The 128,416-nt window shown below is 35.0% G+C and overlaps 12 protein-coding genes and 1 long non-coding RNA gene across 15 annotated transcripts in view; 10 read left to right on the forward strand and 3 right to left on the reverse strand.

Annotated features, from left to right (window-relative positions):
* Window positions 1–5,429: 5,429 nt before the first annotated feature.
* On the reverse strand, window positions 5,430–12,062 carry LOC133877545 (uncharacterized). Of its 2 annotated transcripts, XM_062315888.1 has the most exons (10): window positions 11,873–12,062; window positions 11,418–11,750; window positions 9,196–9,337; window positions 8,825–9,075; window positions 8,512–8,718; window positions 8,271–8,363; window positions 8,076–8,180; window positions 7,594–7,998; window positions 7,343–7,477; window positions 5,430–5,793 (listed from the first exon to the last, which is right to left on the reverse strand). In XM_062315888.1, the coding sequence occupies exons 2-9, from the start codon at window positions 11,727–11,729 to the stop codon at window positions 7,448–7,450; spliced, it is 1,545 nt and encodes a 514-aa protein (XP_062171872.1). In that variant the 5' UTR covers window positions 11,730–11,750; window positions 11,873–12,062; the 3' UTR covers window positions 5,430–5,793; window positions 7,343–7,447. The 2 variants fall into 2 exon arrangements, with proteins under 2 accessions (XP_062171872.1, XP_062171873.1); XM_062315889.1 differs by lacking the exon at window positions 7,343–7,477 and having other exon boundaries at window positions 11,873–12,049.
* Window positions 12,063–17,036: 4,974 nt separating this feature from the next.
* Window positions 17,037–19,501, reverse strand: LOC133877648 (G-type lectin S-receptor-like serine/threonine-protein kinase RLK1). Its single transcript, XM_062316038.1, has one exon. It carries the CDS (start codon window positions 19,499–19,501, stop codon window positions 17,108–17,110), a length of 2,394 nt encoding a protein of 797 aa, XP_062172022.1. The 3' UTR covers window positions 17,037–17,107.
* Window positions 19,502–22,406: 2,905 nt separating this feature from the next.
* On the forward strand, window positions 22,407–24,502 carry LOC133877649 (protein FAR-RED IMPAIRED RESPONSE 1-like). Its single transcript, XM_062316039.1, has 4 exons — window positions 22,407–22,512; window positions 22,617–22,763; window positions 22,868–23,049; window positions 23,159–24,502. Exons 1-4 carry the CDS (start codon window positions 22,407–22,409, stop codon window positions 24,500–24,502), a joined length of 1,779 nt encoding a protein of 592 aa, XP_062172023.1.
* A 1,721-nt stretch (window positions 24,503–26,223) lies between these two features.
* LOC133877650 (G-type lectin S-receptor-like serine/threonine-protein kinase RLK1) lies at window positions 26,224–28,752 on the reverse strand. Its single transcript, XM_062316040.1, has one exon. It carries the CDS (start codon window positions 28,750–28,752, stop codon window positions 26,350–26,352), a length of 2,403 nt encoding a protein of 800 aa, XP_062172024.1. The 3' UTR covers window positions 26,224–26,349.
* Window positions 28,753–43,364: 14,612 nt separating this feature from the next.
* On the forward strand, window positions 43,365–46,314 carry LOC133877542 (G-type lectin S-receptor-like serine/threonine-protein kinase LECRK3). Of its 2 annotated transcripts, none has more exons than XM_062315886.1 (3): window positions 43,365–44,450; window positions 44,675–45,535; window positions 45,633–45,922. In XM_062315886.1, the coding sequence occupies exons 1-3, from the start codon at window positions 43,508–43,510 to the stop codon at window positions 45,782–45,784; spliced, it is 1,956 nt and encodes a 651-aa protein (XP_062171870.1). In that variant the 5' UTR covers window positions 43,365–43,507; the 3' UTR covers window positions 45,785–45,922. The 2 variants fall into 2 exon arrangements, with proteins under 2 accessions (XP_062171870.1, XP_062171869.1); XM_062315885.1 differs by having other exon boundaries at window positions 43,373–44,450; window positions 44,675–45,551; window positions 45,633–46,314.
* Window positions 46,315–52,953: 6,639 nt separating this feature from the next.
* On the forward strand, window positions 52,954–56,614 carry LOC133878160 (pentatricopeptide repeat-containing protein At5g59600-like). Its single transcript, XM_062316668.1, has 3 exons — window positions 52,954–54,951; window positions 55,439–55,514; window positions 56,391–56,614. The coding sequence occupies exons 1-2, from the start codon at window positions 53,304–53,306 to the stop codon at window positions 55,504–55,506; spliced, it is 1,716 nt and encodes a 571-aa protein (XP_062172652.1). The 5' UTR covers window positions 52,954–53,303; the 3' UTR covers window positions 55,507–55,514; window positions 56,391–56,614.
* Window positions 56,615–62,117: 5,503 nt separating this feature from the next.
* LOC133878418 (uncharacterized) lies at window positions 62,118–65,447 on the forward strand. The gene is made up of 2 exons (XM_062316972.1): window positions 62,118–62,499; window positions 64,715–65,447. The coding sequence occupies exon 2, from the start codon at window positions 64,760–64,762 to the stop codon at window positions 65,168–65,170; it is 411 nt and encodes a 136-aa protein (XP_062172956.1). The 5' UTR covers window positions 62,118–62,499; window positions 64,715–64,759; the 3' UTR covers window positions 65,171–65,447.
* A 9,005-nt stretch (window positions 65,448–74,452) lies between these two features.
* LOC133877193 (beta-glucosidase 12-like) lies at window positions 74,453–81,178 on the forward strand. Its single transcript, XM_062315446.1, has 13 exons — window positions 74,453–74,672; window positions 74,789–74,858; window positions 76,498–76,556; window positions 76,651–76,726; window positions 76,876–76,953; window positions 77,051–77,138; window positions 78,013–78,268; window positions 78,987–79,102; window positions 79,222–79,439; window positions 79,903–79,934; window positions 80,168–80,270; window positions 80,389–80,497; window positions 80,782–81,178. The coding sequence occupies exons 1-13, from the start codon at window positions 74,508–74,510 to the stop codon at window positions 80,948–80,950; spliced, it is 1,539 nt and encodes a 512-aa protein (XP_062171430.1). The 5' UTR covers window positions 74,453–74,507; the 3' UTR covers window positions 80,951–81,178.
* A 1,832-nt stretch (window positions 81,179–83,010) lies between these two features.
* Window positions 83,011–88,444, forward strand: LOC133877192 (beta-glucosidase 13-like). Its single transcript, XM_062315445.1, has 13 exons — window positions 83,011–83,172; window positions 83,288–83,357; window positions 84,083–84,141; window positions 84,276–84,351; window positions 85,355–85,432; window positions 85,695–85,782; window positions 85,950–86,205; window positions 86,581–86,696; window positions 87,123–87,340; window positions 87,428–87,459; window positions 87,660–87,762; window positions 87,887–87,995; window positions 88,259–88,444. The coding sequence occupies exons 1-13, from the start codon at window positions 83,011–83,013 to the stop codon at window positions 88,425–88,427; spliced, it is 1,536 nt and encodes a 511-aa protein (XP_062171429.1). The 3' UTR covers window positions 88,428–88,444.
* A 1,703-nt stretch (window positions 88,445–90,147) lies between these two features.
* On the forward strand, window positions 90,148–91,171 carry LOC133877378 (uncharacterized). Its single transcript, XR_009901735.1, has 3 exons — window positions 90,148–90,217; window positions 90,970–91,047; window positions 91,145–91,171. It is a non-coding gene; the product is annotated as an uncharacterized LOC133877378 (long non-coding RNA).
* An 8,747-nt stretch (window positions 91,172–99,918) lies between these two features.
* On the forward strand, window positions 99,919–106,644 carry LOC133877585 (beta-glucosidase 12-like). Its single transcript, XM_062315953.1, has 13 exons — window positions 99,919–100,120; window positions 100,237–100,306; window positions 101,946–102,004; window positions 102,099–102,174; window positions 102,324–102,401; window positions 102,499–102,586; window positions 103,500–103,755; window positions 104,475–104,590; window positions 104,711–104,927; window positions 105,368–105,400; window positions 105,634–105,736; window positions 105,855–105,963; window positions 106,248–106,644. Exons 1-13 carry the CDS (start codon window positions 99,956–99,958, stop codon window positions 106,414–106,416), a joined length of 1,539 nt encoding a protein of 512 aa, XP_062171937.1. The 5' UTR covers window positions 99,919–99,955; the 3' UTR covers window positions 106,417–106,644.
* A 1,837-nt stretch (window positions 106,645–108,481) lies between these two features.
* LOC133877631 (beta-glucosidase 13-like) lies at window positions 108,482–113,857 on the forward strand. The gene is made up of 13 exons (XM_062316021.1): window positions 108,482–108,643; window positions 108,759–108,828; window positions 109,537–109,594; window positions 109,731–109,807; window positions 110,759–110,836; window positions 111,099–111,186; window positions 111,337–111,592; window positions 111,988–112,103; window positions 112,546–112,763; window positions 112,851–112,882; window positions 113,083–113,185; window positions 113,309–113,417; window positions 113,689–113,857. Exons 1-13 carry the CDS (start codon window positions 108,482–108,484, stop codon window positions 113,855–113,857), a joined length of 1,536 nt encoding a protein of 511 aa, XP_062172005.1.
* An 8,481-nt stretch (window positions 113,858–122,338) lies between these two features.
* Window positions 122,339–128,416, forward strand: part of LOC133877630 (beta-glucosidase 12-like) — a 6,812-nt gene continuing 734 nt past the window's right edge. The window contains exons 1-12 of the mRNA XM_062316020.1: window positions 122,339–122,675; window positions 122,792–122,861; window positions 124,498–124,556; window positions 124,651–124,726; window positions 124,876–124,953; window positions 125,051–125,138; window positions 126,037–126,292; window positions 127,007–127,122; window positions 127,243–127,460; window positions 127,879–127,910; window positions 128,143–128,245; window positions 128,365–128,416. The exon at window positions 128,365–128,416 is cut by the window's right edge and continues 57 nt beyond it. Of these exons, the coding sequence (XP_062172004.1) occupies window positions 122,511–122,675; window positions 122,792–122,861; window positions 124,498–124,556; window positions 124,651–124,726; window positions 124,876–124,953; window positions 125,051–125,138; window positions 126,037–126,292; window positions 127,007–127,122; window positions 127,243–127,460; window positions 127,879–127,910; window positions 128,143–128,245; window positions 128,365–128,416 (1,313 nt within the window). The 5' untranslated portion in view covers window positions 122,339–122,510. The remainder of the gene's footprint in view (window positions 122,676–122,791; window positions 122,862–124,497; window positions 124,557–124,650; window positions 124,727–124,875; window positions 124,954–125,050; window positions 125,139–126,036; window positions 126,293–127,006; window positions 127,123–127,242; window positions 127,461–127,878; window positions 127,911–128,142; window positions 128,246–128,364) is intronic.

Genomic DNA, 128,416 nt, shown 5'->3' on the forward strand with positions numbered 1-128,416 from the left:
GACACGTTTGCTCAAGAAAAAGAAAACATAAAAAAAAAAAAAAAAAAAAAAAAAAAAAAAAAAAATGAGTAATGCTACACATCATCCCCTTATCCTTCCAAAATTGATGTGGCTCTTAAAATCCCCATTGGATCAAAATTCAAGAGTGATATATCAAAAATTCAATGGCGATTTCAATTTTGAAGGGATAAAAAGAAAACAAAGAGATGATGTGTAGCATTACTAAAAAAATAAAAAATAAAAATACATGCTTTTCAATAGGGGTGGGCGTCGGTTCGGTAGGCGGTTAAGTCGGTTAATTCGGTCGGTTAACCGACTTTTGTCGGAATGTAGTCGGTGAATTTATTTCGGTTAAGCGGTTAATAGGCGGTCGGTTAAGTCAGTAAGGCGGTTAATAGGCGGTCAGTTAAATCGGTTAACATTCGGTTAAAATGGGTAATGAAACGACGTTGTTTTGATTTTTTTAAAGGAAAAAAAATGATCATACGTTTCGTTCTTACTAAAACGACGTCGTTTCGTTTTATGTCGGTTCGGTTAATCGGTCGGAATAGCATTCGGTTCGGTTCGGTTCGGTTACCGCTTAAAAGGCGGTTCGGTTCGGTTCGGCTGCCGCTTAAAAGGCGGTTCGGTTCGGGTGCCGATCCGGCTTTCGGAATAAAATTTTATACCGACTACCGAACCGAAATTAGTCGGTTAAAGTCGATAGGCGGTCGATGGCGATTCGGTTCGGTTCGGTAAGCGATCGGTAGGCGGTAGACGGATAATTTGCTCACCCCTACTTTTCAACATATTATCATATCAAAATGACAACGTACCACATTTAGGACTCCAGATATCTTTGCTCTAATTAAGCCTATGGATGAGGTAGTTGTTGAACGAGTGTTTCATCGTAAGTTGTGCATTCAAAATATTTAATGATTTAATTATATTAAAAAAAATTCTTTTTATATTATTTGGCTTGTAGTTGTAGTTGTTGAGAATGAGACTTGACTCTTACCTTTTTTTTAAAAAAAAATTCTGAGGACTACTTCTAAAAATCTCTAAGGGAAGTAGGTTTTTTTGGTAGGGTCAGAACAAAACGAAACCAATGAACACAGAACACCGTTAGAGTTTGTACTCTAACAATAGATTATAAATTGTAGTGTACGTGACTTGTCTTTATCAAGTCTTTACTGTTGGCCACTCAAGTTTTTGGCTTATTGCTCTCTTCATACACGTGTAGCCCACTTGTTTATTTGATTTGGAGTAGCTTTTTCGAGAAGCTTGTGGAAAAAGAAGAAACTGAAGCCGTGTTGGTTAAAAAAGAGGAAAAAGGCAGCAGATTTTTCATTCGGCCCTCAAGAGTGGTGTGCGAGAGAGAGACACTCGTAGAAGACAAGAAGAAGAGGACCCGTCCAGCAGTGAGGCTGCGGCAACTGTACATTTAGGCAACACTCCTTGTAAAAGAGATAAGTCCCTTTTGTTGTCTCACTTGTATGTCTTATTGTATATCTCTTGTGTGCTAAGAGAGAAGAAAACTAAGAGAAATTTTCTCTTTTGTATTTGGTTCTCCTTTGTTATGTGAGAGTGAGATTTATGTGTATTGGGGCTTTTGAGTTTGAGTGGTTGCTCTTTGTATTGTACTTTGTACTCCATTTTTTGATAGTGAATTTCTCTTAGATCGTCTCCGCCAGTGGATGTACGCTTGTTAAGCCGAACCACTTAAATCTTGTTATCTTTTGAGTTCGTGTTGTGGTTATTTGTTATTCTGCTATTTTCTACTTCTTTGGTGATCGTAGAATATTAGTTTTGTCACATCATAAATGTTAGTAATGATTACTTAATCTCAATTTAATTTTACAATCGACTTTACTAACGGTCACATATATCTAACTGTTGGATCTATTTTAGAAACATCATACAATCTAAACTAAACCACCATAACTTATTATCGCACGTTTGGTGCCTCGCACCGTACTTGAGCATACACTCGATCAAGCATTACTTTAAAGGAATAGTTTGGTGAGTGTTAGACCTTATAAATATCAATTCGATTTCCTACCCTTTTTTTTCTTCTTTCATGCGAGACTATCTTCTTTCAAGGCTAGCTCTTTAGTACTGTCCGTTTAATTAAATCAATCATAAACCACAAAATATATATATATATACACGCGCATTAATTAATTTTGAATTTTTTTAAAAAATAACATACGCTCTTCATAGGTGGCCGGCTTAATTATTGACAAAAACTGCTAATTTGAAACATTGAATATTGACCGTGTTAGTCAATTAAGTCACATATTTGTATTTTTGTCAAAGTCTTGCATGGATTAATGCATTTCTAATTATGTTTGATAAATGCTTATTTAGCCATGCACAATTTCAACTTATTTAATTATTTAATTAATATATTAATAGGATAGAGTTCCATGACCTTTCACTTATTGAATATCATAATGGGTGGTACCATGAACAAGGCGGAACGAGGAATTATAATAGATAGGAGCTAAAGCATTAATGAATAATATATATTAAGATAGGGGACAAAACATGAATAATAAATATATTAAAATTGAAGATTAAATCTATATATATAAAGAAGAAAAAAAAATTATTATACATTCGGTTTTAACAAAATATAAGCAAAAGAAATTAAACACTTAATACAAGTCATGGAAATCATCGTGATCTCCCGTATATAAAAACAATGTTATTTCAATTTCGTTTCATTCATGTCATTGTATGAATTCAATTTCGTTTCATTCATGGATATATGTAGCATTTCCCTTCTCACAAGAGAAATGCTAGACTTTTTCAAAATTCTTTCTCAAATGATACGTCACATTATGACACATTATTTAAGAACTAAATTTTAGAATTTTTTTTATTTTTATTTTTATTTATTTTTATTTTTATTTTTTATTTTTTTTTTAAAATGTATAGCATTTTCCTTTTCACAATGCCTTCTGTTCATGGTTTTCGCCTTGTCTTCTTTCTCTTCTTGCAGCCCATTTTTGCTGTTGCTCAAAATCCTAACATAAGCGTAGGAGACTCTTCACGTACTACAGATGATGCGGCTGCTCCATGGCTTTCCAATTCTAGTGATTTTGCTTTTGGGTTTTGCCAACTCAAGATTAAGGATGATCACTTCTTGCTCGCCATATTGAGACGAGTTATAAGCATTTAAGAGACAATAGTTACAAGCACTCAAGAGACAAAAGTTACAAGATTATAAATTAGATTTATTGTTATTAATGTAGAAGTAGAAGAGACTTGTAATGTGCAGACTATTTCTCTATAAATAGAGTCTTGTATACATGCAATCAAATGAATTAAGGAAAGATGTAACCAAAGAAAAGAGTTTGACATGTGGATATAGGCCATAGGCTGAACCACGTTAATTTTATGTCTCTCATTCTTATTCTCATATCTTTGCTAAATTATATATTCTTACATGTATCAGAGCTTTGTTTTCTTGCACGCCATATGGTATATATATATATATATACACTTAAGTCACTAAAGAGGGATAATAGTAGCACTCTGAATTAATTACCAGTTAATTAAGTGGAGAGCGTTACAATTATAAACTCTGAAGAGGACCTGCAAACAATCGCAAGTAGGAATAAGGTTTATTTTAAGCCGCCTAAAAAGAGAGAAAATTGACTCTATAAGAGTCAATAGTTGTGTTATATTGTTTAAGCGATCTAATTCATCCCCTCAATCCTGCTGGTTGTTCCCTTAGCGAGTCTAAAGCTGCTAGAGGTGTACACGGGGTGGGGCGGATTTCCTCTCTTTTTGCCCCCGCCCCGCACCCTTGCGGGTTGCCATTTTTGCACCCGTGAGCCGCACAAATAAGGGAGAGTCCGTGCGGTGCGGGGTGATCTGGGGCGCGGGGTGCGGGTTGTGCGGGGCGGGGCATGTTCAATACCTATATCTAGAATCATGAGAAACCAAAGCCAAATTTTCTCAGACACCAAACAAATCATAGAGAAATAATAAACAAATCGACGATTTTCACAGCATCCAAACACTAAACCAAATAAAAACAAACAAATTTTTTAAAAAACTCAGCTTAATCACCATCGTGCCCACCCCTAAGCTTCACAACTCACCGGAATGCCCAAGTCTGTGTGTTACCTAGGGGAAAACCAAGAAAATGAAGTGCAAGGGGATTAGCGTGTGGGGATTTTGTGACGTCCCACATCGCTTGGGAATGAGGATGTGCTTATATGTATAAATGTACCCTTTATGACACAACGCGTTTTAAAGCCGTGATGGCAATGAACCTATCAGAACTCTGCAGTTAAGCGAGCCGCTGCAAGAGCAATCCCAGGATGGGTGACCTCCTGGGAAGTTTGGTATGGGGAGCCAAAAGCGGACAATATTGTGTCATTGGGGGTGGGTCGTTACAAATGATATCATAGTCGAGATAGTCCAGCGACTTATTGCAATCAGAGAAGTAAAGGATTCTCCTTTTTTTTAAACATAATTGTTCATTTCGAAATAATTGTTTCCGCATTTATTAAAGCTCTGAGTTTTAAAATCTTTATTATTTTTGTTATTGAATTCAGCATATTAGCTAGGTTGTTGGCAGACCTTACGAATCTTTGCAGTTTGGTGTATGAAAATGGACGAACCTAACCCTTAGCGGTTTGGGGGCGTTACAGTTTTTCTCCCTGCATCTTGATTATAAATATTGTGGCATCATGTAGCGCTAGGTTTAACAAAGAGAACTAGAGAAGAGAAATGAAGAGAAGAAGACAGAAAAGAAGAAGACTCTCGAAGGCAGAAAAGAAGAAGACTGTGCGGCACTAAGGTTCGGGCGATCGAAGTCTTTGGAAGATAGAAGAGAAGAAGACTGAAAAAAGAAAAAAAGAAAAGAAAAAAATGGGGGGGGGCAACGCTAGGTTAAGTTCATGATAAGGTTAGGTTTTTTTTTTTTTTTTTTTTTTTTTTTTTTTTTTTTTAATATTCATGCGGTGTAGAGCAGGGTGGGGCAGGTCCTCAGGATTTTTCAAAATCCAAACCCGTAAACCGCACCGCACTGCACGGTTTTAATAAAACAGAAACACAATCCGGCTCAAAACAAGCGGGTTTGCTTGATTGTGGGGCGGGGCGGGTCAGTTTGGCCGGGTCGGTGCGGTTTGATCGGTTCCTGCACAGCCCTAAAAGCTGCTGCCTCAACATTTGATGGCAGATCTAGAAATCTAGAAATACCTTTTTCAGCTTGGTTGTTACAGCAACAGCCCTAAACAAAGTCGATTTTAAGTGATCAACTTGTTACTTCCATACTTCCAGACTGCTCAATTAAGACAGCAGCAAGTCGCCTTAACAATTTTTTTTTTCCCCCCCTTCTTTTTTCTACTACTCTTGTGACAGGCAGACAACCAGTAATCTGTTTATAGCACTACTTTAGGCCATTGACCTCAAGAGTAACATGAATCCTCTCACTGAAAACTGTTCCATTCATACTAGACGCTCAGCACTCAACCAGATATGCCCAGAGTTTATACAGAACAAGAAGACTGCAATTATACACTGAATATGCTCATAGTTCATACAACATTAATTTATACCGCATTGATAAACTTTGGTCAGAGGTCCTACACATGTAGTAACTTAAAGCTTGGGCAGGGAGGCCTACATCGATCTATGATTGGGCTACCAGGAATAGCGTCAGTAAGCAAAAACACAAGTTGGCTTGCCCATGTGGAGGTTTCCATAAATACCAAATGCAGGTGAAGCGAAGAGGGACTCCTCGGGCAATTGAACTTGAAACCGTGGCTCTTTCCTTCACTGCTGATTGTGTTTCTGCGGGAAAAAACCAAAACCAAAAGAAAAAATATATATATTAACATTTATTTATTTAAATTAAGCTTCCATAGCAGCCATCACAATTACAACCATCCTTTCACCATAATCAACATCTCCACTCCAGCAACAACTGTCACGATCCAAAGAACCATTAGCCATATTTGTGCTATTACTTTAAAAGGACTAGTTAAAGTTACAATTGGAGCACCCTAGAATCACTAATATAGCCAAATATCACATAATAAGAAACCAATGAAACTTGACACCCATGCAACACCTTCACAATTCACCAACCCAATGTGAGACTTGATTTTTGGGGTGTCACAATCTCCTCAAATTTCTAATAACTTCGTCAGGGCCTACGTCACATGTTGTTATTAGGTTAGCTCCGATACCATTTGCCCAAGGCCCAAGAAAGCATTAGCCACATGCGTGTTATTACCACAAAAGGACTAGTTAAAGTTATAATTGGAGCACTTTAAAGTCATTTATGTAATCCGGTCTCACTTAATAAGAACCAATATGAGACTTACCACTTATACAACACCTTCACAATTCACCAACCTAATGTGGGACTTAATTTTTTGGGTACTATATTTATATACTATTGTTGTTGATGACTCTTACCAGAACAAAATCATTGTACTTGCTTCATGTAATTCAATAAGAAAACCTCTTAGTTTTTTGGGTGTCACACTAACTACATTTATATATTGTTGTTGTTAATGACTCTTACCAGAACAAAATCATTGTACTTGCTTCATGTAATTCAAAAAAAAAAAAACTTATGGACAACGAAAAATAAAGATGAAATCTTCCTATGGAGAATGTTCCAAAATGCAATTAAAAATAGATTATTTAATGTGTAATTTGTCAACAAATCAGAGACTTCTCTCAAAAGCAAAAATCAAATGGTCAGATACAAAAATGATGAGTGACGTCTAATGGACTGAAAGCAAATGCAACACGCTCACTTATTGTCAACCGTTTTCCTCAAAATATCAGAGGACATTACCGCTAAATGGGCACTTGACACTTTCTATATAGCATCCATCACATATGTTACAAAATCAGAGAAATAAACCATATGATGCCTGACCTAGCTAGTAATGATAAATAACCTCATTGATCCAACAGAGAATTTAAAATCCATGGCAACTCTAAACCAGAATATAAACTTTCCCTTAGTATATGGAAGTTCTGAGCAAATAGAAAACTAGTCTCCAGTAGTTTGTCCAAAATATTTTCATAGTTTATGAAGCAAACTCATATGTAGCTCCTTACGTAAGTACATCAAGTTATCCGTAAGTATGGAGCATTTTCTTTTCAAAAACTGTCTCTATGTGCATATATATTGACATTCGCATACAGACACCAATTAGGATGACCTGGGAGAAGACCATTTGCGTGTTTTCTAACCTTTTAGAATAAAAAGGTGATTCTCTCACTTTTACAAAATGAAAGAAGAAAATTTTGTACTCTAACACTAGGCCCTTGTGAACTTGTTTTACATTTGATTAGAGTATGATTTTTTTTTGATAAGTACCTTTGATTAGAGTATGATACAGCCTGCTTGTTGTCTCTCGCAGGCCCTTGAGCTGTTCAAACTTTTTTTACCAAATCAATCTGAGGCCCATGGCCTACCCAAGGTTTAAGCAGCCCATTTTAGGCCTCTGGCAGACTGTCACAATGAAAATATGTATACATATATTTGAGTTATCTTGAACTTACTAGTACTATCCTAATTTATCTTTTGGTAAATGACCATCAAAATAGAATATTAATTTTGGAACTTACACTGCTAGAAGAGGCTTGGGATCGTAGGCTATCAAGGGCAACCATAAACTCTGCACGCAGTCGTGCCTCCATCGCTGTCCGTGCTGCACTCTCTGCCTGCAATCGTGCCTCCATCTCAGCACGTGCTGCACTCTCTGCCTGCAGTTGTGCCTGTATCACGGTCCGTGCTGCGCTTTCCTCCTGCAACTTCTGCTTCATCTCACCAAGCTTCTCTTCAAGGACATCACGCTCCTTTTGAACCTCAACAGTTGCCAGTTTCTGCACCTGACTCAGCCCACGTCTCTGGCCTCGTAGGTGGACTGGTCTGGAACCGATCACCGACTGAAACAATTCATCCTCAGTTGATGGGGATAGTGGCTCCCCCTCTTGCTGTGACTGCTGAGTAATTAACTCAGTAACTCGCTCCTGCATCCACAAACACACATCAACCAAAACACATACAAAACTGAGAAATATAAGCATAGTACAAAACTTTTACTTACATAAATCTGTCGTGCAGCTTCATCACTCCATGTGCCATCAGGATGACAATGGCACATAAGCCATGTCCTGTATTCATTAGGCGGCTGACCGGTCACAGGGTCCCGCTGTATTGTTGTTAAACAAACAATTAAGAAACAAATGAAAACAAATGTAAAACATAAATAATTACTTTTGTCATTAATTTTTTTACTCACTGCATCGTAACTCACAGCGGCAAAAGACTTGCTGCCGGTGATTTTGCCCGTCTTTTGCTTTGATCGATTTTCTTTATTTCTATCACTAACAGTCTACATAGGATGAACATATGCAGGTAGTGAATGCAGTGTACATAATTAAAATGTATAGGAGGAAAAAAAAAATTAGCGTATAAGAAATTCTTTGAATTATACCTGAAATTCATCAGTACTAAAGAATGCAATAAAGGGAGAATTTTACCTTAAATTCATCAGTGCCAAAGTATGTAATAAGACACTCCCATTGCTTCTCTGAGACCTCTTTAGGCCGGTTCCGCCTGCGGTCCTCATCATTATCATACTTACTGTAGTCCTTGGAGAGTTTTGCTCTCCAACCCCGGTATCTCCGATTCGCCAACCTTAATATACTAGCTCTTCGCAAGGGTGTATCCGGGATTCTCCACCGACGCTGAAATGAAAAAACAAGGAAAACACATTAGACAATATATCAAATAAAAGTAACTTCAAAAAAAAGAGAGATTAATTAACTAACATCATATCTTTTTCTTACTTACCAACACACCTGAAACAATATTATCTTTTGCCTCCTGTGGTACTTCCGCCCACTTCTTGACATTAAGTGGTGTATGCACTCTCATCTGTTGGACCACCTCATCCACAAACATCCGCTGATTTGGCCCTACTGCTGAATCAGACATGTCTGAGAACTCAATATCCAACTTTCCATCACTAGCTTCTTGTGCTCTCTTAGCCAACTTCAAGCCTTTTGCAGGCCCCCGTCCTTTCTTTCTGATAGAAGAGGATGCTGATAAGATTCAGCTTAACAACATTAGACCAGAGTAAAAGGGAAAAGAAAAGAAAAAAAGAAAAAGAAAGTCACATAATAAATCCAAATATGTAACAGAAATAAGTTGTAATTTTATACTTTCTGATGGTGTTAGGGTGTCCACTGAGAGCTCTGATGGCTCTGATGACTTCCCAGGAAGGGGCGTATGCATGGAAGAGTCAGTAAGTGGCTGGTCAGACTGATCGTCCATATGACCCTGCTGGGATGCATCCATAATGTTCTATACAAAAGAGTAAACAAATGGCAGCATCAATTACATGTCTACGAGGCCTGTGCACATACAAGATGTAATTGAACCTATTGAAAAATGCGTAATGCTTCATCTGCCACATTGCAATGAGTAGATTGATTGGTTTTTCTTCAAACTTAAGAAATCCCAGAATCCAAGGGAAAAATCTTGAGGAACTTCTGGAAATAACATGCTAACAATTTACTACAGCCCTGAACTGCCCACTGTTAGACAATTCAAGAACCATATGCAACGTATGCATAAACACCCAAGTATGGCTATGATTCTTGATGAGGACTTGGATTTAAGGCTGTATCCACGATTTGATGGATGCCAAACGTTAAAGAACAATGTATCACATCTCCATGCCATTCTCCGCACCTAAACTATGATAACCAACAATTCATATCATGATCAACATCAACCTCATCATCTCCATTACTAAATCACAGGATACATAACAAAATTCACACATAATCATCCAATTTTTCACCACAATAAAATAAAATTAAAAAAAAAAAAAAAAAAAAAAAAAAAAAAAAGGAGAGAAAAATAACTTATTCTGACATTTTTTAAGCATAACCAAACTAATAACCAAATAACCTGAACAATGAAGAGGCAAAAAGAAATTAAGAGCCTTGAGCATATCAAGGCTTATGCATGCTTCACTTTCTAGATCAGCAACACAATTATGTAGAAATCGTCCAATATTTACATCAGTTGTTATTTAGATCATCAGACACTTTTATTATTCATTTAGTCAAACAGAAATGATATTATTGATAAGATCATTTATCCAATTTGAACAGACTATACGAAAACCCAGTCGACATTATTGTAATTAGTGTGACCAACTACAATAACAGTCATCATTTATTTACAAACCAAGAACCCAGGTAATTCCCTTTTTTGGTTAATCACATATACCCAATAGATTTAGGACCACGACCTACACCTTCACTCCGTTTTTCAAAGAAAGAGCATGCCATTTGAGCAAATGCTAATTAAGACTATTTACTCCTCACCACCTTATGAAGGTGATTTGTTTAACAAAGAAGCCACCAACGGTGATGTAACAAAGCTTATTTTAATCAAAGCCTCTCTTTTTAGGGTTTAATGGTTTTCATCTGCTCCCTCTCCTTCTTCCAACTCGTTGCTTTAAAGACCCATATATCAAACAAATACTCTAACTTGTTGTTACAATCCCAAGTGTTCCACATTGGTTAAATATAATCTTAATCATGTGTATATAGTTCTTGGGCATCATCTCTTTATAAGTCTGTTTTTCAGGGTGAGTTCTACCTAAAATTTGTTAAAATTGGTATTAGAGCAGGCAACATGTTATGGGTTCGAGTGACATAGGGGACGACCCATAGGTTAAATTAAGATGTCTTAGTATTATGCACAGGCATAGTATTAAGTCACTAAATACTGATAGATGAGTGAAGCTGGAAAAAGGAAAAGAGTTACCACAAGGACAATGTCAATATAGTGGACCGCCGTGAACGTTGGATTAAGAAGCATGGTGGAATGTTACGATCCAAGTATCCCACATTGGTTCAGTTATACTTAACCATGTGCATATAAGCTTTTGGACACTCACCCCTTATAAGTCGGAAAAGAGTTACCACTAGCACAGTGTCAATAGAGTAGACCGTCGTGGACGTTGGATTAGGAAACGTGGTGGAATGTTATGATCCAAGTATCCATACACTTAACCATGTATATATAAGCTCTTTGACACCCACCCCTTACAAGCCAGTTTTCAATGGTGAGTTCTACCTTGCGTTTATTACATTTGCACACCTTTTATACCCATATTTTCGTCTGCATCATTAACTTCTCTATATCAGGTGAACCGTTAACTCTAATTGAAAATCAACCATAAAGATAAGAAGTGTGTACAAATAATATGTACAAGATGTGTGCAAATAATAATTTTTAAAGACAAAGCTACATTGCAGCAAAGCAAGAAAATGGACTAAGAACTTAATATATCATTCTACTTTATTAGAAAAAGGAAAATAAAAAACAAAAGAGAAAATAGTGTAAGGGGTAATAGAAGAGAGACCTGTTGACATGGGGAAGAAACAAAAGTGATAGCAACATCTTCAAGTGTTCCCTCTTCAACAGAGGGTGCCTCTCCTGCTGCTTCCGTTGTACTTGGACATTGCTCCTCCATCTCCTCATGGTCTTGTTCAGGGTCCCCCTCATGCTGCTGCTCTTCCTTAGATATGTATTTGGGTTTGGGTTTGGCTTTGGCTTTGGCCTCTTCTTGGTCCTTGTTGCTGCTCTTCTTCTTCTCCTTCTCTTCCTCCAATCCCAATATCCGGGCACTCCTCCTCTTCTTCGTACCCACTTCTTCTCCTTCCTCCTCAGACATTTTCCGTCTTCCCAATACACCCTATAAACATGACACACATTTACACATTGAAGAAATTAAACAAAGAAAAAAAAAAATCTCAAAAATGGAATTTTGAAGAAATTGGGGAATTGGGTAAAATTAAAAGTTCCAGAGAAAATTACCTTGAATCGATGTGGGTCAGATCATATTAGGGGTTTTAGGGTTTGTTGGAAGGTCGAGATTTGCAGAGGGGGATTTGGGGCTATTAAGGCGAAAAGCAAAACAGACGAAACGTATTTAGAAATTGTTTTGAGTCTCAAATGTTTGTCGGGGCTACACGTTTACTCGCCACGATAAGCTGAACAGGGATCGCCCGATTTATCGTGCTGAAAGGTAACGTATCGTTACAATACGGGTGGTTCAACTTTATAACGTCGAGGTTGATGAAGGTGACAAGCGGCTTAAACTTCCGGTTCTCAATTATTAACTGTTAAGACGACCTTGGAACAAACGTTACAATACTCTAACGGTGAAAGCTGGCACACTTCTAATTATCCCACCCCCACCCCCCCCAAAAAAAAAGAAAGAAAAAAGGTAGTGTCAATAGAACTCATTTTTACTGCATTATCTCATTGGTTAACGTCAAAAATAGATATAACTATTGAGAAATGCTAAAGTATAAATTGTGGTCTTTTTTTTTTTTTTTGAATCTTATACTGAGATGACACTTTATTTTTTTAATAAAAATATGAGAGATAAATCAAATTATAATTTTTCTTTTATTAAAAATAAAGTATCATGTCAACATAAAAAGGCTCAAAAAAGATCACAGTAGATACTATAAAATTTCCCATAACCTTTTACAGTTTTACTAGGTAAACAAAAAGTAGCAAGGATTGAAATTTCTTTTAATTTTTAAAGAATTTTTAGTCAAAGTTTCATCGAGAATAATCTTTTAAAATTTCCCTTCAACCTTTAATAGAGTCCGAGTTAGAAAAAAAAAAATAATAATATCCTAGCTAGCAGTGATTTTAACTAATGAACTAAAAATATATGGCTGTGCAGTGTATAAAAAATAAATTCCATGATTAATAAAATTAAATGTTTTTCGGAAGAGTTTGAATATGGAGAAGAATGTGGCAGAAAAGATCGATCATGATTGAGGTCATGGCTTTGCAATGCATGCACTCATCATGTAGAGGTACCGAAGCTTCCGAAGTACATGGAAATGTTCTTGGGTTTTAGTGGCAACGTCTTAGAATCAGTCAACCTTAAAGCTAAAATCTCTGAATTTAGGTCAAGTAAAATTATGAATGAGAAGTCGGAAGAAATTTATTCAACTCAATTTATTTAATTAATATATATATTTTTAAAGCGTGTGATTTTTATAAAACAAAAATTTCTTTCCAATTAGATTAGAGAAATTTTATAAAATTGTCCTTTGATCTTTGAACACATGAAAAGCACATTATTTTTTTAATAATGTTGAGGCAGCTTACAGGTCCTTTTCAGATCGGAGTTTATAATGGATAATCTAGAAAAGATCCTATAATTTTTTTTACTTCTTCAATGATTGACTTTACTTTGTGTAAGGTCTATTAGTTTAACACTTGTATTGACAAGCTGTATTATTCTAATATTTCAAGAGAACTAGCTGGTAAACTTATATAATCAGGATTCAGGAGGCTTTTGGAGCCCTAAAAGTGGATCCTGTGGATGAGTGGATGCATGCAACCAAATCTGGTACTGATAGAGTTTTATTGCAAGACAATTCAATTTTTGAATTGAATGGCTCTGATGCGCTCAAATAAATTAAAGACACAAAATAAAGATAGGGGCTACTTCGAGAGAGCTTTGATCTCCAAAACAACCAAAAGGTTTAGGGTTCATAATATTCAGCATGCCTCTTTATTCCTTAGGGTTACATATATATAAAAGACGGCTAGGTCATAAGACGTAACCATTAGGTCTAGCCGTCATACATTGTGTAGAAAATAACTAAGAATGGAAAAACATTCCTTATTTAGCTAAGACACTTTAGGGAAAGAAAATATGGAGAGATATCCTACTCCTTATTCAACTAGAGGCTGCTAGGGTTGAATATGGCTAGGGATAGGTTCTGCTGTAGTGTGGCGGCTAGGGCTGCAACATGCCACGTCAGCCCTAGTAGGCTGTCCACATCATCCCTCCCCCCTAACAATTTCCTTGTCCCCAAGGAAAAACTCCGGAAATTGAGCTCTGATCATGTCTTCCTCTTCCCATGTCGCTTCCGCCGGAGAAAGGCCCTGCCAATGAATGAGCAACTCGGGTTTCTTGTGCCTGATCCGAGTTTCCAATACAGCTTGTGGTGTGGGAGTAAGTCGGCCGTCTTCTAGTGCTTCCGGAAGGTGCTGGCAAGCAACCTGCTTGCTGCCAAGGTATCTTTTTAGCAAGCTTATGTGGAAGACCGGGTGAATCCGGGACCCCGGTGGCAAGCTCAGCTTGTAGGCCACTTTGCTAATTTTCTTGATAACCTGAAATGGTCCATAGAATCGAGCAGCCAGCTTAGTGTTCTTGCGCATATAAACCGAAATCTGCCGATAGGGCTGCAGCTTCAAGTAGACCCAATCTCCTTCCTCCAATTCTTCTTCTCGGTGTTTGCCATCATAGAGCCTCTTCATGCATTCTTGGGCAGCCTGTATGTTATTCTTCAAGTCCTTCATCATCTGATCTCGCTCCATCAACTCCCTTCCTACCGCTTCGACTCTAGCTGTGCCAGGAAGATAGGTGAGTAGCTTGGGAGGATCCCGACCATAAACCACAGTAAAAGGTGTGTTTTTAATGGTGGAGTGCCAGCTGGTGTTGTAGCTATATTCTGCCCAAGCCAGCCACTTGCCCCATTCCTTTGGTTGGTTGCTTGTAAAACACCGCAAATACATCTCCAAAGTCCGGTTGACCACTTCTGTTTGCCCATCGGTTTGAGGGTGATAGGCTGAACTGAAGTTGAAGGAAGTTCCCTGTAGTTTAAATAATTCCTTCCAGAAATTGCTGGTGAAGGCTGGGTCTCAGTCACATACGATTGACTTCGACATACCATGGAGTTTGAACACATTCTCAAAGAAAACCTGTGCTATGCTCACAGCAGTGTAGGGGTGACCGATAGCTAAGAAATGGGCATATTTGGACAGCCGGTCTACTACCACGAAAATGGTTGTTTTCCCTCTTGAGTTTGGCAAACCATCTATGAAGTCCATAGAGATATCTTCCCATATTCGCTCCGGAATCGGGAGTGGCTGCAACAAACCCCGTGGCGTGAGATTCTCCGCCTTGTGGCGTTGGCATACATCACAACCTCGGATGAATTCTTTAATCCAACTCCTCATTCCCTTCCAATAGAAACTAGCCCGGATTCTTTGATAGGTTTTGTGGTACCCTTCGTGGAAATGACCATGTATTTGCTCCAAAATGGTGGTGAGCAACGCGGAATTTTCTGCGAGGTAGATGCGGTCCTTATAGTACAAGAGACCGTCCCTGAATTCCCAAGGACCGAGTGTCTCACCCTCCTGAATAATCACTACTTCCATTCCTTCTCCCTTGGTTGGTTGCAACCCTAGCTTGCTTGCCAAGGCGAGACTCATAAAGTTATGAGTGCTACCCGAGTCAATCAAAGCTAGAAAAATTGTTTTGCCAATCCGCCCATAAATCTTCATAGTCTCGGGGTTATCCTTGCCGGTTATGGCGTGCAAAGAGATCTCCGGAATTACCTCCTCTTCAACTTGTGTTATTTCCTCCCCATCTTCTTCTTCTCGCAAATATGCTTCAATCATGAATAATCTCTTGCAACGATGCCCGGGACCATACTTTTCGTTGCACTTGAAACAAAGGCCTTTCTCTTGCCTTTCCTTGAGTTCTTCCGGGGTTAACCGCTTGATGGGAAGCGGTTGTTGGCTCGTGGGGGGCCTGGTACTCACAGGAGGCCTCCGCGTCTCCAAAAGGGGGTGCTTTTTCATGGCCATGTTGCGGGCTTCATAGACTCGGGCTAGGCCTATAGCTGAGGTGAGAGTGAGGGGTTTTCCAGCAGTAACGTCCGCCTTGATGACCTCATTTAGGCCGCTCACAAAACAACTAACCTGCTGGTTTTGTGGTAAAGGGCCTACCTTTGAGAGTAGGGACTCAAATTTGGCTTGGTACTCCCTTACCACTTCCTTCTTGCTGTAATTTAGTGAGCTCTCCAAAGGGATCGTAGAATTGGGTTGGCCCAAAACGAGCGAATACCCCTTCCTTGAATTCCGTCCAGCCTATCTCCCTTCCTTCACGTAACAAGATTTGGAACCATAGCTGGGCTTCTCCCTCGAGATGGAAGGAAGCCAAAGCCGCCTTATCCTCCTCTTGGGTTCCTTGAAACCTGAAAAACTGCTCCGCTCTACAGACCCAGCTGGTTGGGTCTTCTTCTCCATTGAATCTAGGGAAATCCAGTTTAACATGGGGACGTCCGAATGCCCGCAGCCGTTCTCCATCCTGGAATTCTTCTCCTTCTCCTGCCCGTAACCTCCTACTCCCGTTCTCCTCTGCGTCACGTCGGTCCCTGGCGGACAGCATCTCAAATGCCTCGGTCATTCGGGCTGTCAAGGCCTGCACCGCTTGCTCCAAGCTGCCCATGCGTCCTTCCATAACTTGCTGTTCGTGTTGCTGGGTGAATGAACGCGTGGCTGGTCTTGCTTCCACCGAAAAATCCAAGTAGGCCTTGTTCTTGTTGCGGGAACGACCTATAGTGATTAACTGGAATTTTTCTCAAAAAAAAAAAAAATTTCTGGTTTCTAGTGAGGGAAACCGGGCCTCAAGGTTTATCAATGGGGTTAACGAGAGGAACCCCGGCTCTGATACCACTTGATGCGCTCAAATAAATTAAAGACACAAAATAAAGATAGGGGCTACTTCGAGAGAGCCTTGATCTCCAAAACAACCAAAAGGTTTAGGGTTCATAGTATTTAGCATGCCTCTTTATTCCTTAGGGTTACATATATATAAAAGACGGCTAGGTCATAAGACGTAACCATTAGGTCTAGCCGTCATACATTGTGTAGAAAATAACTAAGAATGGAAAAACATTCCTTATTTAGCTAAGACACTTTAGGGAAAGAAAATATGGAGAGATATCCTACTCCTTATTCAACTAGAGGCTGCTAGGGTTGAATATGGCTAGGGATAGGTTCTGCTGTAGTGTGGCAGCTAGGGCTGCAAGATGCCACGTCAGCCCTAGTAGGCTGTCCACATCAGGCTCATGGAAAATTCATGGAGCATCTCTACTACAATTACAACAATAGACAGCTTCTAACACGCAACAAAACAAACTACCAGCCATGATAGAATAATGGTAAATTAAGAAAGACAGCAAAAATTGGCCGGCTGGAGGACAATTGCAAGAACAAGGGAAGCTTTCAGCTGATGGAAGAAAATGGGCATGGACTTGGGGGAACAGAAACTTGAACGATTCCTTCAAGCATAAGCATCACCTTCTTCATGGTGGGTCTCAGAAAGGGGTCTTCTTGGAGGCACCACATGGCAACCATCACAAACCTCTCCAGCTGCTTCATGTCATTGAGGGCCTCTGCATCATCTACAACTAGAGCGTCCAGCCTGCCTTCCTGATAGCAGTCATAGGCCCAATCAGTTAGAACACCCCTCTCTCCGCCAACCTCTATATCCACAGCTCTTTGACAACAAATGATCTCTAGCAGCAGGACACCGAAACTATAGACATCAACCTTCACAGTGATTGGAGAGATCCTGAACCAGTCAGGTGCAACATACCCTTTGGTACCTCTAATGTTTGTTTTGGTCTGGCTTTGATTCATCAATAAAAGCTTTGCCAATCCAAAGTCGGAGATGCGAGCATTGTAATACTCATCAAGGAGTATATTCTGTGGCTTTATATCGCAATGAATAATCTGGCTGCTGCATTCTTCATGCAAGTAAAATAGTCCTCTTGCAACCTCGAAGGCGATATTAGTCCTCTGGTTCCAACTGGGTTTGAAATCCCCGAAAAGGAAGGTAGCTAAAGTGCCATTGCTCAAGAACTCATACACTAGCATACGATGCTGTCCCTCAGCGCAGTACCCAAGCAGCCGGACCAGATTCTTGTGATGCGTTTTGCCTATCACATTCACTTCAGTTTTGAATTCCTTGTCGCTGTCTTCAAACACTCTGTCTAACTTCTTGACAGCAACACGAACGGTTTCTACTTCTCCTTTATAAACAATTCCGCAGGATCCTCTTCCTAGTTCTTCCTTGAACCCATTTGTCGCCTCAATCAGCTCTTTGTAGGTGAATTGGCGCAAATTCCTTTCCACAACACCTTCATGATCTAGGTGACTAATTCTTTTCATCTTCTTTTTATAGTAGAACAAAAAACCCAAACAAATTGCACCTACCAATAAGAAATTCACAAACACAGAACTACCCAATAGGATTGACACCACAATAATCAATGTGTCCTGGTCTTTTGCATCTGGAATTACCTGAGCCGAAGGGCTTTGCCGAGTGGAATTGTTTTTTCTTACCTTAAGGAAAGCTGTAGGTGTGGTTTCCCTACCTTGTCTTCCATTGGAGAGCGGTAGCCTCTTCTTCCAACAGTTGGGGTCACTAAATACGGCTACCGTGCATAGGCAATCATGCAAGCAAGATGCTTTGCATTCCTCTATATTTTGAGGCCGAAACGTTTCAAAGTCACCAAATGCCCAATCGGTGTTTCGTAGCTCCACTAATTCGTATAAAGCACCATCATCTTCACAGCCATGTATGAAATCAGGTTTGCAGCTGTTGTACTGATCATTTTCAATCAAAGAAAACGATGGTGGGCATTTACAACTTGGCCTTTGATCATCCCCGAGTGAGCAGATACTGTTATACCCACAAGGCCCACTTCCCAGTCTATCTAGTGTATCGCGGCAAATATTATTCGGTTTGCTTCGAATTACAGTCCAACTATCGTTGGCGGTGGGATTCTTCGGGTGCTGACTAATGGTGAAAACGCCATCAAAATTAAGAGTTGCTCTGTGATAGTACCGTGTAGCTGGGGCTATCTCATTCTCTCCTGTAATATAGGATCTTTCTCTACTCATTCTTTCTATGTATAAGTACCCAGAGTCATGGAAGATCACTCTGTAACCAGAATTTGAATCGTTGGCAGAATCATGAGTGTTACTAACATAATATGGATCATAAGTATAGTTGCTGAGCACATCTATGGGATTGAGCACAGCATTTCCATCAGGAAGCAAGCGAAACTGGAACCTTCCCCGTGAGAAGTTGTTTCTTTGACGTCGGGAAGAAAGAACGACACCACCTCTCTCCATTATTTGAGTAGGCAACAACGTATCAGCAGGATATTTGAAGCTCTCCCATAAGTTCTCAGAATTTTCATCTACAAGCACGAGGTTACCTGTATCGTTCAGTATGCCGTAGGCAACTGCACCCCGCCATGTGAATGTCGATCTCCATAGCTCTTCGTCCTGAGGATTGTTGAGTGCCAGCCCACGGTCAGGAGTTAGCTCAACTTTGGATCCTCTTGGCGCAGGATTGTCTCCATTTGCATACCAAACTATAGTTTTGTCTGGTATTTTGTTATACCATATGGCGAGCAAGAAGTGATCATCCTTATTGTCGAGTTGGCGAAACCCGAAAGCAAAATCACTAGAATTGGAAAGCCATGGAGCAGCTACATCATCTGTAGTGAGAGAGTCTCCCACGCTTATGTTACGATTCTGAGCAACAGCAAAAATGGGCAGCAAGAGGAGAAAGAAGACAAGGCGAAATACAATAACAGAAGGCATTGTGAGAATTGTTTGGATTCATTCAATCACATGAATGAAGATAAATTCAAAGAACGTTATTTATATATACATACGGGCCGGAGATCACGATGCTTTCAATGACTTGTAATAAGTGTTGAAATATTCAAAGTCCACCAAAGACTAATACAACGCGCGTCTAAGACTTTCCAATTTCTCATGGTGCTGCTCATTCTGATATTCATGGAGCTAGTTCATGTAACTATCGTATTAATATATTAATTAAATTAAATGATGAAATAAATTATTTTTATTAAATTAAATTTTTAAAGAAATTAATGGTTAAAGCACATAGGTGCAGGTTGTAAGATAGAATATATAATTTAAGAAAAAGATGAGAATAAGAAAGAGAGTCGACAGAGAACTAAGGTGGTTCAGCCTATAATTTATGGCCTACGTCCATACATCAAATCTTTTCTTAGTTATGTACATCTTTTTTTTAATTTATTGGACTATATACAAGACTGAACGTTACAAGTTTTCTCTACTAATTCTATATTAACAACAATAAATTTAATTTATCATCTTATAATTTATGTCTCTTGAGTACTTATAACTCTTGTCTGTTGTGTACATTATTATAACTTTCTCTCCATATAAGTTTGAATTGTGTACAACACTAACTTGTTCAGGACCGAACCACACTTGGGAACCGTACGTATTTGAAAAGAACTCATTTTATGGTCGTTGAAATTGTGGCTAATTAAGCATTTTTCAAACGTAATTGGAAAGGTATTACTATTCAATGCAAGACTTTGACGAATATACAATATGAATATGTGGCCATTCAAAAGTCGACGATGCTATATACGCACTACTCAGGCAAACAGGCGGAAAGTTCCATGGATGGATTGTGACTTGACTTACTGTGACGCGCGCGCTGACGTAGCCCGTAGGTGACCCCAACTCTCTTTCCTATAGTCGATGATCAAGAACATTTCAGTTCGAATATGGAGAAGAATGTGGCAGAAAAGATATATCTTGATATATGGGTAATTCTTGAGTGAAGTAAAATTTCTGTAATTCTTTCGAAAATTTTGCTTATAGATGGCATTTTTGTAATTATAAATTTTGCTTATTAATGGTATTTTTGTAATTATTACCATTAATAAGCAAAATTTTCGGATGAATTCCGAAAATTTACTTTTCCCCGGCACTGCTCTATCTTGATTGAGGCCATGGCTATGCATTGCACTCATCATCAATCATGTTGTTAGGCTAAGTGGAGCTATAGCCTGATTTGTACGTGTCCCATCCGGTTGGCATCCAACTCGCTACAGTTTTTTTTTTTTTTTTTCATGAGTCATAGTCGATAGAAATGTATTTATACGTACACTTCCAACGAACCAGGTCACACCTGATCCGTTTTGCTGTTTTTACTCAATTAAGTGTCATATTCACGGACGAAGCTAGAAGTTTTCTTGAGCCGGAGCCAACGGCCAAAATTTTTTTTGAGTAGGGGTTAATAGTCTAAATTTTTATTTTTTACTTTGTATTTTTTATTTTTTTAGAGAAATGTTATTTAGCATTTTCAGCTGACGTGGCATCTCAATCTACGCTTAATTTTTTATTTTTTATTTTTTTTAATTTTTATTTTCATAATTAAAATTGATCTAAGGGTACGTGGATTGAGCATATCACGTAACGTTTGTAAGTCTTCTTATCAATCAACGTGAGAATGGCTTGCAAATGGTGCTCTTGGTGGTTCCTCTAAACTACGAGAAGTGCTATACGTGCGTCAAGAGTCCGGCTGGAGTCCGGCTCTTGACCCACGTGGCACATATTATTTTTTTTGACTTTTATTTAAAAAAAAAAATTTCAAAAATAAGAGAAGAAAATCCGGTTCAGTCTAGTCTTCGTCTCACTCCAAATTTTCCCCCCATTCCCAAATCTCACCCTCTCCCGCCACCGTCCCCTCCCCCACTGACCGCCCAACGACCGATGACCTCTGACCCAACGACCGGCGCCCTGCGCCGGCTCCCAGCTCGTTGTCTCTCTCTCTCTCTCCAAACGACGGACCGGTGCCCACCAACTACTCAACGACCGGCGCCCACCGACTGCTCAACGACCGGCGCTCTCTGACCCAACGACTGGCACCCTCTGATCCAACGACCGGCGCCCTCTGACCCGAACCGTCCATCGGCCGGCTCCCAGCTCGCTGTCTCTCTCTCTCTCTCTCTCTCACCCAGCAGACCGGAGCGCCATCGACCAGAGTCGACCACTCTCTACGGTTAGTCTCTCTCCCTTTACTCTCTCTCTCTCTCTCTCTCCTTTGGTGACTTCTAAGTCTAACCCTCACTCTTTCTCTCTCTCTAACCCAGCTGGTCTCTCGCTCTCTCGAACCCAGTAGCCCAAGCGCCGCCCACGAGCAGAAGGGACTCCAACAGAGGAGGTTTCCTGAATTTTATTTTTTTCATTGTAAAGTAATCTTCCTGTGTTAACAAAAACTAGTGTGGTTTGGGCCTTTTTGTACCGTTGATAAAGATGGATTTATCATGCATGATAAATTGTAATTGTGAACAAAGAGCATGATAGACTTTTTGTACCGTTGATAAAGATGGATTTATTGCAGACAAATTGATGGTTTGATGACATTAATTAATTTCTTTGAATTCAATTCATGGTGAAGTTAAAATTGGAGAGCTGTCAAAAGAATATATCATGCTTTCTATTTTAATATGTACATGTTTTTGAAGAGAGAAGATCTATCTACAACATTATGCACTGTATTGGTATTGATTTGAAGAAGCAATTTTGGGAAAGTTAGGAAGTGAATTATGATTTATTATGCATTGTTGGATTTTGCTTGGTTTAGGTTTTTGTTGTCTCATACAATTGTTTAATTAAACCTTTTTTTTTTTTTTTTTTTTTGTAGAATAACTTTTAGATGGACTTGTCACAACTAGCCTTGAATTCACTATGCGAAGATGATTGTTTGTTGACACATGAACAACTTGATGATGTTGTTCCCATCGACATGGACCCTCAAAATGGTATGATGGGCATTTTTACTTTTAATTTTGGTAACATATCTTAGACTAAATGTTATTATTTATAGTTGGGTTCTTTACACTATGTTTTATTTGTTTTGATATAGATGAAAATGAAATTATTGGGGATGAACAGTTGAATGATGGTGTGGACAGTTGTTGTTCCAAGCTCAACAAACAATGCGGAGATGATTGTTTGTTGACACATGAACAACTTGATGATGTTGTTCCCATCGAAATGGACCCTCAAAATGGTATGATGGGCATTTTTACTTTTAATTTTTGTAACATATCTTAGAGTAAATGTTATTATTCATAGTTGGGTTCTTTACACTATGTTTTATTCGTTTTGATATAGATGGAAATGAAACCATTGCGGATGAACAGTTGAATGATGGTGTGGACAGTTGCCGTTCCAAGCTCAAGCTCATAGATAAAGAGAAAAATGTTAAGGAACCTAAGAATGAGATGTTGTTTGGCTCTATAGAGGAACTTCATGAATATTATAGAAATTATGCTAAGAAAGAGGGTTTTGGTGTGGTACAGAAGAAGAAAAAAAAAGGATGAAAATGGAGATGTACATTACATCACTCTAGCATGTGCTCGTCAAGGCAACAGACAATCCAGCTCAAGCAATAACGTTTGCAAGCCTAGTAAAACAATCAGAACGAGGTGTAAGGCTACTTTGAATGCAAAGTTAGTAGGCACAACGTGGTATGTGACTAAAGCAAATCTATGCCATAATCATGATTTAAGCCCAGGCAAAGCGAGATATTTTAGATGCCACAAGAAGTTGGATCTTGCTACGAAGAGGAAGCTTGATATAGATGATAGAGTTGGAATCCGTACGAACAAGATCTATAACTCGCTAGCTGTTGAAGCGGGGGGGTATGAAAATCTTACTTTTGGAGAGAAAGAGTGTCGCAATTATATTGCGAAATCAAGACGTCTTTGCCTTGGCACAGGAGGTGCTGCAGCACTTCGTGACTATTTTGATAGAATGCGGAAAGTGAATGATGATTTTTATTTTGATATGGACGTGGATGATGAGTGTCGGTTGAAAAATGTGTTTTGGGCTGATGCACGAAGTAGGTCATCATATGAAGATTTCGGTGATGTGGTTACATTTAACACAACATATTTGACCAACAAATACGAAATGCCATTTGCCCCTTTTGTAGGAGCTAATCATCATGGTCAATCAATGCTTTTAGGGGCAGCATTAATTTTAAGTGAGGATACAGCAACATTTGTTTGGTTGTTTGAGGCATGGTTGAAATGCATGAAGGGCCGAGCGCCAGGGACAATTATTACAGATCAAGATCGGGCTATGAAAAGTGCAATTAAGAAGGTTTTTCCGAATGCCCGACATAGATTTTGTTTATGGCACGTACTGAAAAAACTTCCTGAAAAATTTGGATCACATTTACAGTACAAGGCCATTAAGAGTGCCATACGAAATTGTGTGTATAATTCTCAGACATGTGACGAGTTTGATGCAAGTTGGCAGACCCTACTTGAGTGTTATAATCTGGAGGATAATGCATGGCTGCGTGGTTTATACAATGAACGGACTTTCTGGGTACCGGCATATTTAAAAGATGTATTTTGGGCCGGCATGACTACCACACAACGCAGTGAGAGTATGAATGCATTCTTTGACGGTTATGTGCACTCGTCCACCTCATTGAAGGAATTTGTAGATCAATACGACAACGCTTTGCGTAGGAAGGTTGAGATTGAGAATGTTGCTGATTTCAATTCTTTTAATTCCACGATTTCATGTGTAAGCAAGCTTCCCTTTGAGAAGCAATTTCAAAAAATTTACACCCATGAAAAGTTCAAAGAAGTTCAGAAGGAGATTACAGAGGTTCTGAATTGTAGTTGCTCTCTTCTAAAAAGTGAAGGTGGAATTAGTACCTATCAAGTGATGGAACAAGTAGAAGTCAGTAATGCCTACACGAAAAAAAGTACGCTTTATTGTTTACTATAATGACCCTTCATGTGAAGTGAACTGCAGTTGTTGTTTATTTGAATCAAGGGGAATTTTGTGTAAACATGTCATATCTGTACTGACTACACTTGAAGATGTGGAATTGTTGCCCGAAAAATATTTTCTAAACCGATGAAGGAAGGAATTGTTCACCAACCTAGTAATTAGCAAAATATATACGAAAATCCATTCTCTCGGTAGAGGTTGGCATTTGGTACTGATCATTCAAAGCATAGAGTACTGGAAAGGAAATGGAGGGTAATCTCCACAGGAGATCGAGCAACCAAATCTAATCATTTTTTTGGCCCCAATTGATAAGAGTCAATTTATTTATTTTGTGATTGGTACAAAAACCATTGGACAGTGCAAAATCGTATATACATATATATCTACCACTTCTTTTAACCTATGGCTTGACTCTCTGATAGCATGATAAATTGCTAATTATATCAAGAATCCAAAGAGATGAAAATATTAAATTTAATCAGTTAAATATTAATCTAACCGTGACATATTTGCTTAAAAAATATATAAAAAAAACTCCTATTCTTTTAATATATGACAAACATCTTAAAAAAAAATGAAGTTTATTGGGAATAAATTTCACTCAGCCTGGTCCAAGGAGGAGACAATAGAACTCTCGGAAAGTCCAATCTCAGAAGATAGACACTTAGCAGTTATTCCCGATAAATTAGGTATCATTTATCTCAATAAATATAATTTAAGACTCTACTCCAAGTTGAATTGAAGTAAAAGTCATAATCCAATTATCATTCCTATCCCGGTAAATGCTAGAGCAACAACTGTTGTCCTTTTTGAGTCTTAGGTTGATATGACATTTTATTTTTTTAATAATAGTATGAGAGATAAATTAAATTGTAATTTTTTTTTTATTCAAAATAAAGTAAGTATCATGCCAGTAAAAAAGAATTCAAGAAAGACCACGATAAATATTCTAACATTTCTCGTAACATTTTTACAGTTTTACTAGGTAAACAAAAAGTAGCAAGTATTGAAATTTCTTTTAATTTTTAAAGAATTTTTAGTCAAAGTTTCATCGAGAATAATCTTTTAAAATTTCCTTTCAACTTTTAATAGAGTCTGAGTTAGAAAATAATAATAATAATATCCTAGCAGTGATTTTAACTAATGAACTAAAAATATATGACTGTGCAGTGTATAAAAAATAAATTCCATGATTAACAAAATTAAATGTTTTTCGGAAGAGTTTGAATATGGAGAAGAATGTGGCAGAAAAGATCATGATCGAGGTCATGGCTTTGCAATGCATGCACTCATCATGTAGAGGTACCGAAGCTTCCGAAGTACATGGAAATGTTCTTGGGTTTTAGTGGCAACGTCTTAGAATCAGTCAACCTTAAAGCTAAAATCTCTGAATTTAGGTCAAGTAAAATTATGAATGAGAAGTCGGAAGAAATTTATTCAACTCAGTTTATTTAATTAATATATATTTTTAAAGCGTGTGATTTTTATATATTTTTATAAAATTGTCATGTGATTATTCTAATATTTCAAGAAATGTAGCTGGTAATTAAACTTATATAATCAGGATTCAGGAGGCTTTTGGAGCCCTAAAAGTGGATCCTGTGGATGAGTGGATGCATGCAACCAAATCTGGAACTGATAGAGTTTTATTGCAAGATAATTCAATTTTTGAATTGGATGGCTCATGGAAAATTCATGGAACATCTCTACTACAATTACAACAATAGACAGCTTCTAACACACAACAAAACAAACTACCAGCCATGATAGAATAATGGTAAATTAAGAAAGACAGCAAAAATTGGCCGGCTGGAGGACAATTGCAAGAACAAGGGAAGCTTTCAGCTGATGGAAGAAAATGGGCATGGACTTGGGGGAACAGAAACTTGAACGATTCCTTCAAGCATAAGCATCACCTTCTTCATGGTGGGTCTCAGAAAGGGGTCTTCTTGGAGGCACCACATGGCAACCATCACAAACCTCTCCAGCTGCTTCATGTCATTGAGGGCCTCTGCATCATCTACAACTAGAGCGTCCAGCCTGCCTTCCTGATAGCAGTCATAGGCCCAATCAGTTAGAACACCCCTCTCTCCGCCAACCTCTATATCCACAGCTCTTTGACAACAAATGATCTCTAGCAGCAGGACACCGAAACTATAGACATCAACCTTCACAGTGATTGGAGAGATCCTGAACCAGTCAGGTGCAACATACCCTTTGGTACCTCTAATGTTTGTTTTGGTCTGGCTTTGATTCATCAATAAAAGCTTTGCCAATCCAAAGTCGGAGATGCGAGCATTGTAATACTCATCAAGGAGTATATTCTGTGGCTTTATATCGCAATGAATAATCTGGCTGCTGCATTCTTCATGCAAGTAAAATAGTCCTCTTGCAACCTCGAAGGCGATATTAGTCCTCTGGTTCCAACTGGGTTTGAAATCCCCGAAAAGGAAGGTAGCTAAAGTGCCATTGCTCAAGAACTCATACACTAGCATACGATGCTGTCCCTCAGCGCAGTACCCAAGCAGCCGGACCAGATTCTTGTGATGCGTTTTGCCTATCACATTCACTTCAGTTTTGAATTCCTTGTCGCTGTCTTCAAACACTCTGTCTAACTTCTTGACAGCAACACGAACGGTTTCTACTTCTCCTTTATAAACAATTCCGCAGGATCCTCTTCCTAGTTCTTCCTTGAACCCATTTGTCGCCTCAATCAGCTCTTTGTAGGTGAATTGGCGCAAATTCCTTTCCACAACACCTTCATGATGTAGTTGACAAATTCTTTTCATCTTCTTTTTGTAGTAGAACAAAAAACCCAAACAAATTGCACCTACCAATAAGAAATTCACAAACACAGAACTACCCAGTAGGATTGATACCACAATAATCAATGTGTCCTGGTCTTTTGCATCCGGAATTACCTGAGCTGAAGGGTTTTGCCTCGTGGAATTGTTTTTTCTTACCTTAAGGAAAGCCGTTCCCTTGGTGTCCCTATCGTATCTTCCATTCGAGAGCGGTAGCGTCTTCTTCCAACAGCTGTTGTCTCTATATATGGCCACAGCGCATAGGCAATCATGCAAGCAAGATGCTTTGCAGTCCTCAACATTATAAGGCTTAAACAACTCAAAGTCATTGTTAGGCCAATCAGTGTTTGGTAGTGTCTCTATTTCGTATAAAGCTTCTGGTGGACTTTTCCCATCTTCTTCACAGCCTTGTATGAAATCAGGCTTGCAGCTTTCATACGGATCATTTTCAATCAAAGAAAATGATGGTGGGCATTTACAACTCGGCCTTCGATCATTCCCGAGTGAGCAGATACTGTTAAACCCACAAGACCCGCTACCCATGTTAGTTATCAAATCGAGGCAAATATTATCCGGTATGCTTCGATTTTCAGTCCAGCTATCGTTGGCTGTGGGATTCTTCGGGTGCTGACTAATGGTTAAAACGCCATCAAAATTAAGAGTTGCTCTGTGATAGTGCGTTGTAGCTGGGGCTATCTCATTCTCTTCTGTAATATAGGATCTTTCTCTACTCATTCTTTCTATGTATAAGAAACCAGAGTCATGGAAGATCAATCTATAACCAGAATTTGATTCATTGGCAGGATCGTAAGTGAAACTAAGATAGTACGCATCATAAGTATAGTTGCTGGGCATATTTATGGGATTGAGCACAGCATTTCCATCATGAAGCAAGCGAAACTGGAACCTTCCCCGTTTGAAGTTGTTTCTTTGAAGTCGGGAAGAAAGAACCCCACCTCTCTCCATTATTTGAGTAGGCAACAACGTATCAGTAGGATCTTTGAAGCTCTCCCATAAGTTTTCAGAATTTTCATCTACAAGCACGAGGTTGCCTGTATCATTCAGTATGCCGAAGGCAACTGCACCCCTTGTGAATTTCGATCTCCATAGTTCTTCGTCCTGAGGATTGTTGAGTGTTAGCCCACGGTCAGGAGTTAGCTCAACTTTGGATCCTCTTGGCGCAGGATTGTCTCCATTTGCATACCAAACTATAGTTTTGTCTGGTATTTTGTTATACCATATGGCAAGCAAGAAGTGATCATCCTTATTGTCGAGTTGGCGAAACCCGAAAGCAAAATCACTAGAATTGGAAAGCCATGGAGCAGCTACATCATCTGTAGTGAGAGAGTCTCCCACGCTTATGTTACGATTCTGAGCAACAGCAAAAATGGGCAGCAAGAGGAGAAAGAAGACAAGGCGAAATACATTAACAGAAGGCATTGTGAGAATTGTTTGGATTCATTCAATCACATGAATGAAGATAAATTCAAAGAACGTTATTTATATATACATACGGGCCGGAGATCACGATGCTTTCAATGACTTGTAATAAGTGTTAAAATATTCAAAGTCCACCAAAGACTAATACAACGCGCGTCTAAGACTTTCCAATTTCTCATGGTGCTGCTCATTCTGATATTCATGAACTATCGTATTAATATATTAATTAAATTAAATGATGAAATAAATTATTTTTATTAAATTAAATTTTTAAAGAAATTAATGGTTAAAGCACATAGGTGCAGGTTGTAAGATAGAATATATAATTTAAGAAAGAGATGAGAATAAAAAAGAGAGTCGACAGAGAATTAAGGTAGTTCGGCCTATAGTTTATGGCCTACGTCCATACATCAAATCTTTTCTTAGTTATGTACATCTTTTTTTTAATTTATTGAACTATATACAAGACTGAACGTTACAAGTTTCCTCTACTAATTCTATATTAACAACAATAAATTTAATTTATCATCTTATAATTTATGTCTCTTGAGTACTTATAATTTATGTCTCTTGTGTACGTTATTATAACTTTCTCTCCATATAAGTTTGAATTTTGCACAACACTAACTTGTTCAGGACCGAACCACACTTCGGAACCGTACGTATTTGAAAAGAACTCATTTTATAGTCGTTGAAATTGTGGCTAATTAAGCATTTTTCAAACGTAATTGTAAAGGTATTAATATTCAATGCAAGACTTTGACGAATATACAATATGAATATGTGGCCATTCAAAAGTCGATGACGCTATATACTCAGGCAAACAGGCGGAAAGTTCCATGGATGGATTGTGACTTGACTTACTGTGGCGCGCGGTGACGTAGCCCGTAGGTGACCCCAACTCTCTTTCCTATAGTCGATGATCAAGAACATTTCAGTTCGAATATGGAGAAGAATGTGGCAGAAAAGATATATCTTGATGGGTAATTCTTGAGTGAAGTAAAATTTCTGAAATTCTTTCGAAAATTTTGCTTATAGATGGCATTTTTGTAATTATAAATTTTGCTTATTAATGGTATTTTTGTAATTATTTATAATTACAAAAATACCATTAATAAACAAAATTTTCGGATCAATTCCAAAAATTTTACTTCTTCCCGGCACTACTCTATCTTGATTGAGGCCATGGCTATGCATTGCACTCATCATCAATCATGTTGTTAGGCTAAGTGGAGCTATAGCCTGTTTTGTACGTGTCCCATCCGGTTGGCATCCAACTCGCTACAGTTTTTTTTTTTTTTTTTTTTTTTTTTTTTTTTTTCATGAGTCATAGTCGATAGAAATGTATTTATACGTACACTTCCAACGAACCAGGTCACACCTGATCCGTTTTGTTGTTTTTACTCAATTAAGTGTCATATTCACGGACGAAGCTGGAAGTTTTCTTGGACTAGAGCCAACGGCCAAAAATATTTTGGATAGGGGTTAATAGTCTAAATTTTTATTTTTTACTTTGTATTTTTTATTTTTTTAGAGAAATGTTATTTAGCATTTTCAGCTGACGTGGCATGCTCAATTTACGCTTAATTTTTTATTTTTTTTTTATTTTTTTTATTTTTAATAATTAAAATTGATCTAAGGGTACGTGGATCGAGCATATCATGTAAGTCTTCTTATCAATCAACGTGAGAATGGCTTGCAAATGGTGCTCTTGGTGGTTCCTCTAAACTACTCATGTTAGGACGGCTTGTTGATGCCGTTACTAACGAGGCTCTCGATAACTCTTTTGGAACTGTCATATCAAGACGGATTTTTTGACGCATTTGCATATGCGAGTATGAAACTTCACTCACACAATTCCAACTAAGAACCCCTAAACACCTAAGTATTAAAGAGACTTACAACACTTGTTTTGATCACTAAATAGGCTAACACTAAAATCGGGTTAAATACAAAAAAGCTTCTCAAACTACCACCCGTTTTCCGAATGGCCCCCCGAACTACTAGTGCTTACAGTTCGGCCCTCCAAACTACCAATTGCTTATTTTTTGGCCCCATCCGTCACTTTATGCCGTCTAAGTGGACGGAAACCGAGTCACCCGCAAGGCACGTGACTCTTTTAGCCCGAAAATGCCCTGTTCTTCACGTTTGAAAGTCATCCGGTTATTTTGAGTTTTAACTTTAACTTTTTTGTATTTTTCAATCTCATATTGTCACAGATGAAGGGTGTTCGGCATCGGCCTCGGCCTCGGCCTGAACTGGAACTGCCTCAGAATCGTAGACACCACATACTTCATCTGTATAAAGGCCATCTTCTTCCCGAGACACACCCTCGAACCAGCCTGGAAAACCGGAAACTTGTACGGACTCACCTATTTCAGCTCTCCACCGGCATTGATCCCATCGAACCAACGGTCAAGTTTAAACTCGAACCGGTCCTTTCCCTAGAGCTCCTCCATCCTTGCATCTTTGATTCCTTTTATTCAAAGGGGTCAGCGTGGTCCCACCCTAGAGCCAGCGTGGACCATGTGGGCTCGTGAACATCTGCAAGAAAAGAAAGGTTGAAGGTGCTTTACAACAAGGAGCTTTTCACATCTGGGTGTTCCATGCAAGTATATAAAAAGTTGGTGACGCATAACTGCCGATGGTGGACCAGAGCTAGAAGCCCAGTCTTTGTAAGCCCGTGATTAGCCGCATCTTGCTTCCACGTATGGACAAGAATCTTATGCCTGTCATTTTAAGGCCATAAGGCTATCTCTAGCAGGTAAAGTTAAAGTAGCTATTCAAAAACTACAAATATTTATTTTAACTATTCCAACAGTTAAAAACACTCCAACAATACACTTTATTCTACTCTTCATTTCCATAAAATATTATTTTATCATATTTTTTAATTGTTTTATTTTCTTTCTCTCTCTTCCGTCGAATCCGTCCCCATGCCCATCAACCGGCCAACCCCATCATTTTTCAGATCTCCCCTATGCCATGAGCCACCGGCAGCAGCCTTCTCCGGCCCAGCCGCGTACCGCACTGGCGGAATCGGAGCCGTGCGGAACCTGCGGGAGCACCTGGTGCTCCACCTGGCCAACCCCATCGTATTTCAGATCTCCCCTATGCCATGAGCCACCGGCAGCGGCCTTCTCCGGCCCAACCGCGGACTGCACTAGTGGAATCGGAGCCGTGCGGAACCAGCCCAACGAAATCAGAGCCGTGCGGAACCAGCGGGAGCACCTGGTGCTCCACCTGGCCAACCCCATCAACCGGCCAACCCCATCGTATTTCAGATCTCCCCTATGCCATGAGCCACCGGCAGCGGCCTTCTCTGGCCCAGCCGCGGACCGCACTAGCGGAATCGGAGCCGTGCGGAACCAGCCCAACGGAATCAGAGCCGTGCGGAACCAGCGGGAGCACCTGGTGCTCCACCTGGCCAGCGCCCAGATGCGCCGCTCGCCTCCCCCTGACAACATCGACGTCCTTGACGCCGCCGTTTTCCGCCGCTTCCGCAAGAAGCTCCTACCTCGGCAAGAAGTCTAACATCTGGATCTCCGATCGCCGGGAGATGGGGATGACGGAGAGAGATCGTTGGAGAGGGAGTTGAGGGACAGTGGGACGAAGAGGGAGAGGGGGGAGAGAGAAAATATTAATAAAAAATTTTAACTTGGGTGAACAGTTAATAGGCAACTCTGCCTATTCACTGTTCAATGTTAGATGAAAATGTTTATTTTGGCCATTCTGCTGGAGAGGAGAAAAGAGCAAAAAAAGTTAAATTTACCCATTTCAGCTAAACTAGCCACTCTGCTGGAGATGGCCTAAGAGAAGCTATGGACGTGTCTATAGTGGAGTTCTTCTAGACGAAACAGCCATTGTAGTGAAGGTTTTACACATGCAAACAATTCTCACGAAGAAGACGATCCACAGTAATTACAAACGTTGCTGTTTAAACATTTGCCTTTACTATAGTACAAAAACGCACCATTTCAATTAAACTTGTTTGAGTTAAGAGGCTAGTGCACGTCTACACAAAACTTAGAAAAGTTAAAGAGAATCACAACCGAGCAACGGCTACTAGCTGTTGAAGAGAATCACAACCTAGACACATAGCTTCTCCCTTTCGTCCACATCAAAAGACATCACCATTTCACATGATCCCTCCATCTCTACTCATCTCTACCTACCTACACTCGATCAAACGGCCGCCCAAAACCAAAAGCTCCCCATCTTGGTCTACTTCCACGACGAAGGCTTCTACATAGTGATGGGGTTCTTGATGAGTGTATTTCTTCAATGCAGTCTTTTGGCGTCGTCATATGGGTTACTGTTTCAATTTGGACATAAAAAAGGTCAAGACACAAGTAGCTCAAAGATTGAATTTGGAGGCGACAATGGACGAAAGCTTGGAGCGAATGGCTATTGACTTTATCAAGGACTTGAGAAGGAAGAAAAATTTCTACTCAATCTAGGTGATGTTTGGGAGGAAATTGCAGAAGCAATTGCTAAAAGATGTTGTGGATTGCCTTTGGCAATCATGGGCATGGGAACTGCTATGGGAGGAAAAACTATGGTCTAGATGTGAAAATATGCCTTAAATGAGTTGCAAAGGTCGGTGCCATATACAGGAGGTGTCGACTGTCTAGGATAAGCTCTATAAGCCTTTGAAATGGAGTTACGACTCATTAGAAGGCAAAAACATAAAACCTTGTTTCCTCTGCTCTTCTTTGTTTTCCTGAGGACTTTTCAATTGAAATAAGTGAACTAATACAATACTGGGTTGCAGAAGGTTTGATAGATGAACAAGAAAACTATGATGATTCAATCAATAGAGGAATTGCTTTGATTTAAAATCTGAAAGACTCTTCTTTGTTGGAAGATGGTGCCCGCAAAGATACTGTAAAGATGCATGACGTTGTCAAGTGGGTTTTGCCCATTGGGAGGTTCTTGATGAGGAGGGAGTCTGATGATCTGTCTTTGAGTATCAAGGAAGCGGTAGAGGCGGAGGCAGTGGAAGAAGAGGTGTAGAAGAAGGTGGTGGAACGTGTAGAACTGCCACAAGATTACTAGTCTAGCTTTGTTTTCGGGTATTTTGTATTGTGCATGCATGGTGGACATGTGTTATTGTCTCTTATTTAGCGTACGTGGTTGTTTTTCATGAGTGAGTGAGTTTGGTGCATGTCTTTTTCTCATACGTAGCTTAGAAACAGTGTAGATGACTGTCTTTGAGAAGAGGTGTAGATGGCAGCCACCTCAATTCACATGCATGCATGTTGAACATGTGTCAGTGTTGTCCCCAACTACACTGGGTCGCTGGAAAAGCCCGGGAAAAAGACAATATCTCATACCCCTACAGGTTATAGTTCCTTCATCAATGAAGTCATCATTTAAATCAAATTTCTTTAGAGCTAAGAAGGCAGGGGGAGGGATGAATGGGCAAGGCATGGGCGACGTTAGCAGTAATGGTGGGAGCAAAAGCTTCAAGGCAGTGGAGGTGGTTCACATCTGCTTAGAGTTCGTCTTCTAATTCGACGGCCAAGGTTGTGTCGTTGTTCGTGTCGCAATTCGCATATATGTATTGTTTCCAAGGACATTTTTGAAATTTCAAACCACAAGGAGAAGGGCATTTTCGGGCTAAAAGAGTCACATGCCTTGCAGGTGACTCAGTTTCTGTCCACTTAGACGGCACAAAGTGACGGATGAGGCCAAAATATAAACAATTGGTAGTTTGGGGGGCCGGACTGCAAGTACTGGTAGTTTGAAGGGCCATCCAGAGAACTGGTGGTAGTTTGAGGGCTTTTTTGTATTTAACCCCACTAAAACCTAACAAGTTCTAAATTTATCAAAATAAAAGGGACTCAAATCTAGTGCAATATGAATAGGTTTTCTTTGGGGCATTCATTTTGTATCGACTTAGGAAAAACGATAGTTAAATTTACGGTATCACTCTAAAATGACTAATCAATTTAGAACTTTCTTATAATCACTTTAATTATAAAGTGCAGTGAAAGCATGGTGGACTCATAACCCACTAGTCCCATGATATTGTAACACCCTTGTTTCACATTGGGAAAATGAGTAACTCAAATAGAGTGAGTGATTTATAAAGACACTCATGAATGCGAAGTTCCACATTGTTTACTTACTAGTTATAAGTGATTATAAGAAGTTCTAAATTAACTAGTTCTTTTTTAGGTGGGAACCCTAGATGCTGTGGGAGTAAAGGACCCGGTGCCCAAGTGGTTTGGCAAATAGTAGGCCAAGAAATATTGAATGGTGATGTAGGCGGAGGTTTATGAAGAATACAAATAACCTTTTCTTTTCTTTTCTTTTTCGTTTTTTTTTTTTAAAGAAAAAAAAATAAAATAAAAGATTTGGCAAGCATCTAGAATAAGGGTAGTTAATTTAGAGGAGTAGTACAACTCTCTTGTACCGCAATTGGTGCATTGGTATTTCCAGCTTTAATGTGTTTTGCTGGTTGGTTCCATTACCACAAAACTACTCCAAAATTAGCTTGGTTCCAAGATGTGATAGTGCAGGTCTAACTAACGCTTTCCCTAACTCATTACACTTTTCGTAAAACAATAAAAAAGAATAGCTTAAATGCATGGCTCTTGAGTGGTCAAACCACCCCATAGCCAAATTCGGCCAAAGGGTGGTCAAACCATTCTCTCAAATCATTTTTTTATTATTTATTTATGTTGGTTCGGCCACCAAACAGGCACCCCATATTTCTTTCTTATTTTATTTGTTGTCATAATCTGAAATGAATGGCCAAAATAAAAATTATTTTATTCGTAGTTCACCGGATCTTAATCCACGTTAAAAGTAACCTAATTAATCTTTAGAATTGATGCATTTGGACTTCTTCCCGTAATTGAAAGCAATATATAATGAAGTCCAGTAGATGTCTTTTCGCATTCAATTTATAATTAACAACCATTATTTCCTGCACAATAAACTCTATCTTCACTACAAAAAAAAAAAAAAAAAGTTTTGAGCCCTTTTTTTAAAGTCGTTTTAAGGCCTAAAAATGGCTCTAAATGTTTTGAGCCCTTTTTTTTTAGCCGTTTTCAAAATGGCTCAACATATCAAGTATTAAAGTCTCGGTTTGAGCCGTTTTTCACTAAAACGACTCCAATTTGAGTCGTTTTAATAAAAACGACTCAAATCGGTTTAAGCCGCTTTTTAAAACGGCTCCAATTATTTAGAGTCGTTTTTGTCAAAAACGGCTCAAACCGGTTTGAGCCGCTTTTGTAAAAAGGGTTCAAATCGATTTGAGCCGTTTTGGACAAAAACGACTTTAAATAATTGGAGTCGTTTTAAAAACCCTAAAACGGCTCTAAATTTTTTTTTTTTTTTTTAAAAAAAGAAAACATTAATTTTTTTAGAGCCGTTTTAGGGTCCCTAAAACGGCTCTAAATAAAAAACTATTTACAAAAAAATTTGGAGTCGTTTTAGAATCTCTAAAACGACTCTAAATAAAAAAATTAAACAAAAAAAAAAATCAAAACCCCTTTTATGTACACTATATATATCCGATGAAAAATCCCTCTAGTCAGGAACACCAATGAGCTGGACTCAATGACTACAACCACACGCAATTAGCAACAAAAGTTAACAAAACACCACAAAAACAAAACTCTGCCATGGCCAGAGCAAAAAACACCAACAAACAAATTCAGAGAAACAAAGAGGAAAAATAAAAAGACTACATCTTCACTGATTTCGTTACATTCTTCAATTACAAGAGTGAACAATATATAGGCCCATTGAGGGGAGCACATCCCATGAATCATGTAGTAAAATATGGAGAAAACATGGAAATAAAGAAGAGGAAATCAGGGATGAGATTCTGCAAAAATCAAGTCGATGCTGTCAGGCGACTGAGGAGAATCCGGAGGAAATCAAGGTGAGGGAGTCGGCTGCTACAGCTGGTTCGCCGGATCTGGGTCACGGGTTCGCCGATCTGGGTCACTGGCGGGTTCGCCGATCTGGGTCACGGGTTCGCCGATCTGGGACACGGGTTTGCCGGATCTCCTCTCTGCTCCTACCGGCGGCGTTTCTCCTAGCTCCCAGCTCTCTCTCTCGAACTCCCTCACTCTTGATCTCTTCTTCTCCGTCTCACCCTCTCTCAAACTCTTTTCTCTCTGGATCTCCATCTCTCAGTCTCACCCTCTCTCAAACTCTCTCTTTTCATATCTCTGGGTTCAGGCGAGAAGAGAAGAAAGAAGAAAGAAGAAAAAGAAAGAAGAGAGAAAAGAACAGTGTGGCCGTGTGGGGCAGTGCCAGTGGGCTCATTTAATAAGAGAGAAAAAGAAATAAAAAATGTTTGAAACTGTTTGAACAAAATGATAAGGGGGCGCGCGGGACACGAAATTTTCGTGTCCCGCGCACCCCCTCCAAAACGACTCCAAATTTGAGTCGTTTTTTCTTAAAAGGGCTTCAACAAAAATAATTTAAAATAAAAAATAAAAAATATATAAAAAATATATACAAATTAAAAATAATTAAAGAAAAAAGGAAAAAACAAATTAAAAACAAATTTTTGTTTAAAAATAAACTGAAAATTATAAAAAATAAATAAATAAACGAAAAAAAAAAATTAAAACTAGTTTTTATTTATTTATTTATTTTTCCTATAATTTTCAGTTTATTTTTTAAAAAAATTTGTTTTTAATTTGTTTTTCCCTTTTTTCTTTAATTATTTTAATTTGTATATATTTTTTATAATTTTTTTATTTTTTTTAAAAAATTATTTTTGTTGGAGCCCTTTTAGGCAAAAACGACTCAAATTTGGAGTCGTTTTGTCCGAAAACGACTCCCAACTTGGAGTCGTTTTGGAGAGGTGCGCGGGACACGAAAATCTTGAAGTCGTTTTAGGAGAAAACGACTCCAAATTTGAGTCGTTTTTGCCTAAAAGGGCTCCAACAAAAATAATTTAAAAAAAAAAAAAAAAATTTATAAAAAATGTATACAAATTAAAAATAATTAAATAAAAAAGGAAAAAACAAATTAAAAACAAATTTTTGTTTAAAAATAAACTGAAAATTATAAAAAATAAATAAACAAACAAACAAAAAAATTAAAACTAGTTTTTATTTATTTATTTATTTATTTTTCCTATAATTTTTTGTTATCTTTTATATATATATATATTTATTTTATATATTTTTAAAAAAAATTAATAATTTTATAAATGGTATTTTTGTCATTAATGGAAACATTGACATTTTTTGTTAGTTTGAGGGAGAACATTGACATAATTGATAGTATCACGATCAATCACATAGATCGTACCACGATCCATCATATGATCATACCATAATCCATCACTTAAATTGTACCACGATCAATCACACATGATCGTATCATGATCGATCACGTAGATCGTACCACGATCCATCACATTGACCGTATTATGATCAATCACATAGATCGTACCACGATTATGGTACGATCTATGTGATCGATCGTGGAAGGATCTAAGAGTTATCTATCATGGTACAATCACGTGTGATCAATCGTGGTACGATCATATATGATCAATAGTGGTACGATCTATGTGATTGATCGTGGTACGACAATGTAATCGATCGTGAAACGATCTATGTGATCGATCGCGGTACGATCAATGTGATCGATCGTGGTACAATCATGTGATCGATCGTGGTACAATCTATGTGATCAATCGTGGTACGATCTATGTGATCGATCGTGGTAGGATCTATGTGATCGATCGTGGTAGGATCTAAGTGTGATCGATCGTAATATGATCATGTGTGATCAATAGTGATACCATCTATATGATTGATCGTAGTACGATCAATGTAATCGATTGTGGTACAATTTTTGTGATCAATTGTGGTACGATTTATGTGAGATTTTTTTTTTTTTAATTGTTGCAATTAGAGCCGTTTTTTTTATCAAAACGACTCTAATTGGAGTCGTTTTAACTAAAAACGGCTCTAATTTGAGCCCTTTTGATTAAAAACGACTCTAATTTGAGCCCTTTTTAGAAAAACGGCTCTAAGTGTGATCGATCGTGATAGGATCTAAGTGTGATTGATCGTGGTACGATCAATGTGATCAATTTTGGTACGATCATGTGTGATCAATAGTGGTATGATCTATATGATCGATCGTGGTACGATCATGTGATCGATCGTGGAATGATCTATGTGATTGATCGTGGTACGATCAATGTGATCGATCGTGGTACAATTTTTGTGATCAATCGTGATACAATTAATATGATCAATCGTTGTACGATTTATGTGAGACTTTAAAAAAAAAAAAAAAAAAAAAAAAAAAAAAAAAAAAAGGGCTCTAATTTGAGCCATTTTTAGAAAAGCGACTCTAATTTGAGCCCTTTTAAAAAAGCGATTCTAAGTGTGATTGATCATGATAGGATCTAAGTATGATTGATCGTGGTACGATCAATGTGATCAATTTTGGTACGATCATGTGTGATCAATAGTGGTATGATTTATATGATCGATCGTAGAATGATCTATGTGATTGATCGTGGTACGATCAATGTGATCGATCGTGGTAGAATTTTTGTGATCATTCGTGATACAATTAATATGATCAATCGTGGTACGATTTATGTGAGACTTTAAAAAAAAAAAAAAAAAAAAAAAGGCTCTAATTTGAGCCATTTTTAGAAAAACGGCTCTAATTTGAGCCCTTTTAGAAAAGCGGCTCTAATTTGAGCCCTTTTGATAAAAACAGCTCTAATTAGAGCCGCTTTTTTAAAACGGCTCTAATTAGAGCTGTTTTTGTTACACTAGCTCAAAATAATTGGAGCCATTTTATTTAAAACGGCTCTAATTAGAGCTGTTTTTTTATCAAAAGGCTCAAATTTATTTAGAGCCGTTTTATAAAAGCGGCTCTAATTAGAGCCGCTTTCCTAAAGCGGCTCTAATTAGAGCCGCTTTCCTAAAACGGCTCTAATAAAAACGACTTAAAAAGCCTTTTTTTTTTTTTTTTTGGTAGTGCTTTCATACCATGGCTTTAGGCTTTAGCACTAGAGTATTCTCACACCTTGTTGCTTGTTGTTCTATCGGTGCCATATTCTATTTCTACCACTAGCTCAAACTTCGACAAACCAAGAGTACTTGGGCTCATCCCTGACAGCGGAGAGCAGTGATTCTTACTGGGCATCCCCTTCTGGTGACTTTGCTTTTGGTTTCCAACAGATTGGGAAGGGAGGGTATCTACCAGCCATCTGGTTCGATAAAATACCTGAAAAAAACCATTGTCTGGTCAGCCAATGGAGACAATCTAGCACCATGAGGGTCCATTGTTAAACTTACAACAGATGGCCAATTTTACTCAATGACCCAATAGGGAAAGAGATATGGAAAGCTGATTTACTCGGTTCAGAAGTTGCCTATGCAGCCATGCTTGACAGTGGGAACTTCGTGCTGGCAAACAAGGACTTTGCCTATTTGTGGCCGAGTTTTGATCATCCAACTGACACAATATTACCTACAAACATTACGAACAAGGGCAGCAAACTTGTTGCTCGTTATGCAGAAATGAACTGCTCTAATGGAAGGTTCCAGTTCACACTGCAATCGGACGGAAATCTTATTCTGAAACTAGAACTTTCCCCTTGAATTCTGCTTACTGGTCAACTAAAACTGTCTTCAACCAGCCTGGCTCTGTATGTCTTACGACGAACAGTACTAGAAACATACTTTATATACGATATCGCCATCACCTGGTCTTTCTTCGCCAGACTTGTATCAAAGAGCAATTCTTGAATATGAAGGAGTCTTCAGGCATTATGTATACCCGAAAAGCACAACTACTACAAATGCTGAGAATTGGTCCCCATTGTCGAGCTTCATACCTTCTAATATCTGCAATTGTCTTATAGAAGAGACAGGCAGTGGAGCTTGTGGCCGGGTTCAACAGCTACAGCACGCTAGGAGATCGTGGATTGATCCAAGGGCAGTGACCAAACTAGAGGGTGGCTGGTGGGAGCCATGACCCCCCTCCAGCATTTTTCTTTTTTCTTTTTCTTTTTCTTTTTTTTTTTTTTTTGTAAAAATTGCATGTTTTTTTTTAAGCTTTTAATTTTGTTTAAAAAAACATTTTAAAACATCGTTTGGTTTGCGGAATGACTATTCCATTAGGAAAAAGAATAATTATTCCTAAGAATAGAAGCTGATGGAATGGAATGATTATTCTTAATCTTTAGTTTGGTAACAACTAATATATATTAATTGGAATACAATCAAAATTACTAAAAAAATCCTTACATTATATAAATTTTAAAAATAATAAATAATAAAAATAAAAACTTAAATTATAAAATAAAAATAAAAATAAAAAATTGAAAACTATAGGGTGACCGACCACCACAATTGGTGCTCGGCCACCCACGAAATATACAAGGGATGGCTGCGGCCACCCCCTGAGTGGTCAACCGGGGTGGCCTATGCCACCCCCAAATCGCCCTGGGGATGGTGAGATCACACTCGGAGCCGTGGTCGGCCAGCCACTGTTAAGGGGGTGGAGTTTCGATTTTTCACCCTTTTTTTTTTAAAAAAAAAAAAAAAGAAACTAAAAGAGAATAAAAATTAATTAATTGTTTTTTTTGAAAAATCTAGTCTATTCCCATTAGAATAGTTATTTTTCTTATTTTTTAGAGGAATAGGTAATAATTTTCGTAAGAAAATGGGTATTCCAATGGGAAAAAGTATTCTAAAAAATAGACTCACACCAAACAGAAGAGACTATTCCATACGAATAGTCTTATATTATTTCAACTTTGGCCCTTCAAAGAAATTTTACTACAGTCTGAAATTAGCTACTATTAGACAGAGTCCTTTACCATTTTGCCATCAATAAAGTCATTTTCATCTTCACTTGAAGACTTTTTGAAAACTTGAAGATCAAGGTCAAAAATTGTGCCCTTCTAAAAAAGACTTGAAGATCGAAGTCAAAAATAAAGGCCGACAGCTTCAGATACTTTTCACACGTACAAACGGTTAGAATATATGGTAATCAAATCCTATAATTTTGATTACAATTAATATGTAAATAGATAATATTTTAATATCAATCAAATATAAAATATACAAAAAAAAATATAATTTATTTTCTATATAGTCTAACACAATCACTGGTATGGACTCATACCCATAATTTAAAATGCTGAAGTTGCTGGTCCAACAGGTAACATATATATATATATATATATATATATATATATATATATATATATATATATATATATATATATATATGAACTACTCATTTTGTATAATTAAGACTATTGCTTGGCCCGTAAAGGACGGGAACTCACACACCACAATCAAAAGTCGGGTTGTGATAGAGGGGGTCCTCCTCTCTTTAATAATAAAAAAATATAATTGTATTGAAAAAAGACAAAAAAATAAAAAGTAAAAGTACACTTTTTTTAATAAATTTGCATTTTCTATCGTAAACGGGAGGAGGGGGGCGGTTAAAGGTCCTCCCTCTTTCACAACCCTCAAAAGTCCTATGACTCATGTGAGCAGTAAATTGATTAGAAACATTATCATCCAAAGCGGCCACAAAGGGATTTACGTACAGCCAAAGGCAAAGCAAATGGCTCCGACTGGGGTACGTAGTTCCTTTTGGAAATATATCCTTGCAAGCACATCAACGGAACCAGCACCTCAAAAGGTTAGATCTGAATGACCGACAATCAGCCACACCACAAATACATAAGAAAGAATAAGGTCATATTTGGTATACAGAACATATACAAAAATAGAACAATTATTTTTATTTTTGGAATAGTTATTTGTCATATGATTGCTCTATTTCATTTAGTGAAATTAATTCTTTCCATTTTAAATGAAATGTCAGAATTTGAAGTTAGTACATCTAACGGTGTATATAAAGTTAATATTGACATATTTTTTAAAATTTAAAATAATATCAAATCATGTACACTATTAGATGTATTAACTTTAAATCCTAATCATAAAATGAATAAATAACATCCATTTCATTTAATTGAAGGTCTTGTTTTGTTGTCTTTTATGGCTGATTTATTGTGCTTTTTTTTTTTTTTTTATTTGTTTGTTTTTTTTTTTTTTTTTTTTTTTTGTTTTTTTTTTTTTTTTTTTTTATTGATTATTGATTATGCAAAACCCACTTTCACACAAAGATTGTTGCCTTGTGCTTTTGTGACCTTTTTCTCAACAGCAACAGACGTACTAAGTCATAATACTAACTTAGGACGATATTGATATGGTGTTTTTGGTAATTAAAGATTATTGAGTGGAGTAAATTTTTTTTTTTTTTTAATAGTAAGAAGAAGTGATTCTTGTGATATAAAGTAGAAATAATTTATATGAAAAAGTAAAAAAAAGAAAAAAAAAATTGTATTGTATTTGAATAGTAATAAAAAATTATTGATATGATATAAAAAGTGAAAAGAGTTAAAATATTTTGAAGTTGATTATTTTTTAAAAAAAATTAAAAATAAAGGAGAGGTTATTTATTATTATTATTATTATTTTATAGATATAAAGGAGAGGCTATTATTTGAGTAGCCAGAACCTTTACATTTGCTGAAATTTAGAAATGGCTTTTCCCATAGTCAATAGTCATTAGTCATAGACTCATAGGTACATCTCCGAAGAAAAAACAAAACACAATTCTTTCTACTTTTTCTTTTGGCGTGCGTATTTGTGAATACATTCATTTGAACTCAAAGATGTATTCATAATAGGATCGGAAGATGTCTCCACGGTAGATGTTTTTCAGGAAAAATACAGCACTCTTTCATACCATGGCTTTAGCACTAGCATATTCTCTGATCACGTTGTTGCTTCTTGTTCAATCGGTGCCATATTCCGCCACTGCTCAAACCTCGACAAACAAATCCTTAGGCTCATCCCTGACTGCGCAGAACAAAGATTCTTACTGGGCATCCCTTTCTCGTGACTTTGCTTTTGGTTTCCAACAGATCGGGAAGGGAGGGTATCTACTGGCCATCTGGTTCAACAACATACCTGAAAAAACCGTTGTCTGGTCAGCCAACGGAAATAATCTAGCCCCAAGAGGATCCGTTGTTCAACTTACCGCAGACGGCCAACTTCTGCTCAATGATCCAACTGGGAAACAGATATGGCGAGCTAATTGGGACGGTTCAGAAGTTGCCTATGGAGCCATGCTTGACAGTGGAAACTTCGTGCTGGCAAGACAGGACTCTCACCATTTATGGCAGAGTTTTGATCATCCTACCGACACAATATTACCTACACAGATTATGAACAAGAACAGCCAACTTGTTGCTCGTTATGCAGAGAGGAACTACTCTAATGGAAGGTTCCAATTCACACTGAAATTGGACGGAAATCTTGTGCTTGAAGCAAGAGCTTTCCCCTTGAATTCTTCTAGCTTTGCTTATTGGTCAAGTGAAACTGCAGGCACTGGCTTTCAGGTGGTCTTCGACCAGTCTGGCTCTCTATATGTTAGTGGGAATAGCGGAAGCATACTAAAGAATATATCAGAACCTACTAGTTCTCCGAAATACTACTACCACAGAGCAATTCTTGAATATGATGGAGTCTTTAGGCATTATTTATACCGGAAAAGCACAACTACTGCAGATGCTGGGAATTGGCTTATGCCCATCTGGTCCCCTTCGTCGAGCTTCATACCTTCTAATATCTGCTCTATCGGAGGAGAGACAGGTTGTTAATAATTTAATTTATATTTTAACATTTTTTTTCACTGTCATGTACATGGGTTCAAACTTTTTCGAAACGCATGAAATATTTAATTGAAATGTAAATTGTAAAGTCAAAGGTTTGAATTCGTGACTTTTTTGATACCATATTAAAATCACCTATAATTTCAAAAGTTTAAATCAATAAGAATATATAAATTTAATTATTTAATTTATATTATAACACAGCTGGTAGCGGAGCTTGTGGGTTCAACAGCTACTGCAAGCTGGGAGATTATGGGAGACGGAGTTGCCATTGTCCAAATGGATACACCTTCATTGATCCAGATGACGTTATGAAAGGATGTAAACAGAACTTCATTTCACAAAGCTGTGATGAAGAAACGGATAATTTTGATTTTCATCGCATGCCAAATACAGATTGGCCCTGGCATGATTATGAACATTTTCAAGGCCAAACTGAGGTTTGGTGCAAGAAAGCTTGCTTGGTAGACTGTTTCTGTGCGGCTGCAATTTACAGAAATGGTGAGTGTTGGAAGAAGAAAATTCCTCTTTCAAATGGGAGGATGGATCTCAGTGTTAGAGGAAGTGCCCTGATCAAATTTAGGAAAGACAATTCTACATTGAATCCTTCAAGCGCAGGTCGGTCAACTCTGCTCTTAAGCAGCTCGGTGTTCCTGAACTTACTCTTGCTATTGGCAGCCTTTCTGGTTATTTTTCGCTTGAATTATTGGAAGCAAGAGGTGCTTCAAGTACACCAAGTCATGCCAGGCATAAACTTGCAAAGTTTCACTTATGAGGAACTTAGAAAAGCTACAAATGGATTCAAGGAAGAGCTGGGGAGAGGTGCTTTTGCAACAGTTTACAAAGGGTCTCTAGAATCTGATGATATAATCCATGTTGCGGTTAAAAGGTTGAACAACATGGTGAGACAAAGCGATCTAGAGTTCAAAGCCGAATTGAGTGCTATTGGCAGGACAAATCACAGAAATTTGGTCCAACTGCTGGGATTCTGCAACGAGGGGGAGCACCGGCTTCTTGTGTATGAATTCATGAGCTATGGTTCTGTAGCAAGCTTGCTCTTTGGAGGTTCAAAACCTAGCTGGTACTATTAAATCACTGCTTATCTCAAAAACTTACGTCGATACGGATAAATGAATTTAATCTTTAATTTATATTCTACCAGGAAACAAAGAATGCAAATTGCGTTGGGATCTGCAAGAGGGCTGTCTTACTTGCATGAAGAGTGCAGAAGCCGGATCATACACTGTGATATCAAGCCACAAAACATCCTTCTGGACGAGACATGGACAGCTAGAATTTCTGACTTCGGAATAGCCAAGCTTTTGAAGACAGACCAGACTCGAACGACGACCAGAATCCGGGGAACTAAAGGGTATGTAGCGCCTGAATGGTTCAGAAACATGCCTGTTACAGTCAAGGTAGATGTTTATAGCTTTGGCATAGTGTTGCTAGAGCTCATCTGCTGCAGGAAGAATTTTGAAGTGGAGGTAGAAGATGAGAATCAGATCATACTAGCCGATTGGGCATGTGATTGCTACTACGAGAGGAAACTGGATCTGCTAGTGGCGAATGATGAGAAGGCAATGGATGACATGGAGAGAGTAGAGAAATATGTGATGATTGCCATATGGTGCATTCAGGGGGATCCATTAGTGAGGCCAACAATGAAGAAAGTGGTACAGATGATGGAAGGATCTGTTGAAGTCTCAGTTCCTCCGGTGCCATCCTCGTTTACTAGTTCAATATCTAATTAAATACTCTTTGTTTGATTGTCAGTGCTATCAGTAAGTTGAGTAAGATCAAGGAATGGTCCTCATGAATGTATAATATATATATATATATATATACACATTAGTGTCTACATAGACTCTATGCCTATTTAATCTGGACATTCAGGAATATTCATCAGTTGTGCTCTTCCTTGAAAGAAAAGATAATGACATAGAAAAATAAAGACAATAGTGAAAATAATAAAATAGAGACAAAAGAATTTTACGTAATTTTGGTCTATGACCTACATCCACATGATAAAGTTCAAAGGACTACATTATATTCTTATTTCTGTTGATAAATTTACAGTACAAATTATCGCTAGCTATTAATGTTAGTTTATTGGTTACATTTTGTTGACAAAATCACTACTATATTAGGGTACTGCTGAAACAGGAATGACGTAAATTTAGAGAATTTTTTAGAGATATTTAGAATATTTTCTCCAATATTGAAAGAAAAGATAATGACAGAGAAAAATAAAAATAATAGCGGAAATAATAAAATAAAGACAAAAGAATTTTACGTAGTTTGATCTATGACCTACATCCACATGATAAAGTCCAAAGGACTACATCATACTCTTATTTCTCTTGATAAATTTACAATACAAATGATTGCCATTAATGTTAGTTTATTAGTTACATTCCGTTGACAAAATCACTAGCATATTATGGTACTGCTGAAACAGGAATGTCGTAATTCAGAGAATGCCTCACTTTTTACAGAAAAGCGTAAGTGAGAATTTCGAATTTCAACATGACATTTCGACATCATCAGTGTTAAGAATTAGCAACAGAATATATTTTTTTTCTTAACAACTGGAAACATAACACTTTAGAGCTAACTGAATTACTTCAATATATAAAAATACGAACCATTTGTTCTAATATAATAAATACATCCATAATAATAACATATGTGCCACATGCAGTACTAATAATACGTATAGTACTCGACCACATTTTATCCTAAATAATATTTACATACTAAATGTCTCGTCCATAAACATAAATTAGCAGGTCCTTTCTTCCTTCTTGCAAAAACTCGCATATGATTGTACGTGGTGTTAACCACAATCCTATACTATGGTCAAGTGAGTCAACGGTCCTCAACTACATAATGAAATACTAAATCATTTAAAAAGTACACTAGGCAATCAAATGATGACAATTATTTACACATACACACAATCACATTTATACATCTACTTTAATTCTTCACTTATTTGGAGCGGTACCTCTAGTTAACACATTATTTAGAGCCATATATTTTTATTACTAAGCCATACCTCCTTTATTGGAACCATACTTTCTATACTGGAGCCGTACCTCCATTATCGGAGCCATATTTCCAATACTGAAGCCAAACCTATGTTACTAGAGCCATACCTCCATTTTCTTTTAGTCTTTAGCAGATTCATAACTCATATCCGTTAAATATACACCAGAGCATAATATGCAAACAACAACATATATGTAGTTCCAACAAAACATATTAAATATATAAAATGCCAAACAACTCGTATACAATTAAATAAAACAGAAATCACTATATTACTAAAGACCACAACCACGTATCATCCCCAGTTAGTAAGAAATACTCACAGTTATTTTCTTAAAATAGTGTTGACAGCTAAATGTTCACTGCACATATTTTAGTACAAATGATAGTAAACTAGTATAATTCACTAAAAACACATTTAAATATTATTTTAATTTCCGACCTTTAAACCTTAATATAATTTATTATTTCAATATTATTACAACATATACAATTTGTTCAATTACATTTTATTACTAATCTTTTATGCGGATATTATCACGGCATTTATTTAAACCCTTAAACATCTATTTATCAAAACAAATCTCATAATAGTATAATATTCTTTTTATCAAAATAGATATATCAGTTTGAAACTCATAATCGATTTTACAACAGGGTGTTGCAACCCAAAATGACTAAATCATTATTTAAATAATATTAAAGCAAGTATTGTTTCAGTTATTCTAACTGAAACAGTGAGATACCAAAATAGGTTTAAGTCAACATATAGCTTAATTTTTTATATCCAATGAACTTAATAACATCATTAATATAATTAATGAGTTTTATACTTTAAAAAAAACTACATAAAATAACCTTATTTTAATGTTTATAAAATCTAACAGAATAATGACATTAATATATTAAATGCATAATAACATTTTAAAATATTTGGGCAGCATAACGACACTTTAGAAATATTTTCATTTTAAATCGGTTAGAATAACACCATTATTATTTTAAATTAATGCCTAATAATTTAAAATATTTGGGCATCATTAAAAATATTCTAGTTGTCAAGATATATAAAAGTGTGCATATATATATATATAAAACTCACAGACAACGTGGACCAGGAGCATGAACCAAGGGTATATTAAGTGACTGAACATTCGATCTGGAGACAACAGAAGGAGGGATTTAAGCCATGTTTCTCTACTGAACGTGAAGCAGGGCCGTCTCCTTGTTATCTTCCTTTTTCTCCTTTTCTTCAACTGGAGTCGAACACATGCATGAGAGAAGCAGTGTGTAAATTTAAAGAAACACATTCAAGCAAAGAGGAAAACAACTGAATAAGGAGGAAGAGAGGAGCAGCCGTTCGATCGACTTACTGCTAGAAATAGCAACGGAGAAGCAAAGAAGGAGAGTGTTTCTGGAGAGAAAGACGTCGAGTTATAGAGAGAGCTAGAGCTTTGGCTTTCTCTGAGGTGTGAAAATGCATTGAGAGGTGCCTTCTTCTATTTATTGTCTATAGACAAACGGGAGGTTGAGATCAATTGGCAAAGGTTGATCAAAGGTTGAGAGAGTTTCGTGGAAAGAACGCTTATGGACGGCGGCAGCAAGTTGAACGGTGAGTCACGATAGCAATAAATAACCACTCAACCAAAATCTCTCATCTACTTAAGTAACTATTGGTTGGGTTCTAACTAATTACTTCTTGACTTTGTTCTCTTGTAATTAGGTATTGATGTTTAAGATTGCTCAAGAAGTACTGGTCAAGGGCTGGAGGTTGCACGTGGGTGATGCCTTGTCTTCGGGAGTACTACACGCAGCTGAGGGTATTTTAAGCAACTAAAGTTCTATTTCTAGCTAGCTTTTTTTTTTTTTTTTTTTTTTTTTTTTTTTCAGATTTTTTCTAACTAGCTTTGCTTGAGAGAGGAATCAGACCCAAGGCCAGGGGTGAACGTGTGGGCTGGGTCCTTTTATTTCATATGGATCGGGTTTCACATGTGCTGGATTGAGTCCACGTAGGAATGAAATGGGCCCATTAATCATTAACGCTAAATTTTCGTTCAAATTAGGGGTAGTATATTTCACGAGTGTTTTTGTGTCTTAAATGAAGTCCAACAATTATGAAATTTGGAAGATAGGTAGAGGACTTCGAAAAGAGCGTTATGGCTTTTGAATCGAACAAAACAGGATTCGTTTGACCATATTTTCGTTATTCCAAAGTTTAAGGTCCATTTGAGCTTTTATCAAATTGAAACTATAAACGCTTCTTAATAAATGAATATTTACTTTCATAAATATTCATATTTATTATTTTGCCTTATTATTAGGTCTTCAATTCTATTTTAAAATATTAGATTTTATATCTTAAAATCTAAGGCATTATAACAAGTATCAAGAAATGCAATTTCTGGTAGTCAAAGAAGATTCTGACGCGCTTACAGCTCAGCAAAGATGGTTTCCGTTGTGACCGTCGGGTGGCCAGAGAAAGCGTTCAGACACCCACCAATGTTCGAAGAAGTGTCCAAACACCTCAGCAGACACCAATCACAGAGAGCACATGTTCGCACAGATGTCCGGACAGCCCATCAGACACCTAGACCCAAGAGCTCATGTTCGATGAGGAGTCTAAACAGCAAACTGAAGGCTGGGAACAGTGAAGACAACATACAACCGTCCAGACGCTAGGGATACGTCATCTGGACGCACTCACCGAAGACTTATGAAGAAAGCGTGTTATTTGAAGTCGGTTGCTGCTTGATGTCCGGACGTCCTTTGTCCCAGTCCGGACCATGCCTAGAGAAATTCAAGTTTGTGTCAAAATAGGTTTTTCAAAGTCTATTTAAAGGGGCTTCTAGGCTATTGTTTTGTAAAAAATTTAGTATTAAATTTCATTGTGCTAAGAGAGAGTGTTTAAGAAGTGTTTATAATTTCATGTATAGATACGTGTCAGAGTTAGAAGTACGACTACTGCATCGAGTTATGTGAGTACTACTGCCTTGTAACTAGCTTTATCTTTTGAATAGTGAATTTCCTAGATTTGGCTGTCTCGAAGTGGTTTTTCTCTTGGATAAAAATTTCTACTTCGTCATTAAAATATCTGTCTTATTTATTTTTCCACATTTATATTTTTGTGAATTGTTAATCACACACACACACACTTAAATTAGGAGTCACTTTATATTTTTCAATTATTTATAGGAATATATAAAGAATATATACAAAAAAGTATGGGAGAAGTTCATCCAAAAAAAAAAAAAAGTATGGGAGAAGATCAATGCAATTCTGATTTGATTATAATCAATTATAATAAAACTTTACAATCTTTTATATTCTCCTACCATATCCAATCACAATTATATGGAGAATAAATTATTCCATAACATTCCTCATCAACCTCAAAAACAACATAATCATTTATTCAAATCATCACTTACTTTAAGTGTTTAAACTAATATAAAATAGTTGATTTTAATCATTTAATTAATATGTTCTCCATATACAAAAATTTAAACTTTTCTTTAATGAGTAAGACCCGACGGAAAAAGTGACTTCCATCAGCCTCAACCAACGCCACATTTTTTTTTTCCCAAAAACGTACTCAAATATTGCATATTTGCTATTCAGTCAATGGGATTACTCAAAGGCAACGCGGCAACATTTTTTTATAGGGAGAACACACATATATTCCTGAAATTACTTGGAGTGGCTCGCAATATTCAAATATTGCATATTTGCACGATGTGTAATCTGAAAATTATAGAGGATATGGAGAGAAATTACCCAAGGGCTGATTTGAACAGTTTTCGATACGATGTGAACTGCATGCTAGGGGTGTACAAGCGGTTATAACCGGTGGATATTGGCTAAAACCGCTAACCGCTAAACGCTTAGGCGGTTATTACATTTTACCAACCGCTAACCGCCTTGGCGGAGGCGGTTATTTTTATAACCGCCGGTTAGCGGTTATTTACTAAATAACCAGCGGTTATATGACCGCTTTTAATTTGGGCTTTCAACCGGTTTTGGCCCTAGTTTTTGGGCCAAATTTTGCTACTTTTGGGCCTATTTTGGTCACTTTTGGGCTGATTTTAATACAGTTTTTAAATCCAAAATATAAAACAAATCCAAATCCAAAAATTCAAATACAAATACAAATCCAAATCCCAAACACTACAACCAAAACATAACAAATCTAAATAACCAATACAAACAAATCTAAAACCCAAATATTACAAATCTAAATAACTAAATACAAACAAATCTAAAACCCAAACATTACAAAAATGTTTCGATTTTTAAGAAAACACTTTTCTTTTCCTCTTCCAAATAAATCGAAATGAAACGTTCGAGAGGAAACTAATTATTCGAGAAAGATCCACCAAAGAACTTGAGCACACAAAAAAGAAAAGTCATACTTCCCTGAAATGCCTTGCCGTTCCTTTCCACCGACGAAGCACTGGATCTCCATCCCCTTCCTTCTAACAATGCCTTGCCGTTCCTCCTCAAGTCTTAGTCTGAGAGATACCAAGAAAACTCCACCTCTTGAGAAGCAAAACCAAAAACTAAAAGATCTGCTAGGAATTGAAATTCAGTTTGTAGTTTTAACCCTAATTGCTCTCGGAGCTAGGGAGCGAGCGAGAGAATGGAAAAAACGAATTGAAAGAGAGAGAGGACGAGAGTGGAACCTAGCCAACCTTTTGCGGTTTGAAGCGCTCGCTGACCAGAGGGTGAAACATGAAAGCTTGAAAGGTGAGAGGTTAGAGATGAATGAAAATGAAGAAAGAAGTTTGGGTTAAGCGGCGCAGGGAGGGAGGTACTCTGGGGGTTAAGTGGCGCAGTGAGGGAACGAAAATGAAGAAAGAAGTGAGCGGCCAAGGTGAGGGGTGAGGCTGTGCGGCGGCAAGAGGAGACGAGAGGTGAGGAATTGAGGAAATGAAACCTAAACCTAAAAGATGGTTATATATATTGTCAAAAACGGCGTTGTTTTGGGCATTCAACAATGCCCAAAACGACGCCCCTCTCCCAGTAATTTAATTTTTTTAATTTTATATATATATATATATATATATATATATATATATATATATATATATATAAAAGCAATTAGCGGTTATTAACCGCTTTCCCCAAACCCTATAACCGCCTCCGCCTAAGCGGTTACCAGTTATTTATAATCGCTTTTAAAAGCGGTTAGCGGTTATAAACGGTTAGTGGTTAGCGATTATAAGCAGTTAGCGGTTTTAAAGCGGTTATAACTGCTCCGTTTGTACACTCCTACTGCATGCTATTCAATATTTTTCACGCTTCTCAAATATACTGCAAAACAACTACCCCAATTCACTGTTATTAAAATGTTTGGCCAGGTCTGATAGAGCTTGCATAAGTCACACTTGTAACGTCGAGCGCAAAGGCAAGTCGTCGAAATCAAACGGCAAATCGTCGACTCAAAACGGCAAGTCGTTACAGGCGAGTGTCCGAAGGAAAGCGGACCTATTGGGCAGAATTAATGAAGCCCCTACCGCAAAGAAATGAAGAATCATACTCAAAAAAGCAATCTCTACCTCACCAACTGAATCGAAAATCCAAACCTACGAAGCTGATAATTCAATAGATATATCGATCACAGATTTGGGTACGCTGCTTTTGTGTTACTCACTCGCTGTTCTTGTTTTCTGGTTCTTGATTCGATTATATATAGATCACAAGCTTCATACGCTAAAGAAGGCTATAGTACATTCATGGGTTTGGATTATACTTGCGCGTTCATGGGGTACTTCATCAAATAATGAAGAGACCGTCTTTTAGGTCGTTCAACTTGTCCCCAGACTGGTTCGCTTTGTGTTTGCAAAAATGCCTGAAAGAAAAGGCTTTGCGACCGGGCAAGCAAGTTCATGCAATGTTGTTGACTACTGGGAGAGACGTGACAGTGTTGTCCTTGAATTCAAAGCTTGTTGGGATGTATGCAAGTTGTGGGGACGTAAGGTCGGCGAGGCTCGTGTTCGATAAAATTCAAAACCCGAATGTTTTCGCGTTGAATTGGATGGCATTGGCTTCCGCGTTTAATGGGTATTTTGAGGATGCTATTGGGTATGTTTGTTTGATGCGGGAACTGGGCAATCTTGGCAATACATTCACGTTTTCGATTGTGTTGAAAGCGTGTGTTGGTTTGATGGATGTAAAGAAGGGAAGGGAAGTTCATGCTGTGGTGAAGAAAATGGATTTTGAAAATGACGTATCAGTTGCAAATGCTTTGATTGATATGTATTGTAAATGTGGGAAAGTGTGTTGTGCTCGTCGTCTGTTTGATAGAATGGTTAGTAGAGATGTCGCTTCTTGGACATCGATGATATGTGGTTACTGTAACATAGGCAAGACCGAGCAGGCGCTTGTGTTGTTTGAGCGGATGAAGTTGGAAGGGCTGGAACCGAATGATTTCACATGGAATGTGATGATAGCTGGTTATGCTCGGTCTGGAGATACGAATAGAGTGTTTGCGCTTTTTTCTAGAATGACTAGAGCAGGGTTGCTTCCTGATTTGGTTACTTGGAATGCGTTGATTTCCGGCTTCGCGCAAAGCCAGCAAGCTGGAGAAGCATTCAAATTGTTTCGGAATATGTTGGTTTTTGGGATTAAACCCAATGGCGTGACTGTGACAGGACTACTCCCTGCATGTGGATTGTTGGGTTCAATTGAAAGAGGGAGAGAAATTCATGGGTTGATCTACAGGATGGGGCTTGATATTAATGTCTTTGTTGCTAGTGCTCTTATTGACATGTATTCAAAATGTGGCAATGTTAGAATTGCTCGAAGTGTCTTTGACAGGATTCCTGACAAGAATATCGCATCATGGAATGCCATGATTGGGTGCTATGGGAAGCATGGCATGGTTGGTATGTCAATACAGTTGTTTGGGAGGATGCAAGAAGAAGGAATGCAGGCAAATGAAGTGACTTTTATCTGCATTCTTTCTGCATGCAGCCATAGTGGTTTAGTAGAGGAAGGTGTGAAGATTTTTAGGACAATGAAAGAGGGTTATGGGATTGATATTGGAAAAGAGCATTATGCTTGTGTTGTTGATCTTTTGTGTCGTTCAGGGAGGATCGTAGAAGCTTATGAGTTGATGAAGGAGATGCCAACACAAGTCCCAGAGTCAATTGTTGGAGCTTTCTTAAATGGTTGTAAAATCCACGGAAGAAGAGATCTGGCTAAAATGATGGCTGAGGATATTCTGTCGATGGAGTTGAAGAAACCTGGAGGTTATGTGACACTGTCAAATATTTATGCTGCTGATGGACATTGGGAAGAAGTTGAGAATGTAAGGAAGATGATGAGGGAAAAGAACATTCTTAAGAAGTCTGGTTTTAGTTGGGTAGAGAAGAGAAATGATTTTGTTGGAGAGGAAAAAGAAAGTGATGAAGTAAAAATGGGAGCAGGTACGTGCTCTACTGTAATACATTCAGTTCATAGAGATTTCAATTTCATATATCCACCTGTCCAATTATAGATGAGATTTTAAACTTCCGTTGAAATTGTATACGACATACTTCAGAATTATTTAACTTATAAAAGGGTATGAATTTGGAAAGGCTCAGAGCCTCAGATGAAGCATAAAAATTTTGAAATCTAGGTAATAAATTTGGAATATGACTGTTGATAACTACTTTCACGTCAATTTTTTTCCGTGACCCGAGTATAAGAAGTGGATGTCATTTCTGTTATGCAGTTAACAATAGGAAAATGGGTATTGGCCTGTTATTATTATTATTGTTATTATTATTATTATTTCCCAAATCAAATTACAGGAGCAATAAAAAATCTCTAACAAAGAAGGAAATGTGTATGAGTTAACTTAATAACGAACCCTATCTTGACATTCCTCTGAATTTTATGTTTTTTCCCTTTATTTTTCTCTTATGGCAGAAAATGTCAGAGAGAAAAAAGATGATGCAGGGTTGAATGATGTAGATGCTACTGGATTTTGGGGTTAAACAGCAAGGTCAGTAGTTCCTATCAGACCATGAGCTGTCATTCCACCTCAAACCAATTGATGTTAAGGGAGACAAATTCAAATTTTTTATGGACCTTGACATCGTGCCCAACAAGCTTGTGGGAGCGGTATAGTGTCCCAACAATCTCTCCCTCACAATGAGGTTCTCGTGACTCGATCCCATGACTTCCTGGCTCTGATACCATTTGTCAGATCATGAGTTGCCATTCCACCTAAAATCGATTGGTGTTAAGGGAGATAACTCAAATCTTTTATGGACCTTGACATCGCGCCCAACAGGCCTGTTTTTAGAGTGGACATAGAAAGCGGTATTGTGTCCCAACAATCTCTCCCTCACGATAACATTCTCGTGACTCGATCTTATGACTTCCTGACTCTGATACCATTTGTCAGACCGTGAGCTGCCATTTCACCTAAAACCTATTGGTGTTAAGGGAGATAACTCAAATATTTTATGGACCTTGACATCACGCCCAATAGGCCTATTTTTAGAGTGGTCATAGGGAGTGGTATTACGTCCAATAGTTCCAAATATATATTTGGGGCTGTCATTTCTGCACTAAATTCCCCTTTACTTTTTTATTTCTTCTTCTTTAAATAACTTTTCCCTGTACACTTCGAATTTAATTTTTTTTAGGACAAACATATCATTTGGAGTTCCGCAACTAGGATTCTCATTGGTGCAGCATAAGCCTTTCCAAAATTTAGTAGATTTTTTTTATAAATATACACTTCAGTGTTAAATCTTATAAGAGCATTTTGTTTCTCTGCACAAATAGAGATACAATAAATTGTGCCATTACATGAGTATGATTTCTCTTTGCACCATTTTTTGATGCAATCTCATTATTCATTGAAATGTAGAAGAAAACAGAATGCTCCGATGCTCATATCAGTGATGCAGCAACTTCTTGGTAGGATGAGTGTCATGATGTAACTACATATTCACTTGATCATGCGACAGTCATACATGTGATATTTCAACCCAAAAGATGCATATTGTCTGTCCTTTTGAGTTCAAGCGTTGATGCTTTCCCCCCTTTTCTATTTCTTTGTTTTTATGCTTTTTTCTATTTCCAGATCTTGAATCTTGAATCAATTCTCCCCTTTTATCATATGGTTTGAATGGCTGAATCGTTTCTTAGCAACGTTGAAATCTCTAGGTATGTTTACTTCTTCCAGCCATTATTATAGCCTCACTTCAAGTTAAACTGGAAAGAATTCCTAGTGAGTCTAGAGGTGGGCACCGACCTGTCTGGTCGGAAACGCTCATCCTTTGACTTCTGACCCCATGGAGGTTGCAAGTCAAATTTTCCTTCTGAGCTGACCCACACTCTAGGCGGTGTTGAGCTGAGCCGACACCGACAACGTCAGCTTGGAGGCCGGCTTGGAAATTGGAAGACGGTGGCTTCTAGTTCCGTTTGAAGTAAAACAATGAAGTCGGGATGGGTTAGATTCGTCGGAAATTTGAAGAATCACTTATGATCCAACTTTCTTTCAAAAAAGAATACAACTTCCGAGCGAACCCCTATCGGAAGTCAACAGATCGGTCGGGTCGGTCGGAGGCACGAGTTTTCTAGGCATGAAAAGGTTTATTCTTGAGACATGAGTTAATGCATTGTTTGCTCCATGACTTTGTGACACCCATAAAAGTTACTAAATTTTGTGGTTGTCTTCGGTTTGAGCACTTATTCCAAGATTTTCACTTACCAAAAGAAAGATTTGGATTAGGTGCTCTAAAAAAATCAACAGCATATATATATATATATATATATATATATATATATATATATATTCTTTATTTTTTTTCACTGGTTTAAATTAATTCCAAGTTTTTCTTAAAAAGATAAGAGGAAATTATATTTGAACCGTTGAAAAAACTACAAAAAATATGTAAAATATGTAGTTTTTTTAACAACACCTAAGCCAAATCTCCAAAATAACTATACCCAAGATTTATTTATTTATTTATTTTTAACTAGGAATGACAGAAAACAGAGAAAGATGCAGGTAATTAGTTAGTACTCTGGGGGCAATAACTCCTCTCACATAACAGTGGATCCTATAATGAGATTATTTATGCAATTGTTTGCTCTATGTTGTCATGAGTTTGTCTTCCAACAATATGGGGTGCTTGTAATGGACTTACTACAAAAACCTATGCTTTAGTTGGTTACTAAACTATACCCAATTAATTGACAATATGAATTAATGTTGACATTTGCAAATTGCGACAGCTTGGAGACGCTTCTAGCATCCATGATTTAGCAACCCCAAAGATTCACATGAATTTCACCAGTTTCCACTTCATTTGAAATGAGAGTTTTGGAGAAATGGAAAGTATATGTAAGGCTGACAATTTTTTACATTGATTCATGAACTCGATATGAACCCAATATAAATAAATGAGTAGGTTAGCGTTGATGAGTTTAACTTGTTTAATTAAATGGGTCGGGTTAAAGTTGACCTATATAGTCTTATATTCATGTCTCGACACGACTCAATCTTGACATGCGAACACAAATTACCACCGATAGGTATATCCAACTAGTGAATACCAATGCCGTGGGAAACCAAATTGGGGTTGACTTGAACTTGGATTGAACTTCTTAAAATCATGAATACAGATTGGGTTGGGCCGTGGATTGATAACCTGTTTAATCATCCTTAAGAATTTTTTTTGGGTTTTTCTTCTTCAACAAGTTAACCTACCCAACTTAAATAAGACGGCTCTTTATTAGGTGGTTGCATTGGTCACCCGAAATGAACTTTAAAGAGTACAAGATAATTGAATAAAAGCATAAAGATAAGCAAAATGGTCCAAGCATCTTGTGTACCATACATGCATTGTCCCATTCATCCCTTTCTCTTTCTTTTTTTCCTTTTGTTTTTAGGTTGCTTATTTTGAGAAATGCTATATACTGCAACCACTGTCATTCCACTCCCATCTTACTGTCTTTAGATCAGTCATTTTTAAAAAAGAAATAAAAAAATTCAAAAAGTGACGAGTATTATCACATCAGCCCAACAAGATAGGGTGAAATAAAAGTATAGTATATGACATTTCTCATTATTTAATATGAATATATAAGAATCATTACCAACCTCTCTCTCTCTCTCTCTCTCTCTCTCTCTCCATGTCTACTGTTCTCTTTTTTCATTTTTGAAAAATAATGTTACCCTTATTTGGATAAAGTTTTCCTTTAAATTGAGTTTGAGAAAATTTCTATAATATAGTTTATTAAATGACATCTATTGATAGAGCACGTGATGCTCATATGCTTTAAGGACAAATGTCAATTTAATAGATTGAATTTGAAAAATTTTGCTCCAACTTAATTTGGAGAAAAACTTTATCATTCTTATTTTATTTATTTTTATTTTTTCCTTTTATAAATGAATCCATCGTTTACTTATTCTTTTGCAAGTAATGCCTTAATTAATAAGTCAGCACGTCAAGCGTTTGCTATAATACATGTAAATCCAAAACTGTATTTCATGAAAATACATTTTCAAAAATTCGGTTCACAATATTTAATTAACGCTTTTCTCTAATTAAAAACAAAAATAAGAAGGTTAATTTCTTTTTCACTGATGCGTACATTCTAATTTGGATCCAATGCTATCAACCCCACATGCAATAGAAAGGAGAGCAATAAGCCAAAGGGGTTACAACCCCACAGCCTTTCTAGCTTGAAGGTGAAGAAAGGCAGCGAGTTGGTCAGTCATTCTTCGTGCTCTCAGCCACCCTTACTCGCCGTTGATCGGAAGATTTTCTCAATCATCTCAGATATTAATTCTTCATACTATTCCTACCACCTCCTTATGAGAAGTCAAAGTTAATTGTCAAAAAGTGATAACTTCTATGCCCAGTTTGTAGCAAAATAGGTCGATCATCTCTAGACCTTTTTTTCTAGATGCATGCATTCCTGGCCACCTCCCCTCAGTTGCGCCTCTCCATTCTTCTCGACAATGGAAAGGACCTTCCCTAGTTTTGCTCTAGCTCTCTTTCTTTGTATTTGCTTTTGCTTCTAAGCAATATACTAGGGGAGCTAGGAGAGGGGAGAATAATTTCCACTTCTCCAACAAATAGAAATCAAGGGGGAGAATTTACGGAAATACTTCTAAATATAATTATTAAAAGCGGTCAATTTAGCAACTAAGTGCGCTTTGGAATTAGCTTTCTTGCTAACTTTATGCCCTGACCATTGAGAGAATGAGAGGAGATCGAGGATTTGACATCCTTGATGAACGGGGAAATGTCCCATTCAAGCGCCAATGTAGGTTGATTAATTGCCATAGCGGCTAGCCTAACTGCTAACAATAGCAGCAAAAGCTAGCTTCACCCTTATTGACTTCCAAGGAAGACAGTTTTGCTGTGTTTGCAACTATAATATTAATTATCTTTGTCATCACTTATGACTGCCTGGTGGAGGCTAGGGAGTTGCCAATCTTCATCTTTTGGGGCTAGCTAATTTCATCCAGCCATTCTCAGGATTATAGAAGGTAATACGGATGAGACGCAGGATTTTTGCAATGTCTGGCTTTGATGAATTATGAAGGGTTTGGTTTCTTGTAAGCCAAATGGTATACATGGTTATTGCTGCATACAGTTGGATATTATATATGAATTGCCAAGATGCTACCAGCCTACAAAACAGCTTTGATCCAGTAAAGCTATGGGAAGGTCTTCAAACATTGAAGTATCAATTGGCCGCCACCAATCCATGATTGCCTTCAGATGATTCTTGCCACTGAGCACCCAAGAAAGAGATGCTGAGCAGTTTCAGTTCTACAATGGCATAGGGGGCAGAGCCAATCAGCAATGACAGAATCGAAGAGGTCAGTGAGGTCCTGTTGCCATGAGGGATTAAGAGATCGATGTGAATAATTTTTCAAAGTGCTCAACAAAATAGGCCCCAATATCCTCTCCATTCTTAAGCCAACAACCATCAACAGATTTAATAAGTGAAATATAATTGGTTCTACCAGGGGCAGAGCCAGCATTTGGGATGGGTCATCTCTAGACGTTTTTTTTCTAGTTGCATCCCACCCACACCCCCCCCCCCCCCCCCCCCCCCCCCCCCCAAACTTAGGGCTAGCTCCACTCCTGGGTTCGACGATGAATTGTAGTTGATGCATGCATGAAAATATTGTGTTTAGATCCTTACTTGTGAACCACAATATTCTTGAAAGAGACCTGCAACTTCTTCGACTCCTACTCTCGTTGAACCTTCTTTAAGACCGATTATTATATCTGTTTTTCTATATTTGCGCCTTACATATTCAATGGTTGATTTTAAAAAAGGTTAGAGTTGGATAGGAGTTGTCTAACTCTCGTCCAACCTTTTTTCAAACTAATCATTGGATATGTAGGACCCACATGTAGGAAAACATATCTTACATATGGGTCCTACATGTTCAATGGTTGATTTAAAAAAAGTTGTTGAAGTAGGATAAGAATTAGACGGGAGTTGAAGAAATAACATTTATCTTCTCCAAATATACCTTGTATTTGCTTTCTTAATTTTCTTTTTTTTTTTTTTTTTAAAAAAAAATGTTCTAGTTTCATCTAAATAGTACACTATAATAATCCGCAAAAAAAATTAAGGATAACAATTTTTTATATGATCCGCATACCTAACACAAATTCAATACGAAATTAGTGGGTTAGAGTTTACTAAAATAGAATTTAGGCCAAACCAAATCGGCCTGATTATACATGATTTAAAAACATGTCAATTTCGGGTCAACCTGCGGGTGACTTGCAAAATCCGTGTAAATTAATTATTATTTTTTTTTAAAAAAAAATTGCCATTAAAAAATAAAAACCCTAAAAGTGTAAATCCAAATAAACATGTAATCTTATTTTCTTTTATTGCTATGTGTTTGTTTATGTAAATGAACATTATTTCACTGTAATATTATTTTAATTAGATATTACACTAAAAAGTTAGATTATTTTTATTAATTATGGTTATGGTTAATTGATATTGATTGTCATGAATGTAGTTTAAATGTGTATAATTAATATAATTTATGTTTATAAGACATGAAATTGTGTTAATAAGATTACACTAAATATTTGGCCATTTATATTAAACGGGTCGAAACAAGTTGAAATTGGTTGTGTTTGGGTCAATTCAACATGGTCTATTGATTAAATGAGTTATGTAAATCGTGTCGTATTACCCGTTTAGTTAAATAAATCGATTTCAAATTAACCTATATAATAATATACCGATGGTTGATGACACAATACGAGCCCGAATTGTCACCCTAATATTATATAATATTATCATATATCAAGTTAAAACTTAAAACTCTCACAATGGCTGTCCTTTGCTTGCCTAAAGCAGTCGTAAATTGGTGTCTTTGGGTTTCACTTACGGAGACAAATGGCATCAACTTTTCAAATTGTACTTTTTTTTTTTCGTATTTTTTTTACCCGTTAGATCCACACGAGAGCTTGAACGTGAGTTTAACTAAGAGCTCTTGTAGAGCACAGCTCACTTCTGAACCTCATGCAATTTACCAAAACGCCCTTGTTTTTTCAATTTTCTTTTGACATATTTCAGTTTACACTACACAGGGGTCACACAGGCTACAGAGCCAATCAACAGATATCTCTTCAGCTCTCGCTCTCTCTCTCTCTCTCTCTCTCTCTCTCTCTCTCCTGCGTCCGCTGTTTCATTTGGCCAATTGTTTGGGGGGGCCGACTGGTTAAACCTCGTATGTTAATCCTTAATCCATTCGAATCTCAATGTTTCTTGATCTGGGTATCCAATATTTCAACCTCAGATCATAGTTTTCTCCATTAAAAATCCTTATTTTCTTAGCTTTACTGTGCAAATCCACTGGTAGAGGAAAACGCATCTGGGTTTTGCTCTCTTTTAAGTTTATATGGGTGCTTTAACAGATTAAAGTAATGGGTTTCATGTTGAAGATGCAGATAAACTTTTTCTCACACCTGGTCAGTATCATTTCCTCTCTCATCTCTGTCTATTGATTTTCTGTTTGAATATATGGGTTTCTTTCTTGTTGGATATATTGCTTTCATTCTTGGTTTTTCTGGGGTCTGAAAGTTGAAAGTTGTTGTATTGTATAGGATTTATTTGAGTTCTATCAAGTTCATTCTTTGCTTGGATCTTAATTTTTTGGTTTTGGAGATTGTGCTTTGTTTTAAAAGCTTATGTTCAGATTCTTTGTTTTCCGAGATATAATAATCTTCTCGTGTTCATTTCGCCCTTTACCCATATTGAGTCTTTGTGGGTATGTTACTTCTCTTCAAGAGTTTAGATTCCCCATGATTTATGTTGGTGCGCCTTGATCTATTGAGAGTAAACTGATACAATTTTCTAGTTTGCGGCTGAAGCAGGACTTTGGTTATTTGATGTTCATTTTCTAATTGACTTTTGTGAAGGGCAAATCTATAGACTGTGTCTGGTTTCATAAAATAAAGATAAAAAAGAAAAAAGAAAAAAGAAAAAGGAAGCGATTATAAATGTTGATTTTTCATAATTTTGGAGCTTAGAGAACAAACCTGTTCTCGTTTTTTGTTTTGTTTTTGTTTTTTTGATGAATTAGCAACTTTTATAACCACTCATCAGGATTACAATACACTCTCCAGCAAGAAGCTTGATACAACACACCCCTACTGCAAAAAGCAGACAAGCAACAGAGACAACCCACTGCTGCAAACCAACCTAGCAAAACAACTCAAGCAGCAAAAAACAACTGGAGAAAAAATCTCACCTATACAGAACTCAAGCTGCATAAAAACATCAGCCAAAACAGTTACTTACATAGAATACAATCTTGAAATCCCCATTTACAGCAGAGGAATCTGTTTAGACTAGAATCGGCAAATTTCCCAACTCCCATGATGCGCGCTCTAATTTCCCAATCAATACGTTTGAGCATCTGATCCTCTGAGCTAGCAACATTTCCATGCTTTAAATCATTTCTCCTCTTCCAAAGATGATACACCACAGCCCCAAGGACCAACTTACAAAGACTAACTTGTAAAATCTGACCCTTCAACTCTGCAATTCCCCCACCTTACTATTCATCCCACTCAACCACAGGGTCATCAATCATGCAACGCCCCAACAACTCACGCACAATACGTTTGCTAAAGCTGCAACGAAAAAATAGATGGTCCCTATCTTCTATACACCCCGTAAAAAAACAAACCTCTTCTTGTAAGTACCAAGCACACTGTTAAGCTTCATCAAGTTCAGCTATTTGTGGAAAAATTAAAAACAGCAGCAACCAATGTTTCAAAAACTGGTTCCCAATTTTCTCTTGGCAACCAAATGGAGTAAGCAAGTTCTGTAATCAAATTTTTATCTTTAGATGCATCCTTTGGATACATCCTACTCAGCTATAAACTGTTGTATTGATTTCCAATGGAAACCAAACCAGCCCAGGAACAAATCTGTATTGGATTCAATGCATATGCCTCTTCTTTATTGTTAGGATTCTTGTCATTTGCAGCCTCCAGCAGTGAAGACAAGGGCAAGGCACCGTACATGTTCTATACTCAACGTATGTCTATCAATTGAAATCTCAATCCTTTTTTCCCATTCACTAGAACGTTGTGTGCTACAACTAGGTACCCCTTTACTAGTTAGGGCACATTATCTAGCTCCTTATAGCTATAACTCCATTTTTTTTTGGGGGGGTATTTGAAGAAGCCTGCTGAAGAACTGAATGTCTACTACTGTCAAATTAAAATGGATTGAATCATAACCTTTTTTTTCTGGTAGGTAGCACATACATCCGGTGAGCCATGAACCCAAAACCTCACCCTCCACTCCATTCTTATGGGGGGAAGGAGATCCTCTAGCTCAAAGAGTCATCACCTTAATTCATGTATATAAGAGAAAAGTAAGACCCTGTAATCTCTTGGATTCCCAAAAGCAGTCGTTTATGCTTTTGAGAACTGATTTATTGCAAACATCATGAAAGACAATATGGATTCCTTCTTTTTTGAAGCACCTCATGCATATCTTTCTGTTTGGTTGTTTTTGTGAATAAAACATGATAGAATGACAAGATCATTATATTTTCTGGAGATGTCCATATTTATCAGAAGTTTATACATTTATGATTTGACTGTGAATACCTGTTAAAGTCAATCTTAGGTTATATTGACTCCTTTATACGTGTTTTCTGTCTAACAGAAATCTTCATTTGTATGAGTTGTTCTTTCGTTGGGTTTTAAGATTATGGGTAGAGGTAGAGGAAAGGGGAAGAAGTTAACTGTTACCAATCATGAGGATCCTGGAAGTGGTGAGGAAGAGAAAATTCCTGCACAGAAGAGAAGGGGAAGGCCACAGAAACCACTAAAGGATGACATTGATGAAGAAGTTGAAAAAATAGAAGAGGAAGACAGTGAGAATGCAAAATCTGGTACTCCAAGCAAAGAGACAAAGAGTCCTTCTGCGACAGAGAATGGAAAGAAGAGGAAAAGAAACTCACAGGTAAAAGAGAAGGCAGATTCTGTCAAGGAGGAAAATGGTAATGGAACCCGATCAAGCACTGATGATTCAACTAAGTCTAATGGATTTCGGCACAATGGAAGCAGGCGAAAAAGCAAGCCTCGTCGAGCTGCCGAAGCAGGTGTTGAGTGCAAGTGAGACTATGGCTTGTTATAGCAATGGGTTCTCCCATTTCACACTACTGGATTGCGGGATAGGAAGTGTGACCTATTAAACGTCTAGTTTCATAATGCTATTTTTTGTTTTTTGTTTTTTGTTCACCATTTTGGCAGTTCCTTATTATTCCTTTTTAATTTAGATTGTGAGATTTGGAATTGATTCTGCTGGTTGTAATTTTCCATAATGCTATAGTATATTATGGTTTCATTAGTTTTTGTATTATATAAATATGCATGACATCCTTAAGCCGTTTCTATTTTCTTTTGTCATTCTTTAAATTGATATTAATGTTGGCTCTGCAACTTATAAGAAGCCATCTACCCTGTGCTCTGCAACTTATATGTCTGTTCAATTTACAGCATTGTTTCTCCTCTAGTTAAAATGCCATTGCTTCTTGTTCAATGCTTAAAATAGTATTTATCTCTTCTTTATTTCCTTGGATTAAAAATTTGTTAGTTTTCCAGTTTCTTATTCTACCAATGATTGAATACCATCTGAACTCAAGACAAATAATTGCACTTCACATTTAGCCTTTTTACTCCATGATTTGATGGTTGGCTCATATGCATGATCATTCTCTCGTACTTCTACATTGTATACGTATTTTTGTGTGTGCGCGCGCGCGAGTGTTCATTTACTATTTATTTACTTTTGGATTTGTCAGATAATTGGTAGATCCATGTCTGCATAAAATCCTTTAGGAAACACATTAAGCTTGCCTCAAGAAAGTGTTTATGCCATGTTACAGATGTTTTTCAATTTATGCATATTGAATTGTTAGGATAATGATTAAATTTGTGGACAAACGATGTATCTTATTAGCTTGTATTAACTGTGTTCTGGAGCATTAATTAAAGATTAAAACAATAATTGGTGGAGAATATCCATGCAAAGCCTCTAATGAATAGGTTCCTGGAAATTTTTAAAGGCTAAAACAATTCTACTTGAAAAAATTGGATTTTTTTCTTCTTCTTTAAAATCACTTCATGCACTGCTTGAATGGGTGAAGAGAAGCATAGCATGGAAGAGAGTTGTTGTAAGTCACAGTTGGACTTTCAAAATACTCTTTTGAGGTATCTTTATAAGTTGCCTCAGTGCATATCTGCTACAAGCTTGCTCAGCCTTGTTGTACAGGTTAGTCTTATACCCTTTGAAATGGCTGTGGTATTGTTTAAATTCGATGGTGAATTGATTTTATTTTTTGTTTCTTTTTATGTCTTTGTTGAATAGGCCTGAGTACTTGGAGCTATTTTTTCCAGGTACTTTTCCATAGCATTTTCTGGCATGGATGTCTTTCTTTTGTTGAAAACCTGAAAATTAGGGAAGTGGAAGAAGATATCCTGATGTGGATTGTGAGCATCTCCCACTACTACGTGTATTGCTAATGTGGAGGATGTCCTTCTCATTTTCAAACAAATTAGGGTGATCAAGATTCAAGAGTCCTTCTCTTGACTATATAAAGCACAAATCACATCAAAAGAAAGACCATACCCTGCTAAGGAAATCATTGGTCTGAGACTCTGAAGTCTTTCCTAGGCTGCCAACCAAAGAATAAAGGAATGTTAGGAAATAGCTTTTTCAGTGCTAGATAAATCAAGCTAGGGCATTGTTGAGCCATGGGGTAAAGACATTCCTGGGGGGATTTAGACACAGTCTGCTTTGGTGTAATATATATATATATATATATTTATTTATTTATTTTTGAATATTTGGTATGCGTAAAATATTAGTGATCGACCATGTGATTCTTTATGTTAATCATATCATTAGAATATTGAGAAACTCTAACCACTTTCTGTAAATTGTAAAGATTTGATTTTTTTTTTTTTATTTTTATTTTTTAAAAAAATAAATAAATAAAATTGCTAGTTCATCCTGTGGAATGGGAGAATTTGACAATAGGTTGATTTCAAGTTGAACAAAATAAGGAGAAATTGAAGAAGCAAAAGAAAGAGAAAAGAGATAAAAAATAATAAAAATAAAAATAAAAATTGGGGTGGTTAAGCCGTAGAGGCTTATGTCCATTACTGTGAAGTGCCCTTATGACTACATCTTTATTGTATTCAACCATTTGAAATAGTTTTACAATGTAAGGTATTTATAGAGAAGTTAAGGTGTGGTAAATAAGGTTATGTAGGCTAAATAAAGCAAGGAATTTATTATAGGCCCATGAGAAAACTAAATCAAGGCTTAAGATAGATTTTAAAGATGGTGACTGATTTTGAAAAAAAGTCCCTTCTTTGTTTAGTTGTCAAGTTGATGTTTGTTGCTACAGTTTACTCCTTGTGGAGAGAAACATTCAAGAATTTTTTAGGTGAAAAATACTGTAATATTGCTAGAACTCTCTTAGAAATTAAATTATCTTCAAGGTTAGAGTTATGATTAACCTCTTGCATGGTTTTAAGCCATCTCCCATTATTTGGTGGTCAATTGAATTCTAAAATGCATGTGAGAATCTTATGCATTTTGAATGTGTCAATTTAATAAATTGAATTTTCACCGCCCTAATTTGGAGGATAACTTTATCCTTATTGTCGGGTTTTTGAATGTTTTTAGAAAATGTAAGAGTAAGTTTAGGTGTGCGATTTTTTGGTATTATATTTTATTATTCTTTACTATATTTAAAATTGTGAATACCAATAAAATTTATTTTTTGAAATTATATTTGGATAGTTTAGAAAACCTGAGACAAAACTGAAAAAAGTTAAATAAAACTTGAGCATAATTCAATTCAAATTTAGAAAAGCAATTTAAACGTGTATTTCAGAAATAATAAAATATAATAAAAAAAATTTGTTACCCAAACATCCCTAATTAGTGGTAGAACTTGAGGTTCAAAGGGTAGGGGCTGTGGTTGGCCCAAGTCACATAGGCCTTAACGATCCGACTACTTGGCTCTAGATAAGTTCTTTGAAAGACCAAGTGGCAGCCCAATCCAATTAATTGGCTCCAAATCCATAGCATTAATTGGTCAATTATTCAATTGGGCTTGTTAAATTGACATTTGCTTTTTAACCATGTGATTTTTATATGTATTTTTAATATAATTAATATATTTTAATTTACTAGATTGGGTTAGTTATTATTTTAAAAAATACATGCAAAAATCACATATTCTAAAATAATATTAAAACATTTTATCAACTGAATTAATCTGTGGAGGTGATTCAAATAATTCAAGAATTAATGACCATAAGTTGAAATTAGTTGTGCGTATTGCATGCCGAGCAGCTCTAGAAAGAGAGCAAATGCGAAACTTACATGTCTAAACAGATATTCAAATTGCTCGTAATGCTACTTATACTATAGGGATTTGATTCCTGCACTACACCAACACAACAAATGCACAACAACCCTTCACATGAAAGTGGATCCCAGTGTGTAGAGCCCACCCTCTTATGAGAGGTTGTTGTGCACTTGTTGTGTTGATGTTGTAATTATAACATTTTCCTTTTCATTATAGAAGGCAGAGATCAATTTAAAAAATGGGATTTGATTCATACACAACACCATCACAACAACCACACAACAACCCCCACATGAGGGTGGACTCCAGTGTGTGGGGTCCACCCTCATGTGAGGGGTTGTTGTGTGGTTGTTGTGTTAGTGTTGTAAATTTAACATTTTCCTTAAAAAATAGACAGTTGTCTAGTTTGGATAGGTTCCAAGTGGAGAGGCATTTTAAGATTTTTCAAGACTCAATTAACTAAATTAATTATTAAATTTTTATTTTTTATTATCTTAAACTTTTAAAATAATTAGTGTCGTACCATGATTAATGAAAAAATACATATAAATCAAGGGGGGTCATGACCTCTGTTAGTTTTAAAATTATCTTCTATTTTTTATCCTTTATTTATATTTTAGTCATTCCGCTCCGTTCTTTACCATGATTTTAAAGCCGATATTTTGAGTTACAATTCGCCTACTATTTTTAATTAAAGTATTTTACGTGGTCTCATTATATTAAAATATTAATTACACCGCAGAGACGGAGGAAGGGGGGGGGGGGGGGGGGGTAGAGGCCATGGCCCCCCTCAATTTCTTGAAAAAAAAAATTTATTTAGAATGGAAATAAAGAACAAGAATTCCTCAAATAGACTAGTTTCTGGTTATTGTGTATAGAGAACAAAGAAATGAAAGCAGGTTAAGCGTTAACGGTTGAAACTTGAAAGTGTGTGGAATTAGAGCTTACTTGGAAGCATAAAGAACTGAAACTTGTGAGGGAATTTGGGGAAAGGGTTTGAGTTTGATTTCGCATGCCTGGCAGAGTGGAAGAAGAGAGAAGGAATCGAGAGGAGAAGACAAATCCCTGGGAAATCCAAATTCGGGGCAAGTGGTTGGGTGTTCAATTTGGAAAGTAGGAAAATATGTGTTTGTATTTGAGAAAGTGTGACTATGTGAGTATAGGTTGGGGAAGGAAAAGGTAGCAAAGAAGAACACTTCTGTTTTGGAGTGGAAATCTCGTACTTTTTTGTTTGGAGGGTTGCCCAACCAGCCCGGGTCGGAAAATTTTTCCTCATTTTGTTTATTAAACTAACTTGTCTTTTTAGAGTACATAAATTTTTAGTGTTTTTTTTTTTTTAAGAGTAGGTGGCATTTGTTTTTAGAGCATAAAATTTTTTTATGTATTTTTAATAGCATTAATAGAAAAAAAAAAAGAAAAAAGAATGTGTTTTTTATATGATTAAAGGACTCATATATGATACTTTTAGAGACAATTTGTGAAATTCATACAATTCCATTCTTAAGAAATTTATTTCATTTTCAAAATACATGTGAAAATCAAGTATTTCGAAGCAGGGACAAAACCATTTTTTTTTTTTGTTTTTTTAGTAGTCATTCGATTTGCCATTATCTTCTCGTGATTTTTTTTTTTTTTCAAAATTGAATTAATGCTAATTTTATTTTTATATATTTATTTCATCTTCAATCTTAATATATTTTTTATTCATGCTTTGACCCCTACCCATATTTTAATATATTTGTATTTCATGTCTTGACAACTAGACCCCTAGTCAAAATATTTTCTGGTTCCGTCCTTGATTACACTTAACATAAGAAAATATAGGTTTTAAAGTAAATCCGTTTGCTTAATTAATAAAAGAAATCGATCGTACAAGACAAAATATAATCTTAAGATTCTGTGGATTATAAAAACTTGATTTGCTCAAAAGTGATGATCATATGTAATATTAATATAAATTATTATTATTATTATTATTTTTTTGAAAACAGTCAAGCATCTCATATATAATATTAATATCAAATTAAAACAACGTGCGTGGTCGAATCTAATGCCATAGTGTCTATCCTATCCTATGGAGTCGTATGGACTACATTAAGAAAATCTTAATCTCGTTTCATAATTTTGAGGCTGCCCGTAAAAAGAGTAAAATTTTAGCTAGGCAGATTCTAACGTACGTAGTACGTTGTTTAATGAAAGAGACAGCCCATGCTTTGATCAAGCTTAGCAGGATAAGTTGTAATGACCGAAGAAAAATGTTGGCTATATCTAAATCGTTTATAAAGTTTAGTTTTACCTAAAAAAGAAACTAACGTGCGTGATATTTAGCACCCGTGAATAATTATAATCTACTCATTCTACGTGAGCTAGCGCTAATCATATATATATCTTTCCAAATATGTAAGAAAGAGGTGACATATATACTTTATCACTCGAAAAAAAACTAGTTAAGTTGTAATATTAGAGTTCTCTAGAATTGCTTATAAAGTTCGGTCTCATCTAGAAATAAACCAACATGAGATCGATTAATTAGCACCCATGAATTCATTTATAATCTACCCACTCTACGTTGGCTAATCATATTTCCAATGTGAGATTTGAGAAAGAGGCACTTGAAAAAAAAAAAAACTAGCTAGTTCAAGTTACAATTCGGGTTTTTTATAATCGATTATAAAGCTTAGTCTTACATAATAAGAAATCAATATGAAATTTAACATCCACTAGCTCTTTTATATATCATCCATCCGCTCTATATGTGCCAATCATCTTTTTAATGTGGGACTGAGTTCTTACAAAAACTATAATTAACCCTATATATATAGGGCATAAATTTCCTACAAATCGGTTTGTAGGAAATTTCCTACAACCCATATATAAGATTGATATGTGTCCATTGGTATGTGAAAAGCACATGTTATTTAAATAGCATGTACTTCTTACATACTTTTTTAATAATAAAAAAAATATAATTCTCACATATTTAAAGGACACATGTTATTTTTATATGTAGATCGTACAAAATTAAACAATTGCTTAAAGTTAATTGATATATTCAATACAATTGTTTCTTTTACCAAACAATAGAATTATAGTCAACAAGATGACGGACTATCAACAACAATATTCTTTTGCGTGGCTTAACACATGAAAGAGAAAAGAGCTCTAGCTTATATATATGTACATACGTGTTGGTTTTATTATTGAAAAGAGTGGTAATATAAAAGTATGATACAAGTAAAGTTGTAGCATTTCAAAGACTAAAGTCATTCCAAAATTAATTAGGACTCCATCCAAAGAGGCCCAGTTATTGAGAGCCTTGTCCCAATCCAATCACCAACTATTATGGGCTTACGTGCATGGATACGACAAGTTCAATGGCTAACCTAATTATCTAGCTTTACCATGTTAAAGCGGTGAAAAAGAAAGAGAAAAATTTAGAAATAATGGACTAACAGGTCAGCTACATAGCTAATCTTGTATAGGTGAATCTCATTGTGAAAGACTGATTACTGGATAAGGGAGCACACAAATCCTAAACACGCAAGGTTAATTTGATTATATATTAATAAAGTTATCGAAAAAATATATTTCCCTATCCAATCAGCTATTATTATGGACTAGATCTCTGGGATTTTAAAGTGCATGATGTGAAAATTGGAATATATATTAAAAAAGATCACGTGCGGTATAAATATATTGATGGCTAGCTTGAGAAAGAAGTATATATATTGATTACAAATAATTTCAATATTGGTTTTTTATAATTTAAAAATTTTCAATAAATTTACTATTTTTTTTTTAAAAAAATAGTATTGCAAATAAACTAACAATAAATTTGAATCAACATCAACTGATGGGGCTTACAATCCACTGATACCCTTAATTGTACGTATCAAACTCAATGAAGCTAAGCAAAATGTGACTAAAACTAAATAATTTAGGATCCGTTAATTATAATCAACCACAACTCAAAACTGAGCCAACCAGTTTTGAATATTAATTCCTTTTGGATGGAAATAATTTTTGATGCGGTAGATAGGGCATGCATTTTGTACCAGGCCGGTCTAAGCAAAAATGTCATTCTTCTAGGGTCAATATCATATGCCCCAGACAATTAATTTGTTTGAGGAATAGTCAGTATTCTTGACTTTTTGATTCTTTAACATGTAAAATTCTCCCTGCGAAATTTTAAATAAGATTTCCTTTCCTTCTTCTTCTTTTTTTTTTTTTTGGTGTTTTTCTTCTTGTATTTTTGGCCATTGGACTTGTCACATATTGAAGATCAACATCGAAGATCGATATACATGAGTGATATATGCTACGTGCATGTTCCCCTTCTACTCCTTTAAAACTGATATGACTTTAATTTAAAATCACAATTGAATTTGTGATAAATTACTATTAAATATCGATTCAATATTAATTTTAAAAACCACGTTAGCTAGTTTTGGAAGATATAAGAAAACACAAGGAAAATATTTTAGCATTACTCATTAATGGATATATGAATATTTAATTTTCTTTATCGAGTGGCTCGTGGAAAATCCTGGCCATGGGATTTGACACTACTAATTATTGCTAATAAGATATGAAGATATTCTTAGGTAGAATGGTAGTTAGTTTAATTGCTTCAAGAAAAAAGAAAAAAAGAATGGTAGTCAGTTTGGACAATTGCACCCGTCATCTATATATGTGAATATAAAGTAAAATTAAATTCAAACTTAATCCTTTGCCGGCATTTGATTTTCCTATTTAGTAAATAAATCGATATACGACTATCGTACAATTTGATAATGTAATAATGGAAATCAACCATTTGATCAACACTTATAAAAATTATCCGAAGTGATCCCATCAAACAGATTGATGATCATGTCGGCGAAAGAGGCGGTACGTTGTGCGTTTCAGAGATTGTCGTGGAAAGAAAAGTGGGATCAGAAGAGGATATGGGTCATGAGGATTGACAAATCTCTCTCTCTCTCTCTCAAACTCACTGTATCTCTCTCGATGTGCAATTAGAAGAATGGGGAAGATGAATCACTACCAAAAAGAAGAAAAATAGGCACTTAGTGTCGTTTGAATAATTTCGTTTTAAAAAAGGAGCAAAACATAGGGACGAGTTTCCAAATTAGTATTGTTTATTGTTCAAATGACGTTAATTAACGCCATTTCTGTCCAAACAACACTATCTAGAACAGTAAACGACACTACCCCATTAGCTTCATTTTACTGTTCAAATGACACTATTTGGATAGTGCCGTTTAAACAGTAAAATGGCATTAATGTGAATTAAAAAAAAAAAAATTCCTCCTCTTTTTCTTCTTATCTTCCTGTAGAAGTTCCTGGAGCTTCCTCCTCCTTCTTTCTTCAGCCTCCTACGCAGGAGGAGACGGGAGTACTTCTTCTTCTTTCTTGAGCCTCGAGCTCCTACGCAGGAGTGCATGAAGGGACTGTGCGAGAGCTTTGAAGCTCCTGCGTGCACAGGAGCGCAAGAGAGCTCCTCTCTCTTATCTCTCTCTCTTTTTCTCTCCCTAAAAAAGGTTAAACAAAAATTTATAACTAAATTTTTCACCATAAGAATTAGTATTGTTTAAACAGTAAATGGAGGAAAAAAAAAAAAGTGTTGTTTACTGTTCAAAAGACACTAATTTTAAATTTAGTACCACTTAAATAATAAACGGCGCTGACTTCAATTTGACATCGTTTGTACGGTAAACGAAACAAAGAAAAGTGTAGTGGAGATATGGGTGATTGAGGAGAAAATAATAAACAAAGAAAAGTGTCCCTTTTTTTTTCTTAAATTTTTATTCGTTATGGTGTCTACCGTAAATAAGCTAAAAAGTAAAAATGTCTAGTAGAGGCTCATAATAGTCAAATTATGAGTCATTTGGTTATTGAGATGCTCTTAAATTGAGAGTCGTACGTTAGGATAATTAACTTACGTATTGCCTGTGAATTTCTTTGTCCTTTTCTTTCTTTCTTTTATTTAAACCATCAGTTTGAGTGATTCTTGTCTATAAAAAGGCCCTGATGGACGGTGCCTCCCACCCACAATAACCAAAATCAGTGATGGCATTTGAAGGCTATCTACTCCTAGGCCTCCTCGTCTTTCTTGCTTCATTGATTGATAATAGCATTATTGCTGTTACACCATGTCTAAACAGTACTGATTCACTCAACCGGAGCAGTTTTCCGGCGGGTTTCATTTTCGGAACGGCATCATCGTCTTACCAGGTAAGTCCTACGTACATACCTGTCTGTATCATAATAGGGTTTCATAAAGTGTCAAGCATGAGGCATCTATATATCAAGTACGTATATATGCCAATTAATTTGTTTTTAAAATCCAGTATGAAGGTGCGGCAAATGAAGGTGGCAAAGGACCAAATATATGGGATACTTACACCCATAGATATCCAAGTCTTTCTCTCTCTCTCTTGAAAACAAAGTATGAACTACCAATATTGTATGCATTATATATTGGGTTATATTATAACTTCTTTCTTTATATATTCACCTTTTTTTTTTAGTACAAAAAATAATGAAATGCAAAGATCTTGCATATTTGGACGCTTTAAATGGCTTTGTTGTTTCCATTGTCCTTGACTTGTTTCTTACAGAAACGGCACCCAACAACTTAAATTGTCTTGAGGCGATGGGGATGTGAATGTATGCTCTTGAGTCTTGGCAGATCTATAAGATTTATTATTAAAAAAATTTATTATTAAATCTATAAGATTTATTCGTGGGATTTTAGAGGTTCTAGAGATTTAAAGGTTAATTTTAAAAAAAGATGTACGAGAAATATAAAAAAATCATTTATATTGATAAAAAATGGAAAAAATTTGGTGCCAAATTGGTTTTTGTTGATCAGCTTTTAGTGGATGCAGAATTGCTGAAAAAAGAATCGAAATTTATTGAAATGGAGCAACTATGGACTTAAGTTTTGAACTAAAATTTTTTATTTCATTTTAAGAGACAGTTTAATTGGTTGAAGATCACACCTCATAAAGTGGAGGTTACGAATTTAAATCAGTCATTCTTTCTCTTGTGTGGACATGGCAAAAAAAAAAAAAATCTTTATTTTGATGTTTAAATCCTTACTTATTTCAAAAGTGAAGTTAAATTAAAAATAATAAATTTAATAGTTTAAATTGGTATCTTGACTAACAAGCTGCATAAATTTCTGAAGTCAAAACCCAATTGGGTTTCGTGCCTACCCTAGCACAAACTCCTACAGCATCTTTATTAGAAAATAAAAAAAAAATAATAAAAGAAACCTTTAGTTGTTTCGTTTGTCATTTTTGTAATTTCTTCTTTAATTAAAGTTCAGAAACTCTTAATGTAATATATCGAATTTTTAATTTTTTTGTAATTTCACTCCTCCTATTATCGTTTGTGATTAACTCAAATGATCAAAGGATAAAATGACTTTTATATTCCTGTAAACTTTATAAAACTACAAAATTACAATTAAATTACAATATTTTTTTAGGGTATTTTGGAAATTTTTCACTCATCCGTTAGGATTTTCTGTCCGTTAGGATTTAATGAAAAATCCTAATAGATGAGTGAAATTGTAATTTTTTTAAAGTTCAATATACTAAATTAAAAGTTCTTAAACTTTGAGAAATATTACAAAAGTGATCGAAAGTTCAAAAGTGTTAACCAAAGTTTCTAAAAAATAAAATAAAATGTTAGCTAGGCTCGTTCTTAATGAATTAGAAATACTTCTACAAGATGCAATAATATAGGGATTAGTTTAACCATGGGGTTATTTTATTGGTTCTTCGAATCAAGTGAGGCCAATGGAAAAGCTCTATATATCCTTTGTCTTCATATATTCTCCATGACCACCGAACGTTTACTGTCATCTTCACATGACTAGCTAAAACAACAAAGTTAATTGTCTGCATTTTTGTCTATACGTATTTGGGTAGTTTGGCATGTGTACGGTGTTCTACTAGTACTTGGTTAACTTATGGCTCAAAGAAGCGCATAGAAATAAATCTCTTTTATATATTTTACGATCGAATATAAGAAGTATATGAAATTGCAGGTAGGATAACGGATGGCAGTAATGGAGATGTAGCTGTTGATCAATATCATCGCTATAAGGTTTGATCACCTTTCTAATTATGGTTTAAGCCAGTTTGATGTTGGCGACAATTTGATAACAACTTTATTTTTCATATTATATATTATATTATAGGAAGATGTTGGGATTATGAAGGAGATGGGTTTAGATGCATACAGGTTCTCGATCTCTTGGTCCCGAGTGTTGCCAAGTAAGATTTATCCCTAGCCAGCTACTTTCTTGCATAAAAATACAAATAAAATGAAAAAGATAATAAATAGGGTACAAGGTTTTGAAGTAAATATTATTTTCTGACTTTGTATGTAACCATAAAAATTTCATTCGGGGTCTAAATTTCAGAAGGAAAGCTAAGTGGAGGTGTGAACAGGGAAGGAATTAAATATTACAACAACCTCATCAATGAGCTCCTGGATAAAGGTCATAAATCAATTAATCTCATGATTCCGTCGTATATATGTCATCCAGTTTTATTGCCTATATAATTCACTCTTTATTTTTCTATTAATAAATGCAGGTCTAAAGCCCTTTGTGACACTTTTTCATTGGGATATGCCCCAAGCCTTGGAAGATGAGTATGGTGGTTTCTTAAGTCCTCACATTGTGTAAGTGACTAACTCATGATCATGACATATATATATATATATATATATATATATTGTCCTTGATCCCCTTTTGTCCATCTGATCAGTAGACTTTTTTTTTTTTTTTGTAATATATTATCATAATTATGATTTGAATGAGGACCCATTTGATGGAGTGCATTATTGTTAATTACTCTAACAATTAAGAAAGCTAGCTACAAATTTGTCATGGAGTTTTGTTTAATATATATCCTTTTGCCTCATTTATTTGGCAAGAGGTCAAAAGATTTTACTATCTGAATCTGAGACATTTTGAACTTTTTTATTTATCTATATTTATTTTTCTTTGTTTATTTACACAGTTTGTCTCTTTGTTTGTCGCTTCTGGTCATTGTTTAATTTGTTGCTCTCCGCCATGTAACCAATCTCAAGCCATAGATGATTATGATCGGTTAGGGTAAACAACATTGAAATTGGTGACTGCTTCAAGAGAGCAGAAGAAATTGTACCATGCTCTTATTCAATACCTCTCGGGTTCTTATAGAAGACCCCTTATTACAAGCTCTAACTATCCCTGATTTCCTACATTTAAAAGGAAAGATAGGACCTAATAAATAAGATTATATTACTTGGAGAATAAGAATACTCTTTATTTTTTCCTAAATAGAGAATACATTTTTTTGAAATGAAGAATATTTTATTCTTGTCAAATAAACGTACTTTATTTTTGCCGAAATAAGTTGTCTTGCCAATTGAGTTGGACGATAACATGGGTTGCAAACCAGACCAATTCCCATGGGTTGCAACCTTAGCTCTAATCATGACCAAATTAATGCAAACTCTGGGCTTGCAGTCTAATTTATGTATATATGTGTATGTACACGTTGCTTTTCAATGATGACTTTCGAGACTATACTGAGCTTTGCTTCAAGGAATTTGGTGACCGTGTAAAGCATTGGATTACACTAAATGAGCCATGGAGCTTCAGCAAAGTTGGTTATGCAACCGGGCAATATGCACCTGGTCGATGTTCCAGTTGGCAAAATCTGAACTGCACCGGTGGAGATTCAGGCACAGAGCCATATTTGGTCACCCATAACCAGCTTCTTGCTCATGCAGCCGCTGTTCAAGTGTACAAGCAAAAATATCAGGTTCTATATTACTCTAAATGATATTCAATGTGCATGATTGCAGTGACGTATACCTGATCAAACCTTTTGGGTAATTGTATGAAAAACCTTTGATAGTTACGAGTGAGAATTTGTGTTCGCATGTTGGGTTCAGATTGTGTTAAACCATGCTTATAACATTATATACGTCAATTTTATTTTGACCCATTTAATTAAAAAGATCAGACTCCTCAATCAATTACGGATCAAGGAGCTGGCCTTCCACACACCAAAAAAAGAAAAAGAAAAAGATGCTAGGCCATTAAATTTGATTAAAAATTATTTTAGGTCTTTCTTTTCTTACTTTGGCCCCTCAAGTTAAATTTCTATCCATACCGTCAATCATAACCCGTTAATTAGTTTCGTGTTTGATTCATGTTAGATTTATGAGTCGTGTAAAAATTGTCAACTCTAAAATGTCGCATATCGGGTTCGGCTTATGTTAAGACATATGTATAAATTATATAGGTCAACCCTAGCTAGCCTGACCCATTTAACTAAATTGGCAAAAACCTACTGTTAGTAAAGACTACCAACATTTTTATCAACCTTGGCAAGTTTGATAGATATGATACAGTTTTGTTACACATGCACCTACTAATTGGTTATTATTTGAACATCAAATAAAAATTCTTTTTACCCTGCCGTTGCATAATTGGGAGAATTTATTAATTAACCAATGTTTATTAATTATGTCTAGGCATCACAAAAAGGGGTTATAGGGATTACGCTAATAAGCCATTGGATGGTGCCATTCTCTGATGCCAAGCACAACCGCAATGCCGCGCTACGTGCCCTTGATTTCATGTTGGGTTGGTAAGTTCTGCGCTACGTGTCAATTTGTTCGATTGCCCCTGTACTTCAAGAATTTGTTACAATTTTATTATGGTTAATTTGAATGAAAATTGTAATATTTTATGGTTAATTTACTGTAGGTTTTTGGACCCCTTGACAAATGGTGACTATCCCCATAGCATGCAGTCTCTGGTTGGAAAGCGATTGCCTAAGTTCACGAAAGAGCAATCGAAGCTTGTAAAAGGGTCATTTGACTTCATCGGATTAAACTACTATACTGCCTATTATGCAGCCTACGCACCTAACCTTAATGCGGGACATGCAAGCTACTTAACAGATTCTCTTGCCAATCTTACAGGTTAGTAGATACAACACATAATTTTTAGAATAAGGTATTCTTCCAAACTGAATTGAAGTAACTTTTTATAATAACTCAGTCTATCAAGCTAACATGTATCAAAATTCCTATAACAAAGTTTTTCTCATATGCATTCTTAATAGAACGTACAATGCAGGTGCATAGTGACCAGTCGACCTAACTTAATTACTAGTTCAACTATCATATTCAATCAAATGTGCATTTTGAACATATATATATATATATATATATATATATATATATATATATATATATATATATATATATATATAGCTTCATAGATTCTGTTGATTTAGTTAGCTTAATAACATATGATTCTTCTAATTCAATTTGGAGAAAAACTTTATTCCAATTTTTATGTGTTTCTTGTGTATTTATACTAACTAGACCACTTTTTTTTTTTTTTTTTTTTTTTTTTTTTTTTTTTATTTTATCGTGGTAGCTGAGCGCAACGGGATCCTCATTGGCCCACCGGTATGTGTTAAATAAATCTACATTTCTCTTTTGGTATATTGAAAGTTCCTAGCCTCAGAACAAAACTAGGATTTATTATATGAGGGGCCAAAACATACTGTATAGCTGTTTGATTGAAAAATATATAAATCTGTTCCCTCTAGCTAGCTAGCTAGTTCTCTGGAAGTAAAGGGAAGGGTTTGAGCAGATTCTCTTTTAATTAAATACCCTCCATTATTTTCTCTACATCACAGGCTGCGTCTGATGGGCTCTATGTCTATCCTAGAGGATTTCTGGATCTTTTGCTTTACACAAAGGAGAGGTATCATAATCCACTAATCTACATTACCGAGAATGGTAATTTTTCTTTTTAAATTATTTTCACGTAACTTCATGGAAAATTGGAGCTTTTCATGGAATGGGAGCTATTAGATGACCATTTGAACCCAAATATCTACGTAAAACTATACTGTAGGGGTTGATGAGTTCAATAATGCCACCTTGTCGCTTGAAGAAGCCCTTGTGGACAACCATAGAATTGAGTATCACCATAGCCATCTTTGGTATCTTCGCAGAGCTATCATGTAAGTACCGCTTAACAAAAGTAAAACTTTTTGTTTACATCTATGTTATTTTAAGTAGCTTTTCATATTAATTAATTTGTTTTTTTTTTCAAAAAAAAAAAAAAAAAAACTTACTTAATACACAACACATGATCATCGAGTTTGAAATAAGTGTGAAAAATAGTACTATAAATTGCTTAACAATCGCTTTCTCTATCTCTCTCGCTCTCAAATCTTGCTGGCTTTGACTATTTTGTTTTTGTTTTCGTTTGTGTTTCTTTTTTTTATTATTTTCTTGGGAACAGGGAAGGTGTAAACATTAAAGGCTACTTCGCATGGTCATTGTTGGACAACTTCGAATGGAATTTAGGTTATACAGTTCGGTTTGGCATCAACTACGTGGACTACAAGAACGGACTGAAAAGACACCCTAAGCTTTCAGCCCGTTGGTTCAAGAATTTCCTCAAGAAATAAACGGACATGACGTACGATCGATGCTCATATAATTATCAGCTATCTATATAATAATATTGGACTGTATAATTCCAATCAATAAACTTTTTTTTTTTTTTTGGACATGAATTCCAATCAATAAACTGAAGATATCATTTCTTCTCCATCTGTAATCTCTTTAAATAATGCGATTATTTTGTGTACAGACTCAAATGCTTGTTAAATAATAATCGCTTTATACTTTCTTTCTTTTTTTCGCCTAATTCTGCAATTGGTGAGAGAATGATCCATAGGCTCCGATCTATGAGATTCGCAACATGCAAATTGATTTATGATTGGGTTCTAATAAAAATCGTAATGATGGTAGGGGCCGGTAATTGTAATGGCAGGATAGATTGCTCGATATTGTTAAGGATAGAAATTTTTTTGTGATAATTGTAATGGCAGGATAGATTCCTCGTATTGGAAAGATAATATAATGCGGAATATAAATAAGTATACACAAAGAATTATATAGTTTGGTCTCTGAGGGATGCTTACAATAAAACATAGTACTTCTATTTATAGGAAAATTAGGACCTGTAACTAGGTCATAGACTTTTATTTATAGAAGAATTAGCTAAGACCGTAGGTCACCATCTTCAACTACGATTAGGTGATAGTCATTAACTGTAATTAGGTCACAATCTTCAAGTATGATAGTCTTCAATTGTAACATCTCCTCAAACTCAATTTTATTTATTTATTTCTTTATTTGAAAATTGGCCCAAAGTTTGCTGACGGGGCTGTCGGATTCGGCCGCAGAGTCGAATCTCGCTGCAAAACACCAAGGGACGGTCACCATAAAATACAAAAGCCGGCAAAAAATAAAATAAAATCCATATGCAGGATTACGTCAACATGATAAAGTTTAAATGACTACATTTTATTCTTATGTCTTTGAATAATATTTACAATATAACATACTCCTATTTATAGGAGTATTAAGATCGAACTATATGATCAACTTCAACTATAGCTTGAAAAACTGTGTACTCTTAGGCCTTCGATCTGGTGCTTAATTCTTGGCTCATTGACTAGCGGCACTAGCGCCCATCATACTGCTTCACTCCTTCCCTCAACCGGAGCAGTTTCTCGGCAGGTAATCAATGATATATATTATGTCATATTGCATTAAATGTTACAATCTGCTTACTTATTTGTTAAAAAGGAAAAAAAGAGAGAGATTTTTATAGAATTCTTTTTCTTTTCCACTAAATGTTGGCTTTCTTCGATGTCTTGCTTTTCTCATGGGGTCAAGCAACAATAGAAATATAATTCTTCTCAAATCAACATTCTATCAAGCAATCAAGGCAAAAGTTAAAAAAAGATAGAAAATCGTTTATATAGTGTTTTATATTGATAAATTGATAGAAAATACATAAGTTGTAGGATAAAGCCATCTTAATAGGCTTATATAGTTCCTAAATTCGGAACCATAAAAAATTAGAAAAAAACGAAATAAAAACACTTTTCAGTACAAATAATACAAAATGACAACTTTTTCTTCATAAACATTAGAATTACGAAATTTTCATGAAATACAAAATTGAAACTCTATTAATAAGCTTTTAAATGCCATGAGATTTGTCTCGATCCAATGTTAGATTCAAAAGACATGATTTTTTTAAATAAAATGGATCTTAAAAAAATTAATAAAATTGACCCGCATCAAGTAGTAATTAATAGAGAGCCGGATAAGAATGCTTTTTTTTTTTTTGACATGTCCACACAAGAGGGGGAGGGGGGATTCGAACTAGTGACCTCCGCTTCATGAGGCGTGGTCCCAGCCGATTAAACTATCTCTTGGGGACGGATAAGAATGCTTGGGTGTCATTTATCTTCCTTTTTTTTATTCTTATGAGTCATTTGCCTTTTCTTTCTTTCTTTTTTGAGTGGCACTTGTCTATAAAAGGCCCTGACGGTGCCTCCCTTCTCTAATAACCAAAATCAGTTTGGGATTTCAAGGCTATCTACATTCTACTCCTTTATAAGAGGCCCTGACGTACAGTGCCTCCTTCCCATAATAACTAAAATCAGGAATGGCATTTCAAGGCTATCTACTACTCCTTGGCCTCCTGGTCTTTGTTGGCTCATTAATTGAGAAAAGCATTGCTGTTATACCAAGCCATAGCACTACTGCACTCAACCGGAGAATTTTTCCGGAGGGTTTCATTTTCGGAACGGCATCGGCGTCTTACCAAGTAAGTCCTACGTGTTTGTATCATAATAGGGTTTCATAAAGTGTCCTGAGATGTCAAGCAAGCATAGCATATATCTGCCTGTCTGTATATATGCCAATTTATTTTTAAAATCTAGTATGAAGGTGTAGCAAATGAAGGTGGCAGACGACCAAGTATATGGGATACTTACGCCCATAAATATCCAGGTCTCTCTCTCTCTCTCAAAGTATGAATTACCAATATTGTATGCAACATTAACCTATAGAGGTCGTCAGGTCGGCTTGAGTAGCAAGTCGATCACTTAAGTCCAAACAATTTATTATGGTCACGCCCGCAGGCGAAAGTCTAGATTTTATTCGATCTGTGTGGAGAAAGTGTTTATATATATATTGTATGCGATATTGGGTTAAATACTAGCTAAATATATATATACGATATTGGGTTAAATACTAGCTAGTACTTATAAGCATAGAAAAAATATATATATATATATATTTTTTTTAAGTTTTTGGGTAGAGATGGGAATGGAAAATTCAAGATATATAACTAATGAGGATTCCAAAAGCTTGCTGTTTTTTTTTTTTTTTTTTTTTTTTTTTTTTTTTTTTTTTTAAATGAAGATAGAAATTAAAGTCACAATGACTTGAGACCCAAGCTTGTAGTATTATAGGAGCAAGCACGTGCTTGTCCATGCAACACATTACCGTCGTACTCTCAATATTTATTGAAATAATGGCAAAGTCTAGAGTAAGGGTTTGAAGTCATGACTTTTGTTCTGATACCCTATTAAATCATCACTTATTTAAAAAGTAAATGTGATAAAAGCAATAAATTTAATCATTTAATTAATATTTCAAAAGCATGGCTCAAAGTAGGGCACGCATATAAATCTTTTATATCTTAATAATATAAAATTTATATGAAATTGCAGGTAGGATAAAGGATGACAGTAATGGAGATGTCGCAGTTGATCAATATCATCACTATAAGGTATGTAGCACATAATAAAAAAATTAAAGAACATATATGTCACTTGTATTTTGATCACCTTTCTAATGGTTTATGCCAGTTTAAGGTTCGTGACAATTTGATAACAATTTTGTTTTTCATATTATATATTATAGGAAGATGTTGGGATTATGAAGGAGATGGGTTTAGATGCATACAGGTTCTCTATCTCATGGTCCCGAGTGTTGCCAAGTAAGATTAATCTCTAGCAAGCTACTTTCTTGCATAAAAATACAGATAAAATAAAAAGATAATAAATAGGGTACAATCAAAATATATATGATCAAGGTTTAATTTGATATCAATATTATTTTCTGACCCTTTGTAAGGTGTATAGTCCTTGTTAGGTATTGGATCTATTAGGAAGTATTATCTATTAGGTTATTCAGTTTAGTAGTGTTTTATTGCTTTACTAGTTATTCAGTTCATTAGTTATTTTATTAGTTTACTATTGTTGTGTGGGTAGATGTCTCATGTTTATCTTTTTATGTTATTATTTGGATATGATTAGGTTTATCTCTTTTATATTTTTTAAGATCGAGTCTGTTGTCAGCAGGTTAGGTTGTTGAGTTATGGGTCAAATGAAAATTCTATTTTATGTGGGACTCTATTTTCTATTGTATTTCATTCTTTTAAATATTGTTTTATTATTGAATAAAAGTAATCAATTATGTAAATTATGAATCATTGTGTTTGTGAGTTCAGATTCCTCTAATTGCTCATCGGAGGTCTAGAATTCATAAAAAATCTTATCATATCTATCGTTCTTGTCAAGTTCCCATTGTACGTTACGTAAGTACGTAACACCGTTCTATATGGAAATGAGAAAATAAATAAATAGCAAAATAAATAGAAGAAAAAAAAAAAAAAAGACAAGAATTTTACGTGGTTCGATCTATTACCTAAGTCCACTCGTTAAAGCCACAAGGACTATATTTTGCTCTTATTCACTTAATAATATTTACAATACAAAATGTTCATATTTATAAGGAGATACAGAGAATACAAAATAGTAGGCGGAGAGAATAAAATCATATTTGAGTACAATCAAATATGATTCTAGGATGTTACAATCAATTACAATATAATATTCAATGCTAAAATCAAATCCCATAATCTAAAATGTATTCTCATAATATATTCTAACGCTATCTATATGAAATTATAACAAGTTTATTTGGAGTCTAAATTTCAGAAGGAAAGCTAAGTGGGGGTGTGAACATGGAAGGAATCAAATATTACAACAACCTCATCAATGAGCTTCTGCATAAAGGTCATACAATATCATAATTCCATCACAAGTAATATATATTATCATTCATACCTATTTATCACACCTATTTTATACCGGCCAACGTGCATGACATGTTTTAAGTAGTAGCTAACATAGAAAGCTAGCTACTTAAATCATCTCACGTCAGCTAGTATAAAATAAGTGTAATAAATGAATGTGAAGAATAACATTTATCTTCCATCATATGTCGTCCACCTATATATCTTGCGCTTATAATTCACTCGTCTCTTACTAAATGAAGGTTTAAAGCCCTTTGTGACACTTTTTCACTTTGATCTTCCCCAAGCGTTAGAAGATGAGTATGGTGGTTTCTTAAGTCCTCAAATTGTGTAAGTGACTAACTCAAGATCACATTGTTTATTTTCCCCTTAATTTTGTCCATCTGATCAGTAGATCGACTTCCCCCCCCCCCCCCCCCCCCCCACCCTTTTTGTAATAGTAATATCATATTCCCCATGGGTTTCAACTTGCAACCTCTGAGCACGTTTCTTTTCAGTGATGACTTTAAGGTGTATGCTGAGCTTTGCTTCAAGGAATTTGGTGATCGTGTAAAGCATTGGATCACACTAAATGAGCCATGGAGCTACAGCAATGGTGGTTATGCAAGCGGGCAAATAGCACCTGGTCGATGTTCCAGTTGGCAAAATTTGAACTGCACCGGTGGAGATTCAGGCACAGAACCATATTTGACTTCTCATTACCAACTTCTTGCTCATGCAGCTGCTGTTCAAGTTTACAAGCATAATTACCAGGTTCCATCTTACTCTAAATGATATATATATATTCAAAACTTTTGGGTACTTAATTATATGAAAAACCTATATTAGTTAGGGGTAATTATATAATATCTTATCTCATTTTTATGATCTCAACTCCAACCCCCTAATTTCGAGTTGAATTCGTGTTGGATTTGTGGATCCTGTAAAAAACTGTTAATCGATCCTAATGTTATTAAACACTGCCAATTTTTTTGTCAATCTTAACAGAAATTTTTTAAATTTGATAGATACAGTTTTTGTTACACACATATTGCTAATTGGTTATTATTCGAACTTCAAGTACAAATTCTTTTTGCTCTGCTGTTGCATAATTGGGAGTATTTCTTAACCAATGTTCATTTTGTTCAGGCAGCACAAAAAGGTGTTATTGGGATTACGCTAAATTCCAACTGGATGGTGCCATTATCTGTTGCCAGGCACCACCGTAATGCCGCGCTACGTGCCCTTGATTTCATGTTGGGATGGTAAGTTCTTATTTGGTTGTTTTTTTTAGTATAGTAAGAGCCTGTTTGGCCTTGTAATTTTTGCGAGCTAGAAGTGTAATTTTAAACAAAATGGTAAAAAATGAATCATTTGAAAATCTGTTTCTAAAAAATTTAGAGTTTGAAAAATATAGAAAAATATATGTTTTAAAATCACAAATAAAGGAGTGCGTCTTTAAAAACACTGCAATTTTACCAATAGCTTAACAGCGTTTTCAAAAATTGCTTATTTTGAAACCGCAAACCCAAACAAACCATTTATTTGAAGAATTTGTTGCGTATTTTCATGTTAATTTGAATAAAAATGGTAATATGTTAATAATAAATTTATTTTCAAATAAAAACAAACAAACAAACGTGAAATGATCAAATTACCTCTAAACTATAATAATCCGTGGTTTACTACAGGTTTTTGGATCCCTTGACAAATGGTGACTATCCCCATAGCATGCGATCTCTTGTTGGAAAGCGATTACCCAAGTTTATGAAAGAGCAATCTAAGTCGTTAAAAGGGTCATTTGACTTCATTGGATTAAACTACTATACTTCCAATTATGTAGCCAACTCACCTCACCTTAATTCTGGAAATCCAAGCTACTTGACAGATTCTCTTGCTAATCTCACCAGTAAGTAGATATACAACAGTACTTTGAATCAATTTCTATGGCCGGGTTTCTTATGTATCTTAATTATACTAACTTTTGTCGTGGCAGCTGAGCGCAATGGGATCCCCATTGGTCCACAGGTGTGTGCTAAATCTACCAACATTTATTTTTTACCATGTTGAAGCCAATTTAATTAATATCCTAACACTTTCCCATGTAAAATATTTAATTAAAAATAGAAGATGAATGACAGAGATAAAGTTTGAATTCAAAACCTTTGTTTCGAGACCAATGTTAAATCATCATTATCTATATAATTAAAAGTTTCTCTAAATCACAGGCTGCATCAAGTTGGCTCTTTGTTTACCCTAGAGGACTTTTGCATCTTTTGCTTTATGTCAAGGGGAAGTACCATAATCCGCTAATATATATTACCGAGAATGGTAAGTTTCATATATATTTTGTTTTTTTGGTTCAATTATTTTCACATAACTTCATGACAAATTGGAACAAAGTGGTACCATTAGATGTCCCATTTGAACCTAAATATCTACAAGTATATTGTAGGTATTGATGAGGTCAATAATGCCACCTTGTCGCTTGAGGAAGCCCTTGTGGACAACCAAAGAATTGAGTATTACTATAGCCATCTTTGGTATCTTTGGAGGGCTATCAAGTAAGTTCTTAATAATGAATAGAGATCCACAACAGTTTTACTTCTTGAATTGTTAGCAATTCAAGCAACAAACGTGAGGAATTTTTTTATGAAATTCTCATACCCATACAAATCTTGAGTAGCACATTTTTTGCTCAGACATGTGAACTCAATCAAAAGAAGTCTTTCACAGTTGCAGTTTGAATTGCTAAAAATATGGATCCCCTTTAACAATAACTCTCTCTTGCTCTCAAATCTTACTGGCTTTTTTGTTTTGGGAACAGGAAAGGTGTAAACATTAAAGGATACTTTGCATGGTCATTGTTGGATAACTTCGAATGGAACTCAGGTTACACAGTTCGGTTTGGCATCAACTACGTAGACTATAAGAACGGATTGAAAAGACACCCTAAGCTTTCAGCCCATTGGTTCAAGACTTTCCTCACGAAATAGACATAACGATTGATGCTCATGATGTATTAATAATTCTTCTCCATCTATATGCTTTATAAATAGTTTGATTTCTGTTTGTACAGACTCATGAAATGGATTTATACATTCTACATGAGAAGACACTTCAACTTTGAGAAATCAATGCAAAAATAATATTACACTATATGGCATAATATTTAAATTTTCCTGTCAAATTTTGTTTAATTTTTTTTAATCCATTTTGTGTCACATGACACTAATATATGAACTATATATCAGGTGAGTTTATTAAGAGATCAAAGATAATAAGACAATGAGAGAAGGGAGCAAAGACATGTATAGTAAGAAAAACCCATAGGGCAAGGTCATTGATGATAAGGTTAGTTTCTTAAATCATTACTTATTTCAAAATGATTGATTTTAATCATTTAATTATTATTTTAATACTTCTTCTCACGAGCGGGCTTAGATTCTCCCTTAATAGGTAAGACCCAATACATAAAATATTTAATTAAAATAGAACGTAAATGACAAAAACAAAATTCAAACTCAACATCAAATTAGAGCCACATGGGAAAAATCCTTGAGGCTTCACCCCCGACTCTCTCTGCAACTCCCTCCATCAAACTTGCCATGGGAGAGCAGCTCCAAGCTTTTGGAGCTTCTCTCCTCCCCTCTTTTCTTCCCCTCTCTTCTTCTCTCCATCATGTTTGCCATGAGCACACCTCCTTTGAGGTCCTTATCTTCTTTTGTGATACTTTTCTTGGTACTACTTTTTTCAAATTTGGGTTTAATGTTAGGAACCCACCCCTTTCCATTAATGTTTGTATCCTGTCCTGTTGAATGAGAATTCGTACTTAAAAAAAAAAAAAAAGCAGCCACATGGGAACTCATGCACGAGGCAAGCCCGAGTCTTGGACCTGCAAAAACAAAGGAAGAGAGGTTGTGAGAGAGATTGGCCCAAACGAGCTGAGAGAGGGGAAGATTGATCTTTGGGCCTTTGCAAAAGGAAATTTAGTCTCGATAACATAGCAAGAAATGTAAATCCGGCCCAGACATTTGTTGTATGTATATTTATTTTTGAGAGACCAATAATCATTTAAATTTTGTTTTGTTTTTTCTCTTTTCTTTTCTTTTTCTTTTAGTGCTCCACTACAAAAAGGCCAACGAAAAAATTCCACCCAGGGAAACCAAAACTATGATGGCGTTTGAAGGCTATCTACTCGATCTTAGGCCTTCTGGTGCTTCTTGGCTCATTGAGTACTAGCAGTACCGGCGCCCATGAAACTGCTTGGCTTTCTTCAACGTCTTGTTTTTCAGTTAATTTAAAAAAAAATTTTTTAAAAAAAAAACCCTTTACTATCCCCTAAATATAATGTTAACTTAAGATGAAAGTAATTGCAGGTAGGATAACGGATGGAAGCAACGGAGATGTAGCCACTGATCAATATCATCGCTGCAAGGTAGGTAGCGCCCTCATAATAAAAAAAAAAATGAATACAAAAATTCACTTTAATTTATCAACTCCTAATTAATTACCTATAAATTTTCTTCTTTTTTTTTTTTTGAAAAAATAAATTTTCTTATATATATATATATATATATATATATATATATATATATATATATATATATATATATATATATATATATATATATATATATATAAGACAACTAAAAAATACATTTTGATCAGAATTTCTGTAACTTGTCTTTTTGTGATTATATGATACCGGAAGATGTGGGAATTATGAAAGAGATGGGTTTAGATGCATACAGATTCTCAATCTCATGGTCTCGATTGCTACCAAGTAGAATTCTCGTTTTTATTAATCCCAACTTTTTGAAATAAAAATGAAAATTATCAAGTATATCTCACTTTGGAGCTCTAATTATTTCAGAAGGAAAACTAAGTGGGGATGTTAACAGGGAAGGAATAAAATATTACATTGACAAGTATACATTCTTGTCAATGAGCTAGTAGCAAAAGGTCATGATTTATTGTTATTAGTTATGTGTCATCGACTTATCATAATGAGGTCATAATTCAATCACTATAGTTTGCTATACATGATTGATGAATGCAGCGCGCCACCCCCGACCACTTGGGGAAGGCCGCGCGGCCTCCCCCGACCACTGGGGGTGGCCGCGCGGCCTCCCCCGACCACTGGGGGTGGCCGCGCGGCCATCCCCGACAACTGGGGGTGGCCGCGCGGCCTCCCCCGACCACTGGGGGTGGCCGCGCGGCCACCTGCCGGTTGCTTCTATTTTTTTTTTTAAAATTTTAATTTTAATTTTGTTTTTTCTTTTAAAAAGAAAAAATATTTATTTTTTAATTAAATAATTATTATTTAAATCATTATTTCACCTAACTTTTCACAAATACCAATCATTATACACAACTTTTCAAACTTCCAATCATTTCTTACTATTAAAAATAATATTTTTTAATCTAAAAATTCAACACCTAAACACAACTTTTTGCCTCGAACTTCGCAATTAGAATAAGAATTCAATTCTAATTCTAAAAATTCAATACCCAAACGCACCATAATTATTTCAGAAGGAAAACTAAGTGGGGGTGTTAACAGAGAAGGAATAAAATATTACAATGACCTCATCAATGAGCTAGTAGCAAAAGGTCATGATTTATTGTTATTAATTATGTGTCATCAACTTAACATAATGAGGTCATAATTCAGTCGCTATAGTTTGCTATACATGACTGATGAATGCAGGTGTACAGCCCTTTGTGACACTTTTCCCACTGGGATCATTAAAAGAAGAGTAATGCTACACATCATCCCCTTGTCCTCCTTTTGTCCCCCCAAAATTGATGTGGCTCTTAAAATCACCATTGAATTTTTAATATATCACTATTGAATTTTGATCCAATGGTGATTTTAAGAGCCACATCAATTTTGGGAGGACAAAAGGAGGACAAGGGGATGATGTGTAGCATTACTCTTAAAAGAAAACACTCTCTCTTGTCATGCATTTCCACGCAACCCCACTCCTTTCTTCTTCATTCTTTCTTTTCATCGTCCGTTCTTCTTCTTCTTCGTCCATGGCTGTCCGTTCTTCACCCAAACTCAGACCACCATGGCCACCTCTCTGCAACAGGAGAAAAATCGGAAGGTGGGAAAATATACTGGCGGGAAGGAATTGGATCAAGTCACAATTCACAGCTCACATTAGGCTGGAACTTTTATAGCAAGCTCAAGCTTAAAAATAAGCGGCCAAAATCAAACATGTCACCAAGATCGGATTCATAACATTTGTTCCTGTGAATGGAAAAGGAAGAGGAGGTTTTGGCAGTACGATGTTTTGTTTATTTTGTATTGGGAGGTGAGTGTGGGCTGAAACTGTTTGCAGAGTGAAGTGTTCCGTGGGATGCTCATTCCAGTTTCCAAACTCTTTGAATTCTCTCTAAAGTTTTTCCCTTTTCCACATTCATATTCATTTCTTGTTAAAAAGCAGCAGAGCAACTTGATTCATGGCCGCTTCTGCTTGGATATTCTAATTTGAGTGAGAGATTGAGAATCAACTACAAGAATTGGAAGGGGAGAGACAGAGGTCATCTTGGATTGTAGCTATTGATTCGATGCAAGATGCGTAGGATTGATTCACCTTTGGTCAAACCCAGCTTTGGCTCATTTCTGGGGAAAGGGGGCTTGGGATTTTGCATTTGTGTGACGAAGAGGACGAGAGAGCGAGAGAGAGAATAAAAAAAATAAAAAAAAATAAAGTAAAAGTAAAAAATATATATATATATATTTTATTGATATAAGGAAAGGTAAAAGGAAGCTGTTACGGAGTATTTTTTTTTATAGGGAATCAAAAAGTAGTTTTGTTCCCTACATTTTGAAAAAATGGATGGGAATGAAAGGTAAGCTGCTAGGAATGCTCTTAAGAAATAGTTTTTCCCGTGCTAGATAAATCAAGCTAGGGCATTAATGAGCCATGGGGTAAAGACACTCCCGAGGGGATTTAGACACCGTCTGTTTTGGCGTAAAATATTTTTTTCATTTTTGAATATTTGGTATGGCGTAAAATATTAATGATCAACCATATGAATCTTTATGTTAATCATTAGAATATTGTGAAACTCTAACCACTTTCTGTAAACTGTAAAGATTTAATTTAATTTTTTTTTAAAAAAAAAAAGAGAAGAAATTGCTAGCTAGTTCACGCTGTGGAATGGGAGAATTTGACAATAGGTTGATTTCAAGTTGAACTCCAGCTGTTTGAACAAAATAAGGAGAAATTGAAGAAGCAAAAGAAAGAGAAAAGAGATAAAAAAATAAAAATTGGGGTGGTTAAGCCTTAGAGGCTTATGTCCATTACTGTGAATTGCCCTTATGACTACATCTTTTTTGTATTCAACCGTTTGAAATAGTTTTACAATGTAAGGTATTTATAGAGAAGTTAAGGTGTGGTAAATAAGGTTATGTAGGCTAAATAAAGTAAGGAATTTATTATAGGCCCATGAGAAAACTAAATCAAGGCTTAAGATAGACTTTAAAGATGGTGACTGATTTTGAAGAGAAGTCCTTTCTTTGTTTAGTTGTCAGGTTGACGGTTGTTGCTACAGTTTACTCTTTGTGGAGAGAAAAATTCTAGAATTTTTTAGGTGGAAAATACTGTAATATTGCTAGAACTCTCTTAGAAATTAAATTATCTTCAAGGTTAGAGTTATGATTAACCTCTTGTATGGTTTTAAGCCATCTCCCATTATCCGGTGGTCAATTGATTTCTAAAAGTGCATGCGAGAATCTTATGCATTTTGAATATGTGTTAATTTAATAAATTGAATTTTCACAGACCTAATTTGGAGGATAACTTTATCCTTATTATCGGTTTTTTAAATGTTTTTAGAAAATGTAAGAGTACGTTTGGATATACGATTTTTTGGTATTATCTTCTATTATTCTTTACTATATTCAAAATTGCGAATACTAATAAAATTTATTTTTTGAAATTATGTTTGGATGATTTAGAAAATTTGAGACGAAATTAAAAAAAAAAAAGTTGAATAAAACTTGAGCATAATTCAATTCAAATTTAGAAAAGCAATTTAAACGTGTATTTCAGAAATAATAAAATATAATAAAAAAAATGTGTTACCCAAACATCCCTAATTAGTGGTAGAACTTGAGGTTCAAAGGGTAGGGGCTGTGGTTGGCCCAAGTCACATAGGCCTTAACGATCCGACTACTTGGCTCTAGATAAGTTCTTTGAAAGATCAAGTGGCAGCCCAATCCAATTAATTGGCTCCAAATCCATAGCATTAATTGGTCAATTATTCAATTGGGCTTGTTAAATTGACATTTGCTTTTCAACCATGTGATTTTTATATGTATTTTTAATATAATTAATATATTTTAATTGACTAGATTGGGTTAGTTATTATTTTAAAAAATACATGCAAAAATCACATATTCTAAAATAATATTAAAACATTTTATCAACTGAATTAATCTGTGGAGGTGATTCAAATAATTCAAGAATTAATGACCATAAGTTGAAATTAGTTGTGCGTATTGCATGCCGAGCAGCTCTAGAAAGAGAGCAAATGCGAAACTTACATGTCTAAATAGATATTCAAATTGCTCGTAATGCTACTTATACTATAGGGATTTGATTCCTGCACTACACCAACACAACAAATGCACAACAACCCTTCACATGAAAGTAGATCCCAGTGTGTAGAGCCCACCCTCTTATGAGAGGTTGTTGTGCACTTGTTGTGTTGATGTTGTAATTCTAACATTTTCCTTTTCATTATAGAAGGCAGAGATCAATTTAAAAAATAGACAGTTGTCTAGTTTGGATAGGTTCCAAGTGGAGAGGCATTTGAAGATTTTTCAAGACTCAATTAACTAAATTAATTATTAAATTTTTATTTTTTATTATCTTAAACTTTTAAAATAATTAGTGTCGTACCATGATTAATGAAAAAATACATATAAATCAAGGGGGGTCATGACCTCTGTTAGTTTTAAAATTATCTTCTATCTTTTATCCTTTATTTATATTTTAGTCATTCCGCTCCGTTCTTTACCATGATTTTAAAGCCGATATTTTGAGTTACAATTCGCCTACTATTTTTAATTAAAGTATTTTACGTGGTCTCATTATATTAAAATATTAATTACACCGCAGAGACGGAGGAAGGAGGGGGGGGGGGGGGGGGGGGGGGCGGTAGAGGCCATGGCCCCCCTCAATTTCTTGAAAAAAAAAATTTATTTAGAATGGAAATAAAGAACAAGAATTCCTCAAATAGACTAGTTTCTGGTTATTGTGTATAGAGAACAAAGAAATGAAAGCAGGTTAAGCGTTAACGGTTGAAACTTGAAAGTGTGTGGAATTAGAGCTTGCTTGGAAGCATAAAGAACTGAAACTTGTGAGGGAATTTGGGGAAAGGGTTTGAGTTTGATTTCGCATGCCTGGCAGAGTGGAAGAAGAGAGAAGGAATCGAGAGGAGAAGACAAATCCCTGGGAAATCCAAATTCGGGGCAAGTGGTTGGGTGTTCAATTTGGAAAGGAGGAAAATATGTGTTTGTATTTGGGAAAGTGTGACTATGTGAGTATAGGTTGGGGAAGGAAAAGGTAGCAAAGAAGAACACGTCCGTTTTGGAGTGGAAATCTCGTACTTTTTTGTTTGGAGGGTTGCCCAACCAGCCCGGGTCGGAAAATTTTTCCTCATTTTGTTTATTAAACTAACTTGTCTTTTTAGAGTACATAAATTTTTAGTGTATTTTTTTTTTTAAGAGTATGTGGCATTTGTTTTTAGAGCATGAAATTTTTTTATGTATTTTTAATAGCATTAATAGAAAAAAAAAAAAAAAGAATGTGTTTTTCATATGATTAAAGGACTCATATATGATACTTTTAGAGACAATTTGTGAAATTCATACAATTCCATTCGTAAGAAATTTATTTCATTTTCAAAATACATGTGAAAATCAAGTATTTTGAAGCAGGGACAAAACCATTTTTTTTTTTTTTTTGTTTTTTTAGTAGTCATTCGATTTGCCATTATCTTCTCGTGATTTTTTTTTTTTCAAAATTGAATTAATGCTAATTTTATTTTTATATATTTATTTCATCTTCAATCTTAATATATTTCTTATTCATGCTTTGACCCCTACCCATATTTTAATATATTTGTATTTCATGTCTTGACAACTCGACCCCTGGTCAAAATATTTTCTGGTTCCGTCCTTGATTACACTTAACATAAGAAAATATAGGTTTTAAAGTAAATCCGTTTGCTTAATTAATAAAAGAAATCGATCGTACAAGACAAAATATAATCTTAAGATTCTGTGGATTATAAAAACTTGATTTGCTCAAAAGTGATGATCATATGCAATATTAATATAAATTATTATTATTATTATTATTTTTTTGAAAACAGTCAAGCATCTCATATATAATATTAATATCAAATTAAAACAACGTGCGTGGTCGAATCTAATGCCATAGTGTCTATCCTATCCTATGGAGTCGTATGGACTACATTAAGAAAATCTTAATCTCGTTTCATAATTTTGAGGCTGCCCGTAAAAAGAGTAAAATTTTAGCTAGGCAGATTCTAACGTACGTAGTACGTTGTTTAATGAAAGAGACAGCCCATGCTTTGATCAAGCTTAGCAGGATAAGTTGTAATGACCGAAGAAAAATGTTGGTTATATCTAAATCGTTTATAAAGTTTAGTTTTACCTAAAAAAGAAACTAACGTGCGTGATATTTAGCACCCGTGAATAATTATAATCTACTCATTCTACGTGGGCTAATCATATATATATCTTTCCAAATATGTAAGAAAGAGGTGACATATATACTTTATCACTCAAAAAAAGACTAGTTAAGTTGTAATATTAGAGTTCTCTAGAATCGCTTATAAAGTTCGGTCTCATCTAGAAATAAACCAACATGAGATCGATTAATTAGCACCCATGAATTCATTTATAATCTACCCGCTCTACGTTGGCTAATCATATTTCCAATGTGAGATTTGAGAAAGAGGCACTCGAAAAAAAAAAAAAAACTAGCTAGTTCAAGTTACAATTCGGGTTTTTTATAATCGATTATAAAGCTTAGTCTTACATAATAAGAAATTAATATGAAATTTAACATCCACTAGCTCTTTTATATATCATCCATCCGCTCTATATGTGCCAATCATCTTTTTAATGTGGGACTGAGTTCTTACAAAAACTATAATTAACCCTATATATATAGGACATAAATTTCCTACAAATCGGTTTGTAGGAAATTTCCTACAACCCACATATAAGATTGATATGTGTCCATTGGTATGTGAGAAGCACATGTTATTTAAATAGCATGTACTTCTTACATGATTTTTTAATAATAAAAAAAATATGATTCTCACATATTTAAATGACACATGTCATTTTTATATGTGGGAAAATTAAACAATTGCTTGAAGACAATTGCTTGAAGTTAATTGATATATTCAATACAATTGTTCCTTTTACCAAACAATAGAATTATAGTCAACAAGATGACGGACTATCAACAACAATATTCTTTTGCGTGGCTTAACACATGAAAGAGAAAAGAGCTCTAGCTTATATATATGTACATACGTGTTGGTTTTATTATTGAAAAGAGTGGTAATATAAAAGTATGATACAAGTAAAGTTCTAGCATTTCAAAGACTAAAGTCATTCCAAAATTAATTAGGACTCCATCCAAAGAGGCCCAGTTATTGAGAGCCTTGTCCCAATCCAATCACCAACTATTATGGGCTTACGTGCATGGATACGACAAGTTCAATGGCTAACCTAATTATCTATCTTTACCATGTTAAAGCGGTGAAAAAGAAAGAGAAAAATTTAGAAATAATGGACTAACAGGTCAGCTACATAGCTAATCTTGTATAGGTGGATCCCATTATGAAAGACTGATTACTGGAAAAGGGAGCACGCAAATCCTAAACACGCAAGGTTAATTTGATTATATATTAATAAAGTTATCGAAAAAATATATTTCCCTATCCAATCAGCTATTATTATGGACTAGATCTCTAGGATTTTAAAGTGCATGATGTGAAAATTGGAATATATATTAAAAAAGATCACGTGCGTTATAAATATATTGATGGCTAGCTTGAGAAAGAAGTATATATATTGATTACAAATAATTTCAATATTGGTTTTTTATAATTTAAAAATTTTCAATAAATTTACTTTTTTTTTTTAAAAAAAAAAATAGTATTGCAAATAAACTAGTCCATATCATTGCCATTAAAAGGACAATAAATTTGAATCAACATCAACTGATGGGGCTTACAATCCACTGATACCCTTAATTGTACGTATCAAACTCAATGAATCTAAGCAAAATGTGACTAAAACTAAATAATTTAGGATCCGTTAATTATAATCAACCACAACTCAAAACTGAGCCAACCAGTTTTGAATATTAATTCCTTTTGGATGGAAATAATTTTTGATGCCGTAGATAGGGCATGCATTTTGTACCAGGCCGGTCTAAGCAAAAATGCCATTCTTCTAGGGTCAATATCATATGCCCCAGATAATTAATTTGTTTGAGGAATAGTCAGTATTCTTGACTTTTTGATTCTTTAACATGTAAAATTCTCCCTGCGAAATTTTAAATAAGATTTCCTTTTCTTCTTCTTTTTTTTTTTTTTTTGGTGTTTTTCTTCTTGTATTTTTGGCCATTGGACTGTCACATATTGAAGATCAACATCGAAGTTCGATATACATGAGTAATATATGCTACGTGCATGTTCCCCTTCTACTCCTTTAAAACTGATATGACTTTAATTTAAAATCACAATTGAATTTGTGATAAATTATTATTAAATATTGATTCAATATTAATTTTAAAAATCACGTTAGTTAGTTTTGAAAGATATAAGAAAACACAAGGAGAATATTTTAGCATTACTCATTAATGGATATATGAATGTTTAATTTTCTTTATCGAGTGGCTCGTGGAAAATCCTGGCCATGGGATTTGACACTACTAATTATTGCTAATAAGATATGAAGATATTCTTAGGTAGAATGGTAGTTAGTTTAATTGCTTCAAGAAAAAAGAAAAAAAGAATGGTAGTCAGTTTGGACAATTGCACCCGTCATCTATATATGTGAATATAAAGTAAAATTAAATTCAAACTTAATCCTTTGCCGGCATTTGATTTTCCTATTTAGTAAATAAATCGATATACGACTATCGTACAATTTGATAATGTAATAATGGAAATCAACCATTTGATCAACACTTATAAAAATTATCCGAAGTGATCCCATCAAACAGATTGATGATCATGTCGGCGAAAGAGGCGGTACGTTGTGCGTTTCGGAGATTGTCGTGGAAAGAAAAGTGGGATCAGAAGAGGATATGGGTCATGAGGATTGACAAATCTCTCTCTCTCTCTCTCTCTCTCTCTCTCTCAAACTCACTGTATCTCTCTCGATGTGCAATTAGAAGAATGGGGAAGATGAATCACTACCAAAAAGAAGAAAAATAGGCACTTAGTGTCGTTTGAATAATTTCGTTTTAAAAAAGGAGCAAAACATAGGGACGAGTTTCCAAATTAGTATTGTTTATTGTTCAAATGACGTTAATTAAAGCCATTTCTGTCCAAACAACACTATCTAGAACAGTAAACGACACTACCCCATTAGCTTCATTTTACTGTTCAAATGACACTACTTGGATAGTGCCGTTTAAACAGTAAAATGGCATTAATGTGAATTAAAAAAAAAAAAAAAATCCTCCTCTTTTTCTTCTTATCTTCCTGTAGAAGTTCCTGGAGCTTCCTCCTCCTTCTTTCTTCAGCCTCCTACGCAGGAGGAGACGGGAGTACTTCTTCTTCTTTCTTGAGCCTCGAGCTCCTACGCAGGAGTGCATGAAGGGACTGTGCGAGAGCTTTGAGCTCCTGCGTGCACAGGAGCGCAAGAGACCTCCTCTCTCTTATCTCTCTCTCTCTTTTTCTCTCCCTAAAAAAGGTTAAACAAAAATTTATAACTAAATTTTTCACCATAAGAATTAGTATTGTTTAAACAGTAAATAGAGCAAAAAAAAAAAAAAGTGTTATTTACTGTTTAAAAGACACTAATTTTAAATTTAGTACCACTTAAATAATAAACCGCGCTGACTTCAATTTGACGTCGTTTGTACGGTAAACGAAAAAAAGAAAAGTGTAGTGGAGATATGGGTGATTGAGGAGAAAATAATAAACAAAGAAAAGTGCCCCTTTTTTTTTCTTAAATTTTTATTCGTTATGGTGTCTACCGTAAATAAGCTAAAAAGTAAAAATCTCTAGTAGAGGCTCATAATAGTCAAATTATGAGTCATTTGGTTATTGACATGCTCTTAAATTGAGAGTCGTACGTTATGATAATTAACTTACGTATTGCCTGTGAATTTCTTTGTCCTTTTCTTTCTTTCTTTTATTTAAACCATCAGTTTGAGTGATTCTTGTCTATAAAAAGGCCCTGATCGACGGTGCCTCCCACCCACAATAACCAAAATCAGTGATGGCATTTGAAGGCTATCTACTCCTAGGCCTCCTCGTCTTTCTTGCTTCATTGATTGATAATAGCATTATTGCTGTTACACCATGTCTAAACAGTACTGATTCACTCAACCGGAGCAGTTTTCCGGCGGGTTTCATTTTCGGAACGGCATCATCGTCTTACCAGGTAAGTCCTACGTACGTACCTGTCTGTATCATAATAGGGTTTCATAAAGTGTCAAGCATGAGGCATCTATATATCATGTACGTATATATGCTAATTAATTTGTTTTTAAAATCCAGTATGAAGGTGCGGCAAATGAAGGTGGCAAAGGACCAAATATATGGGATACTTACACCCATAGATATCCAGGTCTTTCTCTCTCTCTCTTGAAAACAAAGTTTGAACTACCAATATTGTATGCAATATATATTGGGTTATATTATAACTTCTTTCTTTATATATTCACCTTTTTTTTTTAGTACAAAAAATAATGAAATGCAAAGATCTTGCATATTAGGACGCTTTAAATGGCTTTGTTGTTTCCATTGTCCTTGACTTGTTTCTTACAGAAACGGCACCCAACAACTTAATTGTCTTGAGGCGATGGGGATGTGAATGTATGCTCTTGAGTCTTGGCAGATCTATAAGATTTATTATTAAAAAAATTTATTATTAAATCTATAAGATTTATTCGTGGGATTTTAGAGGTTCTAGAGATTTAAAGGTTAATTTTAAAAAAAGATGTACGAGAAATATAAAAAAATCATTTATATTGATAAAAAAATGGAAAAAATTTGGTGCCAAATTGGTTTTTGTTGATCAGCTTTTAGTGGATGCAGAATTGCTGAAAAAAGAATCGAAATTTATTGAAATGGAGCAACTATGGACTTAAGTTTTGAACTAAAATTTTTTATTTCATTTCAAGAGACAGTTTAATTGGTTGAGGATCACACCTCATAAAGTGGAGGTTATGAATTTAAATCAGTCATTCTTTCTCTTGTGTGGACATGGCAAAAAAAAAAAAATCTTTATTTTGATGTTTAAATCCTTACTTATTTTAAAAGTAAAGTTAAATTAAAAATAATAAATTTAATAGTTTAAATTGGTATCTTGACTAACAAGCTGCATAAATTTCTGAAGTCAAAACCCAATTGGGTTTCGTGCCTACCCTAGCACAAACTCCTACAGCATCTTTATTAGAAAATAAAAAAATAATAATAAAAGAAACCTTTAGTTGTTTCGTTTGTCATTTTTGTAATTTCTTCTTTAATTAAAGTTCAGAAACTCTTAATGTAATATATCGAATTTTTAATTTTTTTTGTAATTTCACTCCTCCTATTATCGTTTGTGATTAACTCAAATGATCAAAGGATAAATTGACTTTTATATTCCCGTAAACTTTATAAAACTACAAAATTACAATTAAATTACAATATTTTTTTAGGGTATTTTGGAAATTTTTCACTCATTCGTTAGGATTTTCTGTCCGTTAGGACTTAATGAAAAATCCTAATAGATGAGTGAAATTGTAATTTTTTTAAAGTTCGATATACTAAATTAAAAGTTCTTAAACTTTGAGAAATATTACAAAAGTGATCGAAAGTTCAAAAGTGTTAACCAAAGTTTCTAAAAAATAAAATAAAATGTTAGCTAGGCTTGTTCTTAATGAATTAGAAATACTTCTACAAGATGCAATAATATAGGGATTACTTTAACCATGGGGTTATTTTATTGGTTCTTCGAATCAAGTGAGGCCAATGGAAAAGCTCTATATATCCTTTGTCTTCATATATTCTCCATGACCACCGAACGTTTACTGTCATCTTCACATGACTAGCTAAAACAACAAAGTTAATTGTCTGCATTTTTGTCTGTATGTATTTGGGTAGTTTGGCATGTGTACGGTGTTCTACTAGTACTTGGTTAACTTATGGCTCAAAGAAGCGCATAGAAATAAATCTCTTTTATATATTTTACGATCGAATATAAGAAGTATATGAAATTGCAGGTAGGATAACGGATGGCAGTAATGGAGATGTAGCTGTTGATCAATATCATCGCTATAAGGTTTGATCACCTTTCTAATTATGGTTTAAGCCAGTTTGATGTTGGTGACAATTTGATAACAACTTTGTCTTTCATATTATATATTATATTATAGGAAGATGTTGGGATTATGAAGGAGATGGGTTTAGATGCATACAGGTTCTCGATCTCTTGGTCCCGAGTGTTGCCAAGTAAGATTTATCCCTAGCTAGCTACTTTCTTGCATAAAAATACAAATAAAATGAAAAAGATAATAAATAGGGTACAAGGTTTTGAAGTAAATATTATTTTCTGACTTTGTATGTAACCATAAAAATTTCATTCGGGGTCTAAATTTCAGAAGGAAAGCTAAGTGGAGGTGTGAACAGGGAAGGAATTAAATATTACAACAACCTCATCAATGAGCTCCTGGATAAAGGTCATAAATCAATTAATCTCATGATTCCGTCGTATATATGTCATCCAGTTTTATTGCCTATATAATTCACTCTTTATTTTTCTATTAATAAATGCAGGTCTAAAGCCCTTTGTGACACTTTTTCATTGGGATATGCCCCAAGCCTTGGAAGATGAGTATGGTGGTTTCTTAAGTCCTCACATTGTGTAAGTGACTAACTCATGATCATGACATATATATATATATATATATATATATATATATATATATATATATATATATATATATATATATATATTGTCCTTGATTCCCTTTTGTCCATCTGATCAGTAGACTTTTTTTTTTTTTTTTGTAATATATTATCATAATTATGATTTGAATGAGGACCCATTTGATGGAGTGCATTATTGTTAATGACTCTAACAATTAAGAAAGCTAGCTACAAATTTGTCATGGAGTTTTGTTTAATATATATCCTTTTGCCTCATTTATTTGGCACGAGGTCAAAAGATTTTACTATCTGAATCTGAGACATTATGAACTTTTTTATTTATCTATATTTATTTTTCTTTGTTTATTTACACAGTTTGTCTCTTTGTTTGTCGCTTCTGGTCATTGTTTAATTTGTTGCTCTCCGCCATGTAACCAATCTCAAGCCATAGATGATTATGATCGGTTAGGGTAAACAACATTGAAATTGGTGACTGCTTCAAGAGAGCAGAAGAAATTGTACCATGCTCTTATTCAATACCTCTCGGGTTCTTATAGAAGACCCCTTATTACAAGCTCTAACTATCCCTGATTTCCTACATTTAAAAGGAAAGATAGGACCTAATAAATAAGATTATATTACTTGGAGAATAAGAATACTCTTTATTTTTTCCTAAATAGAGAATACATTTTTTTGAAATGAAGAATATTTTATTCTTGTCAAATAAACGTACTTTATTTTTGCCAAAATAAGTTGTCTTGCCAATTGAGTTGGACGATAACATGGGTTGCAAACCAGACCAATTCCCATGGGTTGCAACCTTAGCTCTAATCATGACCAAATTAATGCAAACTCTGGGCTTGCAGTCTAATTTATGTATATATGTGTATGTACACGTTGCTTTTCAGTGATGACTTTCGAGACTATACTGAGCTTTGCTTCAAGGAATTTGGTGACCGTGTAAAGCATTGGATTACACTAAATGAGCCATGGAGCTTCAGCAAAGTTGGTTATGCAACCGGGCAATATGCACCTGGTCGATGTTCTAGTTGGCAAAATCTGAACTGCACCGGTGGAGATTCAGGCACAGAGCCATATTTGGTCACCCATAACCAGCTTCTTGCTCATGCAGCCGCTATTCAAGTGTACAAGCAAAAATATCAGGTTCTATATTACTCTAAATGATATTCAATGTGCACGATTGCAGTGACGTATACCTGATCAAACCTTTTGGGTAATTGTATGAAAAACCTTTGATAGTTACGAGTGAGAATTTGTGTTCGCATATTGGGTTCAGATTGTGTCAAACCATGCTTATAACATTATATACGTCAATTTTAATTTGACCCATTTAATTAAAAGGGTCAGACTCCTCAATCAATTACGGATCAAGGAGCTGGCCTTCCACACACCAAAAAAAGAAAAAGAAAAAGATGCTAGGCCATTAAATTTGATTAAAAATTATTTTAGGTCTTTCTTTTCTTACTTTGGCCCCTCAAGTTAAATTTCTATCCATACCATCAATCATAACCCGTTAATTAGTTTCGTGTTTGATTCATGTTAGATTTATGAGTCGTGTAAAAAATTGTCAACTCTAAAATGTCGTATATCGGGTTCGGCTTATGTTAAGACATATGTATAAATTATATAGGTCAACCCTAGCTAGCCTGACCCATTTAACTAAATTGGCAAAAACCTACTGTTAGTAAAGACTACCAACATTTTTATCAACCTTGGCAAGTTTGATAGATATGATACAGTTTTGTTACACATGCACCTACTAATTGGTTATTATTCGAACATCAAATAAAAATTCTTTTTACCCTGCCGTTGCATAATTGGGAGAATTTATTAATTAACCAATGTTTATTAATTATGTTCAGGCATCACAAAAAGGGGTTATAGGGATTACGCTAATAAGCCATTGGATGGTGCCATTCTCTGATGCCAAGCACAACCGCAATGCCGCGCTACGTGCCCTTGATTTCATGTTGGGTTGGTAAGTTCTGCGCTACGTGTCAATTTGTTCGATTGCCCCTGTACTTCAAGAATTTGTTACAATTTTTTTTATGGTTAATTTGAATGAAAATTGTAATATTTTATGGTTAATTTACTGTAGGTTTTTGGACCCCTTGACAAATGGTGACTATCCCCATAGCATGCAGTCTCTGGTTGGAAAGCGATTGCCTAAGTTCACGAAAGAGCAATCGAAGCTTGTAAAAGGGTCATTTGACTTCATCGGATTAAACTACTATACTGCCTATTATGCAGCCTACGCACCTAACCTTAATGCGGGACATGCAAGCTACTTAACAGATTCTCTTGCCAATCTTACAGGTTAGTAGATACAACACATAATTTTTAGAATAAGGTATTCTTCCAAACTGAATTGAAGTAACTTTTTATAATAACTCAGTCTATCAAGCTAACGTGTATCAAAATTCCTATAACAAAGTTGTTCTCATATGCATTCTTAATAGAACGTACAATGCAGGTGCATAGTGACCAGTCGACCTAACTTAATTACTAGTTCAGCTATCATATTCAATCAAATGTGCATTTTGAACATATATATATATATATATATATATATATATATATATATATATAGCTTCATAGATTCTGTTGATTTAGTTAGCTTAATAACATATGATTCTTCTAATTCAATTTGGAGAAAAACTTTATTCCAATTTTTATGTGATTCTTGTGTATTTATACTAACTAGACCACTCTTTTTTTTTTTTTTTTTTTTTTTTTTTTTTTTTTTTTGGGGGCCGCTGAGCGCAACGGGATCCTCATTGGCCCACCGGTATGTGTTAAATAAATCTACATTTCTCTTTTGGTATATTGAAAGTTCCTAGCCTCAGAACAAAACTAGGATTTATTATATGAGGGGCCAAAACATACTATATAGCTGTTTGATTGAAAAATATATAAATCTGTTCCCTCTAGCTAGCTAGCTAGTTCTCTGCAAGTAAAGGGAAGGGTTTGAGCAGATTCTCTTATAATTAAATGCCCTCCATTATTTTCTCTACATCACAGGCTGCGTCTGATGGGCTCTATGTCTATCCTAGAGGATTTCTGGATCTTTTGCTTTACATAAAGGGGAGGTATCATAATCCACTAATCTACATTACCGAGAATGGTAATTTTTCTTTTTAAATTATTTTCACATAACTTCATGGAAAATTGGAGCTTTTCATGGAATGGGAGCTATTAGATGACCATTTGAACCCAAATATCTACGTAAAACTATACTGTAGGGGTTGATGAGTTCAATAATGCCACCTTGTCGCTTGAAGAAGCCCTTGTGGACAACCATAGAATTGAGTATCACCATAGCCATCTTTGGTATCTTCGCAGGGCTATCATGTAAGTACCGCTTAACAAGAGTAAAACTTTTTGTTTACATCTATGTTATTTTAAGTAGCTTTTCATATTAATTAATTTGTTTTTTTTTTTTTTTAAAAAAAAAAACTTACTTAATACACAACACATGATCATCGAGTTTGAAATAAGTGTGAAAAATAGTACTATAAATCGCTTAACAATCGCTTTCTCTATCTCTCTCGCTCTCAAATCTTGCTGGCTTTGACTATTTTGTTTTTGTTTTCGTTTGTGTTTCTTTTTATTTTTTTTTATTTTTTTGGGAACAGGGAAGGTGTAAACATTAAAGGCTACTTCGCATGGTCATTGTTGGACAACTTCGAATGGAATTTAGGTTATACAGTTCGGTTTGGCATCAACTACGTGGACTACAAGAACGGACTGAAAAGACACCCTAAGCTTTCAGCCCGTTGGTTCAAGAATTTCCTCAAGAAATAAACGGACATGACGTACGATCGATGCTCATATAATTATCAGCTATCTATATAATAATATTGGACCGTATAATTCCAATCAATAAACTTTTTTTTTTTTTTTGGACATGAATTCCAATCAATAAACTGAAGATATCATTTCTTCTCCATCTGTAATCTCTTTAAATAATGTGATTATTTTGTGTACAGACTCAAATGCTTGTTAAATAATAATCGCTTTATACTTTCTTTCTTTTTTTCGCCTAATTCTGCAATTGGTGAGAGAATGATCCATAGGCTCCGATCTATGAGACTCGCAACATGCAAATTGATTTATGATTGGGTTCTAATAAAAATCGTAATGATGGTAGGGGCCGGTAATTGTAATGGCAGGATAGATTGCTCGATATTGTTAAGGATAGAAATTTTTTTGTGATAATTGTAATGGCAGGATAGATTCCTCGTATCGGAAAGATAATATAATGCGGAATATAAATAAGTATACACAAAGAATTACATGGTTTGGTCTCTGAGGGATGCTTACAATAAAACATAGTACTTCTATTTATAGGAGAATTAGGACATGTAACTAGGTCATAGACTTTTATTTATAGAAGAATTAGCTAAGACCGTAGGTCACCATCTTCAACTGTGATTAGGTGATAGTCATTAACTGTAATTAGGTCACAATCTTCAAGTATGATAGTCTTCAATTGTAACATCTCCTCAAACTCAATTTTATTTATTTATTTCTTTATTTGAAAATTGGCCCGAAGTTTGCTGACGGGGCTGTCGGATTCGGCCGCAGAGTCGAATCTCGCCGCAAAACACCAAGGGACGGTCACCGTAAAATACAAAAGCCAGCAAAAAATAAAATAAAATCCATATGCAAGATTACGTCCACATGATAAAGTTTAAATGACTACATTTTATTCTTATGTCTTTGAATAATATTTACAATATAACATACTCCTATTTATAGGAGAATTAAGATCGAACTATATGATCAACTTCAACTATAGCTTGAATAACTATGTACTCTTAGGCCTTCGATCTGGTGCTTAATTCTTGGCTCTTTGACTAGCGGCACTAGCGCCCATCATACTGCTTCACTCCTTCCCTCAACCGGAGCAGTTTTTCGGCAGGTAATCAATGATATATATTATGTCATATTGCATTAAATGTTACAATCTGCTTACTTATTTGTTAAAAAGGAAAAAAAGAGAGAGATTTTTATAGAATTCTTTTTCTTTTCCACTAAATGTTGGCTTTCTTCGATGTCTTGCTTTTCTCATGGGGTCAAGCAACAATAGAAATATAATTCTTCTCAAATCAACATTCTATCAAGCAATCAAGGCAAAAGTTAAAAAAAGATAGAAAATCATTTATATAGTGTTTTATATTGATAAATTGATAGAAAATACATAAGTTGTAGGATAAAGCCATCTTAATAGGCTTATATAGTTCCAAAATTCGGAACCATAAAAAATTAGAAAAAAACGAAATAAAAACACTTTTCAGTACAAATAATACAAAATGACAACTTTTTCTTCATAAACATTAGAATTACGAAATTTTCATGAAATACAAAATTGAAACCCTATTAATAAGCTTTTAAACGCCATGAGATTTGTCTCGATCCAATGTTAGATTCAAAAGACATGATTTTTTTAAATAAAATGGATCTTAAAAAAATTAATAAAACTAACCCGCATCAAGTAGTAATTTAATAGAGAGCCGGATAAGAATGCTTTTTTATTTTTTTTTGACATATCCACACAAGAGAGGGAGGGGGGATTCGAATTAGTGACCTCCGCTTCATGAGGCGTGGTCCCAGCCGATTAAGCTATCTCTTGGGGACAGATAAGAATGCTTGGGTGTCATTTATCTTCCTTTTTTTTTATTCTTATGAGTCATTTGCCTTTTCTTTCTTTCTTTTTTGAGCGGCACTTGTCTATAAAAGGCCCTGACGGTGCCTCCCTTCTCTAATAACCAAAATCAGTTTGGGATTTCAAGGCTATCTACATTCTACTCCTTTATAAGAGGCCCCGACGTACAGTGCCTCCTGCCCATAATAACTAAAATCAGCAATGGCATTTCAAGGCTATCTACTACTCCTTGGCCTCCTGGTCTTTGTTGGCTCATTAATTGAGAAAAGCATTGCTGTTATACCAAGCCATAGCACTACTGCACTCAACCGGAGAATTTTTCCGGAGGGTTTCATTTTTGGAACGGCATCGGCGTCTTACCAAGTAAGTCCTACGTGTTTGTATCATAATAGGGTTTCATAAAGTGTCCTGAGATGTCAAGCAAGCATAGCATATATCTACCTGTCTGTATATATGCCAATTTATTTTTAAAATCCAGTATGAAGGTGCAGCAAATGAAGGTGGCAGACGACCAAGTATATGGGATACTTACGCCCATAAATATCCAGGTCTCTCTCTCTCTCTCAAAGTATGAATTACCAATATTGTATGCAACATTAACCTATAGAGGTCGTCAGGTCGGCTTGAGTAGTAAGTCACTTAAGTCCAAACAATTTATTATGGTCACGCTCGCAGGCGAAAGTCTAGATTTTATTCGATCCGTGTGGAGAAAGTGTTTATATATATATATTGTATGCGATATTGAGTTAAATACTAGCTAAATATATATATACGATATTGGGTTAAATACTAGCTAGTACTTATGAGCATAGAAAAAATATTTCTTTTTTATTTTAGTTTTTGGGTAGAGATGGGAATGGAAAATTCAAGATATATAACTAATGAGGATTCCAAATGCTTGCTGTTTTTTTTTTTTCTTTTTTTTTTCTTAAAAAAAAAATGAAGATAGAAATTAAAATCACAATGACTTGAGACCCAAGCTTGTAGTATTATAGGAGCAAGCACGTGCTTGTCCATGCAACACATTACCGTCGTACTCTCAATATTTATTGAAATAACGGCAAAGTGTAGAGTAAGGGTTTGAAGTCATGACTTTTGTTCTGATATCCTATTAAATCATCACTTATTTAAAAAGTAAAAATGATAAAAGTAATAAATTTAATCATTTAATTAATATTTCAAAAGCACGGCTCAAAGTAGGACACGCATATAAATCTTTTATATCTTAATAATATAAAATTTATATGAAATTGCAGGTAAGATAAAGGATGGCAGTAATGGAGATGTCGCAGTTGATCAATATCATCACTATAAGGTATGGAGCACATAATAAAAAAAAATTAAAGAACATATATGTCACTTGTATTTTGATCACCTTTCTAATGGTTTATGCCAGTTTAGGGTTCGTGACAATTTGATAACAATTTTGTTTTTCATATTATATATTATCGGAAGATGTTGGGATTATGAAGGAGATGGGTTTAGACGCATACAGGTTCTCTATCTCATGGTCCCGAGTGTTGCCAAGTAAGATTAATCTCTAGCAAGCTACTTTCTTGCATAAAAATACAGATAAAATAAAAAGATTATTGGGTACAATCAAAATATATATGATCAAGGTTTAATTTGATATCAATATTATTTTCTAACCCTTTGTAAGGTGTATAGTCCTTGTTAGGTATTGAGTCTGTTAGGAAGTATTATCTATTAGGTTATTCAGTTTAGTAGTGTTTTATTGCTTTACTAGTTATTCAGTTCATTAGTTATTTTATTAGTTTACTATTGTTGTGTGGGTAGATGTCTCATGTTTATCTTTTTATGTTATTATTTGGATATGATTAGGTTTATCTCTTTTATCTTTTTCAAGATCGAGTCTTGTCAGCAGGTTAGGTTGTTGAGTTATGGATCAAATGAAAATTCTATTTTATGTGGGACTCTATTTTCTATTGTATTTCATTCTTTTAAATATTGTCATTGTGTTTGTGAGTTCAGATGCCTCTAATTGCTCATCGGAGGTCTAGGATTCATAAAAAATCTTATCATATCTATCGTTCTTGTCAAGTTCCCATCGTACGTTACGTAAGCACGTAACACCGTTCTATATGGAAATGAGAAAATAAATAAATAGCGAAATAAATAGAAGAAAAAAAAAAAGACAAGAATTTTACGTGGTTCAATCTATTACCTAAGTCCACTCGTTAAAGCCACAAGGACTATATTTTGCTCTTATTCACTTGATAATATTTACAATACAAAATGTTCATATTTATAAGGAGATACAGAGAATACAAAATGGTAGGCGGAGAGAATAAAATCATATTTGAGTACAATCAAATATGATTCTAGGATATTACTATCAATTACAATATAATATTCAATGCTAAAATCAAATCCCATAATCTAAAATGTATTCTCATAATATATTCTAACGCTATATATATGAAATTATAACAAGTTTATTTGGGGTCTAAATTTCAGAAGGAAAGCTAAGTGGGGGTGTGAACATGGAAGGAATCAAATATTACAACAACCTCATTAATGAGCTCCTGCATAAAGGTCATACAATATCATAATTCCATCACAATTAATATATATTATCATTCATACCTATTTATCACACCTATTTTATACCGGTCAACGTGCATGACATGTTTTAAGTAGTAGCTAACATAGAAAGCTAGCTACTTAAATCATCTCACGTCAGCTAGTATAAAATAAGTGTAATAAATGAATGTGAAGAATAACATTTATCTTTTATCATATGTCGTCCACCTATATATCTTGCGCTTATAATTCACTCGTCTCTTACTAAATGAAGGTTTAAAGCCCTTTGTGACACTTTTTCACTTTGATCTTCCCCAAGCGTTAGAAGATGAGTATGGTGGTTTCTTAAGTCCTCAAATTGTGTAAGTGACTAACTCAAGATCACATTGTTTATTTTCCCCTTAATTTTGTCCATCTGATCAGTAGATTGACTTTTCCCCCCCTTTTTTGTAATAGTAATATCATATTCCCATGGGTTTCAACTTGCAACCTCTGAGCACGTTTCTTTTCAGTGATGACTTTAAGGTATATGCTGAGCTTTGCTTCAAGGAATTTGGTGATCGTGTAAAGCATTGGATCACACTAAATGAGCTATGGAGCTACAGCAATGGTGGTTATGCAAGCGGGCAAATAGCACCTGGTCGATGTTCTAGTTGGCAAAATCTGAACTGCACCGGTGGAGATTCAGGCACAGAACCATATTTGACTTCTCATTACCGGCTTCTTGCTCATGCAGCTGCTGTTCAAGTTTACAAGCATAATTACCAGGTTCCATCTTACTCTAAATGATATATATATATATATATATATATATATATATTCAAAACTTTTGGGTACTTAATTATATGAAAAACCTATATTAGTTAGGGGTAATTATATAATATCTTATCTCATTTTTATGATCTCAACTCTAACCCCCTAATTTCGAGTTGAATTCGTGTCGGATTTGTGGATCCTGTAAAAAACTGTTAATCAATCCTAATGTTATTAAACACTGCCAATGTTTTTGTCAATCTTGACAGAAATTTTTTAAATTTGATAGATACAGTTTTTGTTACACACATATTGCTAATCGGTTATTATTCGAACTTCGAGTACAAATTCTTTTTGCTCTACTGTTGCATAATTGGGAGTATTTCTTAACCAATGTTCATTTTGTTCAGGCAGCACAAAAAGGTGTTATTGGGATTACGCTAAATTCCAACTGGATGGTGCCATTCTCTGTTGCTAGGCACCACCGTAATGCCGCGCTACGTGCCCTTGATTTCATGTTGGGATGGTAAGTTCTTATTTGGGTGTTTTTTTTAGTATAGTAAGAGCCTGTTTGGCCTTGTAATTTTTGCGAGCTAGAAGTGTAATTTTAAACAAAATGGTAAAAAATGAATCATTTGAAAATCTCTTTTTAAAAAATTTAGAGTTTGAAAAATATATGTTTTAAAATCATAAATAAAGGAGTGCGTCTTTAAAACACTGCAATTTTACCACTAGCTTAACAGCGTTTTCAAAAATTGCGTATTTTGAAACCACAAACCCAAACAAACCATTTATTTGAAGAATTTGTTGCGTATTTTCATGTTAATTTGAATAAAAATGGTAATATGTTAATTATAAATGTATTTTTTAAATTTAAAAAAAAAAAACAAACAAACAAAAAAAACAAACAAACAAACGTGAAATGATCAAATTACCTCTAAACTATAATATTCCATGGTTTACTACAGGTTTTTGGATCCCTTGACAAATGGTGACTATCCCCATAGCATGCGATCTCTCGTTGGAAAGCGATTACCCAAGTTTACGAAAGAGCAATCTAAGTCGTTAAAAGGGTCATTTGACTTCATTGGATTAAACTACTATACTTCCAATTATGCAGCCAACTCACCTCACCTTAATTCTGGAAATCCAAGCTACTTGACAGATTCTCTTGCTAATCTCACCAGTAAGTAGATATACAACAGTACTTTGAATCAATTTCTATGGCCGAGTTTCTTATGTATCTTAATTATACTAACTTTTGTCGTGGCAGCTGAGCGCAATGGGATCCCCATTGGTCCACAGGTGTGTGCTAAATCTACCAACATTTATTTTTTACCATGTTGAAGCCAATTTAATTAATATCCTAACACTTTCCCATGTAAAATATTTAATTAAAAATGGAAGATGAATGACAGAGATAAAGTTTGAATTCAAAACCTTTGTTTCGAGACCAATGTTAAATCATCATTATCTATATAATTAAAAGTTTCTCTAAATCACAGGCTGCATCAAGTTGGCTCTTTGTTTACCCTAGAGGACTTCTGCATCTTTTGCTTTATGTCAAGGGGAAGTACCATAATCCGCTAATATATATTACTGAGAATGGTAAGTTTCATATTTTTTATTTTTTTTTAGTTCAATTATTTTCACATAACTTCATGACAAATTGGAAAAGAGTGTACCATTAGATGTCCCATTTGAAGCTAAATATCTACAAGTATATTGTAGGTATTGATGAGGTCAATAATGCCACCTTGTCGCTTGAGGAAGCCCTTGTGGACAACCAAAGAATTGAGTATTACTATAGCCATCTTTGGTATCTTTGGAGGGCTATCAAGTAAGTTCTTAATAATGAATAGAGATCCACAACAGTTTTACTTCTTGAATTGTTAGCAATTCAGGCAACAAACGTGAGGAATTTTTTTATGAAATTCTCATACCCATACAAATCTTGAGTAGCACATTTTTTGTTCGGACATATGAACTCAATCAAAAGAAGTCTTTCACACTTGCAGTTTGAATTGCTAAAAATATGGATCCCCTTTAACAATAACTCTCTCTTGCTTTCAAATCTTACTGGCTTTGACTCTTTTTTGTTTTGGGAACAGGAAAGGTGTAAACATTAAGGGATACTTTGCATGGTCATTGTTGGATAACTTCGAATGGAACTCAGGTTACACAGTTCGGTTTGGCATCAACTACGTAGACTATAAGAACGAACTGAAAAGACACCCTAAGCTTTCAGCCCATTGGTTCAAGACTTTCCTCACGAAATAGACATAACGATTGATGCTCATGATGTATTAATAATTCTTCTCCATCTATATGCTTTATAAATAGTTTGATTTCTGTTTGTACAGACTCATGAAGTGGATTTATACATTCTACATGAGAAGACACTTCAACTTTGAGAAATCAATGCAAAAATAATGTTACACTATATGGCATAATATTTAAATTTTCCTGTCAAATTTTTTTTAATCAATTTTGTGTCACATGACACTAATATATGAACTATATATAAGGTGAATTTATTAAGAGATCAAAGATAATAAGACAATGAGAGAAGGGAGCAAAGACATGTATAGTAAGAAAAACCCATAGGGCAAGGTCATTGATGATAAAATAGTGTATTTTGTGTACTTTAATATGAGCAGCCCCAATTTAAGGTTAGTTTCTTAAATCATTACTTATTTCAAAATGATTGATTTTAATCATTTAATTATTATTTTAATACTTCTTCTCACGAGCGGGCTTAGATTCTCCTTTAATAGGTAATACCCAATACATAAAATATTTAATTAAAATAGAACGTAAATGACAAAAACAAAATTCAAACTCAACATCAAATCAGAACCACATGGGAAAAATCCTTGAGGCTTCACCCCCAACTCTCTCTGCAACTCCCTCCATCAAACTTGCCATGGGAGAGCAGCTTCAAGCTTTTGGAGCTTCTCTCCTCCCTTCTTTTCTTCCCCTCTCTTCTTCTCTCCATCATGTTTGCCTTGAGCACACCTCTTTTGAGGTTCTTATCTTCTTTTGTGATACTTTTCTTCGTACTATTTTTTTCAAATTTGGGTTTATTGTTAGGAACCTACCCCTTTCCATTAATGTTTGTATCCTGTTCGGTTGAATGAGAATTCGTACTTTAAAAAAAAAAAAAAAAAAGAAAAGAAAGGAGCCACATAGGAACTCATGCACGAGGCAAGCCCGAGTCTTGGACCTGCAAAAACAAAGCAAGAGAGGTTGTGAGAGAGATTGGCCCAAACGAGCTGAGGGAGGGGAAGATCGATCTTTGGGCCTTTGCAAAAGGAAATTTAGTCTCGATAACATAGCAAGAAATGTAAATCCAGCCCAGACATTTGTTGTATGTATATTTATTTTTGAGAGACCAATAATCATTTAAATTTTGTTTTGTTTTTTTCTCTTTTCTTTTCTTTTTCTTTTAGTGCTCCACTACAAAAAGGCCAACGAAAAAATTCCAGCCAGGGAAACCAAAACTATGATGGCGTTTGAAGGCTATCTACTCTTAGGCCTTCTGGTGCTTCTTGGCTCATTGAGTACTAGCAGTACCGGCGCCCATGAAACTGCTTGGCTTTCTTCAACGTCTTGTTTTTCAGTTAATTTTTTTTTTTTTTTTTAAAAAAAAAAAAAAAAAAAAAAAAAAAACCCTTTACTATCCCCTAAATATAATGTGAACTTAAGATGAAAGTAATTGCAGGTAGGATAACGGATGGAAGCAACGGAGATGTAGCCACTGATCAATATCATCGCTGCAAGGTAGGTAGCGCCCTCATAATAAAAAAAAATGAATAGAAAAATTCACTTTAATTTATCAACTCCTAATTAATTACCTATAAATTTTCTTCTTCTTTTTTTTTTTTTGAAAAAATAAATTTTCTTATATATATATATAAGACAACTAAAAAAAATATTTTGATCAGAATTTCTGTAACTTGTCTTTTTGTGATTATATGATACAGGAAGATGTGGGAATTATGAAAGAGATGGGTTTAGATGTATACAGATTCTCAATCTCATGGTCTCGATTGCTACCAATTAAGTAGAATTCTCGTTTTTATTAATCCCAACTTTCTGAAATAAAAATGGAAATTATCAAGTATATCTCACTTTGGAGCTCTAATTATTTCAGAAGGAAAACTAAGTGGGGATGTTAACAGGGAAGGAATAAAATATTACATTGACAAGTATACATTCTTGTCAATGAGCTAGTAGCAAAAGGTCATGATTTATTGTTATTAGTTATGTGTCATCGACTTATCATAATGAGGTCATAATTCAATCACTATAGTTTGCTATACATGATTGATGAATGCAGGTGTGCATCCCTTTGTGAGACTTTTCCACTGGGATCATTAAAAGAAAACACTCTCTCATGTCATGCATTTTCACGCAGCCCCACTCCTTTCTTCTTCATTCCTTTTTTTTATCGTCCATTCTTCTTCTTCTTTGTCCATGGCTGTCCGTTCTTCATCCAAACTCAGACCACCATGGCCACCTCTTTGCAACTGGAGAAAAATTGGAAGGAGGAAAAATATACTGGCTGGAAGGAATTGGATCAAGTCACAATTCACAGCTCACATTAGGCTGGGACTTTTGTAGCAAGCTCAAGCTTACAAATAAGCGGCCAAAATCAAACATGTCACCAAGATTCATAACATTTGTTCCAGTGAATAGAAAAGGGAGAGGAGGTTTTGGCAATACGATGTTTTGTTTGTTTCGTATTGGGAGGTGGGTGTGGGCTGAAACTGTTTGCAAAGTGAAGTGTTCCATGGGATTCTCATTTCTGTTTCCAAACTCTCTGAATTCTCTATGAAGTTTTTCCCTTTTCCACATTCATATTCATTTCTTGTTAAGAAGCAGCAGAGCAACTTGATTCATGGCTGCTTTTGCTTGGATATTCTGATTTGAGTGAGAGATTGAGAACCAACTACAAGAATTGGAAGGGGAGAGACAAAAGTCATCTTGGATTGTAGCCATTGATTCGATGCAAGATGCGTATGATTGATTCACCTTTGGTCAAATCCAGCTTTGGCTCATTTCTGGGGGAAAGGAGGCTTGGAAATTTGCATCTGTGTGACAAAGAGGACGAGAGAGAGAGAGAGAGAGAGAGAGAGAATAAAATAAATAAATAAAAAATTAAAATAAAAGTAAAAAAATAATATTTTATTGATAAAGGGAAAGGTAAAAAGAAGCTGCTGCGGAGTATTTTTTTTATAGGGAAACAAAAAATAGTTTTGTTCTCTACATTTAGGAAAAATGGATGGGAAGGGAAGGGAAGAGAAGCTGTTAGGAATGCTCTTAAGAAATAGCTTTTCCCGTGCTAGATAAATCAAGCTAGGGCATTGATGAGCTATGGGGTAAAGACACACCGGAGGGGACTTAGACACCGTCTGTTTTGGCGTAAATTTTTTTTTTTTTTTTTTCATTTTTGAATATTTGGTATGGCGTAAAATATTAATGATCGACCATATGATTCTTTATGTTAATCATTAGAATATTGTGAAACTCTAACCACTTTCTGTAAATTGTAAAGATTTGATTTGATTTTTTTTTATTATTATTTTCTTTTTAAATTGCTAGCTAGTTCATGCTGTGGAATGGGAGAATTTGACAATAGGTTGATTTCAAGTTGAACTCCAGCTGTTTGAACAAAATAAGGAGAAATTGAAGAAGCAAAAGAAAGAGAAAAGAGATAAAAAATAAAAATTGGGGTGGTTAAGCCTTAGAGGCTTATGTCCATTACTGTCAAGTGCCCTTATGACTACATCTTTATTGTATTCAACCGTTTGAAATAGTTTTACAATGCAAGGTATTTATAGAGAAGTTAAGGTGTGGTAAATATGGTTATGTTGGCTAAATAAAGTAAGGAATTTATGATAGGCCCATAAGAAAACCAAATCAAGGCTTAAGATAGATTTTAAATATGGTGACTGATTTTGAAGAGAAGTCCCTTCTTTGTTTAGTTGTTAGGCTGATGGTTGTTGCTACAGTTTACTCCTTATGGAGAGAAAAATTCTTGAATTTTTTAGGTAGAAAATACTGTAATATTGCTAGAACTCTCTTAGAAATTAAATTATCTTCAAGGTTAGAGTTATGATTAACCTCTTGCATGGTTTTAAGCCATCTCCCATTATTCGGTGGTCAATTAATTTCTAAAAGTGCATGCGAGAATCTTATGCATTTTGAATATGCGTTAATTTAATAAATTAAATTTTCACTGCCCTAATTTGGAGGATAACTTTATCCTTATTATCAGGTTTTTGAATGTTTTTAGAAAATGTAAGAGTACGTTTGGGTGTACGATTTTTTGGTATTATATTCTATTATTCTTTACTATATTCAAAACTGTTGGTTATGATTGTGATTATTAAAATAAGAATAATCAAAAACTTCAATTGTAATTGAAATAAGAATAAGCTAATAGTCGATATCCGAACCAATTGTACAGTCCTACATAATTGAGTGTAGTTTAAAAATTATGTGAGCTTGAATATATAAATTGAAAAGGCACAACCTCCCACTCTGAAACCGTGGACGCATGGAGTTAGTATAAAAAATTGCGAATACCGATAAAATTTATTTTTTGAAATTATGTTTGGATAATTTAGAAAATCTGAGACGAAATTAAAAAAGTTGAATAAAACTTGAGCATAATTCAATTCAAATTTAGAAAAACAATAAAATATAAACGTGTATTTCAGAAATAATAAAATATAATAAAAAAATGTGTCACTCAAACATCCCTAATTACTAGTAGAACTTGAGGTTCAAAGGGTAGGGGTTGTGGTTGGCCCAAGTCACATAGGCCTTAACGATCCGACTACTTGGTTCTAGATAAGTTCTTGAAAGACCAAGTGGCAGCCCAATCCAATTAATTGGCTCCAAATCCATAGCATTAATTGGTCAATTATTCAATTGGGCTTGTTAAATTGACATTTGCTTTTACACCATGTAATTTTTATATGTATTTTTAATATAATTAATATATTTTAATTTACTAGATTGGGTTAGTTATTATTTTTAAAAATACATGTAAGAATCACATATTTTAAAATAATATTAAAACATTTTATCAACTGAATTAGTCTATGGAGGTGATTCAAATAATTCAAAATTGACCATAAATTGAAATTAGTTGTGCGTATTGCATGCCGGCAGCTCTAGAAAGAGAGCAAATGCGGAACTCACATGTCTAAACAGATATTCAAATTGCTCGTAATGCTACTTATACCATATGTAATACGAGCAACTAATTGTAATTAGTCCAAATTTGTTTGTCCCACTTGTGAATTAGCTACACTTTTTAAGCATATGCAAATCATCCGAATATCCCATAATAGTTGACAAGTTGATGTACAATTTAGATATTTGAATTGTAATAAAAAAAAATTTGTATAGAAGTCACGGTGGCACGTAATTCTGATTTGAGTGAGACATATTACTCATTAAAATTTGTGAGTATTTTCACTCACTAAAACTTTTTGATTAAAGTGGTGAGGCTGTTGAAAGTGATTTTTTAGTGTTTTTATCAAATTAGCTCACCAAAATAACTTTTTAACTATTTTAGTGTGGCTACTAAAAATCTTCATAAGAAAATATAGGTTTTAAAGTAAATCTGTCTGCTTAATTAATAAAAGAAATCGATCGTACAAGACAAAATATAATCTTAAGATTATGTAAATTATAAAAACGCGATTTGCTCAAAAGAGATGATCATATGTAATATTAATATCAATTATTTTATTTTATCTTTTTTGAAAACAGTCAAGCATCTCATATATAATATTAATATCAAATTAAAACAACGTGCGTGGTCGAATCTATGCCATAGTGTCTATCCTATCCTATATGGAGTCGTATGGACTAGATTAAGAAAATCTTAATCTAAATGGTTTCATGCATGGCAAGCCCAGTCATCAATGTAATAGAATTTAACTTGTTAACTACAATGACAAATTGGTCCACGCCCCGTCGGATTTATCATTTATTTTACTTTTTTATTCTGTTAATAAATAATATTTTCAAATTTTTTATTTATTTATTTTATAATCAAGTGGGAAAAACTTACAAAGGGGGGCTTTTCAACTTAATTAATTCCACTAAAAGGACATTGCCTTGGCAAAATCTTGTCTGCACGTATTTTCCATCGACAAAATATTGGTCTACGCCCGTGTCAATGTCGATCGTTTAAAAGACTAAATTTCATAATTTTGAGGCTGCCCTAAAAAGAGTCAAATTTTAGGCATATTCATACGGGCGTAGTACGTTGTTTTATGAAAGAGGCAGACCATGCTTTGACCAAGCTTAGCAGGATAAGTTAAAATGTTTCCTATATATAAATCGTTTATAAAGTGTAGTTTTACCTAAAAAAGAACTAACGTGTGTGATATTTAGCATCCATGAATAATTATGATCCACTTATTCTACGTGGGCTAATCATATATCTTTCCAATGTAAGAGATAGGTGACATATGCGTGTTATCACTCGAAAAAAAAAGACTAGTCAAATTGTAATATTAGAGTTCTTTATAATCGCTTATAAAGTTCGGTCTCATCTAGAAATAAACCAACATGAGATTAATTAGCACCAATGAATTCATTTATAATCTACCTGCTCTATATTGGCTAATCATATTTCTAATGTGAGATTTGAGAAAGAGGCACTCGAAAAAAAACTGGTTAGTTCAAGTTACAATTTGAGTTTTCTATAATCGCTTATAAAACTCAATTTTACATAATATGAAATCAATATGAAATTTAACATCCACAAGCTCTTTTATCATCCATCCGCTCTATATGTACCAATCATTTTTTTAATGTGGGACTGAGTTCTTACAAAAACTATAATTAACCCTATATATATAGGACATAAATTTCCTACAAATCGGTTTGTAGGAAATTTTCTACAACCCACATATAAGATTGACAAGTATTCATTGGCATGTGAGAATCACATGTTATTTAAATAGCATGTACTTCTTATATGTATTTTTAATAGCATTAATAAATAACCATATGCTTCTCACATATTTAAAGGATACATGTCATTTTTATATCTGGGTTGTAAAAAACTTCCTATAAACCAGATTTTTCCTCCAAAGAATCTTAATTAAACTTATATGCTTTGGCCGCCGGCTGGAAATAAATTAATTTGCTTCAATTTTGGTGGCCGGGGATCTAGTCAGTAGACTCGATCAGTACGTCTATGCACGCATAGTAGTACTATATATGCATGCATATATGACGCGAAAATAAATATTTGCATAATTCATTTTAATTTCTGGTTATTGTACGTACGTCTCACCTGGATCGGAGCTGATTAACACTTTCGATCAATAAGAGAAAAACTGCAAATTCAATATCTTATGGTTCCAACCAAACTTAATATTTGCAGACGATTTTTATGGAAGAGTTTTGCAATATTGGGTGGTCAAAAACCTACGTACCTTAATTGAGTAAATTTAGAGTAAAGTACTACATGCATCGATCTAATTAGATGGATCTAGCTAGCTATGATTAATTATGAAGGAGCTTAATTACAATTTTACCAATCAGAATATATATACGGATCGATCGAATTTCTTGGGTTATTTGTGAATTGCACAAAAGTAATAATCAGTTGAAATTCAAACATTTTAATGACTGCCTTTTCTATTTAATTAAGAACCCACCTTATTGAGTGTCATGACTCATGACTCATGATGAGGGTGCCAAAAAAAAAAAAAAAAAAAAAACCGCTTGAAGTTGATATATTCAATACAATTGTTCCTTTTACCAAACAATAGAATTATTGTCAACAAAATGACGGACTATGAACAACAATATTCTTTTACAATATTCAATAAAAGTATGATACAAATAAAGTTCTCATGTCAAAGACTAAAATCATTCCAAAATTAATTAGGACAAAGAGGCTCCATTTCTTTATTTAGAGCCTTTTCCCAATCCAATCACCTACTATTATGGGCTTACGTGGATACCACAAGTTCAATGGCTTACCTAATTATCAAGCTTTACCATGTTAAAGTGGTGAACGGCCTAACAAGTCAGCTATACAGCTAATCTTTATAATTAAATATTGTTACTAGTTGTATAGGTGGATCTTATTGTGAAAGACTCATTATTGGACAAGGGAGCACACAAATCCTAAAAACGCAAGGTTAATTTGATTATATATTACTAAAGTTCTCGAAAAAAATATATTTCCCTATCCAGACAGCTATTGTTATGGACTAGATCGACCTATGTATATACATACAACAAGTTCATTGGCTTCAAACTTAATCATCTCTAGGATTTTAAAGTGCATGATGTGAAAATTGGAATATATATATATATATTAACAAAGATCACGGTATAAATATATTGATGGCTAGCTTGAGAAGGAAGTATATATATTGATTACAAATAATTTCAATATTGGTTTTTTATAATTAAAAATTTTCAAAAAATTTACTATTTTTTATTTTAAATAGTATTGCAAATAAACTAGTCCATATCATTGCCATTAAAAGGACAATAAATTTGAATCAACATCAACTAATGGGGCTTACAATCCACTGATACCCTTAATTGTATCAAATTCAATGAACCCAAGCAAAATTTGACTAAAAGTAAATAATTTAGGATCCGTTATATTAATCAATCACTACTCAAAACTGCGCCAACCAGTTTTGAATATTAGGGCATGCATTTTGCACCAGGTCGGTCTAACAATTAAGCAAAAATGTCATTCTTCTAGGGTCAATATCAGTATTCAAACTTAATCCTTTTGCCGGCATTTAGTTTCCTGGAGTACTTGCGGGCTTGTTAGTTTGCACAATTGCACCCGTCAGTTTGAGTGATTCTTATCTATAAAAAGGCCTTGACGGACGGTGCCTCCCACCCACAATAACCAAAATCAGTGATGGCATTTGAAGGCTATCTACTCCTAGGCCTCCTCGTCTTTCTTGCTTCATTGATTGATAATAGCATTATTGCTGTTACACCATGTCTAAACAGTACTGATTCACTCAACCGGAGCAGTTTTCCAGCGGGTTTCATTTTCGGAACGGCATCATCGTCTTACCAGGTAAGTCCTACGTACGTACCTGTCTGTATCATAATAGGGTTTCATAAAGTGTCAAGCATGAGGCATCTATATATCATGTACGTATAAATGCCAATTATTTTGTTTTTAAAATCCAGTATGAAGGTGCGGCAAATGAAGGTGGCAAAGGACCAAATATATGGGATACTTACACCCATAGATATCCAGGTCTTTCTCTCTCTCTCTTGAAAACAAAGTATGAACTACCAATATTGTATGCAATATATATTGGGTTATCTTATAACTTCTTTCTTTATATATTCACCTTTTTTTTTAGTACAAAAAATAATGAAATGCAAAGATCTTGCATATTTGGACGCTTTAAATGGCTTTGTTGTTTCCATTGTCCTTGACTTGTTTCTTACAGAAACGACACCCAAGAACTTAATTGTCTTGAGGGGATGGGGATGTGAATGTATGCTCTTGGCAGTTCTCTTGTAAAAGAGACATGGTACATGTATATATATATATATATATATATATATATATATATTTTTTAAAAAAATTTATTATTAAATCTGTAAGATCTATATGTGAGTTTTTAGAGGTTCTAGAGATTCAATGGTTAATTTAAAAAAGATATGTACGATAGATGTAAAAAAATCATTTAATATCTTTGTAAAAAAATAGAAAAAATTTGGTGCCAAATTGGTTTTTGTTGATCAGCTTTTAGTGGATGCAAAATTGCTGAAAAAAGAATCGATATTTATTGAAATGGAGCAAGTATGGAGTTAAATTTTGGACTAAAATTCTTTATTTCGATTCGGGCTAGGTATCACGCCTCATAAAGCGGAAGTTACTAATTTAAATTCACTTTCCTCTTTTTGTGTGGGCATAATTAAAAAAAAAAAAAAATCTTTATTTTGATGTTTAAATTAAAAATAATAAATTTAATAGTTTAAATTGGTATCTTGACTAACAAGCCACATAAATTTCTGAAGTCAAAACCCAATTGGGTTTCATGCCTACCCTAGCACAAACTCCTACAGTATCTTTGTTATAAAGTAATAAAATAATAATAAAAAAAACCTTTAGATATTTCTCATCGACTTCCATTATTTTTGTAATCAATCTCTTCCTTAATTAAAATTCAGAAACTTTCAATTTAGTATATGAAACTTTTAATTTTTTGCAATCTCACTCCTCTTATTAGCGTTTGCGGTTAACTCAAATGATCAAAGGATAAAATGACTTATATATCTCTGTAAACTTTATAAAACTTCAAAATTACCATTAAATTACAATATTTTTTTTAAGATATTTTGGAAATTTTTCACCACTTCGTTAGGATTTAACAAAAAATCCTAATGGATGAGTGAGATTGCAAGTTTTTTAAAGTTCAAAATATTAAATTGAGAGTTCTTAAACTTTGAGAGAATATTACAAAAGTGATGAAAGTTCGGAAGTTTTAAGCAAAGTTTCTAAAAAATAAAATAAAATGTTAGCTAGGCTTGTTCTTAAGCAACTGGAAATACTTCTACAAGATGCAATAATATGGGGATTAGTTTAACCTTGGGGTTAATTTTATTGGTTCTTCGAATCAAGTGAGGCCAATGGAAAAGCTCTATATATCCTTTTGTCTTCATATGTCTTTCTCCATGACTACCGAACGTTTACTGTCATCTTCACATGACTAGCTAAAACAACAAAGTTAATTGTCTGCTTTTTTGTCTGTATTTGGGTAGTTTGGCATGTGTACGGTGTTCTACTAGTACTTGGTTAACTTATGGCTTAAAGAAGCGCATAGAAATAAATCTCTTTTATATATTTTACGATCGAATATAAGAAGTATATGAAATTGCAGGTAGGATAACGGATGGCAGTAATGGAGATGTAGCTGTTGATCAATATCATCGCTATAAGGTTTGATCACCTTTCTAATTATGGTTTAAGCCAGTTTGATGTTGGTGACAATTTAATAACAACTTTGTCTTTCATATTATATATTATATTATAGGAAGATGTTGGGATTATGAAGGAGATGGGTTTAGATGCATACAGGTTCTCGATCTCTTGGTCCCGAGTGTTGCCAAGTAAGATTTATCCCTAGCTAGCTACTTTCGTGCATAAAAATACAAATAAAATAAAAAAGATAACAAATAGGATACAAGGTTTTGAAGTAAATATTATTTTCTGACTTTGTATGTAACCATAAAAATTTCATTCGGGGTCTAAATTTCAGAAGGAAAGCTAAGTGGAGGTGTGAACAGGGAAGGAATTAAATATTACAACAACCTCATCAATGAGCTCCTGGATAAAGGTCATAAATCAATTAATCTCATGATTCCGTCGTATATATGTCATCCAGTTTTATTGCCTATATAATTCACTCTTTATTTTTCTATTAATAAATGCAGGTCTAAAGCCCTTTGTGACACTTTTTCATTGGGATATGCCCCAAGCCTTGGAAGATGAGTATGGTGGTTTCTTAAGTCCTCACATTGTGTAAGTGACAAACTCATGATCATGACATATATATATATATATATATATATATATATATATATATATATATATATATTGTCCTTGATCCCCTTTTGTCCATCTGATCAGTAGACTTTTTTTTTTTTTTTTTGTAATATATTATCATAATTATGATTTGAATGAGGACCCATTTGATGGAGTACATTATTGTTAATGACTCTAACAATTAAGAAAGCTAGCTACAAATTTGTCATGGAGTTTTGTTTAATATATATCCTTTTGCCTCATTTATTTGGCACGAGGTCAAAAGATTTTACTATCTAAATCTGAGACATTATGAACTTTTTTATTTATCTATATTTATTTTTCTTTGTTTATTTACACAGTTTGTCTCTTTGTTTGTCGCTTCTGGTCATTGTTTAATTTGTTGCTCTCCGCCATGTAACCAATCTCAAGCCATAGATGATTATGATCGGTTAGGGTAAACAACATTGAAATTGGTGACTGCTTCAAGAGAGCAGAAGAAATTGTACCATGCTCTTATTCAATACCTCTCGGGTTCTTATAGAAGACCCCTTATTACAAGCTCTAACTATCCCTGATTTCCTACATTTAAAAGGAAAGATAGGACCTAATAAATAAGATTATATTACTTGGAGAATAAGAATACTCTTTCTTTTTTCCTAAATAGAGAATACATTTTTTTGAAATGAAGAATATTTTATTCTTGTCAAATAAACGTACTTTATTTTTGCCAAAATAAGTTGTCTTGCCAATTGAGTTGGACGATAACATGGGTTGCAAACCAGACCAATTCCCATGGGTTGCAACCTTAGCTCTAATCATGACCAAATTAATGCAAACTTTGGGCTTGCAGTCTAATTTATGTATATATGTGTATGTACATGTTGCTTTTCAGTGATGACTTTCGAGACTATACTGAGCTTTGCTTCAAGGAATTTGGTGACCGTGTAAAGCATTGGATTACACTAAATGAGCCATGGAGCTTCAGCAATGTTGGTTATGCAACCGGGCAATATGCACCTGGTCGATGTTCCAGTTGGCAAAATCTGAACTGCACCGGTGGAGATTCAGGCACAGAGCCATATTTGGTCACCCATAACCTGCTTCTTGCTCATGCAGCCGCTGTTCAAGTGTACAAGCAAAAATATCAGGTTCTATATTACTCTAAATGATATTCAATGTGCATGATTGCAGTGACGTATACCTGATCAAACCTTTTGGGTAATTGTATGAAAAACCTTTGATAGTTACGAGTGAGAATATGTGTTCGCATATTGGGTTCAGATTGTGTCAAGCCATGCTTATAACATTATATACGTCAATTTTAATTTGACCCATTTAATTAAAAGGGTCAGACTCCTCAATCAATTACGAATCAAGGAGTTGGCCTTCCACACACCAAAAAAAGAAAAAGAAAAAGATGCTAGGCCATTAAATTTGATTAAAAATTATTTTAGGTCTTTCTTTTCTTACTTTGGCCCCTCAAGTTAAATTTCTATCCATACCGTCAATCATAATCCGTTAATTAGTTTCGTGTTTGATTCATGTTAGATTTATGAGTCGTGTAAAAAATTGTCAACTCTAATATGTCGCATATCGGGCTCGGCTTATGTTAAGACATATGTATAAATTATATAGGTCAACCCTAGCTAGCCTGACCCATTTAACTAAATTGGCAAAAACCTACTGTTAGTAAAGACTACCAACATTTTTATCAACCTTGGCAAGTTTGATAGATACAGTTTTGTTACACATGCACCTACTAATTGGTTATTATTCGAACATCAAATAAAAATTCTTTTTACCCTGCCGTTGCATAATTGGGAGAATTTATTAATTAACCAATGTTTATTAATTATGTTCAGGCATCACAAAAAGGTGTTATAGGGATTACGCTAATAAGCCATTGGATGGTGCCATTCTCTGATGCCAAGCACAACCGCAATGCCGCACTACGTGCCCTTGATTTCATGTTGGGTTGGTAAGTTCTGCGCTATGTGTCAATTTGTTCGATTGCCCCTGTACTTCAAGAATTTGTTACAATTTTTTTTACGGTTAATTTGAATGAAAATTGTTATATTTCATGGTTAATTTACTGTAGGTTTTTGGACCCCTTGACAAATGGTGACTATCCCCATAGCATGCAGTCTCTGGTTGGAAAGCGTTTGCCTAAGTTCACGAAAGAGCAATCGAAGCTTGTAAAAGGGTCATTTGACTTCATCGGATTAAACTACTATACTGCCTACTATGCAGCCTATGCACCTAACCTTAATGCGGGACATGCAAGCTACTTAACAGATTCTCTTGCCAATCTTACAGGTTAGTAGATACAACACATAATTTTTAGAATAAGGTTTTCTTCCAAACTGAATTGAAGTAACTTTTTATAATAACTCAGTCTATCAAGCTAGCGTGTATCAAAATTTCTATAACAAAGTTTTTCTCATATGCATTCTTAATAGTACGTACTATGCAGGTGCATAGTGACCAGTCGACCTAACTTAATTACTAGTTCAGCTATCATATTCAATCAAATGTGCATTTTGAACATATATATATATATATAGCTTCATAGATTCTATTGATTTAGTTAGCTTAATAACATATGATTCTTCTAATTCAATTTGGAGAAAAACTTTATTCCAATTTTTATGTGTTTCTTGTGTATTTATACTAACTAGACCACCTTTTTTTTTTTTTTTTTTTTTTTTTTTTTTTTTTTTTTTTATCGTGGCAGCTGAGCGCAACGGGATCCTCATTGGCCCACCGGTATGTGCTAAATAAATCTACATTTCTCTTTTGGTATATTGAAAGTTCCTAGCCTCAGAACAAAACTAGGATTTATTATATGAGGGGCCAAAACATACTGTATAGTTGTTTGATTGAAAAATATATAAATCTGTTCCCTCTAGCTAGCTAGCTAGTTCTCTGCAAGTAAAGGGAAGGGTTTGAGCAGATTCTCTTATAATTAAATACCCTCCATTATTTTTCTACATCACAGGCTGCGTCTGATGGGCTCTATGTCTATCCTAGAGGATTTCTGGATCTTTTGCTTTACACAAAGGGGAGGTATCATAATCCACTAATCTACATTACCGAGAATGGTAATTTTTTCTTTTTAAATTATTTTCACATAACTTCATGGAAAATTGGAGCTTTTCATGGAATGGTAGCTATTAGATGACCATTTGAACTCAAATATCTACGTACAACTATACTGTAGGGGTTGATGAGTTCAATAATGCCACCTTGTCGCTTGAAGAAGCCCTTGTGGA

Source organism: Alnus glutinosa, chromosome 9 (genome assembly GCF_958979055.1).
Source record: "Alnus glutinosa chromosome 9, dhAlnGlut1.1, whole genome shotgun sequence".
Taxonomy (NCBI): domain Eukaryota; kingdom Viridiplantae; phylum Streptophyta; class Magnoliopsida; order Fagales; family Betulaceae; genus Alnus; species Alnus glutinosa.

Coding starts and splice junctions, on each gene's coding strand:
- LOC133877585 (XM_062315953.1), top strand. CDS start 99,956: ATGGCATTTGAAGGCTATCTACTCCTAGGCCTCCTCGTCTTTCTTGCT. Junction 102,175..102,323: donor TTGGTCCCGAGTGTTGCCAA/GTAAGATTTATC, acceptor TCTAAATTTCAG/AAGGAAAGCTAAGTGGAGGT. Junction 102,587..103,499: donor TTCTTAAGTCCTCACATTGT/GTAAGTGACTAA, acceptor GTTGCTTTTCAG/TGATGACTTTCGAGACTATA.
- LOC133877542 (XM_062315885.1), top strand. CDS start 43,508: ATGTTTTTCAGGAAAAATACAGCACTCTTTCATACCATGGCTTTAGCA. Junction 44,451..44,674: donor CTCTATCGGAGGAGAGACAG/GTTGTTAATAAT, acceptor ATTATAACACAG/CTGGTAGCGGAGCTTGTGGG. Junction 45,552..45,632: donor GGAGGTTCAAAACCTAGCTG/GTACTATTAAAT, acceptor ATATTCTACCAG/GAAACAAAGAATGCAAATTG.
- LOC133877649 (XM_062316039.1), top strand. CDS start 22,407: ATGGACTTGTCACAACTAGCCTTGAATTCACTATGCGAAGATGATTGT. Junction 22,764..22,867: donor CGAAATGGACCCTCAAAATG/GTATGATGGGCA, acceptor GTTTTGATATAG/ATGGAAATGAAACCATTGCG. Junction 23,050..23,158: donor AGAAAGAGGGTTTTGGTGTG/GTACAGAAGAAG, acceptor AACGTTTGCAAG/CCTAGTAAAACAATCAGAAC.
- LOC133877631 (XM_062316021.1), top strand. CDS start 108,482: ATGGCATTTCAAGGCTATCTACTACTCCTTGGCCTCCTGGTCTTTGTT. Junction 111,593..111,987: donor TTTACAAGCATAATTACCAG/GTTCCATCTTAC, acceptor CATTTTGTTCAG/GCAGCACAAAAAGGTGTTAT. Junction 113,186..113,308: donor AATATATATTACTGAGAATG/GTAAGTTTCATA, acceptor AGTATATTGTAG/GTATTGATGAGGTCAATAAT.
- LOC133877648 (XM_062316038.1), bottom strand. CDS start 19,501: ATGCCTTCTGTTATTGTATTTCGCCTTGTCTTCTTTCTCCTCTTGCTG.
- LOC133877545 (XM_062315888.1), bottom strand. CDS start 11,729: ATGTCTGAGGAGGAAGGAGAAGAAGTGGGTACGAAGAAGAGGAGGAGT. Junction 8,181..8,270: donor CCGCTGTGAGTTACGATGCA/GTGAGTAAAAAA, acceptor ACAACAATACAG/CGGGACCCTGTGACCGGTCA. Junction 7,478..7,593: donor CCCAAGCCTCTTCTAGCAGT/GTAAGTTCCAAA, acceptor TCATTGTGACAG/TCTGCCAGAGGCCTAAAATG.
- LOC133877193 (XM_062315446.1), top strand. CDS start 74,508: ATGGCATTTGAAGGCTATCTACTCCTAGGCCTCCTCGTCTTTCTTGCT. Junction 76,557..76,650: donor ATCAATATCATCGCTATAAG/GTTTGATCACCT, acceptor ATTATATTATAG/GAAGATGTTGGGATTATGAA. Junction 78,269..78,986: donor TGTACAAGCAAAAATATCAG/GTTCTATATTAC, acceptor AATTATGTCTAG/GCATCACAAAAAGGGGTTAT.
- LOC133877650 (XM_062316040.1), bottom strand. CDS start 28,752: ATGCCTTCTGTTAATGTATTTCGCCTTGTCTTCTTTCTCCTCTTGCTG.
- LOC133878160 (XM_062316668.1), top strand. CDS start 53,304: ATGAAGAGACCGTCTTTTAGGTCGTTCAACTTGTCCCCAGACTGGTTC. Junction 54,952..55,438: donor TGAAGTAAAAATGGGAGCAG/GTACGTGCTCTA, acceptor CTCTTATGGCAG/AAAATGTCAGAGAGAAAAAA.
- LOC133877192 (XM_062315445.1), top strand. CDS start 83,011: ATGGCATTTCAAGGCTATCTACTACTCCTTGGCCTCCTGGTCTTTGTT. Junction 83,358..84,082: donor TTACGCCCATAAATATCCAG/GTCTCTCTCTCT, acceptor ATGAAATTGCAG/GTAGGATAAAGGATGACAGT. Junction 86,697..87,122: donor CTTGATTTCATGTTGGGATG/GTAAGTTCTTAT, acceptor GGTTTACTACAG/GTTTTTGGATCCCTTGACAA.
- LOC133878418 (XM_062316972.1), top strand. CDS start 64,760: ATGGGTAGAGGTAGAGGAAAGGGGAAGAAGTTAACTGTTACCAATCAT.